The 144179-nt window shown below is 38.3% G+C and overlaps 1 protein-coding gene across 1 annotated transcript; it reads right to left on the bottom strand.

The window, feature by feature from the left end:
* Positions 1 to 26386: 26386 nt before the first annotated feature.
* On the bottom strand, positions 26387 to 121274 carry elfn1a (extracellular leucine-rich repeat and fibronectin type III domain containing 1a). Its single transcript, XM_063472197.1, has 3 exons — positions 120782 to 121274; positions 66372 to 66452; positions 26387 to 32828 (listed from the first exon to the last, which is right to left on the bottom strand). Exon 3 carries the CDS (start codon positions 32471 to 32473, stop codon positions 30101 to 30103), a length of 2373 nt encoding a protein of 790 aa, XP_063328267.1. The 5' UTR covers positions 32474 to 32828; positions 66372 to 66452; positions 120782 to 121274; the 3' UTR covers positions 26387 to 30100.
* Between the last annotated feature and the right edge of the window lie 22905 nt (positions 121275 to 144179).

The raw sequence follows: 144179 nt of genomic DNA, 5'->3' as shown, positions 1-144179 counted from the left end.
ACACACCTGCACCCCAAGGCCCTGCGTGTGTTGGTGATTGTGGTGGAGTGGGAAGAGCTGTCTCCCTCTTCCCGCTCCACCACAAGGGAGACAGCTGGAGATGGGGAGGGAGGGAAGGGAAGGAAGGGAGGCGCAAGTGGCCCCTTCCTGGGGCCAACTCCTCCGATGACCCCGGTAGGCACCCCCACACTCTGGAAGCCACCAGGGCAATTGGGCCCACGCTTATCCGGACCGGGGCCCACAGCAGCAGCACCGCCCAGCCCCACAGAGTCCAGGGCAACCCACCCGACCCCGCCACAGAGAAAACTGCACCCAACCCATCATCCACTCATCTCCCAGACTACACAAGACAATAGACACCCAGTTTGAGTTCATTCTCCACCTCTCCTATATCTCTCCCCCACCTGCAGAGTGAACTCCTGGAGATCAGGGAACTTATGCAAGGATGTAACAGCCTCCCCACCAGTTGAAGAGCCCCCCCCAGTTGGCTTGATGCCCCGCGCGCCAGGTCTGAGCCCCTATTCACCCACCTGCCCACAACCTCGGCGGCACACCAACCAGGACCCAAGCCCCCAAGGCCCAGCCAGGGCCCCAGCCCGGAGACGAAGCACCCCCAGAACCCCACGCTCGCCCCGGACCCACCCAGGGGCAGCCAGGCTACCAGGTCAGTAACCCACGTCCGTCAGCACAGACCCTCAGCCCCGCTGCACGCAGCCACGAGGAAACCATCATCTAAGAACCACCAGAGCCTGTAACAGGTGATGACCACAACCCCGGGTTGAACCCTCCAAGGAAGACACTCCTAGGGAATCCCCCGATGCCCCAAGCCTGTCCCTACCCCCACACCAATCACAACAGCAAAGTTGGGACCAAACTACGACCCCCCACCCCAACTAGGTGATAGAGCTGATCAAAGGAGCCCAGAGACATTGATCTGATGTGGTGGCAGAGGCTGTATCAAGACTAATGTGATCAATTAGATAATTTCTATATTGGTTAGAATTAAGATTATTTTTATTTTTCCAGTTCATGAGGACTGGTTTCTTGGCAATGCATAGGACAGTGAAAACCATATGGGCTATATTCTTTTCTGTAGTGACATTATCTAAGCTGCCCAACAAACACACTAAAGGGGAAGTTGGAATGTTACATTTCAGACACTTTGATAAGTCTTCACATATCTCGCGCCAAAACTTCTGAACTGGTGGACAGAACCAAAGAGCGTGGATATAATTGTCCGGTGTATTGGCTTGACAGTGTGAGCAGTTGTTGGAGGACATAAAGCCCATCTTGAACATCTGATGACCTGTATAGTGCACTATATGTAATATTTTGTATTGAATTAATTGAAGACTGGGATTTCTAATTAAATGAAAGGTTTTTATGCCTCCCATTTAGCAATAGGAAGTGATATTGATTCATATTGATTCATCTGTTTTAGAAAGCATTCTTTATTAGTCCCACACGTGGGAAATTTGTTTTGTCACAGCAGGAAGTGGACAGTGCAAAAGTTATGAAGGACACTTAGAAATAAAATAAAATAAGAATAAATACAGTACACAACTGTACAGAATAGAATAAAAATAGAATACTATATACAGTAGAATAAAATAGAATAAAATATACAATAGGATAAAAATAGAATACAAATGCTATATACAACAGAGTGAAAAATACAATTTGTTGATATTCTAAAAATCGTTGATCCCATATTGTGTAACTAGTCTGTCAAATGGAATAAATTCTGTTCCTTCTAATATATGTTCTAAGTATTTGATTCCTTTATAACTCCATTGTGGAAAGTTGATCATATTATTGTTTTGTAATATGTCAGGGTTGTTCCAGATAGGTGTACGTTTGCATGGGATTAATGAAGACTTTGTCAATTTTAGAAACTCCCACCATGCTGTCAGAGAAGAGGTGATGTTGCGCTTTTAAAGTATTCATATCATTTGATGTTTGAGCTCATAAATGGTAGGTCTGAAATCTCTAGATTATTGCAAAGTGCTTGTTCTACATCTAGCCAAGGTTCATCTAAGACGGTATGTTTTAGCCATCCTGAGATAAATTGAAGCCTGTTGGCTAAGACGTAGTGTTGAAAGTTAGGTAGATCTAATCCTCCTTTATCTTTGGTCTTTTGTAATGTTTTTAAGCTTATACGTGGGGGTTTATCTTTCCAAAGGAATTTAGACATATATGAATCTAGAGATCTGAACCAATCTTGTGATGGTTTAGTCAGGATCCCTTTTAGGCGGTTCAGGCGGCAACCCTTCCCATGAGTGATATAGGTAGACATTTCCATTTAGCCACATCACCTTCTACTTTCTTTAAAAGTGGGATATGGTTTAATTTAGTGAAATCTGCAAGCTTAGGAGAAACATTAATACCTAAATATTTTACATTTCCAGATTGCAGTGGTGTAGAAGAAGAATTATGGAAGGAGCAATTAATCGGAAGGAGTGTAGATTTTGACCAGTTAATTGAATAATCTGATACTCTTGCAAAAGAGGTTATCTATGCAATTACCCCAGAGAGATTGGTTTGTGAGTTTTGGAGAAAAAGTAACACATCGTCCACATAAAGACTGATTTTATGTTCCACGTTTTTGCATTTTATGCCCTTAATTACTGTATTCTGTTTGCTGCTGCTAGCGGTTCTATAAAAATTGCAAACAGTGAAGGGGAGAGTGGGCATCCCTGCCTGGTGCCCCTCAGGAGACGCTGGAGGATATTTGATCGTTTGTTTTCATACAAGCTGTTGGGGAGTTGTATAATATTTTAAACCAGTTAATGAGTTAATGAAAAAGGTTCCAAAACCAAATTTGTGTAAAGTTGGAAAAAAAAAAAAACTCTGTCAAACGCTTTTTCTGCATCTAGAGATAATATTGTAGTTTCGATGTTTTTACTGCATGAGTAGTCTATCAAATTAAATAATCTACGTGTATTTGTTGATGAATGCCTATTTTTTATGAAACCAGTTTGGTCAGGATGAATTAAAAGGGGGGTTATTTTCTCTAATCTCTTTGAGAGAGCTTTGCAGATTATTTTAAGGTCTACATTTATAAGGGATATTGGACAATAGCTTGAGGGATATACAGGGTCTTTGCCTGGTTTTAGCAGGAGCTTAATGTTTGCAGAATTCATATTTGGTGGAAGTCTGCCATTTTCTTTGATTTCCAGCAACGTTCTGTAAAAAAATGGTGCTAGAATCATCCAGAATTCTGAACTTTAGTTTTTATTTTTAAGCTACAGAGTCTGTATTTCAAGATTAAATATAAAAGCAGAATTCAAACATAGGCTGAGTCTATATACAAATTTGATATGCGGTCAGCAAGTATAGTGTAATTGTCCTGTTTCATATTAATGCTTATGGAAGAATGAAACTGCTGAGAAATTCTTTGCATGCAATGTAAGAAAAAGGAATATAATTGAGTCTAAGATGTTATAGTTATTACTGATGCTCATCAGAGAAAGACAAATACATTAGCCATTATTTGAAACCTCACCTGCTCCAATGAGAGGTCTAAAGTTGTTCATTAGTGTCTAAAGTCTTTATGTTTCTCTGAGGATTGGGGAGTAAATATAGATCAGTGATAAATCCAACTACAGTCCTGATCAAAAGTTTAGGACCACTTGAAAAATGAAAAAAATAATTAAAAATAAAATCATATTTTGTATGGTTGGATCTTAACATGGTTCTAAGTAGAGCTTCAACATACAACAAGAAGAAATGGGAGTGAGCCAAAATATTTTTCTGAGCATGCAATTTATTGAAAACAATGCTTAAACTGAAAAAGGCAGTTTTACAGATGATCAAAAGTTGATGATGATCAGGACTGTATATTCCTTGATTTTTTTCTGTTGGCATATAATCATATATTATCCAAGAACATAACACCTACACTCTACTTGCTGATCTAATATCAGATTTGCATGTAGGCTTACCCTATGTTTAGTTACATTTTTAAATTTCATTTTTACTCTCAAACCCTTAAACAGCACAGAGTCTGCAGCTGAGAGAATAAAAACTAAAGATGTTGGGAACAAGCTATGCTCAGAGTTTCAGTTTAAAATAATCTGAAAGTGCCACATTTTCACTGATTCTTTTATTCACAGCTTAAGTGCAACATAGATTTTCTGCAGGGGAGTATGTTCTATATGTTTTACATGTGTAGCTAGTTAAGGCGTACCTTACCAAAACCACTGAATGTTTCTTTGTCTCTAAAATGTGGATAAAATTAAACTGTATAAAATGTTGTTATACTTGATTCTAATCTTTGTCTAATTCTCTTTTATACTGCTGGAATTACAGATATTTGAACACAGAACACACACCAAGAATACTTCTTCAATCAATCAAATTAATTTCACTTGGATCCAGAAAGTAAAGAGATTTCCACGTCTTCTTTAATAGGGTAGTAACCTTGAATGTGTAACTGGACCTAGTTTACAGTTTCACAGCTCTAATGTGCAGCAATCACCTTAGAAATAAACAGCACCACAGAGAGATAAAATAATTAACTGGAATTAAAATGTTTATTTTACCACTCTGTGCACTAAATCGCCAGATTAATGATTTGCTGCAACATTCATCAGATTGGTTAGATGCTGCCAAGACCACCTCTTATATGTAAATGTGCTTCTATGTGACTTGCTGGTTAATTTCGGCTCCCGTAGTTTACATTTGATTCCTGTACTCAACTCAGCATCATATTTGTAAATAGTTTCTTTCACATTTGCCTCTGAACCTGGGGATTTAAATTCACTGTAGTTTGATCTCAAGTAGGCTGACTAGTATAATGATTGCTTAATAATATGTATAAGAGCCCCCTTTATTGTACAAATGTACAAACTGAAAATGTTCACATTTAATGATTACAAAACAGATGATTAAGAGCCTGAAATAAGGCACTCAAGAGAAATAAGTACAATTAAGAAAAATGTCTGTTTCCAATCAGCTGCTGTTAGTTGTACATTACAATTTTTTATATCACAAAGGATCTACGAAGCACAGATGTTAGGTTTTTGATAGAAACAACATTATTTCAAAATTTTATCACCCAAACAATTGCATTCTTATAATTTTTCTTGTATAGTAATGAGGCTTTCCTCACAGCTGGAATAGCACTTCATTTTATTGATAAAATTTTAATGACGTCTCTGCAAATTTCCCACTTGGCAAAGCAATTTAGTGGGACGTATTGGTCCCTGCGGCCAGCCGGTTTTGGCTCTTGGGCCACATATTAGACCGTGATAAACATAAACATGGAGGATTTTTAAAAATTATCAACTCTTTTTGAGTACAGACATTCAGATTCGCGAGGTCACTTGTCTGGAAAATGTGACCTTACAGTCAGCTCTATTAAACAAATTATGGGGAAAACTTCCATCTATACATTTAATAAATCACAGCACATATAAGAAAAATAAGCCAATTTCCATACTTTTAGAGAGATGAGTGAGTCCTTGTCTATTTTGTTATGTCTAGTCGCTCTAATGTGATGACCTTAGGTCGTCAGCACAGTTAAAGACAGGCAACCTTGTAAATTTCCCTCACTTCAGTCTTTTCCTCTCTCTTAGGTTAAATTTTCAGAACCTGCCTTTATAATGAAAAGTGAAAATGTTACATCAGACTTAGTTACACAGGGTTATAATTTTACCACACATGTTTGAGCTGTTTATTTTGGACAGGAAAAATCTGCTGTACCTTAACACAGATATTTGTTTTTGTTTCAAGTCTTGGTCACAGCCCATTTGCCACTGCTGTGATTTATTCCACAATCTAATTTTGTCTTTTATTATCCTGGTTGTTTAAATCATGCTACAAGAGCACAAGGGAGATCTGGGAAGCATCAGCAAAGAGAAAGTGAAGAAGAATTCAAAGAGTTTGTAAGAGTGCAAACTATCCCCTGCCTCAATGAGTTCATTTTACACAAATAAGAGCTCTCAAATGTTTAAAATAATCTGTGGGTTTCACAGAGAGGGGGAAAAAATCTCTCTGCTTTAAACAATACTTCTTTTAGCTTTTGTTTTCTAATTTGAGTCTTCGATAATACATCTATGAAAGAACACTGAGCGTCAGTATCTCTCGCAAGAAACATTTTTACCAAAGAGGAGCTGCACTGTTTCACTGATGTGCTTCTCTTTGTTTAATGTCCTTGCATTATAATCACATTAGTGCATTGTCCATCTTGTTAGGAAACTTGCTGTGCGATTTCCAGCTGTATATGTAGATCAGAGCCAAGGGAAGTTAAATGAGAACATTTCATTTTAATCTCATTCTCATTTGCAATGAAATACTTATTGACTTTTATTGGGATATATACATACTCCAGTCACATAGTGCCCAGAAAACAAAAGCTGTTTATGTCGTAATATAAAAGCAAAATATGTATTGTGTACATACTTCTAATCATTAGTTTGTTTGATTTATACAATATTCAAATTTAAAATCTGTGTTCTATGTTTTTGTGTATTTTATTGGCTATTCGTATATTTACTTAGATATCGGGTCAGCCATCATTTCTTTTATTCATCACAGTGATAACGATTTATCATTTGGATTCTGGTGTGGATGATGTTAGGACATAACATTTATAAAAACAGCTCTAATACACCATATGTCCTTGGTTTATATACTTGAGTCATCTAATTTGCTGGTTCTTTCCTTCATGTGTCAAGTCAGATCAAATCTATGAAACTGGTTATTTTGCAGTTAAGTCAGAAAGTGCAGAGGCCAGAATTTGTTGAAAGAGATCTTATCAAACAAGCTAACAAGACACTGGGAAAGTTTGCAGTTGAGCATTCATCTTACTACCCCCGCAGAAGCATTAAAAAATGTCAACCACTGCCACTGCTGCACCATGACCACAAGTAACACAAGATTAAACAACTGTGAAAATAAACGTGGATTGTTGGAGCTTATTTTGAAGCAGTGAGAGTCTGTATATTGGTGCCTACCAGGGCTTGAAATTAGCACTTACCTTTTATTAATAAGAGTGTAATTGTTGGGAGCAGTGTAATTTCCCAACTTGACACGTGACAAATTACCTATGTTGAATATACCTATGCTCAGTATACTCACCTGAATAAATTCCGTGAATTTAGTCTTACTTAGTCATCCTGTGGAGCCTGATGACTTGACAGCATGCTCACATCACAGCAGCACATTAATATAGAATAATGATAAGACCCACTTTGTAAAAGCTATATCCTCTTATCTGAAATTAAACATCCCTCAAGTCATTCTGAATCAAGAATTTATTGCACCCATGGTGCAAAAGTGATAAAATTTATTAGATCTAAAATTGTGTGATCCTGTTGTTATGACCAATGAGAACTTGAGACCCAAAAGCAGATTTAGGCCAAGAAAGGTACTTTAACAAGGTTTACAGCATAATAATATGAAGCTAACTGCAGTGCTAGTGGTGGTAGGGTGACTAAGAGGATGAGAAGCATGCTGCATGCAGCTCTGTGACAAGTGAGAAGAGCTGGCGTGGCTGATGAGGCAAGCTTGGTTGAAGCAGAGTTGGAGGCGGAGAGGAAGAGTAGGAACCTGAAGCACAGATGCAGACCTAGGAAGCCCGAGAGAATCTGCTAGCCAAGTAGAGTGAGCAATCTTGTGAACAAGGACTGAAAAACTGGGATCTAAATGCTGTTTGCTGATGAGATGAGGAATGAGGAAGAACATGCAATTTGGCAGTGGCATTGAGGACCAGGTATATTGGCTGATGCAATCTGAAGGAGGTGTCACACCCAAACACAAAACAAACAAAAGCCACAAAAGCTGCAACCATATCGAGCAAGCAAGCAAAAGCAAGAAAGAGGGGAGAAAACTAACAGCATGGCCTAAGCAGTGAGACTTAGAAGAATAATGCCAGAGTTATTGAGCCTATTGCTCATCTCAAAGAAGAGAAATGGCTTTTTTCCTCCACAGATATTTTGGTTCTATTCTCTGCACCAGAGGCTTTGATCTTAGATGTACTTACCTAATATCTCCCAGTGCCTACTCAGTGCATTTAAATGTTTATATAATTTGGATTTAGTCGTAGTTACTTGCAGTATTCCAGTATGAACACAAAAAGAGCTTGACTGCTCTATTTCTATTTCGCTCTGCGTTTTACCTGCTAACAAAGAAAAAAAAAATCAGTGGATTAGATGATGAAAGATTGGATTCCTTGATTTTCTTGCAGTCTGTCTGTCTTTCTGTCTGTCCTCCCATCCATAAATAAGCTGGAACATTGTAAGAGCAGCATATAATCACCACATTGTGCTCTTCAGTCCACCTACACTTTTTTTTTTATATAAAGACTGCTGCCAGAAGCCAAAATATGAAACTATTCTGTTCAGAGAGCTGACAGACGCGACAAGGATGTCAGAATCGAAGCTCCTTACTGACTGATGTAGCGACCTGAAACAGTGAATTAACAGTAAATTGGTCCTGTTTTTGAAGACCTAACTTTAATACAATGGATCAATAACTGCAGAGGTCCCAACTCAATGTGTTATTGTTAATTATCACTACCAGTGTACTGGCCAGGGCTGTGCTTAGATATATCACTTGTTGAAGTCACGATGTACTCTGCAATGAATCTTGTTTAAATGCAGGGCAGCATTTGATCTGGAACTCTGCTTAATGGTTTTAAACTTCATATAATTGTGCTTGTCAGCGTAGAAACTAGCCACTGTCCCCCATAATAATTATTTCTAGCAATTACTATAAACAGTTGTGAAATAAAATATGTGTATTTTGATCTGTGTTGAACTGGAGAAAATTTTACAATGTTAAGTGGAGTTTAGGGGTTCCTCTCATTTTCTACAGACTCCAATCTTCCCTCTTGATCACAGCTGGAGTGAAGGGTGAAGTACTTTTGTGTTTTAACTGCCTTTTGTGCCATGTAGAGTGTGGATATCTGTCAGAAGGAACAGAGTAGGTGATGAGAATTTTTTTCTTTTGTGTGACGGTGTTTGATTTCAGTATAATTTTCTTTTTTATGTATTTTAAAGCAGGACACATTGGGGTCATTTAAAGCTGAACACTGTATTATTGTGATTTTGTAAGGACATGTTAGTAAAATAAAATATTAGGAGGGTTGCGAGTCAGTGGCTTTGACTCTGATGACTACTGGCGATGTATGCACTGCTCCTAATTTAAAATTTTAATAAGCATATCTCTTTGTGAATCACAGTATGGGCAAAGAATCCAAGAGACACCCCCGCAATGTAGTTTGCAATTTTCTGTTTAAAATAACAGATTAAGTGCACATCTTCTTTCACATCTTTCACTTCAACAAACACCTGCAGCAATTTTAATCAGAAGTTAAGTTCATCAATCTCCCAGATCTGTGCACTGCTTTTATTACATCTGTAGGAATTGTAGGATTAGAGGCATAATGGGAACAACCAGCAGATTGGACATACTGCTAATTTGCAGCTGCAGTGATATGCATGTGACTATGGCTTTAATTTATGCATAACATTGTAATATTTTGCATTTTCAGTAGTTTGCAATATAAAAAATATTTATGAAAATATTCAGATTGCACAAATGGTCATAAAAGGACAGATTCACCACTGGAAACTACATTTAAATTTATATTTAAGTGCCTCTTTATAGTCAAAGCAGGTCATCGAAAAAGTTGTCGACCTGAAACTGATGATGTGCTGTCTTGAGTGCAGCAGCTATGAAGGATTTTGAGTTTAAATATGCACACAGACTGAGTCTGTGCCCAGAACTGACCAGGAGAACACTAATAGGAGCACAGGAGGCACTGGCTGAGGGACACTGTGTCTGACCATTGGGTACAATTACAGAGTTTCAGATTGCTTTATTGATTGTTGTTGTAAAAGGGCATTACCTTTAACTAAGTTTATTTTGAAATAGAGTAGCTATTAAGGCCGGGATAAAGACAATTGTCACTTGGCATACACAAGATTGATAATCACTAAAACAACACTGGCTTTACTTTAATATAAGTTTTCAATTTCAGGATCTGCTAATAGACCCCAGAGGCAGCACTGTTAGCTCTGATAAAGGATATTAAAGCCAAGACAGGAATAATCTTAGAAATCCAGCTAATGTTCCTTTTTCCTTTGGATTATTCTTTGGGCTTTTCTTGCCTTAATTTGATAATTGAAAGCAGGCAGGAACCATACACTATATAAAATATACACCACAAACACAATCAGGAGATTCAGTTTTGTGGCTTGAAATAGTTGAGATGAGTAAAATTAGACTTTACCTAACTCTAAATTTAAATTACTGAATTAAACAAAAACATTTCCTTTATTGATAACACAGCTGAGGAAGTTATAGCAGATGAAGAGATATTTTTTTAAAGCAGCCTGTAAAGTTGTCTCAAGCCTGCCAATAAGCTGGAACCAACAGGCAATTTAGTTTGCCATTTTTTTTTAATCAATGAATGCCATGCATGATTAATCAATTTTAAAAAATGTTAGGAATTAATTTTCTGATTACTATTAATTATTCCACTTACACAACTGCATTATTGTGTCCATGAAATCTAATCTTGTCATTATTAACAATACAAAGAAATGCTAGATATCACAGTGAAGATTTGGGGTGGTAGGAATCGAAGAGAGGTCCGAATGAATAAATTAGATCGGAAAATCCAGCTTTTTTTTTCAGCACAGAAAGAAATAAACAGGATTAACAGTTTTTTTTTCCACACTTGATCATCCTTTCTGCACATGTCCCACCGACCTGCTGGACAGATTTCCAACTACTTCTGAGCCAACTCATTTCAGAGTAAATCAAAACCAGTCAGTACTTGAGTAGCTTGTGTGCACTACTTCACAGTAATGAAGTGAATATATTCCAGTACAAATGGACACTTCACCCTCTCATTGAGACAGCCTACTTGCAGTAGTCCTAAAAACAGAGTGAAAAATTAAAGCAGGAACCAGTCACTCAAGTTTTTTAAACCTTTAGCCCAGTTTGATTTGAGAAGAGGTGATAGTGGAGTACAGTTAATTATATCCTGCACATATAATACTACATAATTAATGATGTGATTTGATTGACCAGTATGGCAGTGAGACAGCATGCACAATACCACAAAACCTTAACTGGAAATGCTATGAAGCTGAATATCTCATAATATTATTAGGCGACGAGAACATACATTTTCCTTATGCTTAGTTTTTGGGCAATTATAACTTGTAAATGCACTGTACTGGTATCAAATTGGTGTCATTTCAGTACCTGATTATAGTTGCCATGTTTGGCCCTAACATTTTAAAGATGCAAAAAAACATAGAGCAACTCTGCACCTGTTGTTTTTGCTGATGATTAGGAGTCTAAAATCTCTACACACTGTGCTCTAGAGATTAAACTGAATGTTCATTTAGTGAATAGTAAATGAGGAAAGTTGAGAGTGACAACCAGCCACCATGAAAAATACTTCAACCCTTAAACCTGAGCAGTTCAATGGAGTTCAACCTTCATTAATTTTATTATTTACACAAGTACATTTTTCACATCGACATGTTAAAATGTCTTTATTGAAAAAGGCACTGAAGCAGTGATTCAGTATTGTACTGCATAGCTTTACAGAGATTTGAGTGAGTTGTTAGCATCAGGTAGTCTTAGCCTGCAGCTACCAATAAGAACAGTACAATGCAGTTAATGCGACTTTATCATTACAGCGTTAACATTGTTAACATTTTCCCAAACAAAACAGGTGGTCCTTGAAGAAATACCATCACAAATAGAACTGGCAGATTTTATCAATAAATCCATTGTAAGAGCTCCTATCAAGTTTCAAGGTTGTCCTTAAATTTATGGCATATTGCAGTGAGTGTTCCTTCCTGTCTATAAACATGCCCACACATATAAACTCAAAGGTGCAGAGTGTTGCTGAGAGAAGGTGGGTCTATTAACATGTATATTTTTCTGTGTATGCCTTCTTGAACAGATTCTTTATCTGTTTTTGAACTATGTAACTGAGCTTAATTTAAAATACCACTTTGTTACTGCTTTGATGTTTTCACTTATGAAATCCAAGGTCATTACTACTTATTTTCAGTGTTGCAAAGGCTTCTACTGAGATCTAATAAAGATTCTTAGGACTCTATTGGTGAAACTACAGTTGGATATAAAATGCCTTTTGAATTTATCAGTATGAAGTTGGATCTTTGCAGCTTAAGCATGTACGGGTGTTTTTTGGATGGTCCACATCTCCCATCCAACTCTCATCCTGCTCAGGTTCAGATGGGGCCTGACTATATCCCAGTAAGCAATCGGTAAGAGGTGGTACACTGCTACAGATGTCTCCAGACTATAACAGTGCTAACATATAAAGACAGACCAGCACCTTCACACTCACATTCACAGCTACAGGCAATTTGTAATTTCTTTTACCTGACCTGCAAGTCTTTGGGCTGTGGGAGGAAAACAGATCACTGACAAAACATTCAAAAGAACCTCAAGACAGATGAAATAAAATATATTCCCTTACTGTACAACCTGGCAAATTCCATCATTCATTGTGCAACACATTTAAAAAACAATCTACAAGTGCTCAATACTTGCTTAATTTCTATTATTTCAAAAAATGTATTTTTTAAGCTTTATTACTAGTTAGAAACTGGGCCTTATTCACAACCACCTACAGAAGCTATAATCTTAGAATTCAGATATGCATGCCAGAGATGAAAAACGCAGAACAAAGCCTTATTTTAGTCACAGTACATACTAACACACCATTCCCTGGTCTGATGCACCTTATTCTCTATTCAGCATGAGTGTTGCTGCTAAGTAGAATGCAGAGGAGGTTGAGTCCAAATTATCACTAGCTTTTCTTTTTTTTTGTACACTTTATCCTTCAAAACTAGATTCTGTTGCAGTGACAAAGCACATTCTTTTGTCAAAAAAAAATCTACAAAGAGCAATGGCTTGAAGGCCAAGTGATTTTTTTTTTCATAGTGGTCTTTCATACACAGTATTTAGTCACAGTATGAAGTCAGTATTTGTTATTCGTGTGAAGTTTGTTCAAAGTACCCAAAGGATTGAATGGAAGCACAAGCAGGGCCAATGGGCCCTCATACAATCTGATTGGCTGGCCCTGATCACAAAGGGATTCTATGAAGAGTAAAACAGATACAAACACCTCCAAAAACACTGCAGAGAGATATAAAATAATAATTTGCACACAACTTTGAAAAAATCATAATACATAATCTATGGCAGTCCTATGATCAGGAGCTGACAAAGCAACCTTGCCACACAATTAAGCTTCTGAAGATTATTATCTATGTCAGATATTACAGTGTCATCATGCTGTGTAGCAACCAATGTTCCCTCTAATTTTTCATGTGTCTGAGCGAACACACAAACTCCCTGAACGATCCCTTGGACCACTGTGAGCAACAACAGACGTGTGCACTGTGGTCACGCCAGCATCGAATCCATCAAAGTTACATAGTTTATTAAAATAATCAAATTACAGCATTTACATTTATGTTAGACTACTTTTAATTAACTGCTTTATCCCACTTACAATGAAAATCTAAAAAGAATCTTGTTTGTGACCTGTGTAGTATGTTAACACTATTGGAAGTAAAAATAATTTGAACTCCAATTTTGAAAACACAACTTTATTTATTTATTTATTTTTTTGTTCTGACTTGTATTATTAGTATGAGTCTGTGGTCTGGGAGAGAGTCCTGTAACTCTCTGTCTGCAAAATACAGTATATAATGACCAATGTTGGGCACCTAAAAATGCAGCCAAGGCGGTTTTTTAAATAAACATTTCAAAATATTTACAGAACAATCAGGTGTTCTGCATCAAATTTGATGCCACACAAATTATTTGTGCCACTCCAAAAAATAATTTCTGTCCACTATGAGATAAAGGAGAACAACAGCCTGACAACAGGACATGTATCACTCCTGTAACACCTGTAACATTCAGTAGTCGCCTCATTGTTCTGACACACACAACAAAACTATTGACTACACTACACACTAACTACACAAGATTTGCGCTAAACGTCGCAAATCTCTCACATCTCAAAACACCGCTGCAACTCCTTAAACTTCCCTCTTCCTAAACAACTAAATGCCATGTTGCCATATCATTTTTTGATTGGTCCACATAGTACATTTTTCCACCAATAGGAAAGGCTGGGGGGTTTGCTCACAGGCGGAGAGTGCTTTTCCTTATAAAACGCCGTTTTAACCGTTTCTTCTCGCAGTAAATATAAAAAACTATAGTATTCAGGAAAAAAACCAAACATTGCATATATTTTTTTTTATCATAACTCTGGTTTTACGTGGCCTATCAACACAATTTAAAAACTGGTATAAAGTCCAGCCACGCCGTTTTTCTAGCTAAAACACCGGTGTCAGCACATAAGGACGCTGTCATAGCCTGTCGATGTTGATTGGCTGCATATATACGAATGTGAATCGCATTGGCTGGTCTATGGGATAAGGTGGTATCGTTCTAATCCCATACTCAGTAGCGGTTTTAGGGGCGACACGGGCGGTTGCATCACGGGCATCGGCAAAAAAAAAAAAAAAATTGCTCGTACTCATGCTGCCCCGACATCATGCCAGCGCATATTGGGAATGGCATAGGCACCGATCGGTTTTCTATCGCCCATTTGCTGGGAGTAAGGGCGCCCTCCGTTTGCGAGGTGCGCCTGCTGATTGCGGCACAGGGAGGAGAGGGCGGGGCGGCGGGGGATTCTCTGGGTGGCTGGAGCAGCATCTAATAACCAACTTGCAAAATAAAACAAAATAAAAACAAACCAACAAACACGAAAACAGCAGACATTATGATACTGACTTATAATTTGCACCGATGTTTTTTTGAAATTCTATACGCGAAAAGTGAGCGCGAGAGCCCTCGGTGCGCCTGCTCGCTGCTGAAGTCAAAGTAAACTTTATTGTCATCTCCGCTACATACAGTCCAGTATATAGAGAGACGAGACGACGAGGCTCCAGTTACAGCAGTGCAAGTAAACAAACAATAAATATAAGAAGAGTAAGAAAATAAATATACACTTTAGGACCAGGGGTAAAGGGATCAATAACAATTTAAAATGTATATTTTATATTTTGTTGATTTAAAGTCTCACACAACCCGTTTTTAAAGTTTAAAAAAAAGAGAAAGAAGCGGAGGAGTGTAGCGACTTCCACAGTCGCTAGAGGCCGGAGATGGAGCCTGCCTATTTGCCTGACGCGCTGTCAACTTTACGCAATAATGCGAGAGGTGGAATTGCTTGCTTGTTTATTAAAGTGCTTGAAAAGTTTACAGAGCAATGTGATCGGCTCGCGATTCAAACTCTTAAAACATCACAGCTCTAATGCAACAAGGGGAAACTCGTTGTGCTGCGGTCAACAAAAACTACGGCTACCCAGCCCTCCTCTCTGTCAAAATCAAACCAGTGAAAGACAGACTGACAACGCCCTCTTAATGTCGCCGCTAGCACCCACGTGACTCCCGTTACACATCACCATAGCAACCAAACAAATGAAAACCCAGTGATCATTAAAATTCAATACATTTAATTATGGCTCCTACAAGGGGAAACGAGCAAAAGATACAGGTAAGCAAATGTGTCATTGGATAATGGCAGGTCATGTATCCTAAAACATTAAGAATCAGAATACTTTATTAATCCCTAAGGAAATTATGTGGGTTACAGTTCCTCCAAGAAGAAATGGTAAAAATAGTAACAGTAACAGACTAAACTCCAAACAATATATACAGTAATATAATATTAATTAGTCAGTGTCAATTGTTGATTTGTCCTGTTCCCATTGTATGACGAATTATGATGTCTGTTTGGTAGCCGTTTGCATACTATGCATACTCTCTCTCTCTTCATATATAGGGTCATATATGTGTGTGTGCGTGTGTGTGGGGGGGGCGCCAGAGGGCGTGTTCGCCCGGGGCGCCAAACTGGCTAGGACTGCCACTGCCCATACTGGAGCAGCCAGTCACTTACTAACACCGCAAAACAGATTTGTTAACGTATTTATTTTAATTTCAATTCAGGTTAGATTTTTTTTTTTGATTTTTTTTTATTTTCTGTGCGCAGAGACCGTGCCAGCAGTGCGCAATTGCGCATGCGCTCAGCTCAGAGGGAACATTGGTAGCAACTACTTAATTACAGGCTAAAATAACACACTTGCAGCATGTATGCATCTATAACCTCTTACAAAAGCATTGTATTGTTGTAATTTCATGGCAATAGCATCTAATTACATCTACAAAACTTATGATGCACACTCATCTGCCACTCTATTAGGTACACCTATTCAGCTGCTTATTAACACAACTATCTAATCAATCAATCAATCAATCAATCACATGGCAACAACTCAATGCATTTAGGCATGTAGAGCTGATCAAAACTGTTCAAACTGCTGAAGTTCAAACTGAAGATCAGAATGGATAATAAACGTTGGTCTTTTCAAAAGCTGATAATCTCCTATCTGTTTTCCCACACAACCATTTCTAGACTTACAGAGAATGGTCTGATGAGAAACCATCCAGTGAGCAGAAGTTCCCTTGATGCCAGAGGTCAGAGGATAATAGACTGACTGCTTTGAGCTGATAGAAACTCATTACAATGAAGGTATGAGGAAGAGCATTTCTGAAAGCTTACTGCAGTCTATTATTATTATTATTATTATTATTATTATTATTATTATTATACCTTGGCTCTAGACCCCCTTTTGTTGGTGTTGAAAATAAATGAACAGAAAATTTCAATCCATGTCTGATCCATCATATTTAAAAGTCAGTCTCCTTCATGCAGTCTCCGTGCAGATGTTCCATTCATGCTAATTCCCCCGCCCCCCAATGGTTCTAAGCTATTCTATTACAGCTTAATGTTTGGATTCTTATGTCAAAGAAGAGAGAAAAAAACACAAGAGTTCAGTATTTGTGAAAAAGTGTGACAGTGAGCAGACTGAGAGCTCCTGCCTATGAGAATCATGGCACTTCCTTCCTTCTCGATGTGAGTAAATACTTAGTACAATTGGAATGATAAAGAAATGTTTCTTCCTAAAAGGAGAAAATGTATTTAGAGAAATCTTAATATGGTCTTATCAGAAATTCTTAGCAGTTTGATCTACATGCTGTTAAACGTAATATAAAGACTAAAAAAACATAATTCAGATCAACTTAGATCGTATAAAGAATAAAGTTAGCTAATACGGGGACACTGCAAACTGTGCATTAAAGCTATTTATTTATATAGATTTTTAAAATACTGTTAGATTCCAGTTAATCATGTGAGCCAATTATTTTTTATTTACTTTTCTTTATGTTTTCAAAAATCATGTCACTATCAGGGCAATCAGGGACACCTTCCAGTGACTTTATGATTACTGAACAGCTTAGAGTACTGTAGTATGCATCAGAGCCTCATCCAGGAAATAATAAGTGCCTCAGCAATCAGAAACATGTCCTCTGGAGAAGAAAAAAACCCTGTGATTGCAGTGCTTTGAGATTAAAAGACATCACACTGAGGACATTGCTGTGGTGAATTCCCAGCTGGAAAAGCACCAACAAGTATGGGAGAAAGAAATCTCACATTTTGTGACATTGCTGTTCAAGAACATGCAGTGTTCACAAAAATCTAAAGGCATTTTATTTTATTTTGTTTCCAGAAAAAAGTAGCTATTCTTATTGGGTAATGCATTTTATTTTAGATTAAAAACTACAGATAAACACTGAAATCATTGTGTAGACATCTGCAAGATATGTTAACACTGTATTGTATGCAGCCATGTTATTTGTTATCAAGACCACTTTTGCTTTTATTTTTTTTGGTTTTTCACTTTTTTTTGACATTTTACCACCACTTGAAAATTGTTGTGAAACCGTTCCATCTATTTTCTTAAACTTATCCAATTTATTGTCATGGGGGTCCTGGAGCCTATCACTGTTGTCATAGGGAAAGAGGCTGGTTCACCTGGACAAGTCACCAATCTGTCACAGGGTAACCATTCATACCTATGGCCAATTTAGAAGCAAATTACTGGACGTGGGTTCCAGGAGGAACCCACAAGGACACAGGGATAACGCCCAAGCTCCACATACCAAGCCCCAGGCTCCATTCAAACCCAGAATCTTCTTGCTATGAGGCAGCAGTGCTAATCATTGGCAGGAATACAAATGAAGTGCATGTGCATCCTTGTGAATGACAAAAGACAAAACAGGTAGTGTTACAAATAACAAAATCTTCAGAGCGTACCTTCACAGGGTAATGTATTACTACAATTATATGGTTGTTATGGTTATTACAAACACTTTATTAAAGGCCCTACACACCCACACACATTACTTGTAATAACACAAAGCCATACAGGGGCTGCAACTTAATATTATATACAAGCAGAGAAACAAACAAAACCCTGAAAATGTTTCGTTTACACAGCATATTGGTGCAATAACATCCAGGGCTCAATCTCTGGTTAGGTCAGAAACTTTCTTTGAAGAGTCTGGATGGCAAAAATACAACAGAGGTCTGTGGCACAACTTCACCTTTCAAAGTGTGCAGAGAGGAACAAAAAGTCTAAAGAGGTTAAAGCTCCAGCAACACTTGTAGCATAAAAAACTTTATAGTCTTTCTTATGCAGGCCTATACCTGGGTAAATAGGAAGAAGACTTTGTTTTTACTTAGGAGAAAAATACAGTTTGGTGGGAACTCTACACTGATGATATTTTCCTAGTTTGGATCATAGGGAGAGCTATAGGCTGTTTAAATGTGTTTTAATTACATTAATCTCAATATTTAGCTATTTTTGCATAGCAACGACTGAATAGACCTTGCAATTTTTAAAGACACATCTATATTAAGAAAACCAACAGACAGAAACAGTTCAATCAATTCCAATGCACGAGGAGAATGTGTAACCAGGAAAGAAAGTCTGAAGCAAAATCTGAGGAAATGGATTCATGTTTTCAGGAATATGGATATAAACCAAATTGTGGCAGATGGATGCCCCTCCCAGAGGCTGGTTCTGCCACAGGTTTCTTCCAATAAAATGGTGTTTTTCCTTCTTACTGTTGCTTGCTCATAGGGGGTCGTTTGATGGTTGAGGTTTTCACTGTATTATTGTAGACTTTCTACCTTACAATATAAAGCACCTTGAGGCAACTGCTGTTGTTATTTGATGCTATATAAATCAAATTGAATTGAATTGAAGTGAAAGACAGCCTATGCTGAGGCCAAACAGGCAACGACAATAAAATCTTCCCAAACAAACAAAAGATAGACCAGCCTTTGTCACGACACATAGTAAACAATTATAGAGTTAATTATTTAATAGTTATATAGTAAATATTTAAACAGATAATTAAAAGGGAGTAGGGTATTATTGAGAGTGATGATGCAATGAGCCAGATCTTCCTTGAATCACTATTAATTACTTTTAGGAGACCTCCCACTCTGCAGGATAAAACTTGCACATAGCCGTCTCCAGCCAGACTCCCAGGAAACGTGACTGGACCCTAAACCTAGAGGATCCTAGAGGATCATTGCAGTGATAACTTAGATGTAGTACAGACTTTGTCATTTTTTGATTCCACTTCTCAAAATGAGATTGCTCTAAAACATTGTAACTGTAAAACCTAATTTGTACTCTATGGAAGGGCTTCTTGGTAAAACGGCAGTAAAATATATTCAGTGTGTTCATGGACTCTTATTTCTCAATGGTTAACGCCTATATGCTGAAATGCATTGGAGTTTTAGTTTAAATATATGCATGCCATGAAGATAAAGGTGTTTAAATTTTATATCTGAAGAGTGTCTTGGAGGTTTTTTTGATATTAGCTCAGGAGGTAGGGCAGCTCATCTGCTGATCGGAAGGTTGGTGGTTCGATCCCTGGCTCCTCCAGTCTGCATGTCAAATATCCTTGGGTATGATACTATCCCCAAAATATGTGAATGTTAAATAGAAAGCACTCAGTGCTCCGAAAGAGTAGAAAAGCACTATATAAGACAGTCCATTTACCATTAATATTTAACCAGTGCATTCTGGTTTGTAGCTTGTGACCCCGATAAAGACTACAAGGTGAAATGTGCCTGTCAGTTGAAATAAATTATAATTCCTGCTCTTTATACAAGCATACAAGTGCTGCTAAAGTAAAATGTTTCCCATGACAATGGCTCTGAATTACATTTTCATCACACAATGAACAGGCACAGTAAACACATACAGTAGCAACCTGAAATGGGCTAAATAAGAACCTCCCCCCCAAACCCCCAAACTTTTATTAACATGCTATACAGTCACACTCACCATGTGGCCATTTGATAGACTGGCCACATGGTGAGTGCATCAGATTGATATCAGGGTTTTCCCAGATACTGTAAGATTAAAAGTCGCCTAAGTGATTTTTTCACCGTGAGTGAGCCAAATGAGCAAGATGAAACTCTCATGAAGGTTCTCACCCATCTCTGACACACACGCACATAGTGAGCAGCAGAAAAAGACAGCATTGTAGCTGAAGATAACCAAGGAGAAGTAAATGAGTCTGTTATTCTAAGAGTAATCAAAATGTACAGGATACACCACCTTTTCAACAAATATTATTTTGACATTTTTTAAACATGACAGCCTCTCTTTTTAGCATCATTATGTGCAGGCATAATGATGAGATGACTGGCAGTAACCAATGTCATAGTTTTTATGAATTTTTAAATCCATGAACTGCCTGTCGTGCCCAACACTGTTGGGTACCCAATACTATAAAGTAAATTGTAGTAAATTTGATTGCAATGACCTTTTGTTATCTTTTAATGATGAAATTAAAACACTAATCAAAAAACAAACAAAAAAAATCAAAGGATAAAGACTGTTGATTAAAAACAAGAGTCAAGATAGTTTAAATAGATTTCCTGCCTTTAATACAGTCACATAATTAGCATGATATTTTAGATGTGGTCAAAGAATGCGTAATGATCCAGCCTATTGTATCTGTGTTCAAGGAAGTCCTTACCTTTTATTTGAGTAGTAAGTAAATTCATAAAGAGACAAGGGGGAGATAATTACAACCTAAAAGCTTTTTATCTTCCACAAGAATGGAACCATTGATTTTTTTTTTTGGCTCAGCCTCCTCTCATGTGTACTCCACTATGATCAGAGGACTCTTTGTTTGACAGAAAAAAAGAAGAGGAGGACTGAAGATGAGGGGAAGAGAAAGGATGGCTCATTATTTCTGGAAGCAAAAGTTTGGGGAACAGAAGTCATGTGACCTGTGTGGGTACACATCTCATGTTTCCTAGTGTGTGAAAACTCTTTGATTTCCTCTCACTTTCATATCATAATCAGCCGTTCAGACTCTCCTGTTCCTGTTCTCTGCCAGTAGTGTTGACCGGTGGTCCCCGTGACCTGTCTCTGCACGATGCTTATTTGAAAGATCATTCACTTAATTCGCTCGGTGAACACCGACACGTTCGTCTGGAGCTGCTGTGCCGTGTATTAATGAGCAGGTCTTGCGTCTATTTGGCTCCGGAGTCATCTATCAGCATAAATCTCCTTAACAAGAGTGAAGAGTTTCAACCCATCAAAATGAAGGTGCTCGTAGATCACAGCCTTCAACACCCTTTGGTAAAAACATGATAGATTCATTCATAATGTTCTTACTTGGGCAATAAGCCAGAACAGTAGGCATAATCCTTTAGCTGTAGTACAATGCTAACGGTGAACAACCTGAGTAAAGTCCTGTGGTTTGTTGCTAAGGCACCAATAGCACCATTTAGTCGGCTGTTTCACAGTTGAGAAGCTGATCCCTTTAAAAAAGGACCAAGTTAATTAAGTGCGAAATTATCAATGGGAGGTTAAAAATGGCATATGGAAATTAAAACATATTATAACAATAATAATTATTATTATTTTGATGACTTAATTGATTAAAAGTGAAAATAATTATCCATTAACCAGTAATGAAAGCAGTCAGCGGTCCTTGAATGTTTTTGGTTTTTAAAAATAATTTTTAAAATGCATAACTTACTCTTGGGTAATTTAAAATTGGTGTTATCACATAGATTTTGTCCAACAGAGCAGCTCCAGCTGCTTCGTTTAGAATACCTTTAGTCCTGCCTGCTGCACATACAGCAAATGACAAATTGCAATAGACTGGTGTAGAGTCAAGGGGCATCCTTACACTAACTTGATAAAATACATGACATACATAGCAGGAGAGGTAAGAAACAATGATTCAGTTTTCAGGATTTCTGCCAGAAAATGTGTTATTTTCAGCTCTGGGTACTTTTTTCTGTGCAGACACATTATTACTGATGAAAGCTGAAACAGTACAAACTAGGCCTGACCCACCACCTCCCACTACCTAAGCATAGGGTATTGTTATTTTTAAGATGTTTGGTAGTGTCATGTTTAAGATTTGCTTTGGTTCAGTCACAGGTCTCATAGTTTCTTTGTCCAGTGGAAAAGTGGAACATGCTGTTCTTCAGCAGTGACATCTGTAACAGACTTTACTTTTTGCTGACATTTTTTGATGCTTTACAAGCATACCGTGACAAGGCATGCCAAACAGTGCAAAGAAAAAAAAAGAACAAGAAAAAAGTACAGTGTAACCTGAATAAATATACTTTTTGCAACTGCTGCTTTTTTCCATACACAGTAAAAAAATTATATGAAAACTTTATTTGAGTGCGAGCCTGGTTGTTTCATTTCAGGTCATCAAAATCTGGATGTTGCTGTGGAATTCATCAGCTTTCGAAGCAGCTCTAAACAAACTCACTCTGCTAACTATTCTAACTATCTGAGCTTTGACCTTTGTGCATATCTCATTTGTAGAGATTGCTGTAAATGCTAATTCTTTTAAACTGATTAACCACATCCAGTTATTCAATTAATTTGACAAGAATTCAAGAACTTAACTTCCCCTCTTTAAATATATCAAGATTAATGCATTCTTCTATGTCCAGATATATGCCATGTCTCATCACTAAACTTCTTTGTGGCTCATGTTCATGTGTAAATGATTCTTTTTTTGTTGTTTGTTTTTACAATGTTACTCTTCCAGAGATAAAAATCAGTGATTAACATGAACATAAACCCTTGAATAATTTCTCAGTTCTGTCATTGCAGCACTGAGATTTTTCAAAGAATTATATCTATGGCTCCTCTTTCAGTTTGCGCTGTGTCCAAACCCACTCATCAAATAATTAGCCCATACGTTACAAACACTTAGTGGGTTATTTATTAAAGAAGCAGCAATTTGGACTTTTATGAATCATCTGGCATTAATCTAAAATACAAGCCTTGTAGACTCAGTAGGTACAGCTAGAGGAGCTACAACACTCACCCAAATATCAGTGAGCACACTGCACCATTTAATTTTGATAGACTGTTGACTCTGCATTTCGTCGTGCTATTAGTGTGTCGATCAAGATGCCAATGTTGGCCTGCCAATTCAGCGGTTGTTACATGAAAATAAGTCTTCCACTTTTGTCCCAGACTGCCATGTTCCGGCAATTACTTGTGTTCCACTGTTAATGAGAAAATTTTGGCCCACTCACATGCTAAAACATTAAAATGAATCATGATATGGTAATGCTGGCTTTTAGCACAGAGATTTCAGAAATTTACTAAAGTCATCATTGTTTTGTATCATCAGAAATGATAGAGATGATGTTTTCTTCAGGGAAAACAGTCGTGCAAACCCTTGAGACTTAGTTGAGATGGAAAAATGTTTTGCACTGAGTCAGATTTCCTGCATTTTTGTCGAGGATACTTTATCATTATTAATACTATTTGAATTTTAATCAGTGACTCACTATGAACAAACAACTTTGGTGCAACTCAAAAAACTTTCCGCTTCTAGAAGTCATTGCTTCTGCAGACAAAGATTAACTGGGAAATTATGAGTCTTTGTGTAATTTCTGCCTTGTTGCCAACCTCTGTTGTTCAATGATGTGAGTAACAACAACAAATCAAAGAAGCCTTCTGCAGTCTCTCCCCTTCATTTCCCTCCAGGCAAGCCAAACAAGCAAACTGCAATAGAAAGGCAGAAAAAGCAGCACTGTAAACAAGCTATTGATGGCTGAGGTGAGTCAAGCAAAGTACATCTATATGGTCAGTGCTTTGTTGTTAAAGTTCAGTGCATTTTATAGGAAAGTAGTAATGAGCACTTCCTAGGTAGTGTACAGTATACGAGGGTAGGTAGCTTGTTGATTTTCTTCTTTCGGCTGCAAACATCTAAGTGTTGCTATATATTTGGGGAATTAGTGGATGTTACATAAAGACAATTTCAGTATGTTGTGGAATATAGGAAACCTAAGCGAGGTAAATGAGACAACATGGACGATCAAAAAACAGTTTTGCAATTTTCCCAATGAATGTCTAACATTATAAATTTTGAATAATAACATCAGCATATGAGAAAATCAGCCTCTCAGAATAAAATTAGGCTAAGGCCCAAGTCATACAGGCTCAGAGACAAGCTGGTGACTTCCAGTAACCATCGGTCTTTATGGAAAACGGTTGCAGGTAGTTGCTTGTTGTCAGAAGGTGAAATTGTTCACAAAGAGGTGGTTTGTATGGAAGATGTCTGCAAACATTCACAAACTACTTGCAAAGCAATAGTTAAAATATGAACAAACAGGAAACAGAGTGTGTTCCCTTTCAAAGTAAAAGTTGTGCCTTTTGATATGTGTTGAAATATCTCTGGTAAGTCAAAACTTTTACTTGAAGGGTGAACATTCTCCATTCACCAATTTAATCCAGCAATTACATGCAAACCAGTCAGTGAATATATGTTTCCCTATAGCTTTCAGCAGTCACCAGGGTGTTAGGCACTGGTCTCTAGGCCTGTGTTAATGAGACCTAATAAGTGATGGCGCTAAAGTGAGTTCTTTAGACAAAGGATGAACTGAAGGGATTCTCTTTGATCAGCATATGATATATAATCATTATTTTTAATTCCAGGAAGCACAAATAGGATGAGCAAAATTAAAAAACGAAATATGATGATTCTGTCTTGTGAAGCTTTGTTTTTTGTGAAAGAGGAAGTAAAGTTTTGAAAGCCTTTTGCAGTCTCTCACAGTGAAAACTGTGCCGTCACGGCAGTGGCTGAGTTTTTGCAACAGTAGCTACATTATGTTTTGTTCTATTGAAACTAAATGTTTTTTGTTCTCCTTTTGTCCCTGTGTGATGGGTGTAAAATGGCCTGGAAAGACGACATTCTGTAAACATAACCAGCAACATGGGTTTAGAAAATAGAATCCATCACTCAGTACTTAGTGTCCTCATTACCTTAATCACATTACAATGTGTGACTAGGTGAGCATAGAAACATATCTGCTGGATAAAGAAATTTACAGACAAAATTAGTTAGACAAGCATAACCAAGATGAAAGGAGATTATGCGATTTTTGGCAAATGTGATGTTTCGCCATCAAGAACTCCAAGTTTACAGGATTTTAATGCATTTTAGTGCACCAAATGCCCATTATAACATATTTGATGTCACAATGTGCCGCAACATGAGTATGAATAGAGTGACAAAAAAATCTGTTTATATGCTTAAAAATTTACACTGTAATATCCACAGGAAAAATATGCTGGTCATACTGCAAGGTCAAACTGTTAAGTAACAAAAAATGTAATTGTTGAATTAATCATATTAATAATTAAATATTATAGCAATTAGTGTTTCCACATCATTTGGTAGTGTTAAATATATATATTTCTTTTTAATTTAAATTTATATATATTTATGGAACAAAAATATAATAAAAATAATGATTAAAAAAATAATAGTTTAAACATTATTCTGTGGTAAAAAGTGGTAAACAGGTAAAATAGAAAGAGGGTTTGTTGCTTGCTGTTGCTGTCAAAGAGGAAGCAAAGAGGACAGACTCATATTTTTTGGCTAATGAAGTATTTTTCCAAACCTGCCTGAACCATGAAATATTGTCCAGAAAAGGAATGTTTAATTAAGTCTTTTTTTGTTTTTACATGATGCTATGATAAGTAAGTAATATGATAAGTAGTAAAATTTCACCTGTCATATAAATCCTCTTCTTTTGTCTACTCAAACAGAAGAAAACATGCCCAAATGCTGACTTTAACCAATTTAATAACATGTAAATTTTTCATATAAATTTACCTCATTGGTATACATTCAAGCACATTTTCATTGATTAATGATGTTGTATGATTATTTAAATAAATAAACCTTTGTTTTCATATAGTTCAGTTGCATTTTATTCAAAAATGATGGCTTCATGTTTATTTGAGTGTGAATAATTATTTTTTTTGAGTGTGTAAGGTAACCTTGAATGCTTTGAAATCTGCCTAAAGTAAAAGGTATTCTTGTTATTCATAGCCATTATTATTATTATTATTATTATTATTATTATTAATAATAATAATAATAATAATAATAATAATAATAATAATAATAATAATAATGCACTAGGGGGATGGGGAATTCAAATATATATTCCAGGCAAAGAGGTATGCATTTACCGCAGCCAAATTCAGGGAGGCAACCTGCACACGGAGGTCCACGGGATATCCAAGAAATGGTAATGCTGTTTGAATCGATTGTTCAGTAGGTCAAGCTGATCTATTATCATGAGTATAACCTGCATCAGGCAGTTTACATATACAGAGTTAGTCATCATGGCAAAAAATCTTGGGTAACCATTTCTTATAGCACAAGTTAAATGGGAAGTTATACCCAATTTCAAACAGTTACCCCTTAGGTTACTTATATAAGCCAGTTGCATTAATTTATAGTACAATACTTACATGGAGCAATTCTGATATAACAGCTTATAATAAAGATGCTGAGTGTACACTGCATGTGCACCCTTAACTTTATTTCACAGTACTTTGTCTGAAAGCAGATAACATAGTATTAAGAAATAAAAAAAACAAAACACATTTTGTGCTCTTGTTTGTTTTGATGCACTTGGACAACAACTGTTGATCTTTCTAAAGGTTTTCTCAACACTTAAAACTCTTATTAGACACAGAAGTGCTACAATATGCAGTATAAAAACAGGTTGCTAAATAGCTAAATGAACAAGAAACCTGACAGCTCTCATGAGATACTGAAATGCTTTTTATAAAAAATAACAAATGGAGACTCAACAACAGTATCAACATTGGAAATAAAACAAAAGGAAGTTTACTCTTGTACACATACAGTATTCCAAAATCTTAAGGCGGTTGAAGTATTAAGTCAGACAACCCAGTTAACACTTTACAAGGTGCTTATATAAGACATTCACATCAGGCTCATGAATGCTTCATTTCACATTAATGAATAAAAACAGCTTCATGACACACTTAGATGAAATGGACACAGAATTATGACAGAAAAAATATAAATAGGGTAATAAATGCCTGCAGTTACACTTACACACTCAGTGTTGGATGAAAAGAAAGAGCTGATGAAAACATTTTTCACCAGACAATTTTCTTTCCTCAGGTTAGCTCTATTGTCAGATTGTAGACTCTCAATTCTCACCTTAATACAAAATTCATACATAACAGCATATGTCTGCCATTCTTTCATGTTTTAATTCATTGATCATCTACTGTTTAATATTCATTTGCATTTGAAGGGCTGGCATTTGTACGCTACTAAGAAATGCATGTGGCGTTTTTTTAGAAACAGCAGCAAGGAGACACCTGACAAGAAATGTGTTTCCTGCTCCCACAGAGGAAAATTCTGGCCATATTTTAGCTGATGCGTCATCAGCCATCTGAGGGCTACAGCCTCTTTTATCTAACTCAGGTTGGATTCTTACCCAGAAAAATATAACCAACTGGTTGTAATTTGATCTGTTAATTGTAAAGAGTTTTGCGCTTGGCTAAGGAGGAGGGATTTGTAAATCAGTGAAAACAAAAAGTGCACCGAGTGCGGTGGAGACAGGCTTAGTGTCAAATATGTGTCAAGTGAACAGATCTGATCTGTGTGAAGCAATGAGGAGACTTTATGTCTCTCAAAATAATGCAAAAAGCAAATCAAGATGTTATATTTACATAAATGGAAATTACTTTCACATTGCTTTTTTTTTCATTTGAAGTTTGACTAATGACTCTTTTAGTTACTTGATCTTACTACAGTCTCTTCTTCTTCTGAAGAAGAAAATGTAGTAAGGGTTAGGGTTAGGGTCTGCCGTCACGGTGATAGCCAGCTCCATCAACTGTCCACAGTTGATAGACAGTCAATACTAGACTATCCATCAACTGTTTTTATTCCGATTAACTTTTTTAACTGAATTTTAACTGATTAACTGAATTTTAATATAAAACCTGGACGGATGGAAAAATGTACATTAATTTGCATTTTGCAAGAAAAAAAATCCATTGGATGAGTGAACACTTGCAAAGAGATAAAGGAAAATAAAACTGCCTCTACTTGGATAAGCAGTTTTCCTTGTTTCCTTAAATTGACAGCGATGAGAACACTTTGAAATCATGACTATAGAGTAAATGATGTAAAATGTTACCACAAATTCTTTAATAAACCCAAATCCTACATTGAAGATACATTACATCATTGCACTTCTTCAAAATGAGCAAGAGAGAAGCAACTCTCAAATTATTGATAAATATGTGATGAATCATCATGAGCCTGTTTGGAATGATTTATATAAACAACTTAGAAAAAAGAAAGTGTTAAGTATTATATGTATTTAAAAAAAAACTCAAAATATACAAATTCACAGCCAGTAAGTCAGAGGATTCAGTTTCACATTCTCAAATTTCACTCTAGCGTGTTGATATTTGCCTGGTATGAAGCTTTCATAATATACAAAAAGATTTAATAGCCTAGCAGATAAAAAATAAAACGAAACCTCTCAGCAAGCAACACGGCCCATCTGAAAAACCAACTACTTTCCTCCATTTATTGGATCAGACATTATGCAATATAATACACTGGAAGAAATATTGAAGCAAAGGAAAAACAAAAACACCGTAGTTTATAACATTAAATAAATATTTCCTTGAAAATATACATAAAAAGCTGCCATAGACAGATCAAAATACATATCTGTTACATTCATCCATCGGGCTCTCCTGCAGGGCACAACATCTGTCCATGTACCTAAATGACAGGTGACAAAGTACAGCCGTCTTCCCTTTGAAATATTAGTGATTAATAGTAGGCTTGGACACCACATCCTGTGTGTAGATATTGTTATTTCCCAATGTTTCTCTTTTGAAGAAGTAACTGATAAGATAGAAAAAAATCTTCATGGACCCACTGCATGTTATGATCCCCAGGCCGTGCAGAAATATTGTAAACATTTCAGCTTTTTTTTTTTTTTGACTTTGGTACTAAAGATACAAATGGTGATTCATGAATCTAAGAGACCTTCACTAAAGTATGACATATACTGCACTTCTGAAGTCTTTCGAGATCCTTTCAGTGAATACTGCATGGTGTGATTCAGGGTACTGAATCCATTTGAATCATGTAAAAGATGTAATAGCCTTCATAGAAACAAAACAAAACAAACAAAAAAAACAGAAATCAGGCATTGATGATGATAAAACGACTCATGGGTTTAAAGTGGGGCTTGCAGTTTTTTATAGACAAGATAATCTAAATGATCAGCGCTCCATTTGTTAAACCTGATTCATCCGCTAACACTTTTCCATTTACACAGAAAACACTGCAAATATAGAAAGTCATATCTGTACATAGTTTTGAATTAAATATATGCAAGGAGGGAAGAAAAAAAAGTTCAAATTGAGGGTCTGAACAGTTCTTCAAAAAATACTGAGGTTTCAGTAGACATATCTTCATATAATAGTTTCATATTACACAACAGCAAATCCACTGTCACAGGACTTGGCCATGCGATACCCAAAAAACCTATTATCCATTTTAACATATATATTATTTATTTGCAATATAGTTTTTCCCATGAATGCTTTACATAATAAGACAAATCGAAAGAATCTTAACCCCATTTTCTTCACAGTCGAAAGAGAATGTGGTACGTGTGAGTGAGAAGTTAATTCTATTATGGAAGTATCCACTGATTCAGTTGTCAGATGAGGTGGTTGTGTCATTTCTGCAATGTGTAGTCCATTAAAAAAAACAAAAACTAGATAGGTTACGATTTATGTTGGGATGATACGCCTTTCCAGTAGTCTAAAATATCATGGAGGTCCTCATCCTTTGCAAACTGGACTTTCTTACGCAGTGCATGCCCTGCAGCCATGTACTCCTCATCTTTATGCCGTTTCCGGTGGAGTTTGAAACGCTCCCAGATGCTATGTGAAGGTTTGCAGTAGTATTCAGGACTGGAGGAATAGCTTAGATTGTGGTACTGAGAGGACATCTGCGAATATGTTAAGTCTCTGGAGCGGGAGTGAGTAAGAGGCTCCAACATGGAGGACTTGTGGCTGTCAGGTCCTTCGAGCTCCTCTATCTGAGCATCGGGATAGGAGTGTCGGTGGGCACTGTACTGACGGATCTTTTCTGCCTCGGCCCTCAGGATGGCAGCAGCAGGTGTTACAGTGAGGATGGTCTCTCCTGTTGGAGAAGTTTTCTCTATGTACTTGGATTCAGAACGATAAGGCCTGGGGCTTCTCATGGGTCCTCCTGTGGCTGTACTGGGCCTCTTTGGAGAGACATCAGAAGACCGATGTCTCTGCAGAGAGTGGTGGTAGCTGTCCTTATACACTGGAGACAGGAGGCCAGATTTATTCTGTGGGTGTTCTGATATTAGTACAAGCTGGGGCTCTGCAGTGGATACTGCTCCAGATTTCACTCCTTGAAAAGAGGTGGATTCTGACTTTAAAGCATCTATGCAGTTGTTTATTATCTGATTGACTTTATCCACCTCTTTTGCAATTGTGGAAATTTCTGCCACTGATCCCTGACTATTCCCAGCCATTCCCATATCACACTCCCGGCGGTCATGGTGATCCACACTTCGCACCTCCATGTAATTTCCTTTCATCATCTTAGGAGTATCACTTATCTCTTGAAATTTGTACTGCTCCATTTCACTTGCAGATGGTAAGTATGGCATACGTGCCATGCTCTCTCCTGCCAACAACTGCTTCTGTGACATTCGAGATATAGTCCCACCCTCAAGCTCTTGTCCATATTTAAGTTCCATTATGTTTTTCTTTAAACTTCCTGATTTTTTGTGCTTTTCATCTTGTTGGCGCTTTCTTCGCAAGCAATAGTACACAACTCCAAGAAATATAACCATGCTGAATAGGCAGCCCAAAATTGTCATAATGTAGTGAGTAGCAGTCGGACTTTTCACAATTACGTCCTTTCCATTTCGAGGGCCAGTAGAGACTGTCAGACATGTATGGTTGTGTCTAAGAGAATTGCGTATTGAAGCAACACAATATGTGTAGTTGGTGTGGGGTTTAAGGTTTTTTAATTCAATGTCCTCTTTTATATCTTTCAGGTTTTGAATGTCTGTGAAAAAACTGTTGTTATAAAGAACCAAGATGTACATCTTCTTATAGGGATGAGGAATCTGAACTGTGATGATAGCACCTGTGTGTGTTACTTGCTTCACTTTCATCAGAGGAGTTCCCTGAACATCATTTTCAGGTGTACTGATGGTAGTGTCTTCTGGTTCTGTGCCTGATGGACAGTCTTCCACTCCACAAAGCGTTGAGTCTGGTGGTAGTGTTGTTGACTCAATGGGCACAGTTATAAATGGTGTTACATATTCATCAGTGCACACTTTGGTAAGCATGTACAGTGCATTTCGATAGTTTGGATTGTTAGGAATCTGGCTCAGTAAGCTATAACCGGAGACCCCGGGTGGGGAGTCGCAAACCATTCGTTCATTTGTCCTGTTTGGGAAAACTGAGAGCCATTTGACAAAACCAAGTAATTCACATGAGCAGTTGAAGGGGTTTGTGTACAACTCACAGGTGGTAAGTTTAGTTAAACTGGCAAACGTAGACCCATCTAACTGCTGGATTCGGTTCATGGAGAGGTCAATATTCTCTAAGTTGGGGCATTCCCAAAAGGCATTAGGTGTCACAGTCTCAATCAGGTTTGCCTGGAGGTAGAGGTACTGCAGCTTTCCTAAACCCCTGAGGATCCCCTCTGTCAAGTTCCGCAACTTGTTGAAGCCCATTTGAAGGACTTGCAAGTTAAACTGAGCAGAAAAGGCCCCGTCTTCTATGTAGGAGATTTCATTCTTGGTCAGGTTCAGGTAGGTCAAGTTGGCAAAGCGGCTAAGGGCAGAATAGTGGATACTTTTGATTTTGTTTTCATTCAGACGAAGGTCAACAATGGTGCTGTTGATATGCTGTGGGATGGCCTCATAAGGTGGCTGGTTTTGACTACAAATTGCGAGCCATACAAAGCCCTTTTCACCCTCAATTAACCAGCAGTCTCCACTGACTCTACCAATATGAGTCAAATATACAATGGCTACAGACCAAAACAAGGCACTCATCACCATGCCTAAGCTGCAGGCCATTGGTGCTTCTTTGAGAGTCATGTGCAGGGCCAAAAGAATCAAAGGGGTGTGATACGGCTGCGGTTTCAGTACAGCTGTTCAGCTAATCTCAGGGCCAGAGACAATCCTTTTATTTGCCTCCTCTTCATTGATAGATGTGTGATACTGGATGTTATCGCCATGTATCAATTAGAAAAATCTTGATCAATTAGAAAAATCTGCTTTCAGATTGAGGCTTGCCTGCAGTGAACTTGTGGCAACACTTAAAAGAGCATCCAGCACCTCAACTTGGCTTGTGCTTTTTTCCTTAGTGGGTACCATCATTAAATGGTCGCATCTTGTTGTTTCTGCCAGTTTCCTGCATCCTGTGCCTCTCTGGTGTGCATGGATGAATAACCTGTAAAATACAGAAAGGGACACACAGTTGACATTAAGTACACTTACTCAAGCCCTCCTTGTTTATTCCTCACCAATTATTTTGTACACCATTTAAGAAGTGTTTGCTGTTGCCTATGGCAGCCTGCTATTAAAGGAGACTGTTGACCAATTACCACTTGACAGGTTGGGGGAAGCAGTGTCCCTGTTTTCACACCATTAACCTGAGGCCTGTCAGATGCAACTGAGGGAGGCCAATGTTAAGAAGCTGCATTAAATCAATTATACAGCACCATGCAAAATGACAATTTGCATCATGTATTTAGTTTTTCTCTCTGAAAACCTTCATGAATAAATTAAAATCTTTCTGAGTGCTGGATTATGGGGGAGGAAAGAGGGAAATCATGTAGCAGGTGTGATTACCATAGTGTTAAAATTCAATTAAAATCTTTTGCGTGAGGGAATGGGAAAGTGAGCAGCAACTCTCACTCTTAATTCTGCAAGTTTTTTGTTTTTATACAGACTCCTCATTTTTCTTTGTAATATCTCTTTTGATTGCTGTTTTTACTCTTTGTACAGTTGATACTATTTCACTGTTGAAGACCTTATGGTAACATATCTTATTCCAGAATTTGGGTTAAGATAACTTTATTCTGCTCTTAGATTTCTGAGATTTTACTGAACATTTTGAGTCATATTTTTTTTTTTTTTAAATAAAGTTAAAAAGTAAAGTTTAAAAAAAGGACTTGATCCTATATTGTCATTGTACACAAATATCTAGTTGTTAGCTAACATAGTAGTGCTGTTCCTGTAAAACCCCGAGATATGATAAGCATACCAAGAGGGTTTTATAGCTCATATACTCAACTTTTCAATGATAAAATAATAAAAAATAATTAAATACTGAGTGTATTATTTTCTCTTTGAACATTTCATAGCTTTGCAATAAATTGTAGTAATACATTCAGTTCCATTCCAGAGCACAGTCATATTCTGTTACATCACAACTCAGTATTACAGACTCCATTACAGTGTTTAATTGCTCAAGGGTCGATTTCCTACTGCTAACAAAGAAATTAAAAAAAAGATGTCTGCCGCGCAGGTATACAGTGGTGGGGAAAACCTCAATCACCTATAATAGCATGTCATTAAAACAATTTCCTGGATCAATTTTAACTTGCAGTGTGGCCATATTTGTACCTAATTGCTGTCTAAATGATGTTTTTGTGGAAACCAAATTTATTAACTGTTCTAATGTGAGAGAAAGGATTTCATCTGTCTACTTGTTAAAGCCAACTGTTTATGCATTTTAATCAGTCGAACCTATAATGGGCAATTTCTATAGTAATTTGAACACTTTTCATTGTTAGAATACAGATAACTATGTAGTTACTACCCTTTCTAATTATTTACGCTGAACTTCAATATCATTTTATTGTATAGTGTAGTTAACACAAATTGTATTGTGAGAAAACTAACTGGACTTTAATTATGCAGATACTACAACCAAAGTAAAAAGTACAAAAATCTTCTCAAGTGGGCTTACTGTGGGGAATTAGGGGTCACCTGGAGTGAGAATGTGCTTTTGTGTGTTAGAGGACATGGCTCTACACACCACACTCAAGTAGATGTGACAGTTTATGGCAGAAAGAATATACTTCAACTTGAAACCACACATGCCACTGTGGATTTAAAGACCATTCATGCTGTCATTTGACCTTTGTGTAGGTTTATCACATTACAGTCACACTATTTGTAGTTTTGCTTATCATACTATGAGATGGGGAAACAACTGCCTCTACACTCAGGGGTGCCTCCAGAATTTTTTCTTTAAAAAAGATGAGGGCGACTAAAAGTCTTGGGTGGCACACCAAAAAACATAATTTCCAGTTTTGGAAATGTCTGGCCGGGTGGCCTGTGCTCCTCCTGCCCTCCCCGATGGTGCCCCTGTCTACACTAAATCTTAATCCCTAATCTGTTGCCTTTTTGTCTTTTAATAGGATGAGCATCAATAACCATTTGTTTTGAGGCAAATACTTTAGGTCATAATAATGGCAGGAGTGTAAATGATGGCTTACCATTCAGTTAGCGTACATCCTCATGTCTCAATTGAATAACTGTCTGCCTGTAATGACTTTTACTTGCTGCTAATTTGCTTTGTGAGTTAATTTGTGTGAATGTAAGTGTTGCCAAATTATGTTTAGTATTTATTTTTTGTTTTGTCTTTCAAGGGAAGGAAAAGCTGTGATTTTACTGTATGTAAGTATGTAAGTAAGTTGGAGTGGGTGATGGAGATTCGTTTTTCCTGAGGACTGTGTGGTAGAGTTATGTAACACGGTGATAGAGAAAGATGGATCAAATATTAACAAAGTAAGCACATCTTGTCTTATGTTTCACCCATTGTCTTGGGTCTGGTTAAGGTTAAGAAACGTCATTCATCCATCCATTTTCTTTACGCTTATCAAACTTAGAATTGTACAAGGGCTGCAGCCTATCCCAGCTGACTTTGAGTGAGTGGAAAGGCACACTCTGGACAGGTTGCCTGTCCATCACAGGAAGACAAGACAAGCACACACTCGCACATCCACAGCTATAGCCAAGTTAGAATCACCTATTAACCTAACATGGATGTCTGTGGGTGGAAGCTGGACTACCAGGAGGAAACTGACACAAGTACAGGGAGAACACACAGATGTAACCAGACCTGGCCAAAACCTTCTTGTTCTGGTGAGTGTAGTACTGTACAGTGCCCATGGTTGAAATTCCACAATTGAAGCTCATATATTACAGAATGATTTTTCTGCATGTTTTCATGTGTTCCAGCTCTGAATTATTTCAAAAATTGAAAATACACAGCATACTGATAAACTGACATTGGACATTAGTACTGTTACCCAGGGCTTTGTATATTTAAAACTGATTTAAATTGGTCTAGAATGGATGTGTCAAACATAAGGCCTGGGGACTAGAATCAGCTTGGGATGGATTCCAATCCGGCCATCGGACAAGTTTGGAAAATGTGAATGGGGGCATGAATTTTCTACAGGCCTCCTCCATGACCATTCATACTAAACAATTAAATGAAAGATGCAAATATTGTTTTTTTCACTATCTAATATGGATTTTTTTTTCAAAACAGGTCACAAAAAACATAAAAAAAAAAACCAGTTTTCTGTGAATTAACAAAAAGTTCCTGCTTTATAATTACAACCCATTTGGCCAATGAGCTACCAGAACTAATCTTACAAATGTAATTTAGCAAATTTATTAAAAACTGAAACATAATGTTGGAACTGCGTTTATTTTCCTTATATTAATATATCCAAGGGAATAAAAGTGTGGTTAAACTTTACAGTGAGAGAAAGTTTCAAAGTTGTGGCCGACTTACGATCAAAGTGTTGCCCAGACAATAAAATGGCTTTGATATCTGTGGCCTAGAGGATGAGATTATATGTAATTTTAAATATACACATTAGACTGTTTTTCCTTTTATAGTTGATAAAATCGCCTGGTACAAAGCTAGTATGTGTTCATTGTCAGTTCAGCATTTCCACAACATTATCGCTCGACCAAATGTGGTAGATAGATGCAGAGCACAGCAAGATGTTTACTGTATATATGTAAACAGGGCTTTGAATTACCTCTCATAATATTTTGTTTAGTGTCAGGCAGTTTGAGGATTTATGCTGTTTCATAATTGAGTTCTATTTATTGATCTTTCAAGTTATGTCCGCAAATCTGTCCTCATAATCACTTAAAAGCAAATGGCCTAAATTTTATTCAAAAATGCAACAAAAAACATCATTTTGCAACACAAATGAAGGGCAATTTAGGTGCAGAGAAACAGTTTTCAATTACAGTTCTCCTTGGTTCACATAGTACTAAGCAATTATCTGCAATGAGGCTAAGATAATCAAGTAAAAGCACTACTCAGCTATTCAAGCGCAGATAAAGAGCAGAAATAAATGCTGTGGTGGAGGACACTGGAACAGAATGCCAAAGGCTGCCATTACAAAACCACCTTCATGATGACAAAAGAGCAGTGGCAGAGGAGCATTGAAGAAAAGAAAACTCTGAAAACCCCTGGGAGGAAAGAGGTTCCAAATCAAATGTTCCATGAAATGAATATGAAAAATACAGCTCTGCAGAATATCTGGTGATTTTCTAAGGAAAGGCTGTATTTTTACTCCTCGATCCACTATGGCAGACATGGAGCTCATCTGATCTAGGAACCAACTTGTGACATATGGACTCTTGGTCAGGACTGCTTGGTGAATGCACTGGGTATTATTTGGTAGGATTTTCTAGCATGCTGGGTTAACAGTGCAGCCAAGGTAATTTTCTCCTACTTCATGACCTTTTCCTAAAAATGGCCAAGTTTTTTCATGCATCAACCTAACCAAAGAGTGGGTAAAAAAGAAAGTGGATATTAAAAAGAAAGAAAGAAAGAAAACAAGGCATAAAAACTAGCCCTCCCACACAGGGCATAAGCTTCTGTCACCTAGTTGACATTTGTGTGATTTTATGCCAACGTTATCATACCTGCCACCTCATGGGGACTTTTTGGGTCTTTGCTTTCTCTGCCCAGGGTGTCAAGAAACCAGCACCGAAAGGCATGTTGTATATATCTCAGAGATGCCAATGGCTTTGTCAAAAATTTTGATATTTGATGCCCTGAGAATTAGACCAAGCTTGACCTAAACTGACTCACAGCATGGCATTGGTGTTAGATTATTTTAGACTCTAAATTGAAGTTTAGCTTTAAGTTTCCTTTAGAATGCATTATTTGTGTTTTGTTTATCTGCCATGACTCAATTAGACGAGCCTCCAAATGAGTCACTGCTTCACCACTGAAACCAGTGCACAAATTAGAGCCATGCTTGTTCCCCTTGTAAGGGTAAACACAACCATGGCCTTACACTGATAGTTATTACTGCAACTTTTAGTTAATAAAACATGGATTTTGCATTTAAATATTGCATAATATTTTACTTATTTGTATCCCAATGTATCCAAAACATATGGCAATAAAATCAAAGCCTGAGGTGTCAAGTTGTTAAGGGATAAACAAAGCAAGCTAGATTAAAATTAATTTTTTGAGCTTTAGTTTCATGCAAATCACTCCATACTGTATATTCAGATCTCCAAATGAGCCTAAGGCCTCCAGCAGTGTACGTTGCTTTGTGAGTGCTTAGGTCTATTTGCCACCACAGACCCACTTTCCATAATGGCAGCAATCTGTATGGTCCAGTGCTAGCCCTGAGTGCAGCAGGCCAGAACACCCAAGGCATCAGAGCTGAGTATATTCCCCTATCAGACACAGGCAGCCATTCCACAGTCTCTTTTCCATTTAGGCTTTATGCACTGGGTAATGAAAGCTTTTCTTTTTCTTTTCCTCTTCTGTGGATAACCTATTGAAACCCTGCTTTTGAAGAATGATTCAAACACAGCTTTGTAAATTTCTGTTCCAGTTGCTCGCTGCCTCCTCACTTCTACTCTGTAAATGTTGGCTCCTTTTTCATGAAAAAGGTTACAAAATATGACAATACAAAAGCTGCTGTACATATAGACAGATGGGGACCTAGCCTGTGATTTTTGGTAGCCTATAAAACAACTAAATCTAAGAAAAGGAATGTGTCTGTAAAGTTATCCAGGTAGATGCCACAACAGGTAAAATGTTGAGAGGATTGAAGTAGCTGTAGCTGCAATGGCACTCTAGCTGGACTCTTTAGACTCTGTGAGAGTTGTCATCTCTAACATAGAGCCTAAGCAGTGCTTCTCTTCCACAAGAGCCAGTGCTTCAAGGCAAACTTTGACAAAAGCGTCTGAAAGTTACATGGACAAAACAATTCTTGAAAATAGTGCACCACTCTCCCCACAAACATTTTATTGTATGCAAACCCACAAACACCTCACCACCCACTCTGGCTATCTCTGTCTGTCAGTTCCCTTCTGTTTGTCACTGTGTCTGTCCAAACAATTTCCCTCTGCATGCTAAACAAACATTTTTCTATTCAGTGTCCAGGTTTCTACAAAAGTATGCTATCAAATTATCTGGTTTTAGAGTTTGTGGGCCCCACTTGTTCTTGTTTTGCCTTTTGTTTCCTATCTTGGGCTTTGTCATGGTGAAGGTGCCCCAGTCTCGGAGGGCCCTCCTCATCCATACCAATGATTGCCTTTTATTTGATGTTATTCAAAATGCAGGGACCATCTTGGTGGGACTGAAAAATGTGGCAACGGGAAACCACAAGTGCAAAATCAATTGAATTAAAATGGAACTACTTCTCTTGGGGAAGGGAACCATTACATTTTACCGGGCTTTTGAATTGCTTAGACGCAGTGAGAGCATATATATTTTGGGTTATATGAGAGGATATTTAACTCATACATTAATTAATTTGAGATTATTGCCTGGAAAAAACAGCTGATATTTCTGCCTTTGTTGGATACTGTTAAAAGTTCCATATGACTCCTTTGGTGGTAAAAAAAGATAATGTGAAAAAATTCCATGTTTGATAAGCAAACTCATACAGCACTATAGCTGGACCAGCTGCTTCCTGCATTTAGTCTATCTATCTATCTATCTATCTATCTATCTATCTATCTAAAAATAGATAGATAATATATACCTACAGTGGTCCCTCGTTTATCGCGGGGGTTTACATTCTAAAAATAACCCGCAATATGTGAAATCCACGAAGTAGCCAACTTTATTTGTTACAATTATTATAGATGTTCTAAGGCTGTAAAACCCCTCACTACACACTTTATACACTTTTCTCAGACAGGCACAAACACTTTCACACTTTTCTCTCTTGTTTAAACACTCTCAGAGTTCAAACCTTCGTAGAAAAATAAGTCCAGTATTATAGAACCAAAGGCACCCGCGGTTGCCTTTAAGGGTGCAAAACGTTTCGTCGACATTGTTGTGTTTGTTGGGGAGAAAACTTACAGACATACAGTACAGCACTTCAGAGTCCCAGCGCTAGTGATCAAAGATTTATGAGTGCATTGACACAATGCGCTTTAAGACAAAACAAACAAACAGCGACACCGCGAAAGGTGAACCGCGTTATAGCGAGGGACCACTGTATATATATTATGACATCATTGCCTGGCAATTACACTTTTCTTTTACTTGCACAAAAAGACCAAACAATATTTATCTGTAGTACTACTAGTATGTACTAGTAACAGTTATTCAGTACGAAAATGAGTAATTTAAGAAGAGTAGATGTGTTTTCTGTTGACCTCCCTGGTTAATTGAGATTTTTTTAATCACATAGTGTACATTAGATGTATTGGGATTACATGTGCATATTATCAGTGTTGGAGTGTTGTTTCAGACTCATCTGAATAGCTCTAACAATACCATACATGTTTTATATTTAATAGGGACAATTTTGATGATCACAATCACAAATGCACCTTCACTTTAGCCAATCAGAATGGCAGTTCTAGAAGGGGAGACTGAAGTCCTTTGACATGAAAAATTTAATTTTTGGACAACTGCAATCGTTGGAATGCTTTATCACGGCTTATACAACATAAGTCTTGGGGAAACTAATGATGTTGCCAAGCAACAATAGTAGCCCTTATCACTAAAGTTAGCTGCCATCTGTTAGTCAGACAATGCTGACAGTCAAAATCTCACCTGCTATCTTGAATCTCTCTAGTAAACCAATCTCATCAAGACTTTTCTAATAGGAAATTATTGGACCATTTCATTTTTGTTGATATCTATGTACCCATCAATCTGGAAACCTACTGGCTAGGCAGCAGTAAAACTATTCTGTTATCTTGGTAGGAACTTTAACTCTTGTCAGTCATTGTTTAAGTGATGAATATAAAGCTAAATTTTTATCACACCAGTGGTTTCCAGACTGCATTGACTCTTTCGCTCAAACATCACTGTTAAATGCTACTTGAACTGCAATAAGATTAAAAATGGAAACCAGAAAGCCGCTTTTAATTAAAATGTTAACTTTGCCTACATATCCTGAATATTTATATGCAGATATCTGTTTACAGAAAACATATTTATATATGCATGTGCTCAGTTTAGATTGTTTGAGGTATAGCAAGGCTGCCATGGGTAGAATCATCAGTATCCTGCATTGTGTTCTGCACTATTATTTCTAAACGTAGCGTGTGGACATTTTAGATTTAGTTTCTCCTTATGCATGTGTTGAAACTTAAACTGAAATATAGTAAAAATTGTATTACTTCCATTGATTAAGCTAGAATGACAACAATAAGAACTAAGACTTATTCTAATAGGTATTTAAAATTCAATTCAATTACATTCTGTTTTATTTATGTGCACAAAATCACAACAACAGTTGCCTCAAGGCGCTTTATATTGTAAGGTAATAACCTTATAATAATAAAAAGAAAAAAGCTTACTGTCACATAGTGAGAGTGTAAAAAATAATGTAAAAATGAAAAAAAAAAAAGATTTAAATAAAAACCAAGACGAAGAAAGAGGAAAAAAAGCCAGAAAAAGCTGAATGAACACAATTCATGTCTCCTGTCTTAGCATCCTAGAATTGTTTGTGTTTTCCTGAAATTAAAAACAGACATAAAATCTTATAGCTGCCAATTAGTACTGGCCCCTGCTAATTAGCTCCAAATTAGCATTGGAATAATTAGTATTGCAGAAGTATTGGTTGATTTCAATTAATGCTGATGATACATTAGTGGTAAATGTCAAATAACATATCCTTTTTGGTTAATTAAAGCCTCAAGTGCAAAGGTTGGGCTGATATACACATGCACAGGCATCCTGAATTTTAACTGCCTCTTGGTCTATTCAAAAGTTACATTCAGCTCTCTTCCTACTTGGTATTCCACACAGGTGTCATACTTTGTAAAACTTTAAATGACTTACTGCCCTGCCATCTCTTGTAAATTCCCAATATCTCACTCTATTGTTCTTCAGTGTATCAAGAGTCCTTCAGCAGGCTCGTGACCTAGTACGATTCAAGCTGAGACGAGAGCAAAAAATCTCATTACAAACTAAAAGCTCCACTTTGGGTGACACCTCTTATAAAGATGATAAGCCACGGAGAATGGCGTGGAATCACACTGCGTTGATGGAAACAGATGCATCAGTGAAACCCTGCAGGAGAATTAAAGCAGCCTAGGACAACAGTTGGCAGAAAACACAAAAGCAGAAACTGTATCCTGTCCAGCTATCCTCAGCATCTTAAAGTGCTGTGATCTCTGTGCCGCAGAATAAAAAATTCCATTCTATAATAAAACCATAACAGGTCAGCTCTACAGAATGCATGCTGAACAGAAGAAAAGCAACTGGACTATAGAGAGCATTTATCAAACGGACAGGAGAGAAGTAGAGTTTAATTTAATTCTGTGTTTGAGAGTAAGATACAACTTGGAATAACACCTAAAGGTTTAAATGCAATTTTCCAGGCCATCAACTGACCATCAACTTGCCACGTTATTCTGCCCTCCAAGCCAAAGCATCTGTCAGCAATGTCTCTAGCTGCTGACTCATGACATATTGAACTAAAGTAGGAGCTCCTGTGCAGCTCTGAGCATGACACAAAGTTATGGAAAATTTACAATCTATGAGGATTCAATTTACCTGCTTTTTGTTAACTTCTTTATAGTTTTAACGTTTACAGAAATGATAAAGTTCACATATGCTGACAAAATCTGACAGATAAGACGGCAGTTCTTATCTTTGTCAATTGCCTTGCCATGCTCAGCAGAGGTTTCCCCACCAATTAACCTTCAGGAAGAGACAGTAGCTAATTCAATTATACTGGACTGCGGCGCCGTGTTTCTGAGTGACAGCTCAACCTGCCTTGGTGCTCTGATTGACAAGTTGTGAACCAGAGCAGTCATTCCCTGTGCTGAATGTTTATATCTGTGTGACCCAGTGGGCTACCTGACACATTTAGGAAGAGGACATTATCACTTTCAGATTAGCTCCATAAAGACAATGCAAGACGAGTTTGACTACAATAATCTACATAGTGGGAAGTTAGTTTTGGTATCAGGAAACTATAACAAATTTACCTTCTTCAGCAAATTTGACTTTTCAACAGCAAATATTCAATCACTCAGCTGATGCTTTGAGGCCTGTGCCCAAATGTAATATTCCCTTCATGGCTGTTGCACTTAAGCATCTGGTGCTGAGTGACAGCCAGTTTGAGCATCAGAAAGAACAGATTTGTTGAGAACATGTTGTAATCTGTTATGCAAATGAACTGTGTAGTTAGTGGTCAGAAAGATAAAGTGATTATTACTTGATATGATTGAAATCATGACTACAAAGTCTCTCATATTCATTTCTTTCTGCAGAACACAAAAGTCCATTACGGATTGACAAGGTGGTAAGAAACAAAATCAATTGGTGGTAGCAAGGATGCAAGCAAAATGTAACTTTTGTAGGCACTGAAACATCTGCGATGAGTGCAGAAATGAAAAGGAACACCAGGGTGGCAAATGGAAACAACCACCTTGTGTGATCGCTACTCTAAGAAATAAAACGATCCCTGCCTTGAAAGGAAAGTTATTGTTTCTGACAGGACAAACTCTCTCAGGCTCAACAAGGGGCAGAGGATGTAACGCTGAGCTTGTGCTCTGCTATCAAAGGAGTGAAAGGCATTTTGGTCCACCACAGAAAACACGGGTGCAGACTGGAAGGAGATCGCAACAAGAGATGACAGCTATACTGCTGGGAGGACTTTTATCCCTGTTAGTATGCAGGATGCAATGAATAAATCCACAGAGAGCAAACATACATTTTGGATGATAAACAAATAAATGCTCTAATGATAGTGTCGCACATTTTGCATTTTTACTGTTGATGTCCATTTCAATTAACTTGCACATGCATAATGAGGAGTATTTGCTTTGCTATATTTTGAACTATTTCTTCATGAGGTTAAAATATTTTAAGTTATAAGTAAAAAATAGAGGTTAAAAACACTGTGTGTTGTGATGTAATGTGAGTGGCTTTCAATAGTAATGCTATAGCTGTCAGCCAAACACTGTCACATGCCTCCTGTGTGATAGGCATTAAGGTAGATCTCGCTCCAGTTAGAGAGGCATTGCAGTCAGGTTTTTAACACCAGCCTCAGTCACCACTATAGATAATACAAATGTTCCAAATTAAAATAAATGCCTCTCTTGCAGACTCTCCTCATCTGTGTTGTATTTTGCATACTTCTTAAGTACTTATACAGAGGTGTGCAGTCACCAAATGTCATCTGTGTCATAACCTACTAAGGGAAAGAGACAGAGGCAATTATCATTCAGCAGAGTCGAAAGGTCACATGACAAGTCACATTACACAGTGGACATAGACAGATGGTTTTGTGATGTGATTAATCATTTCACCAATGCAGGCACTCTGCTTTTATGGTGCTCTGTTGAAGTGATTGCTTTTAGTCATGATCATAGACTTTAAACTGTCAAACTGTCAAATAAATATACTTTTTTTCAAGATCCAAGTACGGCAGGAGCCTTGTAACATTAAAGCAAAGCTGAAGGTCTAGATCACACTTCTTTGCAACCTTTATTAGTACATAAGGACTAGTGTTTCATTGCTATGTATTTATTTTTTGTTTGGTTAAAGGTCAGTCAGAAACTACACTTTACTGGATGGAAGAAATCTGACAATGCGATGCCTCAGGAGAAAGAAGTGTGCTCATGGTCACCTGATGCATCACTTTAAGAGCTGGGAGAGTGAGCATTCTTCCACTGATGAGCTGCTTTTTGGTCACCGGGTCATGTCTGAAGAACAACCCCCCATCAGTGTTGATATCAAAATCGAAATCAGATTAATCTGTCATAGAAAGTGAAGTTTGAGTTTCACTGTGTCAGTCACTGTTACTGTGAAAAACAACTACAAGCAAGTCACCAGATCCACGGAGCTATCTAAAAACACTGGTCAGGCTAGAAAGCTAACAGTCCTTCTAAGGAGCCAGACTTAATGGGGACAGCAGCCAAATGTATTGAGTGTATAGTCTGCACTTTTCTACAGTTGGAAAGTTTAAAGAGCCACTTACAGTGATGATAAATACAAATACAATATTAAAAGTACAACAACTGTTGCTTTTCATATTAATATACATATATCTAGTTGTTTGTAAAAACCACAGGGTGGGCAAAAGAGCAACATGAAGCTCCAGAGCCACCTGTGACCTGTTCTCTTTCCCAGGGCATCGCTAAATGCAGTTTTGCCAAAGCCAGTGGTGTATCATATTTATGGATTACTTTGGGGATGCTACAGAATCCACCTGATTGTGAGAACAGTCTGTCAGTTCTCCTTTAATATGCAGCCTTACTGCATATTTTAATCCAAACCACTTTCCTTTTTGTAAACCTAACCAAGTAGTTTTTGGCATCAACACCTAAGCACCAAGTGAAAGTGTAAATAAAAACCAAATGAAAATTAAACGAATCACTGACTCAAATAAATTGTAAAACACAAAGGCAAACAGGAAACAAAACAAATTTATTTCCATGTCTTTTAAAAAATGTGAAAAGAAGTGATGCTCTAGGAATTTTATAAAGCGAGATCCTCTCTGGCCTGTTCAGCAAAAGTACTTACCGAGTATAAAGCATAGTTGCAAATTTCTTAAAACATTAATTAAATTCCAGTGTAACAAGCATCATATTCCCGCTTTCTCCACTCAGATCTCTTAAATCTGGGTTTCAAAAGCAGTATACTCATTAACAAAAAACAGCTTCTTTGTGTCTTGCTTACAGTATGTTTTATCACTGAAATTTCCTGTACAGGCAGGGGGTTTTGTTTTCAGTTGACTCACTAAATGAGTGGCATGTAATAAGATGGAAGAACTTAGGCGTCATTATGGGAAAAGTCCCCTGTCGTGCAGAGAAAGGTGCCGCAGCATTTCATCAGCGGTGTGGAAAAAAATCATTAGGGAGTCTGTAATGAATGGCTGACAGCTGTCTGTCAAAACTGGGCTTCCATGTTTTAAATTCTATTCATTTTCTCCATGATTGCTTTTCTCATTGCCAAGTCACAGACTGGTTTCCTGTGCACATCTTTATTAACAAAATAGAGGGTTTAATTAAAATAATGGAAATGACAATATAAGAACAAGCACTGTGTTGATTGGCTTTATGGTTGACTTGTAAGTATGTTTGTTGGGACTGTCAACATTTTGAAATCATGCATTTGTTCCAGTTTGTTTTTGCTCTTTTATGGTGAATTTAATATAATGTTGTCTTTGGACAGTGTGAATAAGAAGCCTACGGTTTGAATAAATATTTCCTTTTTCTCCATTTTGCTTCAATGACAGTGTACATCTGCACTTTTTTATGTAAAATCTGACAACATGCAGTTACGCTGCAGTATGCATGCTTCACTCAGATGCTAACCTGAAAGTAAAGCACTGTAGTGCTGCTCCAGAGAGAAAAACACCCCCAGACTTAAATATTCTCACCATCGTGGTTGCGGGTTGGTTTGATACATTGAATTATCATTATCTTTCTTGCTTGTCACCCCTTGGTTGCTGCCATAAATCTCAAACTTGGATTCATAAATAGGACTATTTTCCAGGCACACACTGTGAAATTCTTGTCTGTGTACTTGGCCTTGTTCCCCCTCCTCAGAAGTAGCTTAGCAGCCAATACTGGTTCCTTTGAGACCACCACTACTTCTTTACAGGAATTTTCCTGATCATAGTCTCATATTCTACATTTTTCAAATTATCTATGCATGCTGAAGATGCTTTTCAATCTCTTAACATTGTTCTTCTGAAGGTGTGGGCACTTTTAGTGGATTTGATTATTTTCGGGTGCAACTGACCCATTTGCTGCAAAGCATTTTGAAGTGAAACGACCCCTTTTCAAATTTTTCAAATTTTACTTTTGTTTTTACTTTTTTTTAAACATAAGTCTATATACAAAAGTAGTTGAAGGTGTACAGGATATTGGCTCATGTATATTTTTGATTTCACTGGTGCAAATTCTAAAGCAATATTTCTAATAGATATATCTGATCAACAAATTAATGTACTGAGGTATCATCAAGTGAGTGAAGTGATTACTAAAACTGCAGTACATTAAGGCTGATGGCAGCCTGGGAAAGGCAAGCAGATGAGTTAATTTATGGGAAATGCATCAATAGAGAATTGCAACAGCACCACAGAGGATGCAGCAGTTTGGGATTTTCTTTTATTCTGCTATAGCACTGTCATTCCCACCAGTAATGTTATCAAAGGCCTAAAAAAGCCTTTTTATCTTTCAAATATGGATGGTTCAGTCATATTCAGAGAATACAGCATGTTGCATCAGACTTTCCTCAAAGACCATAATGATTTAAAGAGACTTTGGTTTGATATTCTCGCTGCAGTATGCGTTACCAGCTTGATGTCCCGGCAACTAAGTAATCAATGACATCTACATCAACCAAAGCCATGTTTACGGTCAGTTGCACTTCTTTCCTCTAGGCATTGATCACAACATAGTGTACTGTGCCCATGCACATCACAGCCAACATAAGGTTTAACAGGCCAAACTGATATCAATGCTTTGAGGAAATTACAAGAAGGGTTAAACTGCTTTGATAAGGAGGGAGCCCAATAATTGCCGACCATATGGATGTTTTATAATCACTTTATGTGACTAATTTAAGACTCCCACAAGATCCATGTCTCTCACTAGCTAATCCATGATGCTCTTTACGGTAATCCATTCAAATAACTCTTCTCTAGCACCATCAATTAGGAATGCAGGTTAATGGAGGAGCTGGCACTATACAACTTGATAGGGCTAGCTGTCTAGGTAGGAAAGTGATTGAAGACTCGATATTCAGAATTCTGTATCAATTTTGATTTAGATTTTCACAATAGAACTAAATTTCCGTTGAATATCTGAGAAATGACCATTAAAAGAGGTTGGTGCAGCTGTAAAACTAAATCCTAAGGAAAAGGCAAAGGAGTTTAACAATCAATTTAAAAGAAAGATTATCCCTCAGTGTGATTTAGATGTTTCTTCCTTTCGTGCTCGCTGCAAACCCAGCACAAATCAGTGAAGTAAAACCACATACGTCTCTACAGAATCGAGGAAATATGGGTGCCCTAAAACAATATTGCTCTAGACATTCTTTTCAAGAATAAAATAATTAAACTGGGAGTTTTGTGGTCCCTCTCCAGCTCTGAACTCACAGATCTGTCACTTGAAACTCAGCAGACCCACATCTTTTATTGACAGTGGTTAAAGCATAGCTGCACTCCTTTTTTCAATGGCTGCCAAATTTGTTTTAGGATAGCAGTATATAACAAGAGCAGATCAGCTTACCATGCTCTTTGCATAATATGGTTTAAAATTTATACCCTAGCAATGGGTAAAGAAGTAAAGAAAATAAATAAATCTCTTTAGCTGCACTTGAAAGGCAGCAAGGATTTAATCCAAGTCAGTCAATTGATCACTGCATGCTTGATGTCGGGATTTGATGTTTGGTGCCTGTTAAAACTGTTTCTCCTTGTATGATTGACAAGAATGTATATAAAGGATAAAGGACACTTAAAGACCCGTTGCCTTTGAAATTCTGGTTTTGATTAAAATGACACAAATCCACTCCCATTTTGAAGACAAACAAACAAAAAACCTGTTTTGAGGAGTGCTTTACATAAAAAGTACTAAAGATGATTTCTTTGGTAGATAAAATATGAGAGTCACTATCGGTTTAGGTGTTACCTCATACAATGAATGCCTTGTCAGCAGCGCATCTAATTGATGACACAAAAACCAAGGAAAACATCTCTAACAATGAAGGAAGCTTTATTATTGATGACTCACTAATTTTCTACAGAGTCATTATTATTATTATTATTATTTGATCTACTTCATTTAAAGATTGCATAGTCTTGTTTATTAAGGTTTGATTTGTGGAGAGTTATTAGATATACTTTGAAATGATTACAAATAACTAAAATATTTTCTTCATAGTGCCTGTATCACTTGTACCACAGCTGTTATTTATCAATCAGTTTCAATCAGTATATATGTATGTGTGTGTATTTTTATGCTAGTGTGACTTATATGTTTTCCTTAAATATGTCATTTGAGCATTCTGCATTCAAACTTCTATCAAAGCAATCTATAAATAATGTTTGTTTACTATTATTATTATTTAAATGCTATTAAGAGGTCATAATTACATTAAGGTCATATCGTTCAGAAAATGTCCTTTCCTCACCTGTGAATACACCAAGAAGGCCAGTCATTCACATGTATTGTGCATGTATTTTTAATTGTGAAATTACCAATACATATAATTTTATTTTAGACACATTTTACTCATTTCAATTTTTTTTCAACTACTCATTTCAATTTGTTTAGCTCTTAGACCCCTGACTCTACTCTTGTTTGGGGTAGGGGTTGGGGCTAGGGAGTCAGTACGATATACTAAAAGGAAACTGATGTGATATTAATACACATTTTCATAACAGATCGTTAAACACAGCCTTGTTTCAAGTCACTAAAAAAACATCAGCACTAATTGTTTTCTAACATGCTAACAGTAATGGACCAATTATGTCCCGAATGTACAGCTCAAAATGTAAATTAGTCATGAAAAACAATGTATCTTTTCATGATACATGAGCGTGAATTTTTAATTAACGTAAGAAGAATATATATGGCACCTTTTTGGGGGAGGAGGGGGGGGGGGGGGGTGAGGGGTGGGGTGGGGTGGGGGGTGAGGGGTCAGAGGTCAGGGGAGGGGTGGGGGTTTTTGCCTGGGGGGATTGCCCCCCACACCCCCTTTGCCGAGCTTAAAAACTGGCATCTTGTGCACGTACGAGCACGCGCGCATGCACTCTCATGTACGCGCTTTCACTCTTCCGAAATGGGGCACTTCCTGTGGCCGTGCGGTCCCACTGCGCATGCTCTGTTTCCTCCTAGCAGGGTGTTTTTTAATTAAGGTTCATCAGCCGCTGTAGGCATTTTGTTTTTCATGGTAAATTTATACAAACAGGAATTTCTTTGTCTTTTTATTCTATAGAAAGACTTTTGTTGTCAGATAATCGAACTGAAACAGCAGTGTGCTTTATAAGCAGATTTTCTACGGTTAGTTAAGCGACTCCCCAACCTTGTTGCATTGTTTCTAACAACTCATTGCTGGCTGTTTTAGACTTTAAGACGCCGTTTATCTCAAGAAATGGTGAATAAGGATGTGGAGAGAGACCAAGCTTTTATCCCTTTCATTAAATAACTGCACCCCCCCCCCCCCCCCCCCCCCAAAAGAAACTTTCACCTAAGAACAGCGCCGTTAGTTCGCATTAATTTTCAGTTAAAATTTAAAATAATTAAAACAAAAATACGCGAGGGCTTTCCCAGACATTCTTTAAAACACAGATGTGCAACGCATTATTTAATTAGTGTTTATCAGCCGATGCGTTTTAGTTTTCAGTGTGAATATATACAAACAGGAGTTACTTTTGCAATAGTGTTTTTACACACTCTAACCGAAATGGTAGATTTTGTGTGTTTTTAACAACTGCACTTTGGGGAGGGGGGTAGTTAAGGTGAATTTGAGGTCTGTGCTTTGGGGTGGGGGAAGAGGCATAAAGGTTTATAAAAGCCAGCAAACTCTATCCTTGAGCCTGACACCTGCACGTTAGTTTGTGTATTCGACCGTAAATTTTTAGAGAAAATACGCATTGAATTTTGATGCCATTTTTAAAACATAGATGTGCAATACATTATTTTAATGTTGTTTATCAAACGCTGTGTGCGTTTTGGTTTTCACTGTGAATGAGTTACTTTTGTAAATGCAGGATCACATTTTTTTAATGGTGCTTTTTAGACACTGATCTGAAAGATAAATGCTTTTGGTAGAAGCAGCTTTGCTGGATTTGTTTTTTAACTTGGTGAAACATAGTGCAAAACTCTTAATTCAGTATTTTACAGGTTTTAACTGTGTGGTCTTTCTGGAAAACGTAGGTCCACTTGTGAAATGAGAGCATGCACCGTGCTCTTCAGAATTGTCAGCTTTGCTCGTTTCATGGGTCCTCTGTTGATAAAACTGATTTTTAATGGATCTTAATGTTTAGAGACAATAGCGAAGGTACTGACCTGTGCGTCTCTTTAAACTCTAGATGTTAAATTTTAAGGCTACATATTATTTATCTTGCACTAAGTCTGCTTGGCATATGCTCTGTATAAAGGCTCTGGACCTTTCCAAAAAGGCGTAGAGGCAACTTTAGCATGATTAATTTATTACAATGTCAGTTTCTGGGAAGTTTTCCCTCCTGTGTCTATGGCTGGTGCAAGTTTTTTGTTTATTTGTGAAACTGAGCGTGGTTGTGGACAATTCCGACTGTGCTGTTTGAATTGAGTTTCGTGTTGGATCACTTTCTTTAATTGTTAATTCTCTGCGAGCAGTGAAGAACCAAACTAGTACTTCAAAGTTTTAAATCCATTTTGCCCCAGTGGCCAGTGCGAAGTTGTGCTGCAGATCCCAGCATGAAAGCTGAGGGTCCAGCCAGCCGGCAGAAAGGCCAGTTGATGCCTCGACATGCGTTGGAACCGGTTTTGCCCGCACAGAGCGTTTCTGACATGCTGGCGTTGCTTATGCATAAGAGAAAAGCAACAATACAGCGTTGCTCCAAGACATCCTTTCACACGGTATGTATGTATGTCTGTCTGTCAGCGCTAATTATTCAAACCCTGTTTAAAAGGCGACTCATTTGTTGGCCAAAAACATTTCCTCTAAATTTGCAAAGTTACTGATTTAAAAATATATATTTTCGTCACACTCTAGACTCTTGAGCATATTTATATAGCAAAATTCACAGTGGTATAACCATGTTAAATAAAAGATGCCCAAGTGTGCACCAATGCACTCTAATGCATGCCTTTAAACTGTATGCTGATAAGTCTGTATCCATAATTTGTGGATCTGCTGATTTGTTTTTTTTTAATGTGGTACTTTTTTTTTTCACGAACTGCAGATGATGAAATCCTCTTTATTTGAGAAAGTGTCCCTAAGCTATTGTTGTTCATACTTACTGAGTTCCCTAACCACTTCTTTACTATGTCAGCAAACTTTCTGAACAAGAATGGTATCGTAGATTTAAAGACACATCTTCATTGAAGCAAAGGCAAAACATTGAATTTTATGTTCATATTAAAGAGTGAAAATCCAAAAGCTGCTGCAATCTTTTGTATTAATGATCTCTCTCTCTCTGTGCATGTGTGTGTGAGTGAGTGAGTGTAATGCTATGTGTGTGTGTGTGTGTACAGGAGAAAGGTGATGGCAGGAGCTTTTTTTTAATGCATTTCGAATCAACTTTTTTTTGTTTTACAAGAAGTGTATTTCATACATTGGAACAAATGTAATCTTTTCTATACTTTATAAGTATGAAACTAAAGATTTTAAGTTCATGCACATTGTGAAACAAGAATCTAAATCTTTCTGTCACAATGATTTCTATAAACGCATGTTGTTTATGGGATAATGTGAAAAATCTTTTGTGGGCTCTAATAATGATCAGTGGTGATTGAAGAGGAAGCTTGAACCCTGGCTCTGGAGATTTTCATGACAAGTGACAGTGCAGACATTTGTTAATGAGAGAACATGTTTTATCATCATAACGACTGCGAATTTAAGCGTCGTTAAAGTGTTGACTCGTGTTTTTTAATAGAAGACTTAAAACACTAAACTCTAATTTCAGGGGTTTATTTTAAGTTTACAGAATATAACATCTGGTATGACAATGAGTTTTACTTCTCACTGTCTGTGTTATGTGTATCTATTTATCATGTATGCTACTCTGCTCTGTGGACTAAAATGTTTCATTGTATTCATGAAATAAACCAGAATTTCAATGTCCGAATCTTTTACTGTTTTTCTGCTTTTGTTCACTCCAAGTTTGACAAAACCCACAGCTCACTAACAATGTGGAGCAATCTCAATGTATTTAGCTGCTTTTTCCCTAAACACAATCAGTTGACTGAGAGAAATGCCTGTAGTCCTCACTTTGGTCATTTTGAATGTTGAAGGAGATTTGCTCCATAGACACCTTATACTAGTGTTTCCTACACTTAATCCACCACTACTATGTTCTATTTAAACCCAGATTCCTTTTATAGTTTGCAGTGAAAAACCATTGCTTAATGGGACAGAAGTACAAGTCACTCTTTACTAACACATTGTAGATAAGTTTATTGCTGGACAACACAGCTAGCAGTCTCACACACTCTTTAGGTTTTTGAAGTTTTGTGTGTAATGGTTTAGTGTATCAAACCTTACCCTTTTCTCCCAGTATCACAACAGTATGACTCCCAAAGTACGGTTCAGTAAACAAACAAGGACTCTGAAGTCAGAACAGAAAGATACAGTTGGAAGATGAATGATTGTGTTTTTTATGATGCGTAGTAAACTACCCCCTCTTCTTTTTCTCTGTGTTGTTGTTCTTGTGTGTATGCTTTAGAAGTCAAAGTATACATTAGCCACACTTACAAAAAACATTTTGAATTTCATTTAGAACTGAGATTCTACGTTGTAAGCAGAAATCTTATGCTCAGCCATAAGTGTGTTTCCCCACTTTCACAATGCTAAGGTGGCAAATCCACAACCCCCAACAGATGGTTTGTCACACACTGGGTTCAAACACTCAAAAAGCAACACAACAGCAGGTTCAAGAAGGACAAGGCCCCCTTTATTTGCACAGCCTCACACACCATAGATTTTTAAAGTTGTGGTGTACAATGGTTTAGCCACAGATGTGACTTCTACTTTTGATAAAGATCACTCCACATGCATATTTCTTAAGAAATGAAGCGTCTTTATTAAGCTCTTATTTATACATGTCTACACAATAATAGACACCGTGTGCTCTGTGACATTATAGTCTTCTACTTCAGCTTCCATTGGTTTGCATTTTCAACTCCCAACCTTTCAGGTTGTTATGAACGACTTATATTTCTAACACTTTGTGATGTAAAAGTGAACCACGCAGCTTTTTTATTTTCTGTCTGATGGAAGGACTTAAGACACGAGTTATTTAAACAATTCTAAATGACAGTGTGACGGCCATAGTACTTTATGCGGGTCAAATATGTTAAGGATAATGTTTCTCAATGTAACATGGCAAAGAACTTTTGGTTAGGATACAACATTTTGTAAACAGTTACCTCAGAAGCTGTACTGTCAGATCTATGTATGTAAGGTTAAACTTGCCACAGTACATCCACTTAAGTAAGTAACCAAACACATAAAGTCACCCTCACCAATAATCGACTGTTCCTTGAAAAACGTAGCACAAACAGACAACTGACTCAGCAATGATAAGTAGAGCTACCCGAGGCCGATACTCAAGCAGAAGAAAATTAAAAGTTGTTTTGTTTTTTTATGGCTCGAAAGATTGAAGAAAAATATGTTTAATAATTCAACAAGAGCCGCACCTTCAACACATGTACATTCAAATTTTGGAACAGGCTCAACATTGCTGTTGTTCAATAGTTTTTATCCACTCTCAAAAGTCATTTTATGACTTTAATATTTCCAGCTGATAAGGAGACTTACAGCATTTCAAATGTGCGTCCAAATGCTTTAAACATCCGCTTTGTCTGTAACGACAGTCTCAAACTGCAGAGCATTGTTTTTACTCAAATTCAGCATTTTCTGATGAAAATTTAGCTGCTTTTTTTTTCACTGTAACACCCCCCTCAATGCCATTTTTTAGGATGATATTCTTGGAGATTCATTTTTTAAATATATATTTGTGCTTTTGGAGTGAGGGTATCTAATACGCACGTTGTCACTGTGTTTTGTACTACCAACTGCGAGGGCTCTGCTTTTACTTTGAGCAGTCTGGTTTTATTTTGTCTCGTCAGTGTGTGTGTTTTTCAAAGGAGATCTTCATCAGTTTGATTTTGTTACCACAAACTTTGTGTAAAGTTCACAACAGAGGTAAAGAGATTTAAACACACCAGTTTAAGGAGGCATGCAGGGGTTGGACCAGTTGCACAGGAGAGGTGAAGAAGAGAGTGTCGGCGGAGATGTGCAACAGAAGCAGAGGGAACATTTTACAAGATGATAAATGGCAGATTTAGATGATTACGGATTTTTGTTGACAAGATTAAAAGACACGTCCATCACAGTTTAGCAGCATTTCAGTTTGATTAAATTAAAGTTGTTGTTTTTTAAAACTACACAGGGTTTATTTTCTCCTTTGATAGTAATCATATTGAACATGTCAGTGATGGAAACAAGAATATAAAGAAAAATGCTAAACGTGTGTCTAATTAAACTGTTCCTGTGAACCATAAATCATCCTTTAGCATGTTCGGTGTTACAAACTTGAAGAAGCACAGAAAAGATCATCAGACATTAATCAGTTTTCAGCCTTCATTCATATTGAAATGTTGAAATCTTTCCTGCTAGACCGAAGTGTAGCGTTTGATACCGTTGGCCATAACATTTTATTACATCTATTATTAAATGGAGAGTCCTCTTCACACACTGAAGTCAATTATGAAGCTCCACGGCTTCTGTGCAAAGACTAGTTCTGTTTACATTATACTTGCTTTAGAAGGCATAGCATGCATTTTTACTGCTATGCAGATGATACCCACTTTTATTGGTTAAACTGCTGGTATGTCTTAGATACATAATGAGCTTTAATTTTCTGCTTCTAAGTTCAGATAAAACTGAGGTTATTGTAATATGGCATAAAAATCTTAGAAACACTGTGGCTAACAAGATCCTTACTCTGGGCGGCATCGTCTGTTGTAGTGATTAGACACATTATAAGTAAAATTGAAGCACACAGTCCCGTCGCACAACATCAACATTTATTTATATACAAAAATAAAAATGCTTTTTTTACATAAAAGAATTGTAACTTTACAATTCATCACCGATTACGTGGGTACATAGTCCTCATCCTTAAGAGTGACTTGTACTGCTCTCCCATTAAGTTTAAAAAAAAAGAAAAGAAAAAAGAAAAAAAGAAGAAAAACTCAGTCTTTCAGAGAAAGCATTAGCAGCCTCCTTTGTAACACTCTGCGACCAACCGTAGCTGTCTGATTCTCACCATGTCCAACCCTACCAGATTGGTGTATGCCTCGGCGATGGCATCAAAGACTTTCCTTTCCGATTTGAGCTCATGCAAGAGAGTCTCCGCGACTGTGCCGACTTTGACATCGTCCGTTTTGATGTTCCGGGCAATCAGCAGGCGTTGAATGGAAGGAATGAAACGAGGGGTGAGGAGTCTTTTTCTGATGCTGTAATAATTTTCAGCGTAAAAGTCCTCCTCCAACACTTGCAGACACTCGTGCTGTCTCTGGCTGGGTTGATCGAACTTACAGCCGTTGCATTCTTCGGTGCGGTACTTGTTGATTACAAGGTTGACTAGATGATACACCGCTGTTTTCACGGTATCGATGAATAAAGAAGGTGCCCAACCGTCAAGCTCGTCGGCTTGCTGCAGTTTCTCCAAGGGGCGAGAGTAACCGGGCGTGTCGGGTACTATTGTGCTCTCGTCCGAGGAACTGTCCTCCTCAGCGCGACGCAGGGGTGCAGAGTCCATCTTTCTTTCTGTTTTTGAGCTAAAAAAAAGGCTTTTGAAGGAATGAGACGGCGGTCTTCTTTTTAAAGTAAAAGAAGGCGGGCGTGGTCTGGAAGTGGGATGTTCTTAGAGGAGCGGGTAGGAGTGGCAGCGATTTTTAAAACCAGAGAGCTGGCCGTCAACTTTAGAAAAGAACGATAATGTCCTTTCTTATCTTTTGGGGTTGAATATCTCCATGAAAAAATGACATCTTGCAGCCCTTCTGCTCAATCAACCATCAATGTGGCAGAACTTGGTACAAGCAGCGCCGCCAACAGTAACAGAAATGAGTGTATCAGGGACGCTGTGCAATCTTTACTCTCTGAAGATCCATCCACAAACCCTACATTTGAAGATTGGAGTGAAGACGCACCGTATTCACCAGTGTCAGAGTGGAGCGCACCCCCTTCACCGCCACAAGTGTGGACTATGGACACCGACGATGAGGAAGATTTTTTGTATTTTGGCGACTCTCCCGACATTGATGAGATAGACTGGGCATGGCCGCCCTTCCAAGGCCCTGAGGAATTACCCGAACCACTATGGGCTAAGGATGAGGACTATGTACCCACGTAATCGGTGATGAATTGTAAAGTTACAATTCTTTTATGTAAAAAAAGCATTTTTATTTTTGTATATAAATAAATGTTGATGTTGTGCGACGGGACTGTGTGCTTCAATTTTACTTATAATGTGTCTAATCACTACAACAGACGATGCCGCCCAGAGTAAGGATCTTGTTAGCCACAGTGTTTCTAAGATTTTTATGCCATATTACAATAACCTCAGTTTTATCTGAACTTAGAAGCAGAAAATTAAAGCTCATTATGTATCTAAGACATACCAGCAGTTTAACCAATAAAAGTGGGTATCATCTGCATAGCAGTAAAAATGCATGCTATGCCTTCTAAAGCAAGTATAATGTAAACAGAACTAGTCTTTGCACAGAAGCCGTGGAGCTTCATAATTGACTTCAGTGTGTGAAGAGGACTCTCCATTTAATAATAGATGTAATAAAATGTTATGGCCAACGGTATCAAACGCTACACTTCGGTCTAGCAGGAAAGATTTCAACATTTCAATATGAATGAAGGCTGAAAACTGATTAATGTCTGATGATCTTTTCTGTGCTTCTTCAAGTTTGTAACACCGAACATGCTAAAGGATGATTTATGGTTCACAGGAACAGTTTAATTAGACACACGTTTAGCATTTTTCTTTATATTCTTGTTTCCATCACTGACATGTTCAATATGATTACTATCAAAGGAGAAAATAAACCCTGTGTAGTTTTAAAAAACAACAACTTTAATTTAATCAAACTGAAATGCTGCTAAACTGTGATGGACGTGTCTTTTAATCTTGTCAACAAAAATCCGTAATCATCTAAATCTGCCATTTATCATCTTGTAAAATGTTCCCTCTGCTTCTGTTGCACATCTCCGCCGACACTCTCTTCTTCACCTCTCCTGTGCAACTGGTCCAACCCCTGCATGCCTCCTTAAACTGGTGTGTTTAAATCTCTTTACCTCTGTTGTGAACTTTACACAAAGTTTGTGGTAACAAAATCAAACTGATGAAGATCTCCTTTGAAAAACACACACACTGACGAGACAAAATAAAACCAGACTGCTCAAAGTAAAAGCAGAGCCCTCGCAGTTGGTAGTACAAAACACAGTGACAACGTGCGTATTAGATACCCTCACTCCAAAAGCACAAATATATATTTAAAAAATGAATCTCCAAGAATATCATCCTAAAAAATGGCATTGAGGGGGGTGTTACAGTGAAAAAAAAAGCAGCTAAATTTTCATCAGAAAATGCTGAATTTGAGTAAAAACAATGCTCTGCAGTTTGAGACTGTCGTTACAGACAAAGCGGATGTTTAAAGCATTTGGACGCACATTTGAAATGCTGTAAGTCTCCTTATCAGCTGGAAATATTAAAGTCATAAAATGACTTTTGAGAGTGGATAAAAACTATTGAACAACAGCAATGTTGAGCCTGTTCCAAAATTTGAATGTACATGTGTTGAAGGTGCGGCTCTTGTTGAATTATTAAACATATTTTTCTTCAATCTTTCGAGCCATAAAAAAACAAAACAACTTTTAATTTTCTTCTGCTTGAGTATCGGCCTCGGGTAGCTCTACTTATCATTGCTGAGTCAGTTGTCTGTTTGTGCTACGTTTTTCAAGGAACAGTCGATTATTGGTGAGGGTGACTTTATGTGTTTGGTTACTTACTTAAGTGGATGTACTGTGGCAAGTTTAACCTTACATACATAGATCTGACAGTACAGCTTCTGAGGTAACTGTTTACAAAATGTTGTATCCTAACCAAAAGTTCTTTGCCATGTTACATTGAGAAACATTATCCTTAACATATTTGACCCGCATAAAGTACTATGGCCGTCACACTGTCATTTAGAATTGTTTAAATAACTCGTGTCTTAAGTCCTTCCATCAGACAGAAAATAAAAAAGCTGCGTGGTTCACTTTTACATCACAAAGTGTTAGAAATATAAGTCGTTCATAACAACCTGAAAGGTTGGGAGTTGAAAATGCAAACCAATGGAAGCTGAAGTAGAAGACTATAATGTCACAGAGCACACGGTGTCTATTATTGTGTAGACATGTATAAATAAGAGCTTAATAAAGACGCTTCATTTCTTAAGAAATATGCATGTGGAGTGATCTTTATCAAAAGTAGAAGTCACATCTGTGGCTAAACCATTGTACACCACAACTTTAAAAATCTATGGTGTGTGAGGCTGTGCAAATAAAGGGGGCCTTGTCCTTCTTGAACCTGCTGTTGTGTTGCTTTTTGAGTGTTTGAACCCAGTGTGTGACAAACCATCTGTTGGGGGTTGTGGATTTGCCACCTTAGCATTGTGAAAGTGGGGAAACACACTTATGGCTGAGCATAAGATTTCTGCTTACAACGTAGAATCTCAGTTCTAAATGAAATTCAAAATGTTTTTTGTAAGTGTGGCTAATGTATACTTTGACTTCTAAAGCATACACACAAGAACAACAACACAGAGAAAAAGAAGAGGGGGTAGTTTACTACGCATCATAAAAAACACAATCATTCATCTTCCAACTGTATCTTTCTGTTCTGACTTCAGAGTCCTTGTTTGTTTACTGAACCGTACTTTGGGAGTCATACTGTTGTGATACTGGGAGAAAAGGGTAAGGTTTGATACACTAAACCATTACACACAAAACTTCAAAAACCTAAAGAGTGTGTGAGACTGCTAGCTGTGTTGTCCAGCAATAAACTTATCTACAATGTGTTAGTAAAGAGTGACTTGTACTTCTGTCCCATTAAGCAATGGTTTTTCACTGCAAACTATAAAAGGAATCTGGGTTTAAATAGAACATAGTAGTGGTGGATTAAGTGTAGGAAACACTAGTATAAGGTGTCTATGGAGCAAATCTCCTTCAACATTCAAAATGACCAAAGTGAGGACTACAGGCATTTCTCTCAGTCAACTGATTGTGTTTAGGGAAAAAGCAGCTAAATACATTGAGATTGCTCCACATTGTTAGTGAGCTGTGGGTTTTGTCAAACTTGGAGTGAACAAAAGCAGAAAAACAGTAAAAGATTCGGACATTGAAATTCTGGTTTATTTCATGAATACAATGAAACATTTTAGTCCACAGAGCAGAGTAGCATACATGATAAATAGATACACATAACACAGACAGTGAGAAGTAAAACTCATTGTCATACCAGATGTTATATTCTGTAAACTTAAAATAAACCCCTGAAATTAGAGTTTAGTGTTTTAAGTCTTCTATTAAAAAACACGAGTCAACACTTTAACGACGCTTAAATTCGCAGTCGTTATGATGATAAAACATGTTCTCTCATTAACAAATGTCTGCACTGTCACTTGTCATGAAAATCTCCAGAGCCAGGGTTCAAGCTTCCTCTTCAATCACCACTGATCATTATTAGAGCCCACAAAAGATTTTTCACATTATCCCATAAACAACATGCGTTTATAGAAATCATTGTGACAGAAAGATTTAGATTCTTGTTTCACAATGTGCATGAACTTAAAATCTTTAGTTTCATACTTATAAAGTATAGAAAAGATTACATTTGTTCCAATGTATGAAATACACTTCTTGTAAAACAAAAAAAAGTTGATTCGAAATGCATTAAAAAAAAGCTCCTGCCATCACCTTTCTCCTGTACACACACACACACACATAGCATTACACTCACTCACTCACACACACATGCACAGAGAGAGAGAGATCATTAATACAAAAGATTGCAGCAGCTTTTGGATTTTCACTCTTTAATATGAACATAAAATTCAATGTTTTGCCTTTGCTTCAATGAAGATGTGTCTTTAAATCTACGATACCATTCTTGTTCAGAAAGTTTGCTGACATAGTAAAGAAGTGGTTAGGGAACTCAGTAAGTATGAACAACAATAGCTTAGGGACACTTTCTCAAATAAAGAGGATTTCATCATCTGCAGTTCGTGAAAAAAAAAAGTACCACATTAAAAAAAAACAAATCAGCAGATCCACAAATTATGGATACAGACTTATCAGCATACAGTTTAAAGGCATGCATTAGAGTGCATTGGTGCACACTTGGGCATCTTTTATTTAACATGGTTATACCACTGTGAATTTTGCTATATAAATATGCTCAAGAGTCTAGAGTGTGACGAAAATATATATTTTTAAATCAGTAACTTTGCAAATTTAGAGGAAATGTTTTTGGCCAACAAATGAGTCGCCTTTTAAACAGGGTTTGAATAATTAGCGCTGACAGACAGACATACATACATACCGTGTGAAAGGATGTCTTGGAGCAACGCTGTATTGTTGCTTTTCTCTTATGCATAAGCAACGCCAGCATGTCAGAAACGCTCTGTGCGGGCAAAACCGGTTCCAACGCATGTCGAGGCATCAACTGGCCTTTCTGCCGGCTGGCTGGACCCTCAGCTTTCATGCTGGGATCTGCAGCACAACTTCGCACTGGCCACTGGGGCAAAATGGATTTAAAACTTTGAAGTACTAGTTTGGTTCTTCACTGCTCGCAGAGAATTAACAATTAAAGAAAGTGATCCAACACGAAACTCAATTCAAACAGCACAGTCGGAATTGTCCACAACCACGCTCAGTTTCACAAATAAACAAAAAACTTGCACCAGCCATAGACACAGGAGGGAAAACTTCCCAGAAACTGACATTGTAATAAATTAATCATGCTAAAGTTGCCTCTACGCCTTTTTGGAAAGGTCCAGAGCCTTTATACAGAGCATATGCCAAGCAGACTTAGTGCAAGATAAATAATATGTAGCCTTAAAATTTAACATCTAGAGTTTAAAGAGACGCACAGGTCAGTACCTTCGCTATTGTCTCTAAACATTAAGATCCATTAAAAATCAGTTTTATCAACAGAGGACCCATGAAACGAGCAAAGCTGACAATTCTGAAGAGCACGGTGCATGCTCTCATTTCACAAGTGGACCTACGTTTTCCAGAAAGACCACACAGTTAAAACCTGTAAAATACTGAATTAAGAGTTTTGCACTATGTTTCACCAAGTTAAAAAACAAATCCAGCAAAGCTGCTTCTACCAAAAGCATTTATCTTTCAGATCAGTGTCTAAAAAGCACCATTAAAAAAATGTGATCCTGCATTTACAAAAGTAACTCATTCACAGTGAAAACCAAAACGCACACAGCGTTTGATAAACAACATTAAAATAATGTATTGCACATCTATGTTTTAAAAATGGCATCAAAATTCAATGCGTATTTTCTCTAAAAATTTACGGTCGAATACACAAACTAACGTGCAGGTGTCAGGCTCAAGGATAGAGTTTGCTGGCTTTTATAAACCTTTATGCCTCTTCCCCCACCCCAAAGCACAGACCTCAAATTCACCTTAACTACCCCCCTCCCCAAAGTGCAGTTGTTAAAAACACACAAAATCTACCATTTCGGTTAGAGTGTGTAAAAACACTATTGCAAAAGTAACTCCTGTTTGTATATATTCACACTGAAAACTAAAACGCATCGGCTGATAAACACTAATTAAATAATGCGTTGCACATCTGTGTTTTAAAGAATGTCTGGGAAAGCCCTCGCGTATTTTTGTTTTAATTATTTTAAATTTTAACTGAAAATTAATGCGAACTAACGGCGCTGTTCTTAGGTGAAAGTTTCTTTTGGGGGGGGGGGGGGATGCAGTTATTTAATGAAAGGGATAAAAGCTTGGTCTCTCTCCACATCCTTATTCACCATTTCTTGAGATAAACGGCGTCTTAAAGTCTAAAACAGCCAGCAATGAGTTGTTAGAAACAATGCAACAAGGTTGGGGAGTCGCTTAACTAACCGTAGAAAATCTGCTTATAAAGCACACTGCTGTTTCAGTTCGATTATCTGACAACAAAAGTCTTTCTATAGAATAAAAAGACAAAGAAATTCCTGTTTGTATAAATTTACCATGAAAAACAAAATGCCTACAGCGGCTGATGAACCTTAATTAAAAAACACCCTGCTAGGAGGAAACAGAGCATGCGCAGTGGGACCGCACGGCCACAGGAAGTGCCCCATTTCGGAAGAGTGAAAGCGCGTACATGAGAGTGCATGCGCGCGTGCTCGTACGCGTACGTGCACAAGATGCCAGTTTTTAAGCTCGGCAAAGGGGGTGTGGGGGGGCAATCCCCCCAGGCAAAAACCCCCACCCCTCCCCTGACCTCTGACCCCTCACCCCCCACCCCACCCCACCCCTCACCCCCCCCCCCCCCCCTCCTCCCCCAAAAAGGTGCCATATATATTCTTCTAACGTAGTTCAATAGGAAGCATAAATTGTATTAGAATTTCATATTTTGTCCTTTGAAAGCAGGCGAGTGTGACTGAGAAACCAACGCTTTAAAGACATTGTTGCATTGTTAACCCAAATCCTGATCTTTTTCTAAGCCAGTAGTTTTTATGATTAAACCAAACCAAGTTTTGTTATTTGACTACATTTCATGAAAGAAATATTTATAATTAATTACATATTTTAAAAGAATGGAAATAAATGGAAAACTGGGACAGTAGTCCAGTAATGTAAGACTTTTAAAAAAATGTTATGCTACACCAGCAACCCATCCAGCCTCGTAATGTAGACTTTTTTTGGCTTTTAAATATAGAAAATATTGATTTCATGTACATAGACATTAATCATTGCGTACCAGACTAGGCTGATGAAAGGTTGTGTTCAGGGACACAAAAATATATGGAAATTTGCATTGTGGAATGTGAAATTTTTTTAAATTCATCCTTTTAAATAGTCTGAAGGACTGAATTAAATATCTAATGTACTTTAAAAAAAAAAAAATCTTTTTAAAATCATACAGGCGTGTTACAAAATAGCTGGAACACCAACATTATTGCAACTTCTTACACATGTTAGTACAAATTTAGCTGCCAATATGTAAGTGAACATGTTTACATATTGACTCAGTTCATATTTCCGTCTATGCAATTTTTGTGTATTTTCACACAATTTTTGCACCAAATACAGTATGCTTTTGAGTTGGATGTAACAGTCTGTCAGAGCCTTTACGTTTATACAACTGGACCACAGCAGTAAAGCATTATTACAGCTCCTCATCTGCCCACCCTCATTGCAATGTCAGAGGAAAATTGTCACTGTGTGAACATGGCCCATAGGGCACTTCCCTCCTACTCTCTGTTACATGACAGACAAGCTGAGTAACTAGTGAGTCAGCTAAGTTGAAAGGTTCTGCAGGTTATGAAAATATATTGCAAGGAAGTGAGTCACTGATGATTCTGCATCTCTTTTGTGAAGGGCCACTTAATGAGTGCTAATATTTTATTATTTTTCAGTTTTATTGGAGTAAGAAAGCATAAATAAATAAATGGGTATCATCATGGAAGGCAAAATTATACCTTTAAAAAGGTCAGAAACGTATACTGTGATCTATTGGCAAGAGGGTTTCTATGAAAATCACCATCTCCAGTAAGACTTTCTATTCAGTATAACATAAGTGAGGTTGCAAAAATGCTTCTCCAGGAGGATCGTCATAAACAAAGTAAAAAATCAAAAACAAATGTCCCAGTTGGGAAAAACCATAAGATCATACAGTATGAGGTAAAACAACTCTAATCAATTGTGTGATACAGTATCACTGTTATCAGACTGTAGATATTTTCATTCCCATTTTTGCGATGATAAATTATTATCCACTGCAACAACCAGGCTGGTGTGTGTGTGTGTTTGTCTGGGTGTGTGTCAGTAGCAAAATGCACACCTTGAAATACCTGAAAATAGGAACTATAACAAAGGCTGTTTCCAGTATTTTGGCAGGTGTTTGTATCTGTTGGTCTGTCTAGAGTCACTGAATATATTATTAAAAAACAGCAACATCGTGATAAGGTATTTTATTTAAATGAGTTCAAATATGGCTTTGTCCCATGACTATGAAGCAATGGGGCCTAGAAAGTGGACGTTGAGGTATAAAAGGCCACTGACCATACTTCTTCAAGGTCCTGTCCATTTTAATGTATTTATTTTAATGCAGTGTTAATATAGGATACACTACTATGCAAAGGTTTTGAGCCACCCTTCACATCTGCAGATATACCTGAAACTATACAGCAAAACACAATTTGTGTACCTCTAACAAGCCTGAAAGTCAACATTCCCTATGATATCGCTATGACGACCTTTATTATTCAGCACAGCCTAAACTCTCTTAAATAAGTTTCCTTGTAACTTCTTCAAGTATTCTTCAATAATAGTTCTACAGGCTGCTTGAAGGTCATTTCAAAGCTCTTCTTTGAAAGTTGTCTGACTTTTGTTCTGTTCTCTGTTAAGATCATCCCACATTGCCTCAGTAATGTTGAAGTCCATACTGGGGATGTGAATCCATGAATTACAGTGTTCTATTATGTGTTTTTCTATTTTGTGTTTAACTGCATTGGCAGTGTTCTTGGGATCATTGTCATGCTGATGCAGATGGTATTTCATGGTGGGTCAAAATATGATGCTACTTCTCTGGTCATAATTCAGTGAATTTTGACAAGATCCCCAACACCACTGACTAAAATCCAGCACCAAACCCTGACAGAGCCTCTACCATGGTTTACAGACTTACAGCTTTAGACATTCACTGTTTTCACCTCACTTAAAAATAGAAAAAAATTGGCAACAGAGAAACTTGAATTGAAGTGGATCTAGTGTTTGACTCTGACACTTAAGTAATGAGAATAAACTCTCATAAGATGCGAGAATGTAATCAAAATGTTTATCAGAGGGAAATGACTTTTGGACACTCGAGCCTAAAATTAGCTGGTCATAAGCTGGTAATGAGCTAATATATAAGCTGGTTATAAGCTGTAACCAGCTGTTGCTGTTGTTTAGCCTGCTCCCTTTTAACAGGAAGATCCCTCCACCAGAACCAGGCCAGGCAAAGGAGGTGCAGCCATCTGTCGCAACTGGTTTTGGGTGCACTGCACACCATGATTATATATGCCAAGTTTTCAGTTAATATGTCTTTGAAAATCAAATTGTTGGTGCAAAAATACTATTTTATGCCTTTTAGCCTGTTAAACTGTGGTAACATTTGTATTTTTTTGTAGTTTGAGCTATGAACCAGTCATGTGCTTTTATGACAGCCCACTACTAACAAAGTGCTATATACTGTATATATATATATATATATATATAGCCAGAAAGGCAGAAAGAGCAAGAGTAATCAAGTTTCTGGTCCATACTTTTGAAAAAAGATAATTAATTTTAAAAAATTGAAATGGTGAAATGGTAAAAGAGTTGTCCACTCTCAGAATGACATGTCCTCTGAGTAGTTTGTCTTTGCTACTGTACTGTTCTTGTCATGCATATTGACCGGTGGATTAGCGATGGATTGCCTGTTATCCTCTTAGGGGGCGATTGCTCATGCAGTGCTCGAGTTGACTCAAGCTATGTGAGACTGTACCAAACACCTGCACTTACCACTATAATCTAGGTTGAAATCCTCAGCGAGGGAAAGCATCCCTGGTGTCCTCCAGCGATACAGATGTCTGCAGATGTCCACTGAGGAACAATAATTAAAAGAGAATCATGTAAATATTTCAATTTCAACAAAGAGGTTCATAAAATAGATTTTTTATGTCAGTATGTCAACCATTTAACCTTAAGTCAACATCTTAATAGAATCCATGGATGCCATTCTCAATGAATCGTGAATTAAAAAACAAAACAAAACAACAATAACACACACCCCCCCCCCCCGGTTGTTCACCTTCATTTGGCTTATAGTCTCCAAAATGAATTCAGCTGCATGAATATATGTATTTTCTTTTCGTCAAGAATTAGAACTACCTCATTAACCTTATCTAACAAGCACAAGCTAATGAAATCCTCTGTTTCAGTTTCCGGTCTTGCCAAACTTAGGCTCACTAATTAATCAAACATCACCCTCCACCTCCTCCCCCATCGTCTTAATGACTGCCTATAAAGCAAAACAGAATATTCTACACACATTGCCCAGGGGAAGGCTACTTGTGCACAAATTCATGCATTTTTATTGGAAGTTAAAATAAAGAGAAAGAAAAGCTTTGCACTCAAAAGAAAGCCACGCTTTGTATTCGCCGCAATAATCAAAGCAGAAGGAAAACACAATTTCTTCATCCTTTGTCCATGCCTCATCCTTGCTGGTATGTTTCTCTGTTCGCAATGCAAGGCTGCAATTTTCCCACTTACATAAATATTAATATCTACATAAACAAGCTCTAAATTACAATTACACTCAGTATTCATGTTACTCTTTTTACTCTAAGCAAACAATTCTTTGTTCTCATCTCTTGTGATTCAGAGTGTATAACATGTTGGGTCAAATGAAAAGCACTGGAAAAATCAAATCTCCAACAATCAGTTATGGAAAATGGCAAAATGGCTAGATTTTCAGTCAATGAGAGGACAATAGATAATGTGATCCAATTAGTGGCGGAGGCTGCTATTTGCATTCCAGTGAAAGGGGTGATAGTTAAAGTGGCTCAAGACAGCTGCCTTTCAGCAAAGACCCATGACAACACAAAAAGCAGCGGAACCAAGAGAAAAGGGGAATTTGGGAGTCTTTAGCCGTATTCTTTTAATTACTCATCATAATGACTCCATTTAGCTGTTCAATGACCCATTTTATGGCATTGAACAGGCATGGGAAGCTCTCCGTCCTTGGCAGGGTCAGTCCTGCAGCTGCCCCTGCTGCCATCTTTCAACCAATAGGGAACATTTTCCCTACACTGGGCTCTAACAGTCAGGTAGCTCAAGAATTCGCTCTCAAATACATTCACACACGCACACTGGCTTCATCACCACAAATTAGTTATGCACCGAATGTCACTCCGCGAGGGAATTCAGTTCAAAGAGGTGCTCATTATATGGAAGACAATAATTATTCTTCATGAATGTTTTGCGCATCTGATAAAGATAGTTTGTCGTGTTGGCACCTGCCATGAAGCTGGCAAGAAACAAGATATGCAAATAACTTCAGTCCTACATCACAGTATCTGGGCTCACAAGTTTTTGTTTTGTTTCTGCAGTGAATTGTTTAAAAAAGTTTTACAACAAGACCACTTACAAGTCTTTGTCAATGACAAAGTCTTGTATTTAAAAAAAAATGCAAAATAATTAAAAATCTAGATATTTTCATTTAAAGCTCCAACCTCCATTGTTATTGTTGTTAATATCAAAGATTGAACCATTGCACTAATATCAGGTTACTTAATAAAGTAAATTCTGCCATAAATGTCAAGTTTTCATCATATATGTATTAATTTTAAATCATTTTTCCATCTAGACTTAAATGTTGGGATGCAAAGTAATATTCCTCCTTGTTGTGAACAGAAACAGTCTTATTGTCCTTACTTTTCACTTGCTTTTTATGCAAGAAGATATATTTGAAGATTTGTCAGGTGGCAGCCCTGGAGGTAGGGGTGAAGGAGGGGAGGTGCGGAGGTGGTGAGGAGAAGCAGACCCCATATGGTCTTGAGAAGCTGGATTTTCTGGCACATCTCCAGGATGCTGACCCAGAGCGTTGGAAGGTTGAGCATTGGCACCGATCTGACTGATTTTTCTCAGCTGCTGACGTGCAGAGGAGCACACATGGATATGAGGACAAAAATAGCTTGCTATGGACCACAGCGTGACGCAACTGTTCAGAATTTAAATCATTGCCATTTGTTTCTGTTCCATGTCAACTTTTTCCGAGATGACTCATACAGTTTCAATGAAAATAAAGTCATGAAATGACTTATGCTTTTAAGACATAAAGAAAGACTTGTCACAATAAAGGAGTGCTGTATGATACTGTGTATAAATGATGTTTCATGTAATTTCATTTTATTTGTACTATTACTCTCTTAAGTGAAAGCTGTAAAATAAAAATACTTTTTAATGCTTGGAGAGATTCTCCTACTGTTTGCAGTCTGATATATAAAGAAAAAATGACAAGTCAAGTTCCAACTTCTTCCCTCTTCTTCTTTTGTAAAAATACAAATAATCTTGTTTCTGTGCAGTAGCAGCACAATGAATGCCTTAAGTGGTTTGCAGAGAAAGGTCTCCACATTAGCACTAAAGAAAGAGACAGTAGAGAGATAATAAAAAATATTCTGAATTTGTAATACATAAAAGAACAAGGAATGACCCAGAAAACGGTTATAGATTCTCCAACTGGGTGATGTCTCTATGCCCCTTGAACATCAAAAACTCAGTTCTATGATTTATATATTAATTCACAATGGCAACATCAGACATAATGTATCATGGCCCTTAATGTCAGCAACAGTAAGCCCTGTTAGTTGTAATCCACCATCAGTACCACCTCACCTCAGCTCATCTCACTGTTAAATCATAGCAGGCCACAATGGCTGGAAGCTGCTAGGCGTTCTTTAACATTTAGTTTTACAGTCTGATTACAAAGTGTACAAAAGCTTCCTGATGAGCAGCTCCATGTTTGTCAGTGACCTCTCACTGACAAAGACCTTGGTGGGAGAATAAATTCACACAAGAGGAAATCCTCCAGGTTCTTTTGTCTGGAAACGCTCGGTTGGTTTAGGAAAAGTGGTAGGGTGTTTGATTTCTGATTCAGCTCAGTCACAGAAGCCTAAAGAGCAGTTGGTGACTCCCTGATAACCCACTGGCAACCTCTGGTCACTGGGGAAAAATGTGTTGTATTGGAAAGATGGTACCTCTTTGTGATTTGGTCAGTAGCAGATTGCCATGGTTGCCCATATTTGGCATGGAAGACAGCAACTTGTCCGCAAACACTCGCTTCCTGCCAGTGGTAAGACTTGAAAAAGTGGCAGAAAAGGAGTCCATTGACCTTCAAAGTAAAAAGTTGTCCCTCTCTGCTTCAGCCGACATCTCAAAAGGCTCACCAGTTTCACCTTAACCCACTTTTCACTCGTGACCCAATTGCCAGATGTTCGCTGACCAGTCACTAGCCTGGTGTGGCATGGGCCTAATTTTAACATTTATATTCTCATACACATTTTCACAATTCTGATAAAAAAAATACTGCATTAAGAAGTTATAAATGTTACTTTAACTTTTGAGTCCACCTTCAGTGGAGCAACTCTGAAAATTAAACTGGTTTGAATTTACTGCATGTAGCTGTTACTCTGGCCAGTCCAGAGTGTTTCCATAAAGACATGATTTCAGCTCTTGCTCTGCCTCAAGAGAGTCGTCTCAAATGCTCCATTCCTGGATGAACCCTGTGGGCATCAGGTGGCAGCTACAACCATCTGCAATTTAGAGAACATGTCCTTAGAAAAGTATTGACCTTAGTACCTTCAGCTGTAGACAGCTATGTATGGCATACAACTTGAAAATACATTAAAACGAATGAAAATGAAATAGTTTTGTGAAGTTCAACTTAAAAATATGGACCATGTTATAAAAAAAAAGTTCTTAATTGTTCATGATTATAAAGTCGAGCTGCATAGACTGACAGTTCTGATAAGGTTATTTTGTCTTGTAATATAACACATTTACTACTACTGGCTAATGGCCAGATCTCACTCTGAGCTTGTGAGAGGTGTTCAGATGTGACAGGAGTCTTCCTTTTCAAAAACTGTACACAGGGATTACTATGAGTCACATTTCCTTTTATTACATCAAGACATTTTTTTATTTTGATAAGATGACAAGGTTATGCTGGTAAATACATTTTTCTGTTATGTACTTCCAGAGCTGTCAGTCAGCAAGTGCTGAGATAATTTAGTTGCTCTTAAAAGCATCGCAGGTAGGGTGGAGGAGGAGGGCGTACAAAAGCACAACCCATCTTTGTAGCCCAATGCAGTCACAAGCAACAGCCCTGCAGTGAGAAGCAGACTAGCTAAAAGTATCGCTGCTCTTTAAAACTTCCACTCTGATGTAGAAAGAGACTGTGTGTTAGGAGGTGTTTCATGAACACTGCACTGTGAGTCCATTTAGTTAAGCTTCCTGACTGCGTTGGTGTTGGGCAAGTGGAGACTAAAAAAAAATGAGTGCAGGAAACCATCACCTGAGGCTGTGTGCAAATCTAAATTCAGGTGATTACACTATAGCCAAGCTTTCCAACCTACCATGAAATAACTGAACTAGAGGGTGAAGTCATTAAATTTACATATTGTCTGGTAATACTTGGGAGGTGATTTCTAGATTTTATATCTCAGTTACTAAGTCCCATTTAAGCCTAAAGGTAAGGAAGTGGAAAGCTTCACAGCTCGTTTCCTCTACAGAGGAAAGTATTTGCTACCTGTTAAAACTACAAACAAGCCCTAAGCAAAGCAAACACACACACACGTAAAGCACGCACACACACACATGGAAATGCATCCTTTCATTTAAAAACTGGCCCATGTGCATGTGTATGAAGACAGAAAACTTTGAAATTGCATTTCTAAAAATAGACAGGCATACTTACTGTGCCCCCAACCCCTATCTACAGTAAAAAACACATTTGGAGACAGAATGGGTTTCCTGATAGCTTCATGAAAGCAAGATGTTGGTGTGCTGTTCCCTCACTCATTCAATATTAAAGTAGCATGGCATGCTGTCTAGAGCCACTATAATGATGTTGTAATGGGTTTACAGAAAATAGAACATGGCTTTGCTGCTTACAGTTTTTCTTAAATGCTTTGGTGCATTTCTCGCAATATTTTTGAAGTTGTCAGCTCCGAAGATGCATTTCCCGTAAGGGCTCATATATGCAGCAAAACACTACAGAAAAAAACCCTTCAAATCCTAAAACTTTTAATTAATCTGTCTGTTTTTGTGTCAGTGAATACATTATTGCAACAAAAATCAAAAGGTCCTTTGGCAATATATAAACCAGGGTGGGTTTATGCATATTTAATATTTGAAATATTTACATTTTCTTTGTCCAATGATCGAGTCTAGAAGCCATTTCTCATTTTTAATTGAAAAATTATTGTCCCACATGTTTTTGCTAATATTGGACAGTGCACTAGACAATTACTTTTCTAGGGAGAATTGACCTCTTTTATGTGTCAAAAGTAACATTATTCAAATGCTGATTTCAAATGCTGGGTTGGCTGAGCTCAGGAGGTAGAGCTGTTCGTCTGCTAATTAGTACATGGTGGTTCGATCCCTGGCTGCTCGAGTCTGCATGCCACCTATCCTTGTGCAAGATGCATACATTGGAGTGTGAATGTGTTTGAATGTTACATAGAAAGAATAGAAAAGAAAGCACTTAGCCATGAATGAGTGCTCAAGTAGAGTAGAAAAGCACTATATAAGTACCAGTCAAAAGGCTCAAGGCATTATTAGTTTGTAAAGACAAAGAGCATGTACATTTGCATGTATGGAGAGAGAACAAAAATAATCCAGCCAGCCTTTAAATAATACAGTACACAAACTAAAGTAACAACAAAAAGAAAATTAACACAGTACTTCACAGAACTAAACAAGAGGAATTAAACATAAGCCTACAAAGTGGAATTGTATATAGCAGTAATGGCAGTTGTTCTGTTTCTCCTATTCCTTTAGCCACAGATGTCACCGCCGTCACATCTAACGCTGCTCCTTGCAATGCAACAGGGAAAGAACCAGCATTTAGACCACATCTGTCCTCTTTTGCATCTTTTCCAGGCAGCTGAAGGCTTAAATATTAATCTGAGCAGGCCGCCCCTTTTAGAATAATCATACACAATTAAAATCTGCTGGTGTATTATGGATAGTGAAACTGTGCAGCTAATAGAAACATGACCCGATTTGCTCACAAAGCCATATACAGTAAACTAATATTTGTTCAAACTGCAGACAGCTGTCTAAAAATTCTAAAAAGTTTTCAAGAGCAAACAAAAAATTGACTTTGTTTTTGTTTTGGAAACTGTGCAACTGTGATTTAAAAATAGTCAATTGGACAACTGAGAAAATCTGTAAAGTACAACATGAATACTTGACACTGATTATTCTTCTAAATTTTGGTTATAGAATTTTACAGTTCAAACACATTTATTTATAGTTTATTGTTTTTAGGTTTTACGTGAATTTGTATCTTTTGAAAATACAACAGATGAAACCTAAACTTGCTGTCAGGTTGTAGTTGTTTGCTAAACTATTACAGCTTTCTAATAGTGTGGTATCAGTGGGGTAACCAGTAGGAAAGGAGAAGATAATAATATGGAAGAAGGAAATGATTACCACGTAATCACCAAAGTAATGGCCAAATAAGATTCAAATGTTATCGTGTAACAACAATGGTTATAGCTGAGTAATAATACCTTTAATTTAATTTAATGACGGTAAATTTATGTATTGTAATAACTGGCTAGAAACTGGGGGTAATAATTTGGAAACAAATGTATGCCTTTGAAACAAAACCATTTAGTATGATTAGTATGATCACTGACTCTAGAGAAAAAGTGCTCCTGGATGGTTCACTGACTGCAAGGTGTCCAGGCCCGTGGCTTGTGGGTTCTTTGGATGCAACTTTGAAATCTAAGCTGTGCTGCCATCTTCTCTTTGGAAAGAAGAGGCTTTGAAGAGGCAAACCTCATCATTTTTTTAAAAAAAAATTCTTCTGTCATGGATAATCTTTCTCACCTTATTGTTTGGAAATAGCCTTATAAGCCTTCCCAGAATAATGGACAGCAACAGTTGCTTCTCTAAGATCATTGATGATGAGGAATGATCTTATAATAGTTGTGCCTGGCTGCTTCTTACTTACACGGAGGCAGAAAGGGTATACATAATTTTTCAAACACTGCTATTTGAAATCCTCATACATAAAACCTTAGATTTAATTGAGGAAGATTTCTTAGACAGGCAAATTAGACTAAATACATTGTTTTATCTTGGTAATAACTTTGCAATTTATGTTTATTTATTAGGTTTAGGCATATTCTTTATAAAAGATGAGCTGGTAACATTCTGCCGAGTAAAAGATCCCTGGATATTCTCCTCTCAGAACGTTACAATGCCTTCTCTTTATTTTGCTTCACTAGTTCACCTAATAATTTTGTCCCTGATTAGCTCTTTGTAAATTCTAATATCAGTTTAGTATTTAGTATTTATTCAACCATATATTAACTAATATCAGTTAAATCAGTTAGCCCCAGCCTTTCAGAGTGTCAAAAGTTAGAAGTAAGCAAGAGTGGGCAGGCAGAGACCCTAAACTTTCCTCTCTATATTTAGAGAGGAAGTATGAATTTCAAATCCTCCATCCTAGCTTGCTTGCATGTAGTTTTGACATCTCAGTCGAGACAACTTTCAGTAGAGTAATAGAAAAATGCTTAGTGGAATTTAAGATTTTAAATAGTTTAACCTCACTTTCGGTATTTTATAATAGAGTACCTCTTGTCTGTATTACTGTATATTGTATAAAACTGTTTTAAAATATGTGCACTACCTCCTGCGTTGCTTTAACCTAAACAAGCTGTGCACTTAACCTTTGCCATATTGAAAGACACCCTACTGTTGACACTTGGTTTCAGAGGTACATTCATAATCTTTTGTTAAAGCCATTTCTGTGCTCTGTGCGTAGACTGGACCCTAGGGTACAAAAGCAGAAAAGCTATTAAATGGCACAAACTCTGGGGCTGTTTTGTTTTTCTGGAGAAGTCATTCATTTAATGTCTGATCTTTGTCTCGTAGTTTCTTCTTCCGTGCTTCCAGGGCAACCCTGCATAGTGATGAATGAATAACAGTGGCAGAGTGGTGTGATGAAGAGTGGCCTTTACACATGCATGTGATGAAGACATTAATGTACTCCCATGTCTGTTTTTGCTCTCGAGGATTGTTCATCAAGGACATCTTGTGAAGCACCATAATGACTTTTATTCTTAGTAAAAGCAGGATTTCTTGAGTGGCATGGCGAATAATTTGTTATTATCTAGAATAAGTGGGGTAGAATGATAAGGATGACAAGTATAGCAGGGGCTCTATGTGGTCTTACACTGTTGCTTTTATTGCTTTTAGCAGATTTTCTCCAGGGCAGGACCAGCTAAAGAGGGCATTTGGTATTCTTAGATTGTTTGAGAAGAACAGTTAGAGAGATGTGCACGCTGAGAACGGACTAATGCACAGAAGCTCTTTTAAGGAAAAGAAAAGAGTCATCCTGCATTGTCCACTTGGAGTCACGTAAAACATATACTGTATGGTATTCCTGTTTAGCAGTATTAAAAGTAAATATTTCTAAAAGACAACAGTAAAAAAAAATACTAACAAGAGAATCTATGCATCCTTTCATAACCACAGAACTGGCCATCTATGACAAACACAGGAGAAAAGTTTTTTCATGTGAATCCTCTCTAAAATTCCCATGAGTAAACACTGAGGACATCGGGAAAGATATGATGCAATGGAGCATTGATGTTGCAGTGACACATTGTCCTTCACTTCTACTAGGCAAAGCTGAAGGACATCTCCTGCACTACAGCAAGAATTCAGTCAAGATCAACACCAGAACAAATGGGCAGCTTAAGCATTAATTTGAGTCCTGTTATCAGGGCCATCATTAAACCTGATTTCAAACTGAGATTTACTGGTTTACAAAGGATGTCCGTGAAGCTTCCCACAATTTTCTCTAAGCGTTAATCAGTGTAATTGATATCATCAGTAGAAAATTAACACATAGGTCTGATTTAAAAAGATGTTTGCGTAGTTTGGCCACAACCTCCCACGATTATGGATGAGTCACTTTTTAAAGGCTTTTTACAATGTAAATGTATACCATGGCTTTTCTGATCTATAATGCAGCCACTTTTGCAATTTCCTTGCTTAAGGACTCTGCTTGTCCACATAAAACTGATTTTTTTGCTGTGTTTGGGAGACTCGAACTAGTATGTGAATCTAACAAAATTTATTCTTTTCATTCTTCCCAATTCTTGTAGAGAACCGGTTCAAAGTATTTCAATTTCTTGGAATCATTAGTCTGCTTGCCTATCGATACCACTTATCAGTTCTTGCACTCGCACTAAAGTCAGTTGATTTTAATTCACGTGCCAGAGGCGGAAAACAGTGGTGCAGTCTACAGGGTGGATTCAGAAATTAATAATATTTATATAGCACAAAAGGACAAAAGCTTGATGGTAAAATAAAAACTGCATCCAGGACAGAAACAGCTGCATTATGCTAGCAACACAACTTTGGCTCTTTGTAAGCACCTGCACATACTAAATGCTAACGCTAAGCTAGCAAAGAGCCAAAAGTGAAGTAAGCTGAGTGAATACAAACCCCAGCCCAGCAGCCAGACCTTGACCTTCAACAGGTAACAAAGACAGTGATGAGCAGTCAGGCTGCAGCCTCCATTTCTACCTGCACATGTTTCTAAAGTAAAACCATTGTGCCAGTTTCTTTTGTGCTGGTTTTCATCTTTGCTTTGTGCTTTCAGCTTTATGTTCATACCTAAAGATTTAGAGAAAGATCATATGTGTTTCCTCACTGGGATAGGGATTTGTGTTGGTGTGTGGAACTGTAGCCTGAGGTTTATATTGTTAAATGGCAATTATAAGACGATGCATTTCAGGTCATTTTATAGAGATTCAAAAAAGTAATGTAATGCAATGCATTACTTCAAAAAAAGTAATCTGTATAATACATTACAGGTTTCTGACTAACGACCATGACACTGATCACAACAAAGAAGGGACATACCTCTCACATGCACAAACATTTGAACACGCAGCATGCAATTTCCACCAGTCTAATCTCTTCGGTATACTGCTTAGCAATGGTGGTGACTCTCAAAGCAGAGCAAATAAGATCCCAATGAGAATCGAATCAATAAGTGATAATGATAATGGAATTATGGAATTGGATTTGTTATCGATTCCCATCCTTATTAGTTACATCAGAAAATGAGATGAGATGTGAGTGTGAGTTGGTTTAGGATTTGTAGGGTGGGGACGACCACATAGAGACTTTCCTTGAGTTGATGGTGAAATTCTTTTTACTGACTGGAAGGGTTTTCCAAAAAGATCAAGTCAGGAGCGTTGCCACTCACTTACTAGTACCTGACAAGGTAAGTTAAGGCACAACCCAACCTTCTTTTTTTTTTTTTTTTTTATTTAATTGTATTACATTTTGGATAGTATGGTGAGCATGGCGGCCTGTCTAAGACTGATCTTTGGACTGAGGCATTTACATCAAATTAATATTAATAATATTAATACTATTATGAAGCCTGTCTGTGGCTCCAGATATATTTCCTATATATGTCCTAGCAATGTTGTTGTTTGCAACACAGCAAAGGAAGCACATATCTTGACTTTATGATGTAGGCATGCTTAACATTGTGCTAAAATGAAAAATTCAGCTTAATCTAGTTAGTTTAATCCCAGCATTTAAATTGTATTTGAATTTTAATCCTAATGAAACTGATGTATTGCTAATATTCTTTGATAGTAACTGTACATTACATTCAATATAATAAAATTTAAAGAAGATACACTCATGTCAATTTACTGTGAACGACTCAGTCAAGTTATGTGGAGGCTCTGTGCAACCTTGTCTGTGCAAAGGACGAAAGCCATAAGCCCTCTATAAAGAGAGGCCTGCAGTTTAATTGATGGGATCAGAGGAGACTTAGAGGACTGAAGATGTAAAAGCCAGAAAAAAAGGCCCTCAAGTTGTTTGTTGAAGTTGTCAAGATGACCGACTGCCATAAAATCCTTTTACTCATGTTTATTTTTATGCTATAACCTACTCATACTGAAGGTTTCACTATATGGGAGTGATAAAATATGTTAAATCTGGGACATGAACTTCTAAAACTCAACATGCACAGAAAGTGTTGGATTCATGGACTGCACTGTACATATGTTAACACAGAAACCTACAATAGCACAAATCTGTAAACCCAAGAAGAAGAGTATGTTCAAGCAGTTTACAGGGTCAAATCCCAGGCACTCAACTGAGCATGCAGGAGAAAGATGCAAACATTCCCTCTCTGTTCATTATTTAGTGCAAGTGGTCAGCGCTTTAGCCTCCTGCACACTTGTTCTTGTCCATTCATATATTCAACACTGATAAATGTTGAGAATTAATTTACTGCCGCAGACACGATTCCTGCAACTGTTCATTAATCCACTCATGAATATGGAATCATTCAGACCTCGGTGGCTCTTTTTACAGTAATGTGAGCAGTGAAGCCTCTGGAAAAAAAAAAATCTCTCTGACCAAAGTGAGCCTCACTTTCCAGGTGAGAGCACTTTATTCTTCCTCCACTTCCCTCTGCAGTAGGGCCACTCAATAAATCACAGTGCAAAGCGCTACCTTTACTCTGTAGCCGCTAAGACACTAATGTCAGTGGCTGTGAGGATGAATTGTCATGACTCAGCAAACTTGCCTAAAAAGGTTTGCTTTCTATTTCAAAAATCCCAACAAAACTATCTAAAAAAATGTAGAAAAATTAATTTGGATTATGAAAATTACATCAAACTGACGTTTTGGCCACTTCACTTTTACTGCAACATGAGAGATGAGTTGCGGTAATTTGCACCTGTAAATGATCTGAATAATTAAAAAGGGATAATGAAGGAACATCATCTATAATACAATGAGTAGAAAGTAACTTGAGAAACATGCATGTACAGGTATTGTTGTCTTTAAAAGCCTTGCGCAGAAACTGGTGTTACATTTCATGGTTCAATTTACAGGGTACCGCAAAGGAGCAAAACTATTTTATTTAAGATTTTAACCATCACTGCTACAACCTTATATATGACGACACATTAATGTAAAAGTTATCTTTATGTGAAATTTATCAACTTAATGATATTACTGCATTTTAGGTTGGCAGCACAAATGAGAACAGTGCCTCCAAATTCCTGTTTCCTTCATCAACACTTGTAGAATGACTGTGGGCCATTCTATCTCATAAAAATGTTATGACAGGATATTTGAATATTTATAATAATTCCAGTGAAAATCTTAGCATCATATATTTTACTTTTCAAGGTATATATATATACATACATATTTGAAAATAGTCTGTCTACCCACTGTCAAACCATTTTTTCCACAAATTAAAGTCTGTGGCAAAAAGAAAAAAAAAATTCACTTTTCTTTCTTACCATCAAAATGAATCCGGATCTGTAAAAGATACATCAGATACATCAAAAAATGTCTGATGATGAGCTTACTAAATAAAAGAAAAAAGTCTAGCATTCATGCAAAGTCCCATATTTGAGCGCACAGTAAAAAAATCTTTTAAATTGCACTGAAGATTTCTGAATGATATGTTGTTGAATTACACAATTCAAGGAGTGTGGAAGTTTTCATATTTTATCAAAGGAATACTCAGCAAAATTCAGATATTCTTTTATGTATCTTTAATAGTTTTTGACATACTCATGTTAAAAATTGCCTCAGATTTCAGTGTGTGACAAAAAAGCGTAAAAGTGGATCAATGAACTGATTTTCAAAAACATATATAACATATAATATAACATATTATTTATGAAGCTAAAATTTCAGAGCAATCATTTTTCATTTTTATGCAACTCAGGACGTCGATGTTGTTCAGGTCAATGTATGTTTTAAAATAATTATAGTACAGGGTGGGCCATTTATATGGATACACCGTAAAAAAATGGGAATGGTTGGTGATATTAAAGTCCTGTTTGTGGCACATTAGTATATGTGAGGGGGCAAACTCCTCAAGATGGGTGGTGACCATGGTGGCCATTTAGAAGTCGGCCATCTTGGATACAACTTTTGTTTTTTCAATAGTTAGAGGGCCATGTGACACATCAAACTTATTGGTAATGTCACAAGAAAAACAATGGTGTGCTTGGTTTCAACGTAACTTTATTCTTTCATGAGTTATTTACAAGTTTCTCTTTGTTCACAGCCATTGACATGTCGAAGAGGTTAACACGTGAGGAGCGGATTGAAATTGTGTTGATATCTGGTGAACGCAGTAACCGGGTCATTGCAGCAGATTTCAATGCAAGACACCCTACGAGACCACCCATCTCCCATGCTACAGTTAGCAAACTGCTTGCTAAGTTTTGTGAAACTGGTTCAGTGTCGGATTTGCCAAAATGTGGACGCAAGAAAACTGTCACTAATGAAGGAACATCAGTGGCTGTCCTAGCTTCATTCAGCAAGAGCCCACAGCGTAGCACTCGCCGCATGTCACTGGAGAGTGGCATTAATCGAACATCCCTTCGGCAGATATTAGCTACTCACAAATGGCACCCTTACAAACTCCAGCTACTGCAGCATCTCAACAAGGATGACTCAGATCGGCGCACAGAATTTGCAGAATGGGCAAAACAAAAATTGGAACAGGACCCTCAGTTCACGCAGAAGATTTTGTTCAGTGATGAGGCAAACTTTTATGTGAATGGTGAAGTTAACAAACAAAACCACCGCTATTGGTCTGACACTAACCCACATTGGATGGATCCCTCCAAGACTGTTGGAACAACAAAAGTGATGGTTTGGTGTGGTATGTGGGGTACAACGATAGTGGGTCCATTCTTCATCAATGGAAACCTCAAGGCCACTGGATATTTGAAATTGCTACATGATGATATGTTTCCCTCTTTGTGCACTGAAGCTGGCACGTTCCCTGAGTTTTTCCAGCAAGATGGTGCACCACCACATTATGGGTGCCAGGTCCGAGCATTCCTAGATGAACAGTTTCCTGGAAAGTGGATTGGTCGTCGTGGGCCAGTTGAATGGCCCCCAAGGTCTCCCGATCTGACCCCCTTAGACTTTTATCTTTGGGGTCATCTGAAGGCAATTGTCTATGGTGTGAAGATACGAGATGTGCAGCACCTGAAACTACGGATACTGGATGCCTGTGCTGGCATTTCTCCTGCGGTGTTGCTATCAGTGTGTGAAGAGTGGGAGAAGAGGGTTGCACTGACAATCCAACACAATGGGCAGCACATTGAACACATTTTATAAGTGGTCAGAAACTTGTAAATAACTCATGAAAGAATAAAGTTACGTTGAAACCAAGCACAGCATTGTTTTTCTTGTGACATTACCAATAAGTTTGATGTGTCACATGGCCCTCTTCCTATTGAAAAAATAAAAGTTGTATCCAAGATGGCCGACTTCTAAATGGCCACCATGGTCACCACCCATCTTGAGGAGTTTGCCCCCCTCACATATACTAATGTGCCGCAAACAGGACTTTAATATCACCAACCATTCCCATGTTATTACGGTGTATCCATATAAATGGCCCACCCTGTAGTTTATCTTTCCTGGTATTGATTATGAACAATCATGATATGGGATGAATTTGACCAGTTTTCTGCATTGCAGTGGAGAATGTGAATTTTAAAAAATCATTGATGATTTATGCTTTTGATAGAGCATTACCTCACATCTGAATGGAAATTGCTTTAAAATCAACAGTGTCTCATATAGATACTCTCTCATCTCTTCTTGATCTCGTTTCCCTTTCAAAAAGAGTTTACGATCTAACATAAAGATAGCATACAGCACATTACTGAACAAACCAGCCAATATTTTGTCTCTTTTTTTCTCCATAAATTAGTCATTAGGTTTGTCATTGCTTGTCCTTCATTTAGCTGAAATTCTTTTTAAGTGTAGCTTGGTTACCGTGTGCTAAGAAGACTACTAAATGGTGGCTTACTGAGGCTTTTACTGTGCATAACTTTAAGATCAAATCAAATCAAAATTTATTTATATAGCACACATTAAAAAGAACAAAGTTGACCGTAGTGCTTCACAGTCAGTAAAAGCACAGTCAGTAAGATATTACTGCATATACTATATTAGCAAAAACCACTGGGTCAGCTAAAATTTGCACAGAGAAACTGTTCAGCCATGCAAACCCATGCCATAAAGCTCCTGGCACACAGTTTATGTGCTGATGTTAATGTCAGAAGAAGTTTGGAACTCTCTAGTTACTGAGTCAGCAGTGCATTGGTGACTTTTACACATGTGCCCTAGTACTTGGCAACCCTACCCCTTACTTAGTCTGCCACTGAATGGTTCTATTTTGTAATAATACTACATTACAACTGACTGTAAAATATATAGGACAGGAGAAATTTCATAACCTGACTTGTTCGAACGGTGGCATTTGATGACAGTACTTTTGATGACAGTATTTTGGTATTAAACATTTATATATCCCCAGGAGACCTCCTGGACGCCTCCCGAGTGAGGTGTTCCGGGCATGTCCCACTGGGAGGAGGCCCCGGGGCAGACCCAGGACACGCTGGAGAGATTATATCTCTCGGCTGGCCTGGGAACGCCTTGGTGTTCCCCTGGATAAGCTAGAGGAGGTGGCTGAGGAGAGGGAGGTCTGGGCTTCTCTGCTTAGGCTGCTGCCCCCGCGACCCGGCTCCGGATAAAGCGGAAGAAGATGGATAGATGGATGGATGGACATTTATATTTCCATATTTATCTTATATTTATTTTTAAATATTGACATTATATATCTTGAGTACACAGCAAATGTCAAAAATTAAGAAATTGTTGAATGAATAATGTATATAAAGTAGAGCTGTCAGCGTCATCTCATTAAAATGACGTTAACGCCATAACTGCATTAACACCTCCATTAGCGAATTAGCGCGGATCGCCTGTGCATGGGGCTGCACGGCGTCAACGCGTTAGCGCGGTCAGCTCGTTAACGCGGTCAGCTCGTTAACGCTTTAGCGCCGTGCAGCCCCATGCACAGGGTGATCCACTCTAACTCGCTAACGGAGATTTGCTGCATTAACCTCCTAAGACCCGAACTTTTCCACGGCATGCATTTTTAATTTCTCTTTGGTATTTGGGCTGATTGAGACCTGATGAATGTAAAAACAAAGAATTACCAGATTTTTTTTTTTTACCTGATCTTTGTTTCTAAGAAAAATGAGATCCACATATGAGGATATTCATTTAAAATTTCAATAGAACAGTAGCAGGATGATGTCCTCGTAAGTGGATATCAGGCTCTTTTAGAGCAAAATTGAGTATTTTGGTCTAAATAACCCAAAATGTGATGTCCACATATGTGGACGCCAGGTCCTAGGAGGTTAATATGGTTATGGCATTAACGTCATTTTAACGGACAGCACTAATATAAAGTAAATACCTTGGTTTGAAAATCTTCAAGCAAAAAGGACTTAAATTCAAATAGTTTGAAAAAACATCTTAAATTTGACTCAAAGGTCACTATAGAATATGTGTTCATATAACAAAGTGACACAGTATTTACTCTCAAAAATGAAGACAAATTCTACTGTGTTATGATGATTAAACTAACTAAATTATAGGTACTGGCCTACAGCATGTGCACCTAAAGCTTAAGGTTCAATCTCACTTTGAAGATTCTCAGTAGGTTTGTATCTCTGCATGACAAAAGGAGTTTCTATTTAATCTTTCGTCTTTGTTTTTTACAGTTTCGCTAATTCTTGTTCTAATTCTGGACACTATTAGCATTACAGGGCAAATGAATTTTGCACTGGCCTAATGTTCCACTGTGTGTGTTGATGAGTTAGAAGACCAAAACATGTTTGGTCATTTTCTTTATAAAAATTATGTATTGTTTTTTGTGTTTTAAAAAATAGAAAAGATAACAAAGAATGAAAGAATACATTAACAATGTACTATAGGACATCCCTAAAACGAATTCATTTTTAGGTATCATAGTATACTATCAATTCTCTGATATTTAATATATTTCAGTGTATTAAAACAGTGAATAAAACTGTGACATCTATAATTTGCAATCAAAGGTTTAGTTACGTGGGTTATCTTGGGGCTCTATGTATGCTAAGGCTAATGTCTCATTACTAATGCTGAAGTACAAAAGCAGACCCATTTCCCCTCCCTTTTCCAATTCTTCTCTCATCTCTTCTTGATCTTGTTTCCCCTCCCAAAAGGGTTTACGATCTAATAGGGCTTGATTGGTAGTAAGAAAGGGGAACAGAAGTGGGATTTTTTGTAGCATACTTTGACCTTGGACACAAATTGACTTAGAACAATAGCATCTCAGACTGGTTTTCAGTAGCAGTCAGACTTGCTGGTTCATCTGTCAGTCTAAAAAATGAGATTCTAGTTATCAATAGAGAACTGCATGTTAAGTACGTTAAGTTGCATTTCCAGGTTCGATTTGCTTCCTTTGCTGTTTCCTATTACAGATGCAGTGTGTCGGAACTGAATCAAAGCAGAAAGATGCAATTTATAGTCTTTGAGCTTATTTGTGATGCTTTCTATTCTATTGTTTCCCTTGTAGATTGCTTGTTTTGAGCCTTCTTGTTGAACCACGTATTATATTCTTGTGACCTCAGAGGCCAGAGTTTGATCAAATTGGTCAGGCTCTTGACTTTTGTCTGCATTTGTGTTGCACTGTGGTTTTTTAGCTAATGCATTTGCCTTCATTTTAAATGTCTTTTTGATCTTAGTTTGTTATCTTGCATGCAGGCCTCTTACAAATTAGCAATGATTTGGTTAAGTTGACCTTTTCTAGCAATTTTTTGTGTTTTTATTGGATTTTGGTACATTTTCCAACATCTGTTTGTGCTGGCTCTGTTCCTGAGCTTCAATTTTTTTTCTCTGCTTCCAGAACACCTCTGGGTTGGTGTTGTCCAGTGTCTACATGCATTCCTTCTTGTTGATTATCTGCTGTGTGGTAGGCTTTTCTATATCAGTTTCACGTGTTTTGATTGTATTGTCCTGGATACGCTCTAGGATATACCTCATTTTTAATCTCCCTTATATTATGGAAGTAAAAATGACTGATCTTTCCATTGTCACACAGCCTGTGGTATATAAGCCTTAAACTGTCAGAAGAGCAAAAAGTATAGCTTCCCATCCCCACCTCATAATATCTAATATTATCAAATTCTTAAAATAAATTAAATAAAATTACCCACCCCATTTACAAGGATAATTTTCTATCTCATTGCATTTAAAGGTTTCTTCATAATAAACTATCTGTGTTTCTTAATGGCTCCTACAGAAACTCTGCCACACCAACATCGGAGATGGTAACTTGACAAAATAATAAAGTCGACTACAATGCGTAAGTATCAGGAGAGAGCCAGGAGAAATGTTCACTGATGAGGTAATATATCACAATGCTAAGCACTGCAGCAACAATGCTGCTCTTTCTCATTTGCTTTTTGGCTTCAGATCAAAACTAGGTAGAGAGCATGGTGGCTTGCTCAGTGCATTAAATGTTGAAATAGAAATGTCCCAGAAAACAACAGTTGGAAAGCTTTTATTTCAGAGATTGTAACTGAAAATAACAAATACCATCTCAAACCAAAAGTGAATCTAGAAGTCTTTCAACATACCAACTACTACATATTTAATACTTAATGTGTATTACGTATTACATGTCTATACAGTACAGTATCTTTACCATCTTGGCCTTGAGTTTTAAATTAACACATCTTCATGTTTTCATTTCATGTTTAAAAGCCCCGAAAATCACTTTCTTGTTGCAATCAGTGGGGTCCATATGCTGAGAGTAGGATATATGATTCATATTTGAATCACGTAATAGTGTTAAGAAAAATGTGTAGCTATTTATTATGATAGCTGGTCAATCTGCCAGCACTCCAGTGCAGTGATTAGCACTGTTGCCTCAAAGCAAGAAGGTTCTGGGTTTGAATCCTCTAGCTGACTGCAGTCATTCTCTGTGGAGCTTGCATGAACTCACCACCTTCCGCCCATAGTCCAAAGACATGCATGGGTTAGGTTAATTGGCAATTTTAAGCTGGCCATGTGTTAGCCCTGCAATAGACCTCCCTTTTGCCCAGTGACAGCTGAGAAAGGCTCCAGCACACCTTTAACACTGAATTGATTAGAAGTAGAACATAGATGGATTGGTGGTCAATCAAATATGATCAAAAAATACCCAAACAGTCCTGATGAGAGTCGAGTGAAATGAAGCAGCATTTCTGAGTGTTACATTCCCGATGTGTACTAGGAGGAGCAGTGTGTGACTGATTTTGCGATCTCCTTGTAGTATCTTGTGGCTCTATGGCTGTGTGTGTGTGTGTGTGTCATCATGATATATTGCTAATTTTTCATGACCAATGATTTATCTTTGGCTAGAGTGTAAACCAATATGCTCTCACCAAAGGGCAGCAAATACTGTAGTTTTGTCAGAAGGTGCTGGAGAAACAGTGGTCTGGACAGAATCTACATAAGGAGGCAAAAGAGTTTGTAGTGGCATTAATCAAAAGAAATGCCACCACTAACTTCCAAAAAAAGATGCAGCTTCACAACATTAATATTGCAAGTAAAAAATGATATTTTGCATTAAAACGTAATGCAAAGCAGTCCTGAATTAATGCCCACATTTGAAAAATTGGAAGTGACACTCCTCTCATGAGCACCAGTGCCAAAGTGTGAAACTCAGAGACACCAGTGTCTTAATTAAAAAAAACAAAAACACCAGCAATATTTAAAGCACTGAAAGTGTAAATTGTCTCTTATAAACATTACACATAGTGAGTGTGGTGACATTCTTATGCTAGTAAGTAAAGTTAGGTAAAGTAGATATTTCAGTAATATAGTCTGAAAATATATGCAGAGAAAAAGAGCAAAGCTTCTATGTCAAATACGTGGACGTAATGTTTCCAGGTGCTATGCTAAAGCTTCCTAAGAGCCTCTCAGGGCTGTGACTGCCAGAGTTAACAGTTTTGGAAGCACCAGTAACAGGCTCTACAATGTAAACCTCTCAGGGCTTGCATGAATAGCGCCGCCGCTCGATATTACTCCACAGTCGCATTAGTAAAGTATCATAATAAATGAAACATTCTCCTGAACACCCCATTAGTAAACCTTATCTTTTCACAGCCACCAGCTATCGAACAAAAGCCCACAAGCTGTGAGAGGTAGAAAAGCTTTATTTCTCTCTCTCTGTCTTTCCTCTTTTGTCTCTTTGCCCTCTTTTTCACATCTGCTCTCATTTATTCATGACTTGTTTTCAGTGCTACTGTGTTAGTGGGTGCCTCACCTTAATATATACATTAGTCTTAATTTTAAAAATATTGCATATTATTAAAATGACATATGGATTACAAAATTCAGAGTCTTAAAAAGTGTGTACAGTACAGTAAAAGTGTGATTTCAGTGTATCAGAACTCAGTATTTTCATTTAAATGAAAAGTGATCTTGTCTCCTCTATCTATTGTCACTGTGCACTCTGTGTTTGTAACCTTACACATGTCTTACTCAGGTTCTTTCAGTGTCACTGCCCTCTGAAGTCTGATGTCCGCCATGAAGTCAGACTTAATGCATTTGAGACATCTATTATTTAATGTGTCTCCTTAGCACATATCCACATACTTAGCTGTTCCATCCTCTTTAGCAGGGAAGTCTCTCTTGAAAAAAGAAACACCTGAGGAAAAACACCATTATCAGAATTTCTTTATGAATCTCTCTTTTAATTTTTTTCTAAATTCTGTACTGATACATTAATTCATTACTTTATGTAATACCCTGAAATTTAAGGCCTCGTTGATAATAATAAGAAAGCTTAACCCTTGATTGAAAAAATAAAACACCACAGGGTAATTATATAGTCCTGATTAGGACCTAAATTCTTCTTTTTTGACAATACCGCCAATACGAACACCGACTATTATTTACACACCTTTAACACTGTTTATCACACTATTGTATCACCTGAAGCTCAGCTGACTTCTCCTGACTTATCAGTATAAAGTGTTTAAAAATAGACAGCTTAATATTTACATTAACTATGTAGATACAATTAAACAAAAAAACAGAAATCACGATCAATTAGTTTAGGCTTCATCATTAATCTATTTGAACTGTGCTCACCTTGACAAATGTCACTGAACCAGCCACTGATCTGTCTCTGCTGAACCTTGAGACCAGCTTGGATAAGATTTATGTCAAGTTTTAAAATAGATCTGTACTTTTGAGGTCAAAGTTAAACAAGCAAAGTGGTATTTTCAGCCTACTCTACTAAATGCTTGGACTTAGTCTTCTACTATCGTGTAGCTGCAGTCGATAAGAATATCTTCATCCCTTTCCTTTTTTAAACAAGTGCACTTAAAAGTAGAGTTTTAAAGGTATTTGTCTTCACTCCTGGGAAATCCAAATGTTTTCCTTTGCATTATTTATGAAACCTGAAAGTCAAGGCAGAGATTGTGTTCACCTAAGTGTGATTTGCAGCACATTGCCTATGCCTCCTTGCCATATGTCATTCTACCTGGCTGCACACCAGCAAGCTAAAAGCCTGTGTGCTTACATCATCGTTCTACTGGGAAGAGATGTTTGCAAAAATGTCCACAACCATCTGATTCAGAAGACTTTGGGAATACTGAAAAACACAGGCTATGTTACAAAGGATTGTTGTAGCTTTTATTACAGATTCATTATCCGTGTGATATACATTTTCAGGATTATGGAAATCGCCATATTAATACAGGTTTTGTTTTGTACAGCTCAAACTAACTAACAAAAACTCATGTTAAGGTAACATAACAAGAAACAGTTCCAGCCATTATTTCGTCCATCCACTTTTTACTGCTTATCGTGGTCAGGGTTGCATCAAAGCAAAACTGCCCAGAACTCCCTCTCCCCCATCACCTTCTCTATCTCTTCTCAGGGGATACTGAGGCATTCCCAAACAAGCCAAGAGAAACAATCTTTTACCCCAGACATTCTTTAGAAAAAGCTTTGAGCTGCTTGCATCCACAATCGTATTATTTCGGTCACTACCCACAGCTCATGACCGTAGGTGTGGGCAGGAAAGTAGATCAACCAGTAAATGGACAGCTCAGATCTCTTTTCGCCAGAACAGATCGGTACAATATGTGCATCACTGCACATGGTGCACCAATCTGCCTATCATGCTTCCTGCTCCATTCTTCCTGCTCTATCCTTCCCCCCAGTCTTGACGTCCACTTGTGGGGGAAATTCACCTTATCCCGTCATGAACCATGGCGAGTCCTCACCCAGATCACTTTGCACTTGGCTTCAGACCGTCCTACTGCAAGCTGGAGGTCAGCACTCCAGCACATTAACTGCAAAAAATCTGGAGCCCACCACACTGGACATCCTACACCTCTTGATTGCACCAAAAACATGTTGTCCATAAGAGTTATGAACTGCATCTTTGACAAAGGGCAGAACTGGCATAACGCCCACTGAGAAAGAGTTATAACCTAATGCACACAAACTCTAAAAGAAGAACTTGTGGGTTGAGAAAATGTTTCTTTAAGTGCCAATCAAAGTTCTTTGCTACCAGCAAAGTTGATCAAAGCAGCAGAAAATTAATTTTTATGTGATAGTTATCCTTAGTGGAAACATTCTTGTATTGTTTTAGTTACATAAGCTTGTGTGCTGATTCACTGAAGGAGCACTGCACAGTGTAAATGCATTAAGGTGTTAGAAATAAGTGCATTAGGAGAGTTAGATATTAACAACTGGTTTTATATGTCCAGTCATTCCAGATACAGTGCAACAAGTGGCATATCGGGCATTGTCTTTCCTGCCTGTTGTCCTACACAGTTGGATTCTCAGTTCACAGGTAGAAAGTTGCATCCGGTTACTCATCAGCTGCTGTATGAGCAAAGGTTGTTGTTAGATTGCTCATATCAGACTTGTAAGGAAGTTATCTAGTGTTACTTGCCAGTGAGACACAACATATTTCATCAAGAGAATTGGCAGACTATCTCTGCTGACCTGTTACATGAGAGTTAAACATTGGACTAACTTCAGAGATAATTTTGTTGATGAGTAAGTGCCAGGACAGAGACCTAATTAGGAGCACTTTAACACAAAACCTAAGCGCAGTATGGTTTTGAAGCAGCTCCCATAGGGGCTGAATTAAATCATCCTGCCTGAATGAGCATATGCAAATTTAACCAAGCCGAGATTCAGAAATAGGTGACAGAGAGCCCCATTAAACAGCCCAGCGTGATTATAGAGCTAGAGTTGCTATATGTAACTTTCATCACCATGGCAACTTTTAATCACACTTTCAGTAGCCTTGCACTTAATAGATGCTTTAGAACAATGGATCCACAGGTGCTGTCAAAACCAGCAGGTTTCCTGCTTACACAAATATCTTGCATCTCTAATGGCAACCCATGTGGTTGCTTTGATTTCATGACGTCCGATTCATGTAATCAGAAAAGCCTGAAATTTACCAACTAAACTAATCATGAGTGCTTAATAATAGCCCCTTGGCTCCCATTAATTTCTGCACCCTTGGACTGTATACACACCACAGAGAGGGATACGATTCCATCAGTAAAACCAAAAAAACAACCGCACTCTCTATATCTGTCTGTTGGGCTGATTTGCTGATTTAAAATCCTGACTATTGCTTCACAACATCAATGTAAAGCAGATATTGATTATTTTCATTATTATTTAATGTGCTAATTTTCACAAGATCAGGCCCATTATTTACTGGGTACATAAAATGTCAAAAGCATAATGAAAAACTTGATTTCTTTTGCAACCATTTGTGTAATGAAAACTTCAAAGACGTAACAGGTATCTTAACATCTTAACTGGCGTTTAAGATGGCGCCGAGTATGGCAGCCTCGTCGCGAGCTCCCCCAAGCAACAGCTGTTTTTTGTGTTTAATTTTACTTTTTCTTTATTTTTTCACGAGTAGCACATGTCTCCTTGTGTACGACCGACAAACCTTACTGGACATAAAAGATGGACTTTCTCATCACTTTCCGGAGTTCAAGTTTTGCAACACGGACCCTCCGTTTGCAGACCCCCCATTCATCTCACCTGAGACGCCTTTGTTCTGGGCCCGTGGAGGCCGCAAACGCTGACGCAGAGGGAGAAGATCTGGCGTTCTGGTTCGACTGAGACGGCGCACTAACAGACCACCGTTACCCAGTTTATTACTGGCTAATGTGCAGTCTCTGGAGAACAAGCTGTGCGAGCTTCGGGCACGGATCTCATTCCAGCGAGAGATGCGGGACTGCTGCGTGATCTGCCTCACAGAAACCTGGCTATCGGACAAGGTACCGGACTCCGCAATACAACTACCGGGGTTCTCTGTGCACCACGCGGACAGGTCACAGGAGCTTACTGGGAAAAGCAGAGGCGGTGGTGTATGTTTCATGATCAACAACAGCTGGTGTGATTATGTGAACGTGCACCCGGTCAAATCTTTCTGCTCACCGGACCTGGAGTACCTGATGATTAAGTGCCGGCCATTCTGGCTACCGAGGGAATTCACAGCAGTGATTATTACGGCGGTTTACATTCCCCCACAAGCCGACACTGACCGAGCACTCAGGGAACTGTACAGTGCGATCAGCAGTGAGGAAACCGCACACCCAGAGGCGGCGTTTATCACGACCGGGGACTTTAATAAGGGTAACCTGAAGAAAGTCTCACAAAAACTACACCAACACATCCATTTCAGCACTCGTGGAGACCGGCTTCTTGACCACTGCTACACCTCTTTCCGGGATGCATACAAAGCCCTCCCCCGCGCCCCATTCGGCCAATCAGATCACCGCTCCATCCTGCTCCTGCCCGCCTACAGGCAGAAGCTGAAACAGGAAGCTCCAACCCTGAGGGCGATGCACCGTTGGTCGGACAAATCGGAGTCTACGCTGCGGGACTGTTTTGATCACGCGGACTGGGAAATGTTTCACGTGGCTGCTAAAGACATTGATGAGTACACAGACTCAGTCTGCGGATTTATCAGAAAATGCGTGGAAGATGTCGTCCCATCCAGAACAGTTAAATCCTTCCCAAATCAAAAACCCTGGATTAACGGAGATGTTCGCACAGCACTGGCGGCACGGAGCACCGCTTTTGCCTCCGCGAACACATCGGACTACAAACACGCACATTACCAACTCCGGAAGACGATCAAAGCAGCCAAACGTGAGTACAGGGACAAGGTGGAGCAACATTTTGACAACCCTCGGAGTATGTGGCAGGGCCTAAACACGATCACAGACTTTAGAGGGAAAACCACCACACCGCAGACCACGGCCTCTCTGTGTGAGGATCTAAACGTATTCTACGCTAGATTCGACACAGCGAACACCACGAGACCGGACAGTGTGCGCACCGCGGATGACGTCAGTGCGCACACTGTGTCTGAGGAGGATGTGCGGAAGTGCTTCAGGAGGGTGAACGCACGCAAAGCTACTGGTCCGGACGGGATTCCCGGCCGCGTCCTCAAGTCATGCGCGGCTCAGCTGGCTGGAGTGTTTACACACATCTTCAACCTTTCCCTCTCTCTGTCAGTAGTCCCAGCCTGCTTCAAAATGGCCACCATCGTCCCTGTACCCAAATCCTCCACCATCTCCTCATTGAACGACTGGCGACCTGTAGCCCTGACCCCCATCGTGAGCAAATGCTTCGAGAAGCTGGTCAGGGACTTCATCTGCTCTGCACTACCCGACTCACTGGACCCTCTACAGTTCGCATACCGCCACAACAGGTCCACTGATGATGCCATAGCCCTGACACTCCATGCTGCCCTGTCACACCTGGAGAAGAGAGACACGTATGTGAGAATGCTGTTTGTAGATTACAGCTCAGCATTCAATACCATCGTTCCCTCGAAGCTGGACAGGAAACTGCAGGATCTAGGACTGAGCAGCTCCCTCGGCAGCTGGATCCTTAACTTCTTGTCTGACAGACGCCAAGTGGTCAGACTGGGCAGCACCACCTCATCCCCCATCACACTGAACACTGGTGCTCCACAGGGGTGTGTACTGAGCCCTCTCCTGTACTCACTCTACACCTACGACTGCACGGCCACTAGAAACTCCAACATCATTGTGAAGTTTGCGGACGACACTACAGTGGGGGGTCTTATTACCAACGGTGATGAGACGGCCTACAGGGAGGAGGTCAGCGCCCTGACCCACTGGTGTCAAGACAACCATCTCACCCTCAACGTCGCAAAGACAAAGGAGTTGATAGTGGACTTCCGGAGGTGCAGAGGAGTACACACCCCCATCACCATCAACGGCGCCGCTGTGGAGAGAGTGAGCAGCTTCCGCTTCCTTGGTGTACATCTGGCTGAGGAGCTTACATGGTCAGTACACATAAACAAAACAGTGAAGAAGGCGCAGCAGCGCCTCTTCTTTCTCAGGAGACTGAAAAGATTCGGCATGAGCCCCCGCATCCTCAGGACCTTCTATCGCTGTGCCATTGAGAGCATCCTCACTGGATGCATCACCACCTGGTACGGCAACAGCACCGCTCACAACCGCAAAGCTCTCCAGAGAGTAGTGCGGTGTGCTGAACGGATAATTGGAGGTGAGCTTCCCTCCCTCCAAGACATCTACAGGAAGCGGTGCCTGAGGAAAGCGGGGAGGATCATCAAGGACTCCAGTCACCCCAGCCATAAACTGTTCAGACTACTTCCATCAGGAAGGAGGTTCTGCAGCATCCGGTCCCGTACCAGCAGACTGAGAGACAGCTTTTTCCATCAGGCCATCAGACTGCTGAACACTTCATAGACACCTCACCCTCTCTACTGGAACTTCAACATTATGCACTCCATACTGTATATAAATACCACTGTTTTGCACATACCAACCTCTGTATATTTTATATATCTTATTTTATTGTTTACTTTATTTCATTTGTAAAACATGTATAAAACATGTATATACATACTATATACACACTCAAACACACACACGTAGAAAAACATATTTAGTGTATATAGTATATACATACTATATACACACTCAAACACACACACGTAGAAAAACATATTTAGTATACACATTCAGTAATGTATATACCTTTACATATTGTACATATATTTATTACTTTTTAGATTAGCCATTTTTATATTTTGCTTGTTTTACATTATTGTATTTTGCACAACTCTGTTGCTTGTGAAGCTCGCACACAAGAATTTCACTCACATGTACTGTACCAGTGTACCTGCACATGTGATGTGACAATAAAAGTGATTTGATTTGATTTGATTTGATTTGAGGTAGGAAACAAATACAGGTGAAATACGATCTCAATATCCTCTTCTGTTCTGGAGTAATTTCCAGACAAGGCTTTATTACACATATTACGATTTCACTCTATACTTAAACTTTGACCTGAACGTATAACAGTTTTGGACATTTGCATGACATTTTGTCATAAATACTACACAAAGTGTTACCTGAAGTCACAGTAATCTTGAACCTTGGGTGAGTTTTCCACTAATCTAAGTAAACATCAAAAATGTTAAAATGTTGAAGGACAGACAAACAAATGGACATGCAACTTGACTGGTAGACAGAGCTAGAAAAGTGTCAGTTGTAATTCTAATGACTGAAGCCAGGAAATGTTTAGCATTTTGCTTGGAAAATGTTTCATTGTTTTCAAAAGTTGCTGATTAATTATCTGTCCATCACTTTAGCATATTTAATAATCCTCTAACCAATACATCTGTGCAAAAATCTTCTTTACCACTTGTTACCATCATTTGTAACATTTCCTGCAATTACTTCATGCAGTCTTGCTGGAAGTGTCAGAGCAGGTGTGACAAAAACCCCACCTTTCACAGTATTTCACAAATTGTAAAAACTTGCTTATTCGACAGGTGTAGTCACACCTATACGGCAGATATGGTGCCATCTGGGATTGTATTCAATGACTGTAGTGCATTCACAAATTGTCAGAACACTTGAGCCTTCTCTATAAACTAGTAGATAAGAAAACATTGTCCAGACCCGTTAGGAGATATACTCAGAGGAGTATTGTACAAGAAACAGTGTTTCAAAAATGGAACATTTTCACACCAAGCAGTCTACACCTTCTTTGAGGAAGACAAGAACCAACTGTCAGTTCAGTGAGTTTAACAGCTGATCTGTAGGAAGAGGCCTTCTTTTCCAAGAAAACTGAGCTACACTTTAGTCCTTTCTATCTTTCTTTTTACATTAAGCCACTGAGCTGCCAACATGTGAGGAAGCAAATGATTGGTGTATGTCACTTGACTTTTCCTTTATCAACTGACACAAATACATCACTCTATATAGAAGGAGCTGAGGGGTGATAGGACATGTAGGGATGTCCTATGCTTAGAGTTGTGATTGAGTCATGCCTCAGTGCTCAGGAAGGTGCAGCACATCTCTCAGGTGCTTGTCAACTCTGTAGGCTGCCGTGGACCCAAACAAGCATCAGAGGACAAGCGTGTTTTCTCAGTATATAGGCTGTGGCTCAACATATGCAAGTTGAAAGCCTTGTAAAATTACAAATCAACAAATGAAAGGGCATATGTTCCCTCAGAGATTCAGAACAGCAGTGCTGCTCAGTGTAAGACTCACATAGCATGAATAATAACCATGAAAGACTCTTACAAGTGTCACTAAGCCAAACAGATTTAGTTCTAAAGATTATCTGCCCGTGTAGTACAAAGAAAAGCGAATCCACTTTTAAAATTAGATGATAACATTTTTTGCTATGTACTGAAAATTACACTGTTCTGAACAAGAGAACAGACTTTGAATGGTTCAGTAACATGATAGCTTAAAATGGTATGCAAATACATTTTTGGAATATCACTCGCAGTGGCTGAAGCTGTCAGTGACATCGTGTTTCTGCTTCAGAGAGCTAAAACAGTGCTGCATATTGTACGGCTCAACTAGCTTTAAAGTGGACTGGACCAGTAAAACTATAGCATAGTTACGTATAAGAAAAAAATGGCAAATGGACTGGTAGTGTACTTATATAATGTTACTCTGTTTGAGCACTCAAATACAAGCCTCATTAACCCATAAATCGTTTTCAGTACCACAGCAGTTTTTACCTACCATTCACACACTCACACTCACACTCCAGTGGATGCACTGGGGGTGACTCAGGGTTCAGGACTTTTCCCAAAGACACTTTGACATGCAGATGGGAGAAGCTGGGGATCAAACCAATGACCTTCTGGTTAGTAGATGATCCGCTTTTCCTCCTGAGCCACAGCAGCCCAACAAAAATCATTCTTTTGTTTTTCTCACCACACCAGTTTTTAGGTAGCTTGCCATTCAACAAGAATACTATAGTGTGTTTGCATACAGTGCACATGGTTGTGTTTCTGTAGAAAACTGCTGGGAAAGCTGCTGTATTTAACTTTGCCTCATTTAAGTCACTTTAAACAAGAGCAAAAAGTATTCTTGAAGAAAGATTCTTAAGCTTAATGGGTTTCAGATCTGTTGCATGAGAATTTTTCATACAAATGCATTTTACAGAATAAACTTAAAAATAAAATTACATATCTCATAAAGATGAGTTGGTTTAGTGAAATCCCACTAAACCCATTTTTCCTTGATCCAACACAGCTGATTTAAACGGCTAAACATGTCTTGAAGTTCTCCAGAGGCCTGGTAGTAAACTAATCATTTGATTCAGGTGTGTTGACCCGGGGTGATATCTAAAACCTGCAGGACACTGGCCCTTGAGGCCTGGAGTTCCCCAACCCTGCTTTAAAGATTAAAACCAAAAATACAAACACTATTTTTTAATTGCATTTCATCTATTTATTCATTTGCAGTGATCCTTATTTGTAAGTCTCTTTTGCTTATTCATTATCAACTTGCTCTACCTCCAAAACAAGTTCAGACATTTAGCCGTTTCTGAGCAAAATTCGAAATGTGCACTACATAAACCAGGAAAAAAAGAAATAGGCTGCTCAACAGAAGTTGCAAACACAGAAATCACTCACTGTGAGGAGGTGGAAGTCGTACAAAAATGAGGGAACCTTTTCCTCTCAACAGGCTCAGTCAGTGCTCCTCTCTCTGTGGTGGATATTGTGGAGGCAGGCAGGATAAATGAAGAGAGAGACAGAGTGGCTGTGTTGTAGATTTGAGGCTGGACAGCCTGAAGGCAGCAGCAGAGAGGAGACTGAGGTCTAAACAGCATCTTAAACAACACCTGGTAAGCTTATGCACCTACACGATACCTCCAGCCTCCAGCTCAGCATATAAAGGTGTTATACAGTGCTCCATGGGGGCTCTGCAACCATTGTAGTAGTTCTTTATTATAATGCTTGGGTTTCTTTCCAAGTTTGGACAATGTTTGAACATTCTGCATGTAAAGAAATCCCAAGCTGTTCAAGATCATAAAAAAACAATGCAGAGATTGAGCCCTGCTTTGTTCTGGCTTTTTGCTCTAATCCTCTACACAAGCCAATAAGACACGGGGATATTTACTACAGAATTTAAGTGTTTGTTTTGTTTTGTAACTAACATCAAAGAAATACATTTCTATTATTCAGAGACAAAAAGGGAAAATCGTTTTTTCTTTGCATCATTTTTTAAAAATCTTACTTCTTAAGGCAAGAAAAAACATTTACTTGCAGTTTGGCTAATTGACTAGACTGTTGGCCAAGCCCTCAGTGAGGACAGTGCCTGGCCAGTATATAGTCACATAGACTGTAAAAATCGAAGTATTTTTATACACGAAACACAATGTTTTTTTAACGGTAACAGTTTTTCTGTTTTTGTGCTTAGTTAATCAGCTGTAACTGAACTTGAATGGCATTAATTTTATGAAATAACTCTTCTTATTCTTAATAACTTCTTATTCTTACTGTTATCTCTGACTGTCAGAGACTACAGATACATGTACAAAAAAACAAACAAACAAGTTGAGCATTTCGATGATTTCTTTTGCATAGGATCTGTGATATTAAATCCTCTCTGTACAGTTGGCTCATATTCTGGACAACTTAGACGCATTAGATCAGTGAGCTCAACAAAGCAATGGTGTCAACCTCAGGATAGGATATGCCCAAGGTGGTGTTGACTATCAGCTGATAACGATAGCTACTGAGTTCTTCTCCACCAGTTGAAGCCTACTTAAGTTCAAAAATGGCGAGCACATACCGAGCATGACAAATATTATTAAGGGGATTAGAGGCAAGCAAACATAAAAAGAATCATATGTTTTGAATTTTCTCATGACCTAGATGTGTGTTTGCACAAAGGAAAAGATAAAGTGTAGTGTGCTTGCAGGTGTGCAGCATGACCACAAAGTGAGAGAAAAGGGATGCTGGACAGAGTGTTTTTTTTTATGTGCATGTCTTTGATGAGCAATTCGGTGTGTGGTAGAAATCAATTTACAGAAGATAATTGTTCATTTCCAAGGGGAGAGGAGGAGGCAATGAAAGGCAGTGAAAGATTAAGCCTACATCACTGTACACAAATGGTACTAATGGGGACAATGATCATCTCCCAATGAATCCAATTACAGGGCTGTTATTTTCGCACCTCACAAGTCTTCACGTCTTCATAAAAGAACAGTTAGTCAGCCGTCCACATCTAATAAAAAAAGTTACTGAACACGTCATACTTTGCTGATAAACTCTCATTTGTCTGAATAGTTTGACAGTTAAATAAAAGGAGATGACAGCTGTCCAGGAAAGCTCAACCGTGGAGGTTGTGGCTGTAGTGAAGTTGATGGGATTACCTAAGGGATTAGCTACTGTAAGTACAATAACAAAATGGCACGGTGTGCACACAATTACCCTGCCGTGTTTGAGGAAAGTTGATAAAAGCAGGAAATGAGTCACATTTAAAAACATGATTTGAGCAAAGATCAAAATGTTGTCATAAAAAGAGCAACACATCACTTATAGCCTGTTTTGATTTCAATAACATCACGACATTAGGAATTCTAAATCATATACTAATAATAACAAACAGGGAGATTTTTTCCTATTATATTTGATGGGTGAAGTCTTATTTTTTCCTTAGTTTGGGCCCAAACTGAGTCAAGTTTGAATTATTTTTCATGTTTAAGTTCATCCACATATTATAAACGTCATAAACATACTGTTTTCATGATTTTGTTGAAGTCTGGAAATCAAAAGGAAATTCTGCAACAATAACATGACATGCAAATTGGCTCTGCGGTAGGTTGACTCCTAAGTGCTCAAAAAATCGTAAACAGTATTGGCACACTGAATAACAAATTGGAATCACTTGATGTCCGCATACCATTATTGAGATAGGTTAAATGTTTATATTCTCATTATGACTGTACAGTAATGACAAAAAAAATATGATTTATTCATCAGCGCTGGAACCTAGCATGTTCCTCCTGATATTGTATTTTTAGTTTTAGAAACCACACAATGTCACTGCTTATTTCTCCTGGCAGTGAAAAGTCCTATCAGTATTTGTAAAATTGAAATCCATCTGAAGAAACCTAAAAATACTTTTTCCTGGTATCTACTTAACCCAACATATTGAAAATCTGCACACCATTTAGAGTGTAATCAGCCCTCTTCTGAAATTATATTAGATTTCAGACTCCCTTCCAAGAGACTCTCATCAACCTAACATTAGGCTTGAAGCTAGCAAATTATGGAAGGCGTTCGTTTAAGGGCTGGCTTCTCTCCCCTGATGAAGCCTTTTGTGATGGTTTTGGAACACCGCAAAGTCACATATCATTTTCATAGGGTTTGAAAAATAATAATCAGAATCCATGATAATGAAAAAGTCACTCTCAAAGCCAGAGAAGCAATACTTATCTGCTGTGTCATATTGATGCACAGCCTAGAGCGCCGTCATTGATAATGAATAGGAAATACACTTAGATGACTCATAAATAGTTTGTCCGAACGAGACCCCAAGGAGCTTTACATCCTTTAACAGTAAAATAATCAATCCTTGCGCTAAGAATAGAAATATTCTCTTCACTGCTAGTATTACCTTATCTGCCCGTCACTTTCTTTTGTATATTAAACATAGAGACATTAAATCTTTCTTTTTTTCCCCTGATAACATTAATGAAACAAAACGTCAGCAGATCAAAGTCCTCTAAAAATATTTGACAGCTCTAAGCTGAAATCTTACTGAATAAGAACTCTATTATGCATGTATTAATTATTTTAATTAATTTTTATTATTTTAATTATTATTGTTTAAAATGTTTTAACAAAGTTTAGTGCAGACTTTTTGCAACCACTGTTAGCATTGTTATTTACCTCTGGCAAGCCCTAACAGTGGCAAAGTGATTATAACACTTCTCTGTAAGGAGCAAAAGAGGAAGTAATGTGATGGGGACTTTTTCAAACATTTTCAAAAAACTGGCAAACAAAATTAGATTTTGGTCATGTTTTCATCTGCTGCTATTCCAGTTCGTGGTTTTGATTCCAAGTTCTACTGCAGGTGAAACTGTGGTGAACATATGCCAGGAAGGTTATGCTCTTGTAATAAATGCACACATTTGCCCTACTACTGTTTTTAAAGGCCTCTGTGTTGTACTTTATCATATTTCAACTTCTCTGATTTTGAGCATGTTTATTATATAGACTTAAAACATGCCCTTCTTTGTCTTTTTTTTCTCCATATGGGACCATAATTTAAAAAATTAACATCTTGATGTATTCAATAAGATGAAGACTAATGATTGGGACCATAAACTCAGCAGAAAATGTTTACTGAGGTTTTATATTAGAAGTGTTATTTTCCTATTAAGTTCTATTAAGATCTCTATTTAAAATCAGGGGTGTTGCCCCCAGCTGGTGCTTGGAGATTTAAGGCACTGGTCTCATCCACAAGGCCATCTTTTATGTACAGTCTATTGTTCTAACCTTGCACTTAATGTCAAGAGAAGATAATTTTATGCATTAAAGGCAAACCTAGAGTATCACTTTAAACATCAAGGCATTTCTTGCATTCTTAATACATTGTAGATGGTATTGTGCACCCTAACTATTGGGAAATGGCCTATTTAAATTTATGTATTTCCTATTTCCCAAAGCAAATGAACAGAATGCCTCTTTTCTGCTTGGATAACAGCAGAAATGAGGCATTCTCTTTGGAATTTGCTGTCAACGAGGTGTGGCGAGAGAGATGAGGTTGAATAAAAGCAGACAGATAGCTTAGCAAGAGAGGTTAGAGAAGAGAGAACAAAAACAAGGACTGAAAACAAAGGTTAGAGGAGAGACAAGCAACATGGGCGATAGGGAGAAATGAACAGATGAGGACAGGGAGTGCTGCCAGCCTGGTGTGAGTTCATGTGTGTGGGGCTGGAGGATAATATGGCCAGGGTGGCGGAACACACATCTCGCATCACACTCAACAGGTGGGTCAACAAGGGGCATCTCAAACAGGCAGGCAGGAGCTTATCTTAATTCTGAGGGAGAGAAAATCCAAGATCCCATCCACACAGACTCTCTGTAATCGATGCTGACAGGTAATTCAGAGTAGTGCATGGGAGAGCTCACAGCTTCCAGGACTGGCAGGGCATTTGTGTGGCCTTGGTTGTGACACTATAAGCAATCAAAGTGCTTGGCAGTTCTAATACATGTCCAGATAAACAGATATTTTAGAAGAGTTAAAACCTAATTTAGCAGGACACCTAATGATGATGAATGTGACCAAAAAGCAAAACTTCAAATTCACAGTAGTTATTTTTCCATCTATTAGTGACAACAGGATTGGTCTCAAATCAAATTACTGATGTTAAAAAAAGAAGAAACTTTTAGTAGACCTGCATATTATTGTGGTATCATGATAGTCGTTCTTTTTTCATATAGACTTTTAGTGGTGTTCCTTGTCATGGTTTTGTTATTCACTTATGTGTTACTTTATGTATTTGCTTTATGTTTAAAATAACCACTGTAATGCATCCTGGTTCATTTTAATTCCTGGCTTTGCTTATTTTTTCTCCATTTTTGTGCGCTACCTGAATTCAATCACTCAGTTACTCTCCTCTCTCTATATAACCCCCTGCTGTTCTTCATTCAGTAGCTGGATTGTCTTGTTAGTTGCTGCAGTCAAGCTTTACAGCCATTTCTAGGTTTGTTTTCTTTTTGTATGACCTTTGTGGCCATTTCCTGGATCTTTTGCTCTTGTGTGATCCTGTTTAATGAAGTAAGGTTCTACCTGTACTTTTGGCTTTTCAAACTGTTTTTGGACTTTGCCTTTTTGCTGTTCCTTGTTTATTTTGTTTACCTTGCTGAATGCCTCCAATTTTAAGACCTCCAAATTGATATTAAAGTTTTGGATTCTGGATTTTTGCCAAGCACAGGTGTCCGGAGCCTCTCTTCTTGGAAGTGTCACTAACAATTCCTATCCAGATATGTCATAAACTATGCAATATCTTTTTATTTTTCACAATAAAATGTACTGAAATGCTAAGATTTTGGGATGTGAAAACACAATGAAGTCTTTTGGAATTTAAAATCAGAGATCAAGTTTTAAGCAGCAGAAATTACCTTCTTCTGAAAGGTGTTTTCTGAAAGGGGTCATTGGGGAGCCCTCAAAGAAGAGCCCCTACTCCCCCACACTGAAAGGAACCAGTTGAGATTGTTAGAGAATCTGCCTAGGTAGCTCCCGGACACCTCCCAGGTAAGGTGTTTTGGGCATGTCTTGCCAGGAGGAGGCCCCGAGGCAGATCCAGGACATACTGAAGACATTATGTCCCCTTAAGGACTGTCGACACCTTTGTGTTCTCCCCAGAAGAACTGGGGGAGGTGGCTGAGTGTACAACAGCAAAGATGAATGGATGAATGAATGTGATGGATGAATTACTATTGGCCAATTGGCAAATAAAGTCTTGAGCTATCCCTCATTTCTTTGTATTTTGTTTCCCAGGAGTCAGGCCATCTTGTAATTTTTAAAGTGATCTTGAACAATAGTTCCTCAGGCTAATAGCATTTCAAAGTTTTTCTCTGGTCATTGTCCATTTTCAGTCCAGTTACCCTTTTTCTTGCCAAAGGCATCTTTTCTCAAGGAATGAACTAGTGTCATGTCTACACTTAACCAGCAAAGAAAGAGCCAATTTTAAATTCTATTTTTAGGCCCTTTGTTACTCTGAAAAATTTGTTTCTCCTTCTTTAGTTGAATCTATTAAAAATACCAAAGATAACACAGTTTCTCAGGGTCACTGGCAAGAAGCCATTCTTAAGAATGGGAAACAGGAAGAAAAAGCTGAGATATGCCTAATCAGACAAGATCTGGACTAAAAATCACTGGCAATGCATCTTCAAGAAGCCTGGAGAACTATTGCTGAAGACTACTTTAAGAAATTACAAGAAAACCTGCTGAAGAGAGTCCAGGTGGTGCTGAACAATTAAGATGGGCAGCATATTTTCTTTCAAACTCAAGTCTTTTGTGCAGTATTGTGTATATATTTATTTTTGATTGATTGATTGATTGATTGATTGATTTTACATTTTGACAAATTGGCAAATTAAAGTGTTTTCTGTTAATACTTGGTTGTTTTTCTTTTTAAATATATAGACTACTATAAGTCAGCATTTACCCCAATGTAAGTAAATTGGTCTTTTGGAGTTTGCATAATCTGATTAATTCTTATTTAATTTTTTAAGTGTTAGAAAAGCCTCGTTCATCACAAGTGTATGTCATGCAAGGAAAAAAAAGAAAGAAAATGAATTATCATAATTAAGGCATCTTGATCGATTCATTCATCTTTCCATTTTCTTAACTGCTTATCCAATTCAGTGTTGTGGGCGGTCAGGGTAGGGACATGCATTTTAGTCAGCCTGACATGCGTTCCTTTGGACTTTCGGTGGAAGCCAGACAAACAGAACGAAAAGCAAGTGGGTACAAGAAGAACATGCAAAATTCCACAAAGATCACAGCCAACCATGTAAGGTTACTAAGGTAACATTAATATCATTTTTGTGGGTGGCAAGGTGGAGTGGTCAACACTTTCACCTCACTGTCCCCTCACAGCAAGAAGGTCATGGGTTCATGTGTGTGGAGATTGGATGCTTCATGGGTTTCCTCTGGATACCACAGCTTCCTTCCACACTTCAGAGACATGCATTTTAAGTTAACTGAGATTCTCAATTAGCCCCCTAACCCCCCCTCAGCCCTTGAATAAGCAGAAGAAAATGGATGGATAATATAATTGTTTTCCTATTCATTCACCTGAATATCTGAAAGCTGCTCTGCTTTTCTAATTGGCTTTGATAAACGTTGTTCTGGTCTGATCTGGTGCTTTCTGCATTATCATCTTGCCCGATTTAGCAGTACAATACAATATTATGCTGCCATAGTATTAATGAGTCTCCCAACATAAACTGCCTAATACATAATGTGACACTTGCTCCCTCTCCCAAGTTTCTCACTCTGTGCTTTTCAACTGTCTGAGTCAATAAAAACACCATACAAAGGTGAGCAATCCTCCCACTTGCCCATTTAAACTAATGTTGTTGTTTTGAAAAATCTCAGATACTGCAGGATATAAAGACCAAATCCAGAGGCCAAAAAACGGAGGAGGGTGTATGTAGGCTAGCAGGGGAAGTGTGATAACACATGGCTTTCTATCCAGAGCACATTAAAAAGAGAAGAGAACTCAAGTCTAACTGGTCCCTCAAAGCTGCCATTGGCATCTCTCCAGTTTTGCGAGAGGACTTGTTATGTAATTGCACAAGAGCCCGTTTTCTCATCCTTGTCTATTGCTAAAACCAACATGGCTGGCGGTCATCAAAAGCCCAGCCACTAAAGTAGCAAAAGAAGATGAAAGAAAATGTGCAGACTTTACGATATTTGTGAATGTGTACTCACAAAGTCTTTAATGTTTCCTTTGAGGCACTAAATAATACTGAAACTACAATGTATTGTTTTGAATGTGGGTCACACACATGCACAGTGACATTCACTCAAAACACCGAGCTGAGAGTGCGAGCCAAGCATAAAATATGCTGCATATACTGTATTTTACTATGAGCATAAATTCCAAGTCTCATGAAAAAATAAACATTACGACAGACTACAATGTGTACTTATTCACAAAAACAAAGTATATATTTACAGTCAGATAGTGCAAACCCTCCTTTCATTTTATAAGCTGTGACTTTAAAGCAGAAAAAGCAAAAATCCAGGTGTTAAATCTATCTTATGAACATATTTTACAGTTTTTTTCTGCATACTGAATACGGCATGTCATCCATTGCTGGCTGTCTATCTTAATATAAGCAGTCAAGCTCATCCATATGTACTGTGGCAGTTACAAAATGTAAATCTCCATCCTGACACAGAGTAATTACTGGATACAGTAGGATTATCAGACACACTGGAGGCAAGTGATGCTTATTGCACATGCAGACTCAAATTAGAACAATAAAAAAAAGATCTAAATCACCATCATAATTTTTCTATGTTAAATTAAATCTCTTGTTTAATTAGTATGATGTATTATTCTGTGTTGTTTTCCCTTTATTTGACAGTTCACTGTAGACCATGACACATACCAGTGAAAGAGAAAGAACCAACATGACATGTGACAAAGACCCCTCAGCTAGATTCCGACTGAGGACATTTTGGTTACATGGTATGCGTCTTACAACACTGGGTCACCAGGAAGCCCCATGTGGTTAGTGCGTGCATGGTTTGTGATGCATATAAATGCAAATGAATCATGACAGGGCAGTTCAGGTTACAGCAGAACCAGACAGCAGGCTTTATATAGAAAAATAGAAAGCAACAAAAAAGAACTAAAAATTCTTCTGAGATATGTACGTATATATATCTGATAGAGATAATAAAAACAATAAATAACTAAGCTTGCTGTGTTTTTAGACTCTCTGTCATCCGTTATAATTTATAATACACTTCTGATAAAACTGCAAGTTTGTGCACCTTAGGAAAAGAAAAGAAAAACCAAAACAAACAAATAAAAGCTTCTAATGAAAGATGGGACAAAAAGTCAAAGTCACTTAGTGTCAGGGAGTTCATTTTCACAGGAAACTTAGAAAACACACTCGATCAATAAAACAGAAAGTTCAAAATGGGGCTCTTTTATGAGGGGTTCCTTTATCCTTTTGTGGTCCTGCCTGAGTTGAAACGCTGGCTGCAGTCCGAGCTGCAGGGACGTCAGCCAAAATCGCCTGCAGAACCCAGCTCCTGTTTCTTGGCCTCCAGTCACCGATGCATTCAGCCACAAAAACTGTAAAAGCTTTGACGTACATGCCGGTAACTTATACTTAATTTTTAAACTATGAGTACATGCTATGATCTTTGTATAGAAGCTGCAGTGTCCCTGCTTTGAACATTGTCCACATAAAAGATCTATGCATCACGACTCCCTCAAGCTAATTTCACATGCAGAGCGGTAATTAATGTGGAAAGAGATAAGTATGCTTTGAACTTTATTCTGCAACGTAGCCCTATTCGCTATGGGGTGCACACATTGTATATAGCTCTCATTATGGCACTGTTGCTTATGTAATATCTTAAGAAGGTATTAGAATCTTAATTAGGCAATAACTGTGTAAATTAAAGTGATTATTTACATTTTTCTGATAATTACAAGCCAGTGTGAAGTGATTGCTTCACCTGTTCTCTAGGTTGCTATGCTCAGTGTCTCCAGTCAGAATCAGATGCAGCGTGTATCTTTGTAATCAGGTCATGGCAAAATGGAAATACAGAAAATCCTTCAACAGCAAGAATTATAGAAAATAAAAGATGTGGCATTTTTAATTAAAAGTACAGTGACACTACTGTAGACATAAGCATTTAGCTGTGTAAATCAGATTAGACCGAAAAAGATATAGTTCGTCAGCCTGAACCTTAATAAGAAGGTACAGAGCTCACTACAGTGTGCACTTTTTCCTCATGGACATATCTGCTTCCTCTGATGTGAGTTTATACGCTGGTCAAAATGGATTACTTTTTTTTAATCAGGCTCATATCTTAACAGACTATCAAGCTGAAATTAATTAAAATTTCAGCCTCTTTTATGCTCTGATTAATGTAATTATAATAAACCTAATTTTTGCATTACATGCTAATTTGGGGGTTGTCTCACACACACTTCCAGGAGTATATTTATCACAGAATGAATGGTGTTATTACAAATATGCGTGAACAATTTTGAAAAGTTGATTTTGTCATTGATTTAAATTAAGACCTCTGATCATTGTTGCAGTTACACTGGTTATTAGAGTTGGCCTGTTTGATTTAGTAGATCTAAATGAACTGACAAAATCCTTTTGATAATTTGCAAAGATAAAAAAAGAAAAGAAACACTCACAAGCTGATCATCATGTTATCACTGACATTACTGTGACATAACAGATGTACCTCTTTGAAAACTTCCCTGGAGGAGACACTCGAGGCACAACACTGACGAGTTGACAGAGGGACCGTGCCCACAGCAGATAGGATTGAAGTCTGTTCAGGCACACCCCCAGGGCTAATAGGCACTCTGACCCTCAAGGGAAGCCTTGTCCTCGAATAAAACACACAGAATACTCTAGAAAGATTTTGTTCTCAGACTGATTTTTGAAGTTCATCCAGCGCTCTGGGGATATTGAAGAGTGGTGACTTCATGGAGCAGGGAGATATATATTTGATATAATTGAATTGTATACTTTTGGACTATATTGTCATGTTTTAAAATTCAGCTAAAGCTCATTTGGCTATCTGGGAATCATTATACAACAGAAGTGCACGCCCTGGTACAATATCGCTTAAATTTCACATAATTCAGAATTGCATTACCTTTGCAAAGTTGACATGCACAATATTTCCTCTTGGTAATAAAAACATTTTCAAATGAAAACTGCCCTCCAGCACACTCCCTCACCCCTCACTCTTAACCCCAACCACTAACATGCAGATTAGAAAACCTGTGATCACTGAACCAAATGTAATGTACAATTACCAAATGACCTGTGAACACTATGTATACTATAGTGACAAAAAGTACTGTGCCACTACACATTACTACACATTACAACTACAGGGCATGCTCTGCCATGAAGCCTCCAACACACAGTTTCTGTGCTGTTAATGCCAGAGGAGGTTTGGAACTCGTTGTTGAGTCAGTAGACCATTGCTGACTTTCATACACAGTGCATCCAGCGCTCAGTGACCCCCACTCTTTACACGGTGAGTTTAATTATTTGTAGGGTCTTTACCTCACAATATAAAGTGCCTGGAGGGGACTGTTGCTGTGATGTTATATAAATGGAACTGAATCGTACTGAACTGAGTTGGTGTGGTTCCTAAATATTGCCAAATCTTAATCATATTGCTTCCAATTCCTTTTGGAAGGGAAGAAATTTCAGCGGCATCCTATTACAGTACCATGCTCGAATTTAGTAAAGCGTTTTGCACAACATGTCTCATTCACCCATTCATACACAGATTCAGACAAGCACTTTTTTTCTATGCTTCTATCTAATGTTTATGCTCTCTTTAGAAAGTTTTGTCCACATAAGGTAGGTTTTTCACTTTTGGGCTTATAGGCTGTGTCTGTCTATATTAAGGCTACACGTGGAAAAAGAAGTGGAGAAGGAATTGAGAGATCTGCAAGTTTCACCAGTAATCAAGAGGTATGGAATGAGTCATACCTCTAATCCCAGACACAATGACTGCCTCCTAAATTAAAGCAATGGACAATGCTCCTCTTGCTCAATGAATGGACAATCGGTGAACTCACATTGTATAAAGTTTGCCTTTGTGGACAAAATCCAAAAAATAATCCAAGAAAAGAAGCCAGTTGAATATTGGGTATACTCCTTGTTCAGATAAGATCCGGATAAATTTGTTCTGCTTAAATAGAGTCTGGAGTTGCTGGCATGAACCTAGCCAGGACAGTGAAGCAGACAGAGGAGGGAGTGTGATGATTATGAACTGCAAAGGAACAAAAGGCGCTGAGGAGATTATATTTATACTGTAGATGGCATGAAGGCTTGTGGATATACCAAACTACTGAATGACAAGATGAGGCTCTACAAGCTCTGCAGTAGAGGAATAGTCCAACATAATAACAATCCTAAGCACACTGACGAAATCAAATAGGAGTTTTTAAAGAAGAGCAAAGGAGGTCATAGTTTAACCCAGCAAGTATTACCAAAATAAAATCCCTAAGTGTGGACGAACATATCTTATCTATGTATTAATATGTGTAGTATTAACAAGTTTTAATAAAGTTGTCAAATTTGATGTATTTTTGGGAGTCTTGCGCAACCGGGCTATTTACTGTGTTTCTTTCCAGTGCTTCCCCCCCCCCCGCAGCATACCTGTCTTCTCTCGGTCTAATACAAAAAAAAAGCTTGAATTATTTAAACCATCAATTTTTATGCTCATTCTATGTTATTGCCATATCAATGCAGCAGTGAAGTTAAATTTTAAATTGAAAACAAAATTATAGAAATGTTGTGTTGAAGCTTTAAACTGTCTCGACACTCTCTGCTGTGCTGCTACAACACACAAATGGTCTTTTTGTTCAGTCTGTCAGCTGAAAACCTTCCTAAACAGAAAACATCTTAGGGAAAGGCAGAAATCACTTTACTGAAATTGCTACCCAGCAAACGCCACTGTTATTATTTATCTGCTGCAAATTACCGAGCAAAAGATGGCTGATGATAATAATTTGTATTCAACAGTGCGTGCTTGAGTTTTTTGATCAGCATTGCTGAATTTTACCAGCTATAAATGCATTTGGCAGATGTGTGCAAAGACTTGACTGTGGATCTGAATCCACTACTCATGTTGTCTAAGCTCTGGACTGATAAGTGGATTTCTTATTTAAAGTGTCACTTAACTATAGACTGTAAGAAATAGACAGCAATCTTGAAGTCACCACTGGTATGTCATGGGTGGCATATCAGTCATGTTGAAGTCCTGCTCGAAGCCTTGACTTCAGCATTTTGCCCATTGCACTCTTTTTCCTCTTTTTCTTGAAGCTAGATGTCACAACCGAGGGTTAAACTGACTGAAAAACCTGTCTGATTACAATTTACACTAAACGAGGTCTTTAAAAAAATAAAAATAAATAGCATCGTATTCTGTTGGATAAGGTATCAAACTAACAATTGAGGTTACAAATTCATCAGGAAGGTATACTAAGGTTTTAAGTCAAGTGACCAAAAGGTAATTTTTCCGTAGTTTTTATACTTCTTTTTACAACTACAGTCTCCCCCTGCTGGCCACAGGGAAGAATGCAGTGTTAAAGCACATCTGCATTAGCTGTATTTTTCAGAACAGAATCTAGGTCTATTTTTTATCTCCAGCCAACTTAGCACAAGTTAAAAGAATGTTTGTTAATGACTAGTGTAAACATTCAATAAAGTCACTTTTTAAAATGAGAACAATCAAAAGATACTGATGGAAAGTCCAGTTGGCTGAAATTGTTAGTGCTATTTAATTTTTAAAAATCACATATATGATAACAGTTCTTCATTCATATTTAATTGGGTTTTTGAGTCCACAATTAATTATATGAACATGGAGAACAGAACTTAAACTTAAATACATTTTTTGTGACTTTGGTAAATATGTCAGTTATACATTTTTTGGAAAGCTAACCCTAGGCACGCCACTAACCATGTCTCAGGGCTGCAATGGTAGAAAAACATGACACACTTTTGAATAAGCAATGCCCAAATATGTGGTAAAATCCCTTGATTGTTCAGTGTCCTACCACACAGTAAAAGATTTTGCAGGGTCAGTTAAGTTGACTGCCCAGCTCCTTCACGTGATCCACGTCGACAGACTGACCTAAACCCAGAGCTTGGGCTCAATCCGGATCTTTTTAAAATTTGCATATGGAGAAGCACCTTAATGGTGAAGCCCTGCTCACATTATGCAAGCCTACTACAAAGGACAGTCATACAAAACACTCACTGCCCCAGTGAATTGGCTTGTTGAGACACCAACAGAAGGTGTACAGAAGCACAGTCTATTACTGTCAACTGCTGTTGACTAAAGGCTCATTTTAACTGCATGTCCTGCAGTCATGCTCTATAGACCCTAACTGTGCATTTTAATCATTGTGCATAGCTTTACACTGATTCCAAATGATCTTGCTAAAGAAGTGGGAAAGCATAATTGGCACACAGGCTTTACACATAATCTCCATATTTATTTGAGGAATAACACCTCACAGGTCTGACAATCTGGCACTCAGATCCTTTCTCTCTCTGTGTTCTAGTCTCACAGTGGGTGATCACCAGTCTGAGCTGATTCGGCCTGAAAGGCAGCACTGTTTAATGAGCAATGGAGGGCGTGAGTGAGAAGACAACAGGTGGAGCGTCAGATTGATGCTCTGCAGCTGGGGATGGACCACTTTTCTTGCCAGCTGTCGACCTAGATAATAATCATTAAAAAAGTATGTTTGCAAAAATGTTCATGCTACCAAGGTATTTGTCTGTGATTTCATTAGCTGTTGAGAGAAATAACTTATATTCACAAGATGTTGTTCATCTGGCTGTTGTTCAGAGAATTGAGTTCTGAGCATGGCAGTTATCCAGGTAAATATTGATATGTTTCTGATTTGCTGCTGTAAGCAGCAAGAAAGCTGCCAAGAAAGGTCTTGCATCCTATCTGAATCATGATCTGTAGTATTTGGTAACAGCACTCTAAAATCTTGGCACAGTACAACACTGACTTCATTGCTCTGGGCACACTGAATATAGAGATTTTTTTTTTTTTTTTTTTTGGTCCGTTGATGTGGCTTGGTTCAGTTAGCCCACTGTTCTGCCTCTATTTGTTGCTTTGCAATCAATCTACTCTGTAAAGCAGAGCAACTGCATTGTTTGATTAGCCATAAAGACAAAAACATAAGTGATTAAATGGGATTCTTTACAAAGCTGCATGAGCCTTAATTAATTTAAAATGTTAGATGTTTTGAGGTCCCTTATGGAAGTCATTGTTTAGAGCACTTACACCAAGGCCTATTCAAGACTTCACTGAGATGACTGTGTAGAAATCAGGCTCTCTGAATAATTTGCATCACATTAAAGCCTTATGATAGTGTCAATGAACAGTAAGTCAAGTATGCGGCGATGCTCTCCAGTATGAGTGTTATGGTACACTGTGGCCTGCTAATGGTGTGAATACTGGCACATTTTTATAAGTAGATGCTAGTATGTTTGCTCCAAGTTTGGAATCAGTTTCTATGGTAACGGTGTCCTATCTTCACTTTCTCTGTGACAATCTGTAGATTTATACAGGATTTCAGTTTAAAAATGAACTAACTCTATTCAAGCCTGTCAAGAATTACTGCATGATCTAATAGGGAACCAAGCGATCCGTGACATTGCACAGCTTGTTTGGAACGTATCGCACTCTTGAATCATGACAGGACACATGCTCAGGTGAGCAAAACTATTTCCAAGCCTGCAGCATGAATGGTATGCACAAGACAAAAGTGCTTAAAGGTGTTAAGTACAGATGTAGGTGTAGCTGTATCTGAGGAAATCTGGGATATTGCACACTTTGCATATCAGTAGCTATCAAAGACATTTTGCTTAATTATTTTTCTCATGAACTGACCTTTGATCTCTACATTACAGCCAACAAGGTCACTCACAGATTGCAAAAGCTAGACATATGGTTGATGAAATTATTGATGAGTCAGTGGCCCTATTATTTAAAACCTGCTCTTCCCAGCTGGTCTTTAAAGCAGCCATCTTATCATTTGGTGCAGTTGGTCTTTGTAGATCCTTTGTGATACTGAAAACTAACTGGTCCCTTGGAACTAAAGTTAGGGACTGATGGTTTGTGAATACCTCAGCTTCTCATAAACAATGTTTTTTTTAGATAGCACTTTGTTAAATGTCTGTTAAATGTCCTGAAAATAAAAAGAAAGAAGTTTAAGTTTTATTTTTCTACCACCTTTGAAAAGGCAAGAATACAGAATTTTAATATAAAAACAGATGCTGGGATTGTTGTGAGATAAAAAGCCTTCTGTTACAACAGCCGCACACTGAGTCAAGAGCCTGTTATGGCAGGAAGTGGAAATTGTCACTTGCAATCACTTTGTGAAATTATTCTTCATTATGAATGAGAATTAAATTTGGAAGCCACAGCGTATCTCTCATAGTATATCTGCAGGAAAACACTGGAGAGGTGAATGTTCAGATCCTTTACTTAAGTAAATTAGCAGCAGCGAGCTAAATGAGAACTACTGATACATTAATTTTTAATGACGCTTTTATGGCATCTAGTAGCTCAATAAGGTAGAGCTACATACAGATGTATTTAAATTCACTGTAAATTGTCCATGCAAAATAAAGTAACCACAATTGTTACGTAAATGCAGTGGTGTTGAAAATCGCAACTTTAAGAAAACATAAAGAACATTAATGTTTTTATATATATACATATTTCATAGTTGTTTATCTGATGATTCGCTTCAATTAAGCAAATTCAATACCTTAAAGCCACTATACTGTTAGAGTTAGAGCCCCTCCAATTAAATCTCCATTCGAGGGGGGTCTTCATTTAATTACCTGATTCCCTAATTTTATTTATCTAATCATAATTATTATTCATCTTTGCTCTTACATGTGGTTGCTCTGTTTTTCCCATCAGTGTGTACAAGTGTCTGTTTCACTGCTTGCTTGGCTGAGCAGAGGAAACTTCGCTGAAGTGACCATAATATTGCTTGAGTTAACTCAGTACTTCTATTACTGCAAGTGCAATAAAAGCTTATTTGTTCTAAAATGAAAGAAGAAAACAAATGTCTTTTAGATTTGTCTTGTAGAGAGAAGCTGACAAGGAAAAGTTACATTTTTCTTTTAAGTGTATATGATATCAGTCTGAGGTCCTTCTGCCCTACGCTCTTAAACGACAGAGAATTGTGCTTGTTAGTTTGCAGTAAACCTTTAAGGAATGCCGGTTGCCAGAGGTGACTCAAATGATGTGCTTTCTGTTTGTTTATATTAACATTTCACCTTCAGGTGACCTTTTAAGGGAAGTGGTAAGAATAGTTATCCAAATAACTAGAAATAATTTTAGCAGGTCAGAAGTTCAGTCACAGTCCTTGAATTCCTATAACACTGTTTGATCGTGACCAAGATAACCTTGTTATCCGGGCCAGCTGGATGTTTGTGGGGGTTGCCCATCACTCATCAAGCACTCACAAGAATTGCAATATGTCCCCAGCATGGCTTTTACTGGGTTGGCTCAATGGGAAGCAATTGACTTGCTCAAATCATCCATCAGACATTTCTACTACAGCCAGTGTGTTTGGCTGTAGTGCTGGGGAAAGAATAAGGAATGACCTTCACACAACATCAAAGTGTAGATGAGTCCTGGGCTGATCACCTGATTGCTCCTTGTCTTCTAGGCTTCACTTCAGATAATTGTTCACTTACAGAAATGTTTGTTCAGCTGGCCAGGGCCAATTGGGGGTACAGAGGGAAAACAGCTCGACCACTGGCGCTTTCAGTTAAAAAGTGGAGACATTATACAACATTATGAGTTGATTCTCAGCAGCGCCGGTCCTTCACAGTTTGTTTTTGAAATGTGAAGGACAGTTGGAGCATAATTGCGTGTGTTATTTTTAACTCCATTCTCATTTTACATTACTTTTCTGAAGGTTTGAAATAGTTTGCAGAAACTGTAAAGGAGGCACAGTTTCCTCTTTGACCTGCCTACATCCAAAAGGCTCATTTTAGAAGAGTTTTTTTTTTTTTTTATTATTATGATAAAATGAAGCACTTATAAATGTCTATTCCCACCTTAATTTTCTTGCTGTCATATTCCGCATGAGGAGGTCCTTACTGTTATGTATTTAGAAATGTTCTTAGGAATTAACTGCATTACTTGGGTTGGAAAAAATGTGGTAATTCAATCATCAAAAGAATTTAAAAAATGAAAAATATAAACATTATATACCGGTATATGCTGGAATAAACTGGTAACTTAAATGTTTTAATAAAAAGTGTTGAAAAAAAAAAAAAACATACTTATAAGCCAGGCCCGCACATTTAAATGCTGTCCACAATAAAAAAGTAAATAAAAAAGAGACAACACATTCAGCGTTTCATGCTAGTAGAAGCCATTGAACAGGTTAATTACCTCAAGTGCATCATTAGTGTACTACTGAAGCTGTTTACAAGCTCAGACCAGAGTTGCTTAACATTCATCGAGAGGAGGGCCATGTTTTGATTATCATGATGTGACTTTTGGCACCCATTAAACTTTTAAGAATTTCCTCACTTTTTGATAAACAGCATTTGCTTTCATGTTAGCATGTGGGAGTGGCTTTATTCACTGAGCATCTGTCATCTTTAAAGGCGTGTTGGTTTAAATTTCATAATTGATAGGAAACTGCAAACTGCCTAATCATGCTGCATTACCAATCACTGATCTAATCAGAGGCGTCTTTGAGCACTATTTGCAACTGCACAGAAATCGAACTTAATTATCTAAACAGAAGTTGTATGGCTTGAAGCAGATCACAGGAAATCAAGTCTGCAGTATAAATGGCTTCAATTTGACTGACTGCGCACAACCTTAAATATATTTTCTTATGCGGTGGTCTTAGAAAGTCTTAGATTTTACAGAGCAGCTCCTTGCTTTTTATATTTCCCCAAGGAAGCAATTAATGTGACTGGTGTCCTGACTTTCCAGTGACAGAGATTATGTTTGTGTGTGCTTTGTACATATATGCCCCTTTCTGTGTAATGGAGTAGCGTACAAGGACCTTTTTTGGTCTGTCATTAAAATAATGGCCAGTGAATGGAGTATCGGTCATTTTTATGATTCTTAAGATGTTGTTAAACTCTAATTCATCTTGTACTTTGCAACAGCATTTCAACTGAAGGTGTTCAGCTACATTCCATAAAGGAAAAATATGCCATCATGTCACCATTGTTAATACACACCTGGTGGTACATTTACACCCAGTCTGATGAACTTTGGTATTTTATCCATATTAGCTTGCTTTATACTGAGCAGGTAAGAGCAGCACATGTTTAAACAAGTGCATCTGCAGCTGGTTTGTACAAATAACAGCGCTATGATTCATCCTTTCCATCATTAAGCTGCAATATATTATCCTTGTCTTGTTTTTGATATGCACTAAACTGTCTAACTGTCACATTCACCTATTTATTTATCAACTCTTTGCCAGACTATATTACAAAAACAAAAGCCTTTTTGCAAAGTAACAAGATCATATTTTGTTTTCAATCTTTCCTGGCATTAGGACAAATTGAATTATCAAGAAATGGAGAAACAAAGCTACCTTTACCACTCTTTTTTTAAATAAATATAGCTAAGCAAATCTATAAAGTATATATTATTGTGTTGTCATGTGCCTTTTGTCTAAAAGTAAGAGAAACATACTCTGTTTCATTAATAAAGTTATTTTTATGCCATGTATAATCTCTTTGTTTGTGCTGTGTTGCACACAATGCACAGAGGAAATATGTAGCATACCTCACTGAGATACAGCAGCCACTCATATATAAAGATACCTCTATATCTGTGTACAATGTGTCTACAAATTCTACTTTAGTGGAAGTTTAAACATTTCTCAACCTGTCTCCCTGCACTTTATCTACAACGTAAAAGGTCACAAGGTGTTACAAAAAGCATTAATTGACAGTGATCAGTCCTCTGACATACGAAATCCTGCATTTAGAAATGAAACAGACATGCCGCTTTTAATGGGCTCTCATGTGCAGGATATTCAAGCAGTGCAGTTGCCTGCAGATATGCGTTGTTTTGCATCCTAGGATCTAATTCTTTTGCATAGAAGACAGAAAGTGAACAGCAATGTTCAATTTGCCTCACTCTGCCATTTCAGGATGCTTGTTTACTAAAGGTTTTGTCTATCATAAGGCAGCCAGCAGGTGGTTGAGGAAACTACACAGAAATGTTTCTGGCATTCTCTGATGGATTAATTTTAGTGCACGCCTAAATTAATTACAACTCATCCACACCCTCAAGTGAATCCCTACATCTTTGGGTTGATCCCCACAATCTATCAGTGGTACAGTAACTGATTCCTACTTGCCTGTATGCAACTGTCTTTTCATTTACATATCCGTAGCGCCGTGGGCTGATCGGTTTTTCAGGGAATATGTAAAAATCCCCATAAATAGCAGTCATCTCATTTCCTGCTAAACTGTAATCAGCATATAAGAAAATAAAAGGTTGAAGAGATAGGAGAGATAATGGTTAAACCTGCTATATTTTTTTCCCTTGAAACATGCCTGGAATCCAAAGGGCCATTGCTGCCACTTTCAGTAGCATCCCCTGAGTAAACTCAAATACATTCTTTCCTGAGATGAGACTGGGCCACGGCTCTGTGAATGTGAAGTTAATGACTCATGAGGTGCTGATTCAAGGTGAAGTTTGCTAATGATTTTGCATGACTTCTAGAAGATACTGTCTCCCAACTAACGGTGCACCTTTGTTTTGCATTGGCTAAATAAAAGGTGCCCAAGGGCAGCTGCATTTGAAGGTACAGCAGTTTTTTTGTTTGTTTGTTCAGGGGTTTTTTTTTGTATTTTCAACCTTATCTGCTTGTTACAGCCTTCGTTAGACATTGAAAATTCCTCAACCAATAGCCAACCTTTCCCAAATGCTAAGTTGCTGTCAATACAATTTCCTTTTAATGTCTGTTGTCCTCAAGCATAGCTCTGACAGTGTCATTTATGGTCTTGTCCTTCACCGTCAAGAACCTTTCAAAAGTTTTGCCACTGAAAAAAAAAAATATAGATATATATATATATATATATATATATAGATAGATAGATAGATAGATAGATAGATAGATATGAATATATGAATCTAACATATAAATGGCTAATAACACTGAAAAATAATTCTGTAATATAACAGTATCAGATGTAAAAAAAAGCAGAAATTGTTTTTTAGATCCAGTATGACTGTACTGTGCATGTGGGGTTTTACCTGTTCATTAATTTGAACACAGTTTTTGTCTTCCTTTCATTTGTCTTCCCTCTGTGACTAATTTCATGATCCTGCCATTCTTCACCACAGAGGAAAACAAGCCCAGCTGAGTGTCACATGGGACACTGCAGATTGAGGTGGTGGAACAGCTCTTGTAAAAATGGCAAACACTATTCACAGCACAGGAAGTTTCAGTTTGAACCTAACGGTTGTGGAGAGCCGTGGAACTGAAATGTGCCATGCTGTTGAACCATATGTTTCACAGCTTTGTCTACAAACCCTGCTTGGCCCCTTTGATTACACTTTACACATTGTTAACCATACAACCAGAGCATCGCTGCCTGAACATGCAGTTGGCAAAGCCCGGGTAACTTTTTCAGAACATGACATCAGTGTGAAAAAAAAAAAAAAATGCACGGCACATGAAACGTTTTGCAGTTTTTCTCTATCTTTCTCTTTGGAAATTGCACTATTTGGATTTAAAGCTGAGACATATAGACAGGGGACAGACACATTGCCAGTTTAATACCATAAGTAGGATCAGCAATAAAGGAAGGGGAAAAAGAACATTTTATGTCCTTTTAGCCCCTAAATTGCCATAGAAAGTATCAGAACACGCAAGAAGCTATAACTGCCAATGATATACTGTAAAAGTTTCAAATTTATAAGAATTTTCTGAGACTATAGCAGTAAAAAATGACTTTGTTAAGACTCTTCTTTTTGTACAATTGTCTATAACGCTACTACTACTGTATTTACAGAAGGGGACAAATTATAGGAAAGAATACATTGTTTTAGTAAGGTGTTACGTCACCATGTAAAGCAAAAAGGGCTCCAGTGCACCTTGGCACTTACTCTGTGACTCACTACAACTCTACTAGTGGAAGCAAACACCATTCTTTCAAAAAGCATCCCCTCATTTGGTCTTTTAATAATGTTAATGAGAGCGCCGTCTGACGTGTCGGTCCAAAATCTTCCGTGGGTGTAAAGATGGGAACTAAATTGGTGAATGTGTCGACAATAATACATGATTCATTATTTATACTCATTAAACCACTCAGTAACCCCTTGAACTTTGTGAATAGGCCTATGAAAGAAATGTTTCATCTTACCATGCCAGCAGCATGCCCCCTATGTTATAATAAAGGCACTGGATCCTTTTACTGCAAGGGTCAAGGGTTCAGAGTTTTCCATAAATTTGTCACCTATCCCTATGTGTGCATCTAGGGTACAGTGCTAGTTGGCTTCACAGTCTTTCTCAGATAAATGAAATTGTTTTGTATCAGGATAACTTGGTAACAAAGACTTTTGGATGCCTAGTTCATGCTGTCTACAGTACAGAGCTGTGGAAAACTAATGCACACTGCCATTTCCATTTAGAAAGGTTGGTCACATTTCCAAAACCACTGTCCCCCTAGGATATCTGTCTTTCTCTCAAACAGCAATTTATCGAACAGGGCAGCCTCGTCTTTTCTACTCCTCATCGCCATGAGAAGCTGTAATTCTCTCTCAGTATCCTCAGCACGATCTCTCTCTTTCTCTCTCCTCCAAAAAGAACCAAGCTAAGGCAACTTGCATACAAAATAGCTGACTCAATCATACAGCTGCATAATCAAGATAACGGAGACGGGGACAGGAAAAGAGAGATATGAAGGCTAATGCGAGAGATAGCTTTAGCAACAGCAGCAAAACTAAGATGTTTTGAAACACTCCTAACTCTTGCCATAAAAAAATCTTCAAGAAGTAAGGCACTTGTTCACACTGATGGTAAGGGCTAAGCTGGGTCTGATCATCTTAATGAAATTATTGGAATGAGAGCGAACATTGACAATCAATACATTGCCCGCAGTTTTGGTGGCATTGGACAGATTGTTTAAGCTTAATATCTTAAATGCTTCCCAGGCTCTAAATACCACTAGGACTGTAGCACCGTATTTAACCAGCAGAGGAATGATACAGCATTCCTACACCTACGTCCACAGTGGAAAACCACAGAATCATATCTATAGCTTCTAATTTCTTTGGTCGTTGTGTGACCGCAGGCGTAGTTTATATTAAACCTGGCATTGTTTCTGCATTTTCAAACCACTATTCCGCAGACTACACATGCTTATTTGTGCAAAACACTTCAGAGCTGGCTGAATTTATTTGAAAATTAGGTCTTTGCTGAATTAAAAAAGAGAGAAATCAATCCCTATGAAGCCTTGGGCAATTCAAATAAATAAACACGTCTAGAATGCAGTATATAGATTGCATTTCCCAGACAGATGGCAGAGACGCAACAAAATCCTCAGCTAATCTGTGTGAGACTGAACAGAGCTACACTAAGGACCAGACTGTGTAATAACAACATAGTACTGTATGTTCAGGTCATGCAATGCACTAATCATTTAAGATTGGTCTTTTAAGTTGCCTTAACCATGTCATGACCTCCCTTAATAGTGGCTTGTGAATTGTAGTGTAAATTACTGAGACTAGATGTCATTTTGCCACTTTTGTGTAGGGTGTGTTGGCCTGGAGATGTAGGAAGCAGAAGAGGTGCAGTCGAGAGCACATATGTGTGTGTGTGTGTGTGTGTGTGTGTGTGTGTGTGTGTGTGTGTGTGTGTGTGTGTGTGTGTGTGTGTGTGTGTGTGCGTGTGTGTGTGTGTGTTTTCTATGCGCAATATACATGTTAGCTTAATGTGTTCATTTGACAAAGCAACAGCTAGCCCTCTCTACAGCAGTGTGTTCCCAGTTAAAGTCAAGTAACAGCAGTATCTTTGTGTGAAATAAAGTGGTTATGTAGAGTCGTGGAGGAGCTGTCCGTGGTGCTGAAGCGACATCTCCAGCGGACAGTATTACTGGTGGTTTACAGTTGCAAAGTATGCACTTTACTTTGACTGGAGCTGTAGCAGACTGAATGCTTGCAGAGCAAATGCGCGCGTGGGTTGCGTTTTTTTTTTAGTTAATGAAGAAAATAACTTACAAAAGAGGAGAAGAAGAAGAGGAAGGAAAACAAGGAACTTAATGCAGCTGCCGTAATTCGCAACACGAATCGCAGCCCAGACCAAAAAGTGCCCCCATGTCCCGTTTCAGTGCCCGTCAGTGCGCTAAGATCTTAAAGAAGCAAATTCAAAATGCACTGACGGTAGCGTGCTGCTTTCCAAGTTAAACGGTGCATTTTGAAAGCTCTGTGTTCACTTAGTAATATGAGTTATGTTATCTACATGGCATGTGCACAACAGCCGAACAAAACTCATATACTAAAACCGCTGCTCCTTAATAGAAAATACAAGTGTTAAGTGCAGTGCGAGCTCTGTAAAGTCTGCGAAATTAAAGTGCAAAATCGGGCAACAGTGTAACAGCTTACCTGCTTAACGATCGCAGAGCAAGAGCCTGTTCCCGATACAAAGCTGTCTGCTTACTGTATCTCACCGCGAACACAAGACATATTCAAAGAGACGGGAGATGTTTCTGGCAGATAGTACAAAAATGAAAATAATAAAAGAAAAATCCAGATTTCTGTTTCGGTTTGAAGACGCGCAAAGCAGCAGCTGCCTGCGCCAAGGGTGAGTCTCAAAGATCCATTTAGCGGAGAGTGATTGAATTCAAGGCTGAGCTCCTCTCATTGCTCGCCTTTATGTATGCTGAAGAGACCCGGAGCCTGGCTTGGCTTTTTTTCCTCTCTCTTTTTTCTCTCTCTATTACACCGAGAGCTGACACCAGCGTTTAACCACAATAAAAGGAGCCGTGTAGGTAGGCAGGGTAGGTATGTTATCAGTTGGGAAACTGCGGAGAATAACTGCGAGAGGAGCGCGTGTTGATCCTCCAATCTAGCCGAGGCAAAGTTTAAATCTCATAATAAGATTGCCTGTCACCGCGAGGCTATAAATGGTGGCCGGTTCAACACGGATGCCTAGAGGGTTTTACGGCAACTCCTGCGGCTGAAGTGGAAACTGAAGTGAAGTAAAAACTGAATCGGTTCGACTTAATGAAGACAGTCGGGGGGAAAAGTGTCAGTTACGTCACCTGGGCTTTAGAGCTTGGGCAGTCCTATCTATGAGCAAACTTTTTTCCTCTGAGTACGGGCTGCACCAACGCGCTGGAAATGATTTTGAATTGCTCAATTTCACAGTCTGGTTAGGGGTATGTTTAATTTGGTACTGCTTGAAGGGAGACAATTTTCTTCCTCACATAAAGGTCCACTGCTCCAAACAGCAGGCGTGGGAGCTTGATAATCAAAGGAAGTTATTAGCATGACTATTTAATAATACTTGGTGAATATGCTTTTAAAAATTTGCATCCGGGGAATACGGCTATGGGTGAGGCTATCGGGTAGGTATAATACACTCCCCCTGGTAACAACAAATAATATCCACCTTCGCCTGTTTTCTTTTCGGTCTCTATGTCCTCTGAAATTCATGGGATTACAGGCGTGGCCCATGTCAATAGTCAGGCACACTAATCCAAATGAAAACCATTAAGGAGCTCCCTTAGAGTAGTGAAAAATACCCCACTGGGATTGGTAGAAGGTCTGTGAATTTCAGAGTTTTAATAAGAAGAAGGCAGCAGAAGGAGGAGCTAAGAAATCTATTGAAGTACCCCATACTTCAGTGAAGAGGTCAGGCCTCGGCTCCTGTGATAGTAAATCAATACATATCATTGATAGATTATTGAATATAAAAACCTTCACAACACAATCCAAACCATATGGATATGTGTCCACACAATATGATACAGGATGGCATTCACAAGAAATAACTGCAGAAAGAGCTGAAAGCGTAACATTTTCCTGCTTAGAAAAGCTACGGCAAAACATCATCTGTGCATCAAGGGTTAAACCCAGATTGTCTCTCCCTGTGTAAATGCAGTCCCAGATTTAATTTATGGAGAGTGCAGCCTGATGTCCTCTGTAATGACGTAGTCTGGGGGATGACCCGAGCAAGTCGGGAAGTGGCAGCCAGGATGCAGATGCTCTTCTCTGAGAGGGAGCAAGTGGTTGTGTTAGGACTTGGCACAGACGCTGCAATTCCTTGTCTCATTGCAGCAGTCACGTTGGAGCTGTGAAATGTGGAGATGGACAGCCTGGCCCAGGAAGTCAGAGCACTGCAGCTGCAGCTCTGAGAATGACAGACACACTGTATCATGCTCCCTAATATCTTCACAACCCTGAGGAGCGCCTGATATGTGACCCCATATAGACGCTGTAGCCTTTGAGCCTGTGCTGCCACTGCGCACCACGCTAAATTGAAAAATAAAGGTTTAAAGATATCAGGAACAGCAGCTGGCAGAATAAAGAAGAGCAGGATGAAGCCAAAGGTCTTATTCTTCTTTTGAGGAGGTAAAGTGAACGCTGCCAAATGCTAATGTTTCTGCTTCAATTCTGAAGCCTTACGTGCAAAGAAATTCTTAGGGTACATCAGAAACGCCTCAGTCAGTGGTTTTTATATGAAGTCTTTATGTTTTCTCTTTGTTGTGTTTATTTCAGCGACAACATGAAGACTCAAGTGCAGCAAATAGTGTGGGCTTGATGGGATGTCATAACCTTCCCAGTTGAATTTACCTAGAGGGCACGAATGCTTTCATGTCATCCTTGTATAAGCTTTGATTCCCAGTGGACGAATCTGTCTTTGTTCATCACACATTAATCATTTACAATGGATTGTAAGTATGTATTAGGTAGTCTGTTTCTCATTTCAAAGCCAAATGGCAACATGTCAGACCAGCATTGAATTTATTGACATAAAGGCTGCCAGAGTTTGAGTGTCTCCCTTTCTTATATGTTTCAGTAGAAATGCATACTGCGTGCAACAGACTTTTTATATAATCAAAACTGGCAATTGGTTTATTGAAAATATTGAGCTCTTTTTGTTGTAATACTTATGACTTGACTGCATTTTCAGGTTCACAGGTTTTTAGGCTGATGATGCACATTACTGTATATTCAGGTTGACTGGTTTTTCAAAACAAGGAAGCACAACAATGAATTATGCTCTGTATAACAGTCTATATATCCTTTGAGATACATTTTATTACATTCTTTTATTACTGGCACTTATTCTGCTTCTGTTCTATCAGTGTCCGGCTAAGCAAACTGAATATTGCAATACACATTCTTTGGCCAAATCATTGGGTATGCCTGTTCTGCTACTTGTTAATTGGAATATCTAATCGGTCCAAACAACAGCAGCACCTCAAGTCATTCAGGCATGTAAACACAGTCAAGACGACATGCTTAAGTTCAAACTGAACATCATAATGGAGGAGGTAGGTGATTTCAGTGAATTTGAATTCTTTCCTGTAAATCTCTAGGGTTTACAAAGAATAATCCAAAAAACAGAAAATACCCAGTGAGAGGCAGTTCTCTAGGTGAAAATGCCTTGTTGGCATCGGAGGAGAATGGCCAGACTGCTTTGAGCTGCTAGAACACATCAGTAATTTATATAACCACTTGTTACAACCAAGGTATGCAGAAAAGCATGTTTAAACACACAACACGTCAAATCTTGAGGCAGATGGGCAACAGCAGCAGAAGAGCACATGGAGTGCCACTTCTGGCAGTTATGAAGAGGAAACAGAGGCTACAGTTTACCAAAATTGGAAAAAATGTTGCCTGGTGTGAAGAGTCTCAATTTCTGATGTGACAGGTGGTAGGGTCAGAATTTGAATGATATGAAAGTATGCATCCACCCAGGCTAGTGGTCATGGTGGTGTGGGAAATAAATGACATTACATGATTACATGTAATTATATCTATGGCACAAAGAATGTACAAATAAGGTAGTTCTGAAGGGAAAAGGGTCCTTCTAGCTATTTCTAAGGTGTACCTAATCAAGTGGCTAGTGAGTGTATGCACCAACAAGTACATTTTTGACTTCAGCATATACAGTTTTCAATTTTAATATGAAATATCCAAAGTATTTAAAAACCAATGATATTCATATGTAATAATAGTATTTAATAATATGCAACAATGCAAACCTACTACTGGATTTTTCAAAAATACAACTGCACCTGAAATTTTAGCATTTGAGGAAATACAGTGATATCACTCTTGTTACTGTTCTCAACTCTACTGTGCTTGAGATGAAAAATTTGTTAAAGTTAAAAAGCATAATTTATATTAAATTAAATCAATGGCACTTTCACTATCAGGCAGTTGGACTTGTTTTGCATTTGACTGGGCAGGAAATGATTTGTGTATCTAAAAAAAATGCTGAAAATGAAAAGATTATATTGTCAGTAAATGAAGTCCAGGCAGTGAGAGTGGAGGAAAAAAAAGGTGAACTGTATTATTCAAATCCTTCATTTACTGGCTAAGCCAATTTGGTGCTGAGGCAAGTGACAGGGCTGGTAATAATTCAGAGGAAGAGACGGTGACTGCTGGTTGATATAATGGAATATCTGCTGTCAGTGAAGTGCGGGAGATCTATCTTACTGGCTAAGCAGTGGGTATGACATCTACAGCTACTTCACCAATGATAAGGTTATATGGGAGGTATAGGAAGGTGCACTCAGAGATGTTTGCTCCCTTTTAAAAGCTCTACTTGCATAACCTTTACTGTCCACCAAGCAACATGCAAACAGATGGAGTGCTGAATCTTTGAAAGGCATCAAAATGAAGTGGATGAATGTGGCACGACATTAATATGTCTGTGCTATCGCTGCAGGTTTCTCTGTTATCACCTCGGTTTACGGCCAAAAATACAGAAAGAAAAGACAAAGAGAGAAAATCATCAAACATTACTAATAAAGTGTCCAAAGTAAGTTAGCTGATCATGGTCAAATACCTAACATTGACTTTTAAGACTGAAGAAATCACTTGAATTCAAGATTCAAGATGGAGTTGAGAGCATGCCTCTCCAGGTATCCTCTCATAGTCCAAAGACATGCATGCTAAGTTAATAGGCGATTCTAAATTGCACACAGGTGAGAATGGTTGTCTCTCTGTGTTAGCCCTGTGATAGAATGTATTCCACCTCTCATGCCCTGTGATAGCAGGGAATAACAACCCCCACCCCCCCAAACACACACACACACACACACACACACAAACAGACACACGCACACCCCACTCGACCCTGACCCTGAGTGAAGGTCTAGTTGATGCCTTCTCATGTCCTGTTATGTCTGACCAGCGGTCTGAATGAATTTGTCTTCTTTAATGTCATAACACCATAAATAAACTTGCCTGGAGTTTTAGCTTTAAAAAATTTAGTTTTTTCCATTGATACTATTTTACAATGATGTCAAAGTGTCACAGAATATTAAAGTAGTGGCTGCCACAATCGTGTGGGGGCAAATTAAATCGCAAGGCTAGGTCAAATCAGACTAGGAAGAGGGGATAGGAATGTAGCCCAAAGAGCTGCAAAAAGCAAACTAATGCTGAAGAATCATTTGCATAATCACTAGGTGGAGCACTGAGTGGGACCAGGTTAGGACACAGAACCAAAGCCCTGAGCTAATGTAGGAGTCCCATTTGCATTTTCTTTTTAATTTAGTTAGTGCAGACAAATTGAGATAGCTCATCTCAAACAACTGACTGTACTCTACAATGTGCTCTACATTGCAGATTTGAAAATGGATTCACTGAGCAAAGGATTTATTTTCACTTCATCCAGATCCACAGGTTTAGGTTTAGCTCATTAGAGATGTCTTCTGTTCTGATAGAATATCAATCACCCGTCGACTAAGACAAGGAGACCAATTTGAGAATACAGGCCATTTACCATCTTATCTTTTTATTGGCAGCTCTCAAGGGATAGTGAAATTTTACTTAAACCAAGTTATTACCCTTAAGGATGTTTATTGTCTTTCTGCTTTGCCTGTGTCTGCACTCATCATCCAGCAGCCAAGGTGACAATCCTACCTCCTAATTTCCAGAAGAGCTAGAAAAAAATAAATGAGTGAGGGTCATGCTTGGTCTGTAATTTAGAGAGAATTACGGCTCCTCTTGGCACCCCTCCTCTTGTATGTTTCCTGTGAAGATAGTTGACAACTTGGGTACTTGGTGAGGCAGACAACACACAGTGGAGAGCAGAGCGTGGGCAAACTCAGCCAACACTCAGAGAGGAGGGCTGAGGCCCCATGGTGGCTGCCTCAGCGTGACCAGTGGGATAAACACTACACCTACACTAAAAGCCTTACAAAAGAGACACGGCTATTCCGACAGCTGTGACATGCAGCCTGCACCCTGTGACTCTGAAATGAACAAGGTTTTATTTATGGTTTAGATGGAAGAAAGGCTGAAAATACCTGATGGGGGTACTTTCAGCTCTCAGAGCTCAGCTACTTCGGTTTAGGTCTAGGATTGGCTGCCCAGCCTCCAACTAAATGAAATGGAGCTCCAGATCCGTAAATAGTGACCAGCGTATATATTCTTACAGGGAAAGCACAGTGGGGTTATTTTGACAGGAATGCAAAACATATATAATTAAAAATGGCAAAGTGCCTGTGTGCCTACTCTGGTCTTATTTCTTTTTTTCTTTTTTTCTTTAACCAACTACTCCTCCATCCATTAGCTTAGAGGCAAAAAGTGAAATAGAACCATACCTATATTTCACACATCACACCTTAGAGAATTGTAGTACATGCATGATTCAGGGGCTTGCTAAATGACTTGAAATTTGAAGTTCTTTGACAGATTGATTTAACCTCAATGTCATGATGATTTGACAAAGCAAATATTCAGGCAGTGAGCACTTCTTGTCTTTGATGCCGACAGCTTCACGAATACCTGAGTAATGAAAAATATTTAATTAGATTGTACCACGTATAATATTTATAGTGATTTTATATATAAGAACAGCAAGGGTGTACGTAAACTGTATAACTGTGTATTTGAATTATTCAAATTTTAAACTTTAAATTCAGTACAATACCCTACTAGGACCTTTTATTAACAAGCTTGGCTGCATGCCTGTGAAACCATGAGATCCTCTGACTCAGTGCCATCGTTTATACAGTCAGCAATCCTCTCACCTGTCTGCACACAGACTGGCAGCAGCTTCATGGCCTAAAGGGGTAAAAATAACTAGTTAATTATTCATCTTGTGGAACTGATGCCGTCTTTCATCATATAAAATGTCTTTAGAAACATCTCAACTAGACAGTACAGACATGTAATAAAGCAGTCGGCATGGAGCTTAGTGGAAACCACTCGACCGTGAAGGATGTGCTGCCCATTCAGGTTCTTTATGATATTTCTTAATGGTAATTATGTGAGCTATAGTTATATATATATAAACATAACCCTCCTAGTGTTAGCTGAAACATCATTTTTAAGTCATATAGGTACAAGGAAACTATTTGTTTATTAGATGAGATTAATATTTCATTTGCATACTGCAAATATCAGCTTGCAGAATGGCTGCGACTGGATTTGATCAAAACCTGTTTGGGGGATTTTTTTTCCTCTTTTTCCTTTTTTATTTTTTAATTTTTTTTACCTTTTAATGCTAATGTTAGCTTTTGAAAATGCTGAGATATTTCAGAGGCTGACAGCTACAACAGCAAAACACATCATGTCAGGTCTTATCTTAATAAACAACTTGTTGATAGTGTTTTTTAAGAATTTGTTTGACTTTTGACAAATACTGCATATTTGCTCACTTACCTGCTGGGAAGACTGATAATCATGTCTGTATGATAAACATGAAGCTACAGTGAGCAGCTTTCCATAAAAACTGAAAACAGGGAGGCATAAACAGCAAAGCTCCGTCCAACATGAAGTAAATACACCTCTAAGCAAAGCCAAAGTTCAGAAATGTATTACAGCTTGTTCGATTAATCAGTATGAACTCCAACATGCTATCTTGCTGCAGTATTTTTCCACACTGATTTTAACTTTCTCAGATATTTAAAAAAATAAAACAAATAGTAGTATTTTTTCAAAAATAATGATGAACCCAAGTTCATTTTTCCATCAGCCAAAATGGTTATATGACTGGCACAGTCTGTCTGATTGTTTGTTTGGTGTTTTTAGGAGGATTACTCAAAAAGTTGTTTACAGATTTTCAAGAAAATTTCACCACAAGTGAGGCTTGGCCCAGATTAGAAGTGATTAACTTTTTGTATTTGATCCAACTCTGGATCTGGGACCAGGAAATTTTGGATGGATTATTTACGATTTGGATAGCGGACATTTGGCACCGTATCTTCACAAATGCATACTGTGTGACTGAAGTTTGTCTGACTGAAGTTTTCTTAATAAAAATGACACAGACTCATCCTGATCATCTAGAGACTCCGTTTTTGGTTTGCATGGAGGGAGTTTACAGCTTTGGCAGAGGTATAGTTGTGGTCTGATGTTTACATACACTCATCATGGGCATGGATGTCATCATAATTTTCAAAAGGTGGAATGATTGTACAGCATACATCTTGAATGATTTTAAAAAACAACAATTGGCTGCTTAAGTATAATTTACATTGGATTTTCTCTCATCTGTGTCAAAATTATACATTATACATAAAGGCTCAAAAGAAAAAATATGTAGAGAGAGAGAGACAGACAGACAAATAGATAAACTAAGGCTTTCAAACCTAAGAACGCTGCAACAAATGTCAAGCATGGTAGTGACAGCATCATGCTCTGCAACTGTTTTACTAGCAGAGGTGCTGATATATTGCTCAAATAATGAAGAAGAAGGATGGAAGGAAGGAAATTTAGCTAGATAATTGAAACTTGTACACAGTTGGGTGTTCCAACAGGACAGCGATTGCAAGCACACATCAGAAGTGGTTTTGAAATGAATAAAGCAATGAATAAAGCAGGCTGCTGTAATGGCCTACCCAAAGACCCAATCTCAAACATATAAAAAATTTGTGCACTGTGTTTAAAAGCCAGTTCAGTGCCAGGAAACCAAGCAATTAAAAATGAACTCTACAAATTCTGCCACGCAGAGTGGTCAAATATCTAGCCATTATAATGTCTGCCAAAAGTGCCTGACCAAGGTGCAAGTTGTTAAGGGACATTTAGGCAAATATTAGCAGTGATGTATGCATATATTTGGGCTAGTATGCATACTTCTGAACCTGTGTGGATTAGATAAAACCCTAAATAGGTTGAAACTTTTATGTGATTAAAGATTTATGCTGTACAATCATTCCACCCTGGTAAAAAAAGAACAGTTCAAAGAAATCCTTAAAAACCTAAAATACCATGAAATTCATGTCTGTGATGAGCATATGTAAGCCTCATTCCACAACTGTACATGTGGCTGAATGATACAAGAGCAAGTAACAGATGAAACAGTTATGGCAACAATATATGCATACATCCTGATAAAACATTCATCCTACACAGTCTTGTTTTTTCATTCACAACATCTGACTCATTTTATAGGATGTAAACAGACTGATGGTGGGTCAGAGGCCAGGGAAGTGGACTGAGGCACACATGTATATTATACCCACATTACTCTTGCAGTGATTTCCAACTAAGTGTTGGTACATTGTAGCCTGTGCTGGTGCATCTGTCTGCAGGCAGTTAGCAATAAGGCGCCCACCAGTCTGCATCTGTCTGACTGCAGCTAGGGAGCTTGTGCTTTCCAGTGCCCTATCCATAAGAGAGCTGAGCCTAGCAGGCAACCCACACAGATGCTGTGCACTGACAAAAGGACATCCGCCTACACTGTGTTGTCTAAATGATTCCCCAGCTCACGTAACGATGAAAAAAGCAGAGCAGATTGTGAAGTGTATGATCAGCGGAGGTTGGAAAGTGTTTAGAGGAAATACTTGTTTCAGTTCCTTTAAAACTTTTCTTTACTGGGCTGCCATGCTTGAATAAAAACCCCAAGGTTAAAGGTTATGAGCTGACCCATGATTTCTGACAGATGGTGCAGAGAAAGGGATTGTTTTGATAAACTCGGGCTAAAAGCACTTCATTCTTTTGAACACCACTGCTTCTGTTAAGGTGAGAAGAGGGCAAGTGAAGTGCACTCACACGCAGCAGGAACATGCTCAGCTATTATTGCAGGTGGTGTTATTGTAGCTATAAAGCTATAAAAGCTTGACTCACACACATAGGCATGCATGAACACTGACAAAACTGCACACTCAGAATTCTGTTAAGTTGACTGTCATATACGGCTTCAGTCTCAGCAGAAATTTCCAAGGTTTTGATGAAGCACAAAATCCCCCATAAGCTTATTAGCTTGACATATTAATTACCAGTCATTAGGAGAAGAATTATTCATGAACTCATTTTAGACAAAGCATTATTTGTATTAACATTGCTTGTATTATTATTGCATGACAATATTAATACAGGGATGCTGTTAAAATATCTCACCATACAAGGATACTGCTTATTATATATATTCAAATATGCATAACTTCAATCAAGACATTGGTTCACTGATCCATTCCACTAGAATCTACAGCAATGACATCGGAAAACCATACAGACTAGAGAAGTGTAGTTGGATGGTAACCAAAAGAGGGAAGACGGTCAGAACTGAGGGGATTGTACTACCAGAAGGCAATATTGCAGACATTGAGGGCAGCTACAAGTACCTGAGAATCCCACAGACAAACGGGAACCACAAATAGTAAATAGTAAATTCCCTTAGAGCGCAGTCTTAGGAACAGCAAAGATATTGTTTAGGGGGCTGAAGCTCCTAAGCCTCTGGTAGAGGACCAGAGGTGGAGAATTGTAAAAATTCCCTTCTCGCCCCTTTTATCTGTAATGGAACACAGATCTTTAATCTGTCAAGATCTTTTATCCTTCAAGCTCCTGTATCCTGTATCTGGAAGTCCCACAGGATTTTAGATCAGTCATTTTCGAGCACTGTAGGGGGCGTCTCCCATTTTTCTTGGGACTTCCAGGCCATATTCGGCAGAGATGTTTCTGTATACTATGCCGACCACTTAGTTATGGCGTTCCATGTATGCCCTGCCTGCAAGCATCTTACACACAATAAATCATGACATATTAATTAATAAACTGGAACGGTACGGGATCAGGGGGGTTGTACTGCATTGGGTGAAAAATTATTTAAGTGACAGGAAACAATTTGTGAAGCTGGGTGTCCATTCCTCATCATGCTTGGACATTGCTTGTGGTGTTCCACAAGGCTCTGTACTGGGTCCAAAATTATTTATTATTAATATAAATGATATTTGTAAGCCATCTGATATATTAAAGTTAGTATTATTTGCAGACGACACAAATATTTTTTGTTCTGGGGGGAATCTAAAAGAGCTGCTGGATACAATTACTTCAGAAATGTGCAAAAATGTAAAAAATAGAAATGCAGAAGTTCAGATTCATATAGATGGTGTGGAAATTGAAAGAGTACTTGAACATAAGTTTCTTGGTGTGATTATAGATGATAAATTAAACTGGAAGTCTCATATAAATCATATACATAACAAAATTTCAAGAAGTGTTTCAATCTTGAGTAAACACAACACAACACAAGGCTCCAGCCTCTCTCTCTCAACCAACCAGGTTAGCAGGGAACTGAGAAGGATTAAAGCCAAGAAGGCAGCGGGCCCAGATGGCATCAGCTCGAGGGTCGTCAGGTCCTGCGCAGACCAACTGTGTGGGGTGATAGAGCACCTCTTCAACCTGAGCCTGAGGCTGGAGAGAGTCCCACAGCTCTGGAAAACCTCCTGTGTTGTACCAGTGCCAAAGACTTCACGCCCCAAGGACCTCAACAGCTACAGGCCGGTGGCTCTGACATCCCACCTGATGAAGACCCTGGAGCGGCTGGTCCTGGCTCAGCTTCGTCACCTGGTGAGCTCATCATTGGACCCACTTCAGTTTGCCTACCAGCCTGGCATTGGAGCGGATGATGCCGTCATTCACCTCCTACATCGTTCCCTTGCTCACCTGGAGACCGCTGGGAGCACTGTGAGAATCACGTTCTTTGATTTCTCCAGTGCCTTCAACACCATTCTTCCCACGGTCCTGAAGGAGAAGCTGGAGAACTCAGGAGTGGACCATCACCTCACTACCTGGATTCTGGACTACCTCACCGACCGACCACAGTATGTGAGAACTCAGGGCTGTGTGTCGGACAGGGTCATCTGCAGTACAGGGGCCCCACAGGGAACGGTTCTGGCTCCGTTCCTCTTCACCATCTACACTGCAGACTTCTCCCACAACTCCACCCAGTGCTTCCTGCAGAAGTTCTCTGATGACTCTGCAATAGTCGGCCTCATCACTGATGGGGACGACAGGGTGTACAGAGGACTGACCCAAGACTTTGTGGACTGGTGCCAGCTGAACTACCTCCAGATCAACACTAGTAAAACCAAGGAGCTGGTGGTAGACTTCTGCAGGCACAAACATCCTCCACTGCAACCACTGAACATCCAAGGTATGGATATTGAGGCTGTGGACAGCTACAGGTACCTTGGTGTTCATCTGAACAACAAACTGGACTGGACTCATAATTCAGAAGCCCTCTACAGGAAAGGGCAGAGCAGGCTGTACCTGCTGCAGAGACTCAGGTCTTTTGGAGTGGAGGGCCCACTCCTGAAGACCTTCTATGACTCTGTGGTGGCCTCAGTCATTTTTTACGGTGTGGTCTGCTGGGGTGGCAGCATCTCTGCCAGGGACAGGAAGAGACTGAACAGGCTGATCAGAAGAGCCAGATCTGTTCTAGGGTGCCCTCTGGACCCAGTGGAGGTGGTGAGTGACAGGAGAATGGTGGCTAAGCTGTCATCCCTGTTGGACAACATCTCCCACCCCATGCAGGAGACTGTGACAGCACTGAGCAGCTCCTTCAGTGGCAGGCTGCAGCACCCACGGTGTGGGACGGAGAGATTTCGCAGGTCCTTCCTCCCCACTGCCGTCAGACTCCACAACAAAGACTTTAACTGATCAAACACACACATCCACACATGTGCAATAACACTAAGTGCAATAATCTTTTCTGGCATCGCTGTATTTTTACTCAGTTGTATATAGCATTTGTATTCTATTTTTATCCTATTGTATATTTTATTCTATTTTATTCTACTGTATATAGTATTTTATTTTATTCTATTCTATTCCGTACAGTTGTGTACTGTATTTATTCTTATTGTATTCTAATTTTTGCTTCATAACTTTTGCACTGTCCACTTCCTGCTGTGATAAAACAAATTTCCCACGTGTGGGACTAATAAAGGTATTCTTATCTTATCTTATCTTAAAATAAAACACATTCTGGACCACAAATCACTCCACATTCTCTATTGTTCCCTGATTGCACCATATTTGCATTACTGTGCAGAGGTTTGGGGCAATACTTACAAATGTTCGCTATCATCAATCTTTATATTACAAAAAAGGGCCATAAGGATAATCCATAAAACTGGTTACAGAGATCATACAAATCCACTATTCTTAAAATCAAAAATTCTAAAATTCACAGATCTGGTTCATTTTCTCACTGCACAAATTATGTATAAAGCAATAAATAACCTGCTTCCTGACAATATTCTAAAACTGTTTTCTAAAAGGGAACGGGGATACAATTTGAGGGGGGAATTAAATTTAAAACATCCTTGTATCTGTACAACATTAAAAAGTTTTTGCATCTCTGTGTGTGGAGTGAAGCTGTGGAACAGACTAAGTAAAGATATGAAGCAATGTCCGAGCATGGCGCAGTTTAAAAAGCGGTTTAAGGATATGGTTTTTGCAGGGTACAGGGAGGAGGCAGAGATTTGATAGGGTGTTCTTGTCTAATATTTTCATGTGTGTGCGGGTGCACGGGTATGTTGGTATGGGTATATATATCTGTAGGTTGTGTATCCTTCGAGGTGTTATTGGGGTTATTGAAAATGTGTATATGTGTATATACGTATGTATGGATAGATATAAACATATATACATACATACATATATATATATATATATATATATATATATATATATATATATATATATACATATATATATAATTTAATAAATTAATAAATAAAAATACACGTAACATATAATGTAATTGCAAGGTGGTATTTCTGTAGTCTATTGATTACTAGATAGTGGAAAAGGGGTGGGATTAAATAAGCTTGTGCTTCTTCCTGCTCCTTTTTGAACATGAAAGTTATTTGTAGTTGTGGTTGCTTGTTTTCCTTTTGTTTTCCTTTGTTTGTTTGTCTCTTTTTAATTCTATTTTGTTGTACTTTTTCAAAATGTTCAAAATAAAGATTCAATCAATCAGTCAATGTGCTGCCTCAAGGTCATCTTTACACAGCCTGCACCTGAGGTCTTGCTTGGTGTGATAGATCCCAGTCTCTACTGATTTTGTACTTAGAACTTGTTGCTGTGCTTCCATGATTAGTGCCTCTGTGCCATCTTTCAGTCCAGCTTTGTCCAGCCAGTGGTGGGATTTCTGAATGTCAGCCACTTCCTGTATCTGCTGATGGGACATGGTCCTGTCCTTCCATGGTGGTTCCTTCTCTTGCTCCTCTTTCTTGGGCTTTTGCTGCATGAGGTATTCACTTAGGACACAGTCAGTCGTGGCCATCTTCCTGATGTACTTGTGGATGTTTGTTGTCTCATCCTTGACTGTGGCACTGACACGCACTAGTCCCCAGCCTCCTTTATTCTGCTTAACCTACAATCTTAGGGTTCTGGACTTGGGGTGAATCCTCCATGCATGGTCAGGGGTTTCTATCTCCTTCTTTGGCCAGCTTATTATCCCAGCAGGGTACTGGGGGGGATCATTTTTTAACTTTTGCTGCTTCCTTGTGGGTTGCCAAGTTTTTAAACTAGAGGGATTTTTGGGAAATGGATTTTCATATTTTTGTGTGTAGCCTCTATTTTTAAAAAAAAGAAAAAAAAAAGCTCCTTGCTTTAATTTGAAGAAATCAGATGTCTTCGGGCCTGTGGTGCTTCTTAATTAAAATGCAATACAGAACTCACAAAACTTGTTTTAGAAATCAGCAATGTATTATTCAGTAAAATAATTATACTGAGTTTTCCTGCACCAGAACTCCAGCTACGCTTTTTTTCTCTCTGTCCTGAGCAAATATGATATGACTGCTTACAATGAAATACAATTATGAACAAAGTGAAGCCATGCATGAGCCTTATGCAGTTCAGACTGTTTAGATAGTTCCAGTTACTGATTTGTGATGTTAGCGTGAATGATTTTTCAGTTATAATTAATAAAATGTTTATCTAAAGAGATCTGATGTTCTTACAATAATAGATATATGATCTCCAAAAATTAAACACACCCACTCTTTTTCTTTAGGTCAATGTAACTAGTTTAACTAGTCTTTAAACTTTATTTTTCATTACCATACACCCAAAGTTTTCTTTCAAACAGAACATAGCTCCACTGTGTTAATATCATTAAAGCCTGACCACCTGTTTAACTCTGGATTACTCTATATGCCTGCTAGCTCTACCATGAATGCTATGTTGGTGTCTCTCAAGCCCTGCAAAGATGCACTGAACTGTATCAAAACACTGCAGCAGTTGGACAAATACTCCTATGTTGCCACTAAAAGTCTTATAGAAGCACTCAAAAGCCTTATACTGTACTCCCAATAAAATTCTAAAGGTTTTTCTTCCCTTTTTGCAAATCACATCATTTGTGCATAGCAGAATGAGAGTACCACCTGATTCATGCCATCTGAAACATCTGTGCTTCTCCCAAAATGCTGGCTCCACGGTACATCTGAACTTTATTTTGATTAGAATTGTGACTAGCGGAGATAATCACGCATCACTTTCTAAAAGAGCTGCTCTCAGAGGAAAACACGTTGAATCGAGTGAGTACATCACCAGGGGGGTCCCTGAAATGAGCAAGGAGAAATAAATCATGAAATCTCTTCTGCATGCAAAAGCAGCATTTTAATTATTACTGTACATTTTTAAAAAATGCTCCAATTCTGCTCTATTCAGTGTGCCAGGAAGAGTTATGAATACTTCCACATTGAGTGCTTACAAAGGTGTCAAATACACACAAATCAGCAAGTATAAGGGCAGCAGCTGGTGTTACTATTATGATCTAATGAATAATCTGCTGTCAGCAAAAAGATTGTTACATCACTGTCAAATGGTTACATATTTGTCAAAAGTAAGACTTAGGACAAGTTTCCTTCTGTTTTCATGTTTTTTATAACTTATAGTTTTAGGGGCAGATTAGGACAAATTCATTTAGGTTAAAGTGAGATAAAGTAGCTTAAGTAAATGGGGGGTTTTATGTGAAACAGAGGAAGGATTTTAATGCTGTATGAGTTTGGTCTCACACATGCAAACCCAAAAGCCCCAGAGACAGAGACAGCATGTCGTAAGGACCACTGAGAACAGCTTCTGCCTTGTTTCCGGCCTGCAGCTCTTATGTGTGAGGGATGCAGCATATGGACTCATTCATCCAAAAAAGCCCACTGGCTCTTTCAGCAAAGACAACATAAAACTGTATTTTGCTCGGCGTGTATGTAAGCACCTTTCTGTATTAATCATAATAACAGATGAAAAGTCAACATAAAAGGAAACATGCTCATTTGCTTTCTTGACTCAGAGAAGACTGACACCACTCTCAAAAATGTAGTTAACATATGAAGTGGCAACCAGCAGGTAGTTAGGGTTGCTAACACAAAGACTGGAAACAGGAGGAAATCAGCTAGCCTCATTCTGTCCTAAGGCAATGAAATCTTTAATTAACACATCATATCTCACAAAAAACCACAGCTACACATACATTTCATTATCAATAATGTAGCCATTATCCATGCAACATTTAGTGAGGGAGATTTTAAAGACATTCCTTTTGGCATTTTATATAAACCTTGTTATTGAACAGGTAACTGGCCCGTGGCGGGAGGGAATTAAGCCTGAGCATGTATCGGTTCAAACTACACATTCTAGCACTAATACACAGACAAATTAATATAGCATATGTACATTTCTTACAAAGCCTAACATCTAAGAGCAAATACATTTACAGCTTAGTAAGCCTTAATTCAAGGCAGCTGTATTTACAGTCATGTATTATATATGTATATACACACACGAATGCAGTCATGTAAAAAAATAGCTTTCACGGGTACACAATATGAACACTGAGAATTCCATAGGAATTAAGAGGGTAAGCAGTGCTAAAAAATGCACCTGATTACCTGATGACTAGCAAGTGTGACCACCTATTTAAAAGCTCAAGGATTCAGGTATGTGTTATCACAATGCTACAGTCTTCACCCCAAGGTCAGACGCTCAAAACCCAATAGCTCCATCTCAGACTCTATGGGCCCGAGTTAGTATATTAAATGCTAAAGTTCATGACAGTACAATTAGAAAAAGGCTAAACAAGTTGAAAGGGCTGCAAGGAGAAAACTTCTTCTCTCTAAAAAGTACATGGCAGCACAGCCTAGGTTTGTAAAATGGTATCTAATCAAACCACAAGACTTCAGGAACAGTTTCCTTTAGACTGACCAGATGAGAGGTGGAGATGTCTGGTCATAATGCATAGTGCCTGATTTGGCAAAACTCTAATGTGGTCATGTGTTTGTGCTGATAATGCATTATGTGCATTATGTGTACAAACACCCCATACCAACTGATATACACAGTGATAATTTAGGCTTGTTTTGTTGCCACAGTACCTAGACACACTGCAGTCGCTGAAGTCATGAGGAGATCCTCTGTATACCAAAGTATTCAAGAGTCAGATGTGAGGCCATCGATCCAACAGCTAAAGCTTGGCCCAAATTGGCACATGCAAGAAGAAATTGAGCCTAAGTACACTAGCAAATTTACAAGAGACTGGCTGAAAAAGAAAAGAATTAAGGTACCTTGACCTGGTTGAAATGCTGAGGGGGGATCTTAAGAGAGCTGTGCATAAATGAATGCCCACTAACCTTAATGAATTGAAAAAATACTGTAAATATTATTGGGCCAAAACTGCTCCACAATGACGTGAGAAACTGATAAAGTCATATAGAAAATAGTTACTTCAAGTTATTGCTGGTAAAAGTGGTTCTATAAACGGCTGAACTGTGGGATGTACAAGAGGTTCCTGTGAAAACGTTCTCGTTTGCATGACTGTACATGTATGTGCTAAATTGTGATTAAAGTGAGATATTTAACTGGATTTTTTTTCCAGTCACAGTAATCCTTCCTCATATCTCTCAGGCTCAAGCTAATCAAACCATTAAAATGATGCAGGCGTCAGGCAGCTTGGAGAGGGTCGGAGCCGAGCAATGACAACTCTGATGACTGGAGATGAAGATGTCTGCTTTTTGCCCATCCTAAGCTAGCACCTGCATTTGTTCAGCGTGTGTGTGAGTTTGTGTGTGTGTATGTAGCTCTCTGTTGAATATTTCATTCAGGTCAAGGGCAAAAAGCACTTGTTCGCCAACACGATGAATAACAGACTGCTAATGGCAGGCATATGGGCAGGCAAAGTGAGTTTTTTAATTGATAAATTAGATAACTGGTTTTTATTCAGCATTTAGGTACATTTCCAATTTATTGTTTCAACTGCTAGGATATCATTTCAGTTGTCCCCTGAGCAGAGAAAGCTGACTGAGTATACAAATAAGTCCATTTTATTTCTAAATAAATGGTAGCTGATGGGTTGTGGTAGCCATTTGTGCTCATCCCCATTAACAGATGATGCTCCCACATTTTACAGCTGCATCACTTGATGACACTCCAGGGGAACAGATGTGTTCAAATGAATTTACAGAGAACTCTGACGTGAAAGAGATGGTGTTCCATTATTTTTCTGTCATTTTGCTCAGCGCAAAGTCATCAGCTGTACAGCAAGAGGTTCAAAGCCCAGGAACAAACAATTTCAAAGTCTTAGCGTAGTTAAACAGCATGTACGGGACTACAAAATAACACATGCGTATTCATTATTATGCAAATTACTATGGTCTCTTCAGGGGCTCTATGATTTTGTTTTCAATTATACAGTCTCCTCTGTCACCTTACAAGTTTTCATTCCTCTTTCATTGTTTTTGAACATCAAATCCATAACAGCTTTGGCATTAAATTAAAGTCCAAATGGAAGTTTTAGAGGACGCCTTAGAGAATTTGGTTATGTTATGTCACACCAAATGCATAATTCTCATTAAAGGATTTATAAAGTCTGCGTATGAATGAGCAAGTTCCTGGCAGCTTCACTTGGATATCTGTCACTATACTTTCAATAGAGTGTCAAATGTTAAATTCTTCCAATATTAGTATTTTCCATTGTTTAACAACAGAAATATGTGAACAGTAAAACTGTCGTTCTGTCTAAATCAATTATAAAGAAAAATATTAATAAGCAGCACAAACATTATTTATACCTTCTCGTGGTTGATTGGTCCCATGTCTTCGGGTCTTCAGAGAGGCAACAAGCTGCTGCCATGAAAGCAAGCCTGACTTTCACCACCACTGACATTATCTCTGAGTAAGGCCTGATATGAGGTAAATACAGCTATTTAGTTAACTGACTATACAAAAAGAGCCAAGACAATTATTCCAAACAGACTGTTGGCTGCATCCCCTGGCAAATGTGTTTGCAGCTTGCATTAGTATTTATGACGTTACTGTGTGTCAACTACTGGGGCATGTGGGATGGATTAACTTTTCCAAAGAGAACAAATATATAAAGTTACAACTTTACTGCTTCTAGCAAATTCTGTAGAATTGTAATGTATCAAAACTAACATCAGCATCTTGCAGTTGAGCAAAACGTTAATTATTTTGATGATCGCTTGAACTGCAAGAAACATTTCTCTTGCAGTTCTGTAGATAAAAGTCAATTTTCAAAATTCATTAACAAGTACTGAAATATGGAAACATTCAATAGAAGCATTACAGATATCAGTGTATTAAGACTGGACTGAGGTTGAGTTCACCTTGAATTCAACACTCAATATTCAGTACATGTAAACAGAATTTGAATAGCCCAAGCAGGAGAGATTATGCAGTTCTAGTCAAGGTTGCCTTCATGTGTTGATGAGTTGTGACTTGAGTTCTTGTTAATGTGATGTAAATGCAAAACCTTTGTCATATTGTACACATCTTTTCTCCTTCACTTGTATCATTAACTGACATATATTTAGTTATGATTAAAAAAAACAATAATGTAAATATAGATGCTGTATTCCAGTCTGTGACTCATAAGATATAAAAGACAGCTGTATTGACAGTTTGCTCATTTCTGTTAGGACTTACCTCTTAGAGATGGTGTACAATTTACTGCAAATGCTATGTAATTATGCAAGAATAATGTCAAATTATCATAACATTAAAAGGACAACTTAGTTAGAAACCACAAGGAGTACATACTTTGCTAGTGGAGCTAAGAGCAGACCATAGCAACTTCTCTGAACATGCTCCAGTAACCATCACGATGGCAGACATCCAAGAAAGAGTGCCAAATATGAAGAGCTGGACAGCACCAGGCCCTGATATGATTCACACTTACTGGGTAAAGAACCTAACTGCATGTCATGAGTGTCTGGCAGCACAAATGGCTAACTGAAGACCAGAAAGTCTTGATCCCCAAGGATGCTGAGAAAGGACCAATTCTATCCAACTACCGGCCAATAACCTTCATCAGTACAACATGAAAGCTCCTGTCAGGCTATGATGAACAGGCACATAGTTTCATACATGAGCGTGGCTCAGGATGGTTTTGGATACCAACTACGGAATGGAGCAATCCTTAGCCACTTCCGCTACATGGATGACATTAAGCTATATGCCAAGAGTGAATGAGACACTGGTTCTGTCTTGGTCCTGGGTGTGACCCAGTGTTTTGTGTTTGATTTATAATTCTTGATTATTGTTAAAGAAGCTTGGAGTTTCTGTACCCTCCCTGTGTTTCACGTTTGGTTACCCTTTGTCTCCGTGCTTCATGTTCCCTCTGTCTCCCCGGTCAGTCATGTCTCTTTGTCTCAGTGTCCGCATCTCTGTGTTATATTTCCTGTTTTACTTTGAAAGTCTGTGTCTCATGTCAGTTTCTAGTTTTGCTTCCCTTGTCTCGTTATGTCTAATTAATCCCAACTGTCTCCCTCCCACTGTTTCCCATTCCCTCTTTACTCCTCTGTATACTTAAGCCCTGTGTTTCCCTTTGCCCTTTGTCATGTCGGACCACCTCGTGTGTGAGTCTCTAATTTCATGGTGTTAGAGTTTTCTTTTCCCTTGTGTTTTTGTTTCTACTTGCCATTTTTCTAAAGTTTAGTTTGTTTTTTGTGAGTTTATATTTTTGACAATTTTTCCCAGCAATAAAGCTGCCACCTTTAGTTTTACCTTCCGTCTATGAGTCATGCGTTTGGGTCCAATCCTGCCTGCCACACAGCTTCACATGACAGATTGACTGATCCATACCACTAGGATCTACAGCACTGGAGAAATGTAGTCAGATGGTAACAAAGAGAGGGAAGGCAGTCAGAAGTGAGGGGACTACACTACCGGAAGGCAGTACCACAAAAATCGACATCAGCTAAAGAGCTGATGTCGATTTTTGTGCCTGGGAATTTTGTACCTGGAATCCCAGAGGCAAATTGGAACCATAAAAGGGCCACTAGGAAAGAATAAGATCAACACCACAATCTGCGGATCAAGACAGTATATGATGTATACCTAACAGGGGTATACAAGGTATACATCATATTGATAACCTCACTAAGGGGGTTCATGCGTATGCAGAACAGCAGTGTGAATAGAGCATCTCCTTGGTAGATACCGCACTTGATGCTGACTTGGGATGTTGGCTTGAAGTTGGCCTTTGGTGTTGTTCCCATAGAGTTCCTGATGAAGTATCTTAAGTCCCTGTTGATCTTGTATAGTTCTATGCATTCCAGGATCCAGGTGTGGGCCATTGAGTCATAGGCTTTCTTGTAGTCAACCAGGTGGTGCACAGGTTAGTCAGCCTGGTTTTGCAGTCTTGGGCGACTGCTCATCTACCAAGATCTGGTGTTTCGCTCCTCTGGTTGGGTCCTCCTCTGCCAATTCCTTTCTGGGTCCTGCTCATGTACTGAGCCATGTGCCTGCTCATCTGTGCCGCTATAATGCCTGATAGGAGCCTTCATGTGGTACTGAGGCAGATTATTGGTCTGGTCTTTTCAGGGGGATGCTTGGGGATTAGCACTTTCCAGCCTTCGGTCAGCTATTCTAGGTGTCTCTTGTTGACTAGGAACTGCTTCATTTGTACTGCCAGACACTTGTGGAGTGCAGTCAGCTTCTTCAGCTAGTAGGTGTGAATCATGTCGGGGCCTGGTGCTGTCCAACTCTTCATACTGGAGACCCTTGGATTCTTGGATGTCTGTAACTGTGATGGTTACTGAACCCTGTTCAAAGAGGTTGCCGTGGTCTGCTCTTAGATCTCCCCAATGCTATTCCAGTATTGCTCTGTCTCCAGCTTTAACTGTACCATTTAAATGAATGTCAGATAGTTTCATGAAGCTAAAAATGTGTGTTATACTAAAAGGGTATATTTGGGAAATATATGGAAAGACATGTGTGGCGGTCTATCCTTCAACCTCGGGTCCTCTACCAGAGGCCTGGGAGCTTGAGGCCTCTGGTAGAGGCTGGGTCACTACAGCCATCTTCCTCTCCTTGTCTACCACCACTATGTCTAGTTGGTTAGCCGCCACCATTTTGTCTGTCTGTATCTGGAAGTCCCACAGGATCTCAGCTCGGTCATTCTCAAGCACCTTAGGAGGCGTCTCCTCTTTTGACCTCAGGACTTCCAGGCCATTCTCGGCACAGATGTTTCTGTATACTATGTAGTCCACTTGGTTATGGCGTTCCATGTATGCTGGATTGCCTTAGGGGCATCTTTATACAGCCTGCACCTGGGGTCTTGCCTGGTGTGATAGACCCCAGCCTCTACTGATTTTGTGCTCAGAGCATTTTTCCTGTGCTGTCATGATTAGTTCCCCTGTGCTGTCTTTCAGTCCAGCATTTTTCAGCCACTTCCTCTATCTGCCAGTGGTACATACCTTCGATGGTGGTTCCTCCTCTTGCTCCTCTATCTTGGATTTCTGCTGCCTGAGGTATTCAATGAGCATATATATATATATGCACTTTTTTCTTCATGAAGTGTATTAGCAATATGCAGGTAATACTGAAGAACAAGCTACACACTGTATATTGGAACAATGACACTGCATGCTGTGAACCTTCCGTATCACATCTTTCATACTACATAATTGCATGCAATCACTTAGCAATATATTTTGTGCTGTAGAAGAAAATGACCCATAAATGCTCTAAGTGGAGCCTTGGAAATATATCTGATGTCACAATGAAACTCAGTTGGAGTGCTATGGTTTTCACGCTAATGTTTATGTATAGTGGCAAGTGTCAAAAGTGTTTTGTGCATGTTGAGGAGGCATGTATGTTAATGTGCTTGTGTAATTGAGTTTCTAAATCTCCATAGTTTGAGCTTTTCTTTACCTGCTTACATAGTCATTGCCAATATGGGCATCAATCATGAATGCCAGTCTGTCAGTTGGTTGGTCAGTAAGCCCCTCAGTCTAGTCCAAATTAAAATATTTCAAGTACTAGATGCATTTGTGGAGCCCTTAAATGTTTATGTCTTCTTATGCTGACTGCTTATAATGCATTTGTTTAATATCCACCAATAACTGTAATCTGACCAGCCTTTCTCCAGACTGTGAAAATAAAATACCTATTAACCTTTTATATTGCTCAGTGCATATGCAAGGGTTGAAGTCCCAGAAATCATTAATAAGTCACACTCAAGTGGCAGATCTAAGACCCTGCAGTTATGCATGTGCAAAAAAAGAGACTTCCTCAGATTCCCTCATCTGCATACAATCAAACTGTGCAGTGAGCCATTAAGGAGGAT

Source organism: Pelmatolapia mariae, linkage group LG4, assembly GCF_036321145.2.
Source record: "Pelmatolapia mariae isolate MD_Pm_ZW linkage group LG4, Pm_UMD_F_2, whole genome shotgun sequence".
Classification (NCBI taxonomy): Eukaryota; Metazoa; Chordata; class Actinopteri; order Cichliformes; family Cichlidae; genus Pelmatolapia; species Pelmatolapia mariae.
Note: the sequence above shows the minus strand (reverse complement) of the source record. Positions and strands in the feature narration are given on the sequence as shown.

What these genes read in the sequence shown, in the direction of transcription:
- elfn1a (XM_063472197.1), bottom strand. Translation starts at nt 32,473, where the DNA reads ATGACTCTCAAAGAAGCACCAATGGCCTGCAGCTTAGGCATGGTGATG.